This window comes from Episyrphus balteatus, chromosome 1, assembly GCF_945859705.1.
Source record: "Episyrphus balteatus chromosome 1, idEpiBalt1.1, whole genome shotgun sequence".
Lineage (NCBI taxonomy): Eukaryota > Metazoa > Arthropoda > Insecta > Diptera > Syrphidae > Episyrphus > Episyrphus balteatus.
Genome location: NC_079134.1, coordinates 169,637,186 through 169,762,478, shown reverse-complemented (window position 1 = coordinate 169,762,478; position 125,293 = coordinate 169,637,186). Strand labels below are relative to the sequence as shown.

At 31.2% G+C, this 125,293-nt stretch overlaps 8 protein-coding genes across 13 annotated transcripts in view; 3 read left to right on the top strand and 5 right to left on the bottom strand.

The window, feature by feature from the left end:
- The first annotated feature begins 3,683 nt into the window (after window positions 1-3,683).
- LOC129905119 (putative inorganic phosphate cotransporter) lies at window positions 3,684-8,975 on the top strand. The gene is made up of 4 exons (XM_055980508.1): window positions 3,684-3,873; window positions 3,945-4,618; window positions 6,040-6,567; window positions 8,631-8,975. The coding sequence occupies exons 1-4, from the start codon at window positions 3,795-3,797 to the stop codon at window positions 8,829-8,831; spliced, it is 1,482 nt and encodes a 493-aa protein (XP_055836483.1). The 5' UTR covers window positions 3,684-3,794; the 3' UTR covers window positions 8,832-8,975.
- On the bottom strand, window positions 8,937-13,130 carry LOC129905120 (uncharacterized). Its single transcript, XM_055980509.1, has 4 exons — window positions 12,922-13,130; window positions 12,722-12,854; window positions 12,516-12,664; window positions 8,937-9,337 (listed from the first exon to the last, which is right to left on the bottom strand). Exons 1-4 carry the CDS (start codon window positions 13,035-13,037, stop codon window positions 8,965-8,967), a joined length of 771 nt encoding a protein of 256 aa, XP_055836484.1. The 5' UTR covers window positions 13,038-13,130; the 3' UTR covers window positions 8,937-8,964.
- Window positions 13,131-15,548: 2,418 nt separating this feature from the next.
- Window positions 15,549-16,488, bottom strand: LOC129905121 (transmembrane protein 18). Its single transcript, XM_055980510.1, has 4 exons — window positions 16,286-16,488; window positions 16,109-16,226; window positions 15,895-16,043; window positions 15,549-15,826 (listed from the first exon to the last, which is right to left on the bottom strand). The coding sequence occupies exons 1-4, from the start codon at window positions 16,346-16,348 to the stop codon at window positions 15,719-15,721; spliced, it is 438 nt and encodes a 145-aa protein (XP_055836485.1). The 5' UTR covers window positions 16,349-16,488; the 3' UTR covers window positions 15,549-15,718.
- A 1,109-nt stretch (window positions 16,489-17,597) lies between these two features.
- On the top strand, window positions 17,598-18,775 carry LOC129921473 (S-methyl-5'-thioadenosine phosphorylase). The gene is made up of 3 exons (XM_056003313.1): window positions 17,598-17,733; window positions 17,789-18,041; window positions 18,094-18,775. The coding sequence occupies exons 1-3, from the start codon at window positions 17,716-17,718 to the stop codon at window positions 18,654-18,656; spliced, it is 834 nt and encodes a 277-aa protein (XP_055859288.1). The 5' UTR covers window positions 17,598-17,715; the 3' UTR covers window positions 18,657-18,775.
- A 2,745-nt stretch (window positions 18,776-21,520) lies between these two features.
- On the bottom strand, window positions 21,521-23,092 carry LOC129906544 (actin-like protein 6B). Its single transcript, XM_055982338.1, has 2 exons — window positions 22,747-23,092; window positions 21,521-22,670 (listed from the first exon to the last, which is right to left on the bottom strand). Exons 1-2 carry the CDS (start codon window positions 22,946-22,948, stop codon window positions 21,592-21,594), a joined length of 1,281 nt encoding a protein of 426 aa, XP_055838313.1. The 5' UTR covers window positions 22,949-23,092; the 3' UTR covers window positions 21,521-21,591.
- A 1,844-nt stretch (window positions 23,093-24,936) lies between these two features.
- LOC129921007 (TGF-beta receptor type-1) lies at window positions 24,937-43,243 on the top strand. 6 transcript variants are annotated; one of them, XM_056002608.1, is made up of 8 exons: window positions 24,937-25,628; window positions 25,704-26,066; window positions 30,869-30,983; window positions 33,657-33,781; window positions 37,526-37,750; window positions 37,813-38,046; window positions 38,100-38,623; window positions 38,679-43,243. In XM_056002608.1, exons 1-8 carry the CDS (start codon window positions 25,517-25,519, stop codon window positions 38,853-38,855), a joined length of 1,875 nt encoding a protein of 624 aa, XP_055858583.1. In that variant the 5' UTR covers window positions 24,937-25,516; the 3' UTR covers window positions 38,856-43,243. The 6 variants fall into 6 exon arrangements, with proteins under 6 accessions (XP_055858583.1, XP_055858582.1, XP_055858580.1 ...); XM_056002607.1 differs by having other exon boundaries at window positions 37,523-37,750; XM_056002605.1 differs by lacking the exon at window positions 33,657-33,781 and adding an exon at window positions 31,875-32,023.
- A 4,522-nt stretch (window positions 43,244-47,765) lies between these two features.
- LOC129912276 (serine protease filzig) lies at window positions 47,766-83,407 on the bottom strand. Its single transcript, XM_055990473.1, has 10 exons — window positions 81,870-83,407; window positions 80,023-81,717; window positions 79,599-79,803; window positions 76,564-76,750; window positions 50,918-54,931; window positions 50,676-50,862; window positions 50,430-50,614; window positions 48,529-48,644; window positions 48,350-48,469; window positions 47,766-48,286 (listed from the first exon to the last, which is right to left on the bottom strand). Exons 1-10 carry the CDS (start codon window positions 83,405-83,407, stop codon window positions 48,122-48,124), a joined length of 8,412 nt encoding a protein of 2,803 aa, XP_055846448.1. The 3' UTR covers window positions 47,766-48,121.
- Window positions 83,408-110,207: 26,800 nt separating this feature from the next.
- The window catches only part of LOC129912273 (serine proteinase stubble), a 24,492-nt gene continuing 9,406 nt past the window's right edge, over window positions 110,208-125,293 (bottom strand). Inside the window, exons 3-8 of the mRNA XM_055990460.1 lie at window positions 120,833-120,990; window positions 118,984-120,772; window positions 111,153-111,330; window positions 110,938-111,090; window positions 110,603-110,874; window positions 110,208-110,540 (exon numbers count right to left, since the gene is read on the bottom strand). Coding sequence (XP_055846435.1) covers window positions 110,377-110,540; window positions 110,603-110,874; window positions 110,938-111,090; window positions 111,153-111,330; window positions 118,984-120,772; window positions 120,833-120,990 — 2,714 coding nt within the window. The 3' untranslated portion in view covers window positions 110,208-110,376. The remainder of the gene's footprint in view (window positions 110,541-110,602; window positions 110,875-110,937; window positions 111,091-111,152; window positions 111,331-118,983; window positions 120,773-120,832; window positions 120,991-125,293) is intronic.

Genomic DNA, 125,293 nt, shown 5'->3' with positions numbered 1-125,293 from the left:
CATATCGCGCATTTTTTTTTTTTTTAATTTGTTGGTTTGCCTAAAGAATCTGACTTACTGCTGGGTATATTGTACTTGTGCTATATTTTGTGATAAGAAACAAATTAGTAGTCTCGATTATGGCTTTAAGATTTGAATTTGATTAAATAAAAACAAGTTGCTGAAGACAGCTTCGATGAGTCGATATTCGCACGGATAGCAGTAAGCTTCATGAGTTCGTGGTTCTTGGTTTTACTCTGATTTTTATAGTGATTTTATTCAGTTTTAAAGTGCTTTTTGGAAAAACTTATTTAAATTAAGAACAATTATAGCAAATAATTGAGTATCTATAAAGTGAAATATGACACAAAAAGTTATGGAAGCAGTTAGCGTTGCTAGTAAATTAGCAAAACGTATGTAGTATTTTTTTATATATGAAATTTTAATTTATTATTCTAAATTTTTACTTGTGTGTGATTAAAAACCTGTTTGAAAAAAAATTTTATATCTTTATTATTGAATTTGTATTAGTTTAATCTAAATATTATTTTTAATCAAAGTTTAATTGAATTTTGTCATAATGGACACACTTTGTGATACAAATGTAAGATAATGTCGAAAATAATACTTAGACGTCAATTTGAAGAGAATGTTTACCCCCAATTTTAATTTATTTAAAATTTTGAAAATCATTCTTTTTGTTTTTATGATAACAAATCATAGTAGTATTTAAGATCATGAAAAAGTTTTTTTTTTTTTGTTGACAAAATAGACTTCTTACAAAAACTTTTAATGATACTCATAAAGAAATAATTTAAATTGTGTACAAGTTGAGTGGAATGCCATGATTTAATTGCAATAAGGTTTTGCAAATTAAGCGAAAATTACATTGGTGCGCAAGTAAAAGTCACTTTTGCCAAAACCAGAGCATCACATGTATTTTTTAACAGTCACCTTGAAACATCTGAGTTTCACAGATTTAATTTATTCTTTTTTTTTTAATGATGAAAATTCTCTTAGTTTGACTTCTTTTGAATTGTGGCAATGAAAAGTTTTGTAACGAACATTATGCTAATAGTTGCAGCTTTTAGAATGGTTTTTTGTCTTAGTTGTTTTAACACAGAATTCAGCTTTTAATACTTTAATGTTCTCTTACTAGAAATTGCCAAATATAAATATTCAATATTGCTTCAATTTTTTCAATATTATGGTGATATGATTATGGTATGATATTTTTTAAAATCGAATCTCAGTTCACTATTTGATTCACTCGGGCGTATACGTAACTTTTTTTTATTTTTTATTGTCTTTGACAATTTTCATATAAAAGTAGATGAATGTGATAAATTCTGTTCACTTACCAAATATGTATATTTAATAATATATTTCTTCAATTTTTTTGACGCGGTGATTTCGAAACTAAGCAAAACGTTTTTTGAAATGAGAAGCTTCAAAAATTTAAATGAAAAATATTTGGAATTCTTAATTAGTTGAACAGAAAAATAAAATGCATGTCAGGTCGCACATACTTATTATTATGGAACAAGTTGTTTAGAATTGTAAACTTTTTGTTAGTATGGTAAAGATTAATTTTAATTTAATTAAAAAATGTAAATTTTGTATTTTAAAATTATTCGTTTAATTTCTTGTATACCAAAGAATCTTTAGGACTTTTGACCCATTTTCAAGGAAACATTCTTCGACAAATTTAATAAAAATTTCATAAGATCATAGGTCCGTTTTCAAAAAATTTATGTTTCAAAAAAATTTACACATTTTTAAAAATTAAAAAAAAAAATTTTTTTTTTACTTTTTAAAATTTTAAAACGCTTCGTTATATTTTTTTATTTAGAAAAAAGTAAGAAATAAAAAAATGGTTCCTTGACAGGTATCGTTAATAATGATTAAAAAAATATTTTCTTGTTTTTTATTGTTGGACCTTATTAGCCAAATAGCACAGATTTTTTAAAATTCCAAATCCGTTTTTTGAAAAAAAAAAACATTGGCTGTCTATAAAGTTGGTTTACTGCGACAATTTCATGGATAACGTCATAAGAAAATTTGTGTGTGATACAAACTAATTTAAAAATTATTTGTTAGAAAAAGTAAAAGTATAAGAAAGATATGTTCTGGGCCGGCCGCCCCCTGGGATTGGAACGAAAACCAACGCTTTGATTTTTTTGCTATTTTTTAAACTTATTCCTATTAATTTTTTTATAAAATTTTCAAACTATTAATTTTAATTGTAGATCTTGTTTCCTACAGTAAGTGTCTTATTCTGCTTAGTTTTCGAGTTATTTCGAAAATATAGAAAGGTGACCAAATTGAAAGATAAATTCAATGGAATATTTTTGATGTTTTGAACTACACATATAAAGTATACAAACCTATTTAAAGCCTTACCATTGATAAAAAAAACTTACATAATTATTTTTATTACTAAACTAACTCAAAGATCAAAAAAAGTTTTTCTCCTTGATACTAAATGCTGAAATGTATTGGTTCCGGGGGTGTATACGTAACTTTTATTAGTTCTTAAAATTTCCTAAAATGCCATTACTTTCGGCAGTTTTTTTTTATTAAAAGTCAAAATACCAAACAATTTAAACTTTAAATTCTGTTGAACTATTAGATTCGATAAAAAAAAATAACTTTTAAAACAGTCAACAATATGAAGTAAACTATAAAAAAAATGTTCATTTTTAATTATATTCCATTATCATAATATTCCATTAAAAACGCTATGGAAATTAAGTTGATTAAGTATCTGATTGGTCAAACAAGTTACGAAATCTGTTTTTAAAAAGATTAAATAAATTGACCATTACATTCGACGGAGAAAATCGTTCGTAATAAATACGATAATTTTAAACAAATATGATAAACGGGAATATTTTTGAAATTTCTTTGAGAAATATTCAAATTAATGCGAACAAAAATTGCATATAATCTATTTTATCTAATTTAACAATAAATGAAAAATGTGCATAAATTTAAAAGTCTGTTTTTGTAAGGGGGTTTTCAACATTTTTTTATTTTTTTTTAATATGTTTAAACGTTTGAAAAACTGTTTTGCAACAAAAGATTTTTCAAAAAACCATATACTTTTTAGTTCTTTTCAACCCTGGAACAGGCAAATTTTCCGTCAAAATTTTGCATACAAAACAATTTGCCAAATTACTCAATGCATTTTATGAATAAAAATTAAAGTTCGAAAAATAAAAAAATCTGTCTAAAGCAATGATATAAAGATTGAAATCTGTTAAAAAAACGTTTCTGTGTTTATCACAAAAATAACAATAAAACATGAATCTAAATCGAGCTTTAGCACTTCACTTTTTTTTTCTTGTCTAAAAAAACGTGCTTCAATATCAAAATAAAAACAAAAAATACCAACAAATATTGCAACATTACTTAATAAAAACGTGCTAAAAGATATGAAGTTAAAACTAGCTCGCGTCAAGAGATTTTCAAAAAAAAAAAATCAAACAAGCAAAATAAAAAAAAAATAAAACTTAAACTAGAACAAAAGGCTTATCGATTGGCATTTTCTGAAACAATTTTTATTGCTTTGCTGGCTTTCTGTTGGCTATTGCACTTTATTATAGCGTCAAGAATGTAAAGAAAACAATGTAGTTTACCTCGTGTTCAATAATACAGTCAGATTTTTTCTAATTTTTCAATTAATAAAAAAAAACTTTAATTAATGCATTTGGGTTGATAAGATTTTTGCATTCTATTAATACTATAATAATTTCTATTTCTAATATTTTGAGCCTATTTTGAATGTGACTGTCATCAAGAATAGTTCAATCATGTCTTCTAATAACGAACGTTTAGGAGAGAATTTGTATCTTTTATCAAAAATTCGTGTTCCTACACCTTCGCACACAAGTACCTTTAATTTTGAAAATATTTTCAAATATTTCAATTTATTTTAATTTTTTTATTATTTATATTTTCAGCAAGTGGACTAGGATACCGTCATTTTCAGGCATTCCTAATGTTTGCCGGAATGGTCTTCAGCTATTTCTTGCGAGTAAATATCTCAGCTGCAATAGTTCCAATGACTCAGCCACCAAAATATCGAGCAACCGCATATTACGATTGGGACAATGGTACGCGATCTTTGATTTTAAGCAGTTTCTTTTGGGGCTATGTAGCTGCACAATTTCCATCTGGAATATTAGCCAAGCGTTATGGACCAAAAATTGTTCTTTCTATGTCAACAATTTTCTGCTGCATTGTAACAGTGTTTACACCATGGGCAGCCAAAATTGGCGGTTGGCAATTTATTATCGCTTTAAGAATTCTAGCCGGATTGACACAAGGTGCTGTTTATCCTTGTATGCATACTTTATTGGCTAAATGGGCTCCATGTACGGAAAGAGGAGTTTTATCATCAGTGGTGTATTCGGGAGCACAATTGGGATCAGCTACTATTTTATTAACCAGTGGATTTATAATCGATTCGAGTTGGGGTTGGCCTGGAGTATTTTACATTTCGGGGGCATTGTGTTTAATATGGGCTGTGGCATTCCAATTATTTGGAGCTGATTCACCGGAAGTGTGCAAAAATATATCGAAGGAAGAAAAGGAATACATTCAAGCTTTAACAGGAGGTCAAGCTAATACTCAGGTTAGTTGAAAAAAACCTTCATAAATTTTGTCATTCTTTTAATTTTTTTGAAATAATTAAGCAATAAATTCAAAGCAATGATTAGTGGAGTAACTAAAGCTCAAAAAACGGAATTATTAGGGAACCCGACCGAACACCTCCGATTTTGATGATCTTTTTCTAAAATCATCAGTAATTAAAAATACTTAAACCTTCCTAGGTTAAAAATTGCCGCTATTGCCGTATTGATAATTTAAATTTAATTGAAGATTTTTGGGAGCAAAAAATTTTTCTTTAATTTCATAAATTAATTAATGCTAAAAGATTGTCTAGAAAATTTAGGGGAAACAAAATATAGGGGAGTGAGGGATGAAAAATAAAAAGTATTTCATTTTAATAGATTTTTTTGAAAAAAAAATTTACTTATTTTTTTTTCAAAGTTCAACATTTAAATATAAAGTAATTTTTTCTTCATTCAAAAGCCCTTATTATTGAAGTGTACATAGCGAAAGTTTGAAGATCTTATTTGTCAAAGTCTAAGAGATTTCGAAACAAAAATTTAGTTTTTATTAAAAAAATCCAATGAAATTGAAGTAATTTTTAATTTTTGTTTCAAAACTATAAAAAAAATAAATAAATTACCTTTTCCTCTTCCGAATTTAACTAATAATATTTATGGCCAAAAAAATTTTTAAAATAAATTCATAATTTATTACGGAAAAATTTGAAAAAAAGTAATTTTAAATTTTTTTAATAACATTTTTTCAAAATCTGAGTTTGCGAACCGTTTATTCAAAAACTCTTCATTAAATATAGTGGATTTAAATTGTACAGAAAGAAATGAGCTTCTGGCTTTTTAAAAATGTCTTTTTCAATATTGTAAGTTTTGCCGTTGTGTTCAAAAATTTTTTTGTGTTTGAAGTCAGTTTGTGAGAAAATTGCATCTATCGCTTAAACGATGGAAGATTGTCCCTTACTCCCATATATTTGTTTACCTTAAATTACCCAGAGAATCTTTTGGTATCATTTAATTCAGAAATTTATGGTTAAAAAATTGGGGTTGTAAAAAAATACAATAGAGTATCATCGGCAATTTTTAACCTTTAGAAGTTAAAGTATTTTTAATTACCGACGTTTGAAAAAAAAATCATTGAAATCGGAGCTGTTCGGCCGGGTTCCCTTATAATTTACTTTAGTTACTCCACTAGATGTTCAGCTTTAAAACGATAGGGTAGGTTCGTGGGGTAAAAAAGCTTGACTCACAATTTGTTCAAATGTGGGCCGCATTGATAAGATTAACAACGACTGCATCATACTGCATAAAAATAAACACCATAATAATTTATAATCGGTCATCACCGCTCATTTATACACCTTCATTTTATTTATTGTTTATTTATATTGCTAAAAATAATAAACCTTTTTTACTTATATTTTTCCAGGCAATGACTATTCCATGGATGTCAATGTTTACTTCGCTACCATTCTTTGCTCTGATAGCAGCTCATTGTGGATTTACATTTGGATTCTATACTTTACTAACCGAAATTCCAACTTATCTCAATCATGTTCTTAAGATGGATGTTAAATCAAACGCAATATTCTCAGCTTTACCATACTTGGCTATGTGGATGTTAAGTTTGATCGTTAGTCCAATCTCAGATGCTTTGATTAATAGAAAATATCTAAGTGTAACAGCTTCAAGAAAAATGTTCAATACAATTGGACAATGGGTACCAATGGTTTGTTTGATTGCTTTGGGTTATATGACAAGTGAAAATAAGCCAATAGCAATAACTTTGTTAACAATTGGTGTTGGCTTGAATTCAGCTTCAATTGTTGGATATATGGTTAATCATATGGATTTGTCACCGAATTTTGCTGGTACGATGATGGGAATTAGTAATGGATTGTCGAATATATTGTCTATATGTGGACCACTTGTGGTGGGAGCTGTTGTTGATGATGAGGTGAGTGAATTTTGTAAAAATATTTTGTTAAAAAAAAGGAATCCGGGCCTGTAGTAGGTTAATCATTATCAAATTATAAGTCTATATTTGGGGTTAATTCAACTAAAACCCAACTAGTTCATGATTTTGCCTCAAGAGGGGGCCTTATTTGAAAATGTTACAAACCTATAACCAGCGAATAAGCAATTCGTTTCCAATGATACTTGATTTGTCACATTATGGTAAATAGTTTAGAAGTTATGGGGAAATTTATACACCCCCATACAAATTTTCATACATATAGGTACAATATACATACACCTGTTAAATACATAACTCTCGTTTTTGCTATACTGTCAGGCGAGTTAAAAGAGAACGCATAAGTTATTTAAATACTTTAATGATTCATAAACAATCAGGCCTATCGTGAATTTCACGTAAAATATTTCCCCCCGGAATCTTAAAAACTTTTGTGAGTTTCACCCGAAAGGAGTTTACATTCTCAGCTAAAGTAGTTTCTTGTTCGCCACCAAAATTTAAATGAGAACGAGAGATGTCGAATACTTGGCATATTACCTGCAAAAATTTCAAAAAACGGGCAGTTTTTCGGACGTGAACATCTTTTCGCCCGGAACTCACAATAGCGGAAAAGTGAAAGTCAATTTTTTTAGTGATATCTTGTTCACGTGAAACTCACGATAGGGCTGAATAATTCAACACAAAGGTGGGATGTATCAATTTGAAAAATGCTCCACCTTCAAAAACCCTTGCTTTCAAAAAGCACCTGGTTTATAAATACTCAAGTTTGATAATATAATTTATATAAGTAAGACCATTTTTCAAAGTTGGTCGAAAACTCATTTTTGAAGGTACAGGGCATTTTTGAAGCTAAAGCGTTTTTAAAAGTAGTTAAATTTGTTGATGAAATGGGATATTTTTCGCCAGCCAGATAAGATAATCTACACATTTTACCACCGCTTTATCAGTAACAACGGATGCCCAATCTTAAATTCAACTCTGTATAATTTCAACAAAAAAGTAGATTCCGAAATTCTGTCTGTTTATTTTGAAAGTTTGAAATTATGGATTATGAGAAATTCCCTAGAGGGGAAATTAAGATTCATTTTGAGACCCAAACTAACGTTTTAAAAAACAATTTTTTCTCAAGAATCAAGATAATTCTAGAGAGCTTTCTTTTAAATTTTGTATGTCTACTGTCGTTCTTTTGAAATAGAAATACTATTTTTTTTTTTTTTTTGAACAGTTTTGAACAGTGGCAAACAACTTAACCGATTTCAAAGAAAAAAAAACACATTTCAAAAATCAATTTTTTTATGATTTTTTTAATGGCAATCAATTAACCAGTTAAAAAAGCGCTTTAACAATTTTTAAGAGTTTGTTTTTTTTTTAATTTCGCTGTTATAGCCAAGTATACCGTATCGATCATAATATTTTAACTCTCATACCAAATACTCTTCAAAGTTTGACAAGTACATTTTTTAACTGTAACAATTTAGCGCTCAGAAAAAAGTGAAGAAGTAAAAGCTTTAATTTAGCGCGATCTGGGTACAAAGAATTTAAAGGAATACTTTTGAGTACATTAAAGCTTTGGAGAAGTCAAAACTATTCTTTTTTGTTTTCAAATTTTGTTTCATCAATTACTAACTTATTTTAAATATATGCCACTCTAAAGCTACTTTTTCTACAAAATTTAATTAAATAATGTATGTAGTCAGAAAATGTCTTCTGCGGTAACCCTATTTTATTTTGCTAATTTGGGCCATATCTTTGCGAAAAAAATTGCAAAAAAACTTTATTATAGAGCTCAATGAATAACTAGTAAAAACATTATATCTTTATTAATTTATAAGACCATCCAAAAAAAAATAAAGCTCTTTATTTTTATATTCAAGGCCTTGATTTATGTCCTGGCCATAAACCACGACTTTTCACCAGCGTCATTTTTTTTTTATGAGATGCTCTCTAATTTAATTTAAACTTTGTATAGCTCCTACTATTACTAAATTGTATCATTTAAATAATCATGACTAAGTTTTTTATCTATTTTTTTATTTTATTTACAGAGTAATCCAGATGAATGGCGTATTGTCTTTTATATCACTGGAGTGGTTTATCTTATCTGTAATTCTTTGTTTTTGATCTTTGGCTCAGGAGTTATTCAGAAATGGAATGAACCAACAGCAGAATGGTGCAGTCGAAACACATTAAATTCGAATGTGTCACTAGATAATAAACTACCATCAGTTCCAGGAAAGCCATATTAATAATATAATATAGATAAGTTAATTAATTATTTAGCATTACCATGATCTCTATAAGAATTTTAAATTATTTAATATTTTTTTATACGAAAAACAAATAAAACAATATTTTACTAAGAAAACAAACAAAACTATATCAATTGTATTTCTTGTCTAGAATTCTTTGATTTTCTAATTTATAATTTATTTTTCTTGATATTGTTTGTGATTCATACACAAACCAAATGGAGGCAATCCAGCTTATTACGATTGTCGCATATAGAATTGTTTGATAGGATTTTGCATCTCCAATGGGTATTTTAGCAATCAGAGGCGCTTTCAAGCGTGTTGTCTTTTTTAATAGTTTCCAATCACAGTCATCTGGGGCGGAGTATTGTGGAAGGATGAATTTGTTGCCATAAAGACAGTAATCATTGTTGGGATCTTCAAGTAGTTCATCGTAATTTGAAAGATCATCACCGGGACATCGCATGTACATTTCTGGGGTACTTATTTCTACATTAACGAAACTAGAAAAATAAAACAGAAAAAGTTTAGTTGAAATTTCATCACAAATTAATTTGTGAAAATACGTTACTTAGAACAGTTAAAACTAGAAGAAAAAAATCATGCAACACATTCACACTCACGCAATTTAGATTTAAAAAATGAAAAAAACTTGGTTGATTTGATATTCGCATTACATTTTTGTTTTTCACTTTAAAAAGCCGTCGTTGTTTTGAGATTTGAAATTGACACTGAGTTGTGTTCAAGATTTTCTGGCATCTTTTTTTTTAAGTTATAATTATAAGATTTCTCGTAAGATTTACTGATACATATGTAGTTTATTTACATTGTCGCGGTCTTTCCGATGCTCGAACTTTTGAATTTGAACTTTTTTTTCTATTTCAAATCATGTTGGATATGAGTACTCATCACAGTCTAAAAGAACAAACAATAAAATGCACTAAGACGATGTTGGCTGATCTGAATGACTTGACTTTGTTTGGGGAGTGCCTCTCGTCGATTATAATAATGCTCAATTTCGCTGCAAGTTCCAGGATTCAGAAAACCTGAGAAACCACAGAGATTTCCCTTTTCAAGCTTTGAATTTGAATTTGTTAGGATTATCTTTATGTCGTGGTCCATAGTATAAAATTCATAATCATATATCAAGAATTTTTTTATTGGAGACTCCATCTTTTGAGGGAGATGCTTGGTAAAATTTTGTCTGGCTGTGGATCTTCGTAACTCTCTAAACTTTCTCACTCATTCAAAGACCAAAAATTCACATCCGAACATTACATTTTAAACTAATCCGAAGATAAATCAACGGACTAGAACAACTGCAGCTTGGGAAACCTAGATCATCGGGTGATACAACACAAGACATTAATACAACACAGAAAGATAAAGAGAAAGAACAAAGAATAACAAGCACTAAGTGGCAGAGAGGGGAGACATAGTTGAAAAATGTCTCATGTTATCGCACAGGTGGCTTCAGTTAAGCTGGGGATTTTATAAAAAAATGCTGAGTCGACTCTTGGACTTGAACACACGATGCCGGCTCTGCAGTCAGTTACCTGATTCTCTGTGCCATGGCCACCTGCCACATGGGAACATTCGATTCTTATCATATTGGCTTAAAATTTTGACTTCTGAATTATCTTATTCCAGTCCGCGAAATAATAATCAGTAAGATTTCGTTAAACAGAAACAATAAAATTTGAAAATTTTAACATTTAACTGATTAATTTTATAAAGAAAACAATGGATTTAGAAAACTTCATGTTGAAATTTTTTGCTCGTTCTTTTAAAAAAAGGGAATTTTTTGTGAGACGGTCTGTAAAAAAAATTTGTTTACAAACAAATATGTATGTGAAGTTGCTTGTTCAAAAAGTGAGTAGTATCTAGTATCTTATTGCAATTTGCAATAAGCCGGCTGAATTCTAACTAAGTGGACAATATTTGAGTGTCACTTATCTAGGTATGTTTATATGATAGGAAAGTTGTTTTTATTTTATAAACAAATCACGCGATTGTGATAGTGTTTTATGATTAAAAACTATGCCCTTTCGCTAATAGATCAAAACTCAACATGAATTTTTATTTTTCTGATTAATATCCGACAGGATGTCGATGTCTTATGACTTATACTTTTTAAGTCACATGACCATTTTATGCAAAACAAAAATAATATAGTAGTTAAGAGTTTGAAGTACTTTCAAGTACTGATGTACTTTAGATTTGACAATTTGTAAGATAATGTTGTTTAACTTATTTTGTCCTGTGACCAAATTTCTGATCAGATAATCTTATGGATGATAACAAAGAAAAGATTTTTTTATATTTGTTGTGTCACAGCAAATTTAAAGTTGAACATAAATGCTTTTGTTATATCTCTCTGTTAATATTCACATAAGGGTTTATAATTAGCTCAATATATTGTGTACACCAGAAAAATCACCAAAAGGAACACTGGTTTAAAGTTCGCTAGATCAGGAGTCGATGAGGTCTTTGTGATTGTTGAGGGTAGGTTCGCATTAGTCGTTTCGTTTAGCAAGGATACAAAACTACACTTCTATAAAGTCGTTTCCATGAATTCTGTCATAAATGGCTTTGAAAACACTAAAAAAATTTGTGATTTTTCAAAGATCTGTAGAAATAACATGGCTTTTTGGAATTCAGTTAAGCTTCACTCTAAAAAGAAATCCTTTATCCTTTATCTCCGGTGGCCAGTCCCTTTCGGAAAAATTGTTATAACTAGTGATTTCGTAGGGTTTATTCCAAATTTTTGCTCTTATGCTGTTCTTTTAAATGTTTATTTTAAAGTAACAATATTCTTGTTAGTCAGTATTCTTCGAAAAAATAACTTTTTATTCCGTGATGCAGTCGTGTAAGGTTTTTATATAATTTTTATGACGAATCCTACTGTGGAAAACAGTGTTTTGTGTAAACAATTTCCGAGTTAATGTTTTGAAATGTTGTTTTTCATTTTAAATATATATTATTCTTCAATTTAAATAGGTTTTTAATAGGAAAAAATGAATTTTGTTTATTTTGAGGGGGTCGGATATAGTACACATATTAAAAAAAGCTTTGAAATTTAAGGGTTTCTTGTATTCGGGCCCCCTTTTATTGATAAAAGTTTCAAAAACGGAATAAATAAATAAACTTTGGAATCATCTGAAGTTATTATCTATTAATATTTATGTATAATTGTTTTTAAATTTTTAATTTAAGCTTTACCTAATTAAGTCGGTGGCCAAAAAAGGAAACAAAGGCCGGATATAGGAAAAACGGACTTTTTTTACAAAACTTAAATTAATTATTTTAAGGAACAATAAAATTAACTTTTTTTAATCTTTGCAAAAATAAATAAATAAATTACAATTTACTTCAAGAATTATTCGAAAATGTTAATATTTGATGATTCTGTCGTTTATTTTTTGAGAAAAAATCCTTAAGGGGCGGCTACTAGCGACTCTACCCTATTTGTTTATAAATCGGATAACGTTCATTATCTTGTTAATGATTTGTAAAAAACCTTTGTTTGATGTTCTGTTCGTCATAACCCGAATTAAGAATTTAATAAAAATAACGTGTATTCAGGGTTGAAAGGGAAAGATTTCATTTATTATCTCTTACTTTGTTAGTATATATGTAAAAAGTAATTTAAACTGATTGTAATTAAAGCTTTTCACTTACCTCGTATCGCCAGGTGAATGATATCGAAAATGTATTGGCAATTTTAAATTTTCCGTAATTTTCGGAGCTCCATGAAGTAAAACAGTTAATTCATTTGCTTTTTCTGTTGGAATTTCAACATCAACAAATTTTGGGTAAATAGCATTCAACTGAAATAATAATCCAATAAACAAGATGATTTTCGAACAATACCAAAATCAATTTACCTTTTTGAGTCTCTTCAAATCGTCCAATTGATCTACATTTACATAAACTGCAGCTGGAAGTTTTTGTTCTAAATATAATTCACAATCTTTCCCTGCTAGGGGATAATCAAATTCAATTGTATATTGTAGATCTCTGAAGAAAAAAAAATATGAAAATATTTTGAGAAAAATATAAACAAAACGAATCAATTAAACCTAACCTATGGAAACCGGCATTGTTCATTTCAACCCGAATTATTGGCATCATATCACAGTTAATTTTCGAAAAACATAAAAGAATGTTAAAGATGAATGTTAATACTTTAAAATGCATCATATTTTTAACAATTTTTGTTATATTTTAATAAGTTTTAGAAGAAAAATAAATAAATCTAGTTTCATTTCGAGAATTGAAAAATAAATAAAAAGTGTCAAAAAACAGCTGATCGAAATGACACATGAAGTTTTTGTCAAGAGTTTTATATGGGCAATTTTTTAAGGCTTATTACAATTCTAGTATATGAGCGATTTTTAAAAGCTTATTTCACTTCTAGTACAATACTTATAATTTTGTCTGCCCAGGGGCCCAATTCTGCAAGAGTGAGTTCTTCTGTGTACACGAAAAAATATGTAAATTGCCTTGCGAAAAAGGCAGAGAAAAAGTCACATAACAAACATGCGGAATTCTGCCCCAGCAAACGTGTGAAATACGTAAGAAAGGAAAAAGGATGTATTTCGTTGATGCACATTCAGCAGTACTTTCATGAATTAAAGTACTGCAGAAGTACTTCTTATGCGGAAATTTTTTACTGGTTTGTATTTGTATTCGCAATGGTTTTTTTTTTTTTTTTGTTAATTTGTTTGAGTTTTACGAGTAATATTGATTTGTTGAAATTAGCTTCATTTTATAAAGCTGAAATTTCTTTTTAATTGATCTTTCGATGAAAAGAAGAAGATCTAACATTTAATGAACATGAAAACTTATTTTTTTAAGAAAGAACTGGCACTTAACGATGAATTTATAAATATGAACAAAGAGAAGACTTGCATCGCATACATCACTCTCGTTCTCCCGCTTTTAAGTGAAGAAGGAGAAAAGTAAAATTCAATTTTTTCGGGTGGAATTTTGTTCACGTGAAACCCAAGATAGGGCCGATTAAAAAGTACTTATGACATGGGCGTATTAAGGGGGGAAATCCCTCTGGAATTTTTTATTTTTGCATTATTTTTTTTTGCGTAATAAATTTATTTATCAACCGAAGAAACTATTTTCAGTGGTCTTAGCCTTAAATGAAGCCTCAAAAGTGCCTAGATAGTCCCGAAACCAATGCGCTCCGAACCTACCATAGTACGAAAACGAAAACTTTAAACGCATTTTTTTCGAAACGATTTTTTTTCCGCGCCGTGCAATGTAACTCAAAAACTAATGAAGCTATCGACTTGAAATTTGAAGCAAATTACTCCTTAAATCATTGGTCACAGCATGAACCTAAAAGTTGAATAACTACTACTTCTTTGTAAAAAAAAACATGTTTTTTTCGTTTTTTTGATTTCTAATTTTTATTTTTCATTTAAAAAAAAAAATAAATTTAGGTGCATGCAATGCGTACTAATATTATCTAACGGAAAAAAATTTCCTTTTTGATTTAAGATGATTTCCTGGACCTGTACATTGCACGGCGCAAACTAGAGGCGTCAACTTTGAAAGGCTCCAGAGCCGCCATTTTGTTATTTTTTCATTTCAAAAAAATTTTTTTCAATTCTTAATAATGTCAATAATATCTTGTCTTTTTCCAAATTTCAATAAGTGCTTTCAGTTTTTCATAAAAAAATAGTGAAAAAGGTGTCGTCTGGAGGGATTTCCCCTCTTAAGTACGTTCATGACTTTGAGAGAAATTACAACCTACATACAAAGAAAAAAAAAAGCTGTTAAGCACGAAACATAAATAAAGGCATAATATACCTTTTTGCGATCCCAATTTCAAAATTCAAAAACATATTTGTACAATCAACTAATGTAATTTTGTTTTGAGGTCTCCTTTTGTCCAATATCCATAAATTTCAATAATTTTAAAGAGGTTTATTCTCAAAGGAATGTAAAACAACTTTTCTTAGAAAGCAAGTGTCGTTTTCATGGGAATTGCAAAAGAAAAACAATTTTTTCCAGAAAAACGCTGCAAAAGCCAATGCGATTTTAAAGCTCGTTTTGTGTGTTTTTCAAATTTTACTAAAGGCATTTATATCAATTCATTTTTACAGTAAGAAAAAGGCAAATATATTGCGAGTGAGTTTTTGTTGTTTGTTAAATATTTACTAACTGGGCTTCGGAGTCTCACAGGAAAACGGCTAAAGACTCGTTAGACTTTTAAGGAAGAGTAGAGATAATCGTCTTCATAGAGAATTTCATTCGTATCCTTTTGCCACAAAATATAGAAAAGCAATCACATAATCCGTTCATAATGGCAATTTGATAAGATTTTCCATGATCATGACGATAGATTCTATGAAAGGTTTTTCGTTATTCGTTATAAAAAAAAGTATAACAAAAATGGAAATTACTATCGTCGAATAATTTTAAAATGGTAAAATCAAGGTCTGAGAAATTGATTCGATCTTTGGGAACGACTACCGCAAATGACTAATTTCAATTTTTGCTTGTAAATTTTTAATATTTCAACTTTAAGATTTCTATTTTTGTTCCATTTTGTGCATCTGAAGTCTTTGTATACAATTTAAACAAACCTTTATAGACTATTCGAAAAAATACATTTATTTAGCTTACATTTTTTGTTTTATGTATAAATCTATGGCAAACTTGTAAACTCGAAGTAAACGAATACAAATTAAGTAAAATGGGTAATGCTTTTAAGTATTTATCACAAAAAAAGACAATAATTATAATAACAAAAGCAGACTAAAAATATTATAATTCCCATTAACATACTATCGAATACAAAGAACTATATTAACTCTGCTTATAACTTAAACTCCTTTCGTGTAGAAGGAGTTCCACTATTCCTAATCACTTTTGGAAGAATTCTGTTTTTCGATGCGCCTCGCTCGCTCTTTTAATTGCCGGGTTTTGAGTTTTGTCATCATTTGAGTTGAATTGTACAACCATGCTCCCTATTTTGTTTATACAAAAATTGAAATATTTAAATTGATACTTTTACTATGACGTCATTGTTACTTACAATTAAGAGCATACAATTGAGTAATATAGGAATTGAAAACACCGTCGATATAAAAAGTCCATTGCTATCAAAGTATTGTTGTTTTGAGAAGGAACGCCAGTTTAAGGCAGCATATTCGTTAATACTTTCCGAGAAGTATACAATCGATACTAAAAAATACAACAAAAAAATCTATAAACTCTTTTCCGAATCTTTGAAATTTCCAGAAACTTACACAGCATCAAAAAGAGAAATATTTGAAAGTTTGTATTGTTTCTCGACATTAGAGCTGTTGCTGTAGTTAGAATGTGTAATGACACCAATCCAATTAACCAAGGATCTTTCCAATCGATCTATTGTTTAAAAATGTTATAAATTTTGTATGTTTTTTAGTTAAATCAAAACAACTTACACTCATCAAAAATGACCAATATCCAGTGATTTCATTGATTTCAATTAAATTTGGATCAGTCATCGTATTAAAGAATATGTATTTTTTAGTATTATATTAAAATAGTTTTAGTAAATATTTAGTAATTTTATAAATAATTGGAAAATTTATAAAAATCTGTCGCCGTAAGCAAAATGCAGTATCTTTTTTATTTTTATTTTTTTTTTGTTGAAGTGTTTGACAAGTGATAAGTGTGGATTCTGTAGACTTCACATATGACATGTGGAACTTGTTTTATAAACAGAGAACTGTTCGATTTGTAAATTTATTTGGTCTTCAGCAAGTGGGGTTTTGCAGTCACTAGTTGCAAGCAATTTTTGATGTCCCATTCTCCCAGTACGAGTAACTGCTGAAACACAATGGTGTTGGAGCCGAAATCGTAACTGGAATAGCTGTCAAAGTATTCGATTTACGCAAATGCAAATGTGCGAACTCAGCGCGAAGCAACTGGAATCGGAGCCGCAGCCGGAGTCGGAAAAGTTGACCAACTTTTAAATTTTACTTACGACACAAATATAAAATTTATATTTTTGACGTGAATTGCTTGGTGATTATATATTTTTTAATAGTTTTTCAATAAAAAGTGGATAAATATGTAAAGAAGAAATAAAAGTGAACAAAAAAATATTTTTTGAGAAATTTGATGTGTTTGTAAACTACAAATATACCAAATATCATCAAAAAGCATGGTGTTCCAGCAGTAAAATTTATTTTATAGAGTGACCATTTTAAGGTCTCAAATACATTGGTCACTTTTTACTTGCGATATACATAGTTACTATAGGGCAAGTTTAGGATTCGGATTCGGCCCGTGATATTTTTATTTCCTGCAGGGCAAAAACTACACGTTTGTTTTGACCATTACTGACTGAATACAATATGTATCTGAAGCTTGTAGTACTGTCTAAATTTTATAGAGGGAAAACCCTACAAAAGTTGAGAATTCTTCAACAGCGACACCTACACAGGGGGTTGAGGTCAATGCATATAACTACACCAATGGCCACAGTACACATAATAAGGTAATATATTCCGAACGTTGTCAAAATTTGTTTGTCAAAAATGGGCACCAATCTGTCAGGTCGGCCTTTAATTTTTATATTTCAATCGCAGTAAACAGGAAATTTGTTTTTATGTGTACTGTGACCAATGGCCACTTTTTGCAAAAATGGATAATTTTTAAACTACTATCACACATGCGCTCTATTGAATTTCTAAACAAACAAACCTTATCATCCACAACTGCAAAATTACTATTTTGACAGCTCTGCTTCTGCATTCCTATCATCCACTTCAGATTTCAGAAACAAATGCGGTTTTTGCCGAAGAAAAAAGATACATCTTTTAAAAATTAATTTTTCTTCATAAAAAACACTTTGAATTATTCAAAAATGACTTCAGTATTAAAGGTAAATACTTAATAAATCATAAAACACCATTAAACCAATGAATTCCCTCTTAAAGATCGGAATAATCGGTGGTTCTGGACTTGACGATCCCGATATCATGGAAGACCGCAAAGAAAAAAGTGTAGATACACCTTTCGGTCGTCCATCTGACCTAATCATTGAAGGTAAAATCAAAGGTATACCTTGTGCTCTATTAGCACGACATGGAAGAAATCATTCCATATTACCATCGAATGTTAATTATCGAGCAAATGTTTGGGCACTCAAATCTATTGGATGTACACATTTGATTGTGTCCACTGCCACAGGTAATTCCAAAACAAAACTCTAGAAAGATTTAATACAAAATTCCTTCTCAAGGTTCTCTACAAGAAAAATTCAAACCCGGTGATTTGGTCATTCCAAATGACTTCATCGACAGAACCACAAAACGTTCTCAAACATTCCACGATGGTGGTAAAGACAGTCCAGTGGGCGTATGTCATTTGCCGATGTACCCTGCATTTTCTGAGAGAACTCGAGATGTTCTCATTAGCACAGCTAAAGAACTGGGCTATTCTGTCCACGAAACCGCCACCGTTGTGACCATTGAAGGTCCAAGATTCTCATCTCGAGCTGAGAGTCGCATGTTCCGCCAATGGGGTGGCGATCTCATCAATATGACAACTTGTCCTGAAGTTGTTTTAGCTAAAGAAGCTGGTCTTCTTTATGGAGCTGTGGCAATAGCCACAGACTACGATTGTTGGCGTGAAAGCTGTGAAAGTGTTAATGTTGCCGATGTTTTGAAGACTTTCGGTGAGAATGTTGTTAAAGTTAAGAGCATTTTGGTCCACGCAGTTTCTAACATTGCCAAACAAGATTGGACTGATGATATCCTTAAAGCACAAAAACTTGTGTCTGACAATATTATGGGAGGTCACTAAAGAAAAAAAAACCAAACGCACACAAAATCAAAGAAGACGCATTTTTTTTTAATGAAAAATGAGTTTATATTTTAATTTTTAAGAAATAAATCTTGTTAAATGGGAAAGTTTTAATGAATTTAAGGGCATTTGCGCTGTTGGAATGTTCCTATATACAGAAACTTGTGTCTGACAACATTATGCTAGGCCACTAATGAAAGAGAACCAAACGCAGACAAAATCAAAGGGAGCAGGTCAAAAATCTGTTTTTTTACGAAAATTCTATTTTTGCAAATTCTGCTGTTTTTCTATTCTGGTCTTTCAAAATTGTACAGCAAATGACTTCGTATTCGACTGAACGGAATGTCATTCGTTTGGTTTTAAACTTTGGAACAAATTGTTAACGGGTTCAAAAAGTAAAGAAAATATAAGTATATCTTATCTTAAAAATAATTAAACTGTTTGAAATCACGAAAACATACATTAGGGCATATTATTAAATAAATAAAATTTCAGCACCAACCCCCATTGCAGACCATTGATTAAAGAAAAAAAATAATTTCTCAAATTAGAATTATTATGAAAGTGGACTAAGTCACTCCCAAAAATGGCATCAAATCTAGCCTAAAAATAATTATTATTTAAGGGGTAAAGTTTATTTGAAAGCGAAATCGCAGTAAATAAACTTCTTTATTGCTCCACTAGTGATTTCATAAAAGAAATATAATTAAATCGTTATAAGAAAATTGTTATGTAAGTTTTTCTTCAAACAATGCAAAAAGTGACTTAGTACACTTTCATAATCATGGGCACATATGGAAAAAAAATTAGATTTTAAAACTAAAACGACGTGATTAGGCAAAAAATAATAAAACTCTTAAAATGTATGAAAAAAAAATTTTAAAAATATTCTTGCCAAAAAAAATGAACTTGAACCCACGCCATTTACGCTCCCACATCTTTAGAAGGCAACATTGCTTCTTGAGTCAGGCGCCTTAGACCGCTCGGCTATCCTCACATAGGTGTCGACGAAGTCAAATTTGTCACATAATTATATTTAGCCTTTGCAGTTGTAGATTCAACCAATAATTACGTTCTGTTTGCTAACGTATGCCGTCATCCCAATAGCTGTGCTCGTTTAATGTATCACGTAATTGTCATTCGTACACTTGAGGTTTCGTTGATTTGCGACGATTGCCCCTGGTTTTCAAAATTCTGCCGGCATATATTTGAACAAAAAAATTCTGCCAATTCCGATTTTTTGTTTAATTAATGTAATTCAACATTTTTAGCATTCTCCCAAAGGTTTTTGGTTTAACTGTCGCAAATATTTTTTAAAATGCACAGACTGACTTTCTTTCGATTAACATCCAAGGTTGTAAAAATATCAATTAAAAAAATGCATTTGAAATAAAAAAAAATATTTATTGCAAATAAAAAAATTTGCGTTAAAAAAATATTTATTGCAACCGAAAAATATTTGCATTGAAAAAAAAAATTCATTACAAATGAAAAATATTTGCATTGAAAAAAAAATATTTATTGCAACTTAAAATATTTTAAATTAAAAAATAAATTGCATTGCAAATGAAAAAAATTGCATTGAAAATAAAATTTTTATTGCAAATAAAAACATATTGCATTGAAAAGAAAATTTAAATTTTATTGCAAATACAAAATATTCTGCATTGATAAAAAAAAATAATGCAAAGTGTGTGCATTAAATATTATTTTTTTTTTAATACCTACTCGTCGAATTTTTTACAATTTTGAATATTTGACCATACATTAGGTTCAATGGTAAAATAGTCAAAATTGTAAGAAATTCGAGGTATATTAAAAAAAAAAAATATTTAATGCACACATCTTGAATTGATTTTTTTTTTTCAATGCAGAAAATTTTTATTTGCAATAAATATTTTTTTTTTAATGGAATTTTTTTTTTGTTTGCAATAAATATTTTTTTTTAATTTGTAATGGGTAGCAAATGCATTAATAATAAAATGATTTTTTACAACCCTGTTAACATCTATAAACTTATTATTAGCGATGTTGTATGATATAAAATATCTTTTTTTATTAATTTTTTTTTTTTTGAATATCCATCTTTATTCGATAAATTAATAAATCAATTATTTTTCTAAAACATTTAATATTAAAAACCTTTTCTTAAACGGCCTTATCACGAATTCTATTCGTATCGGAAATTTGCTACGATTCCCCAAAAAACAATCACAGAATCTGTCCGTAAAGGAAAATTTCATAAAAATCATCACTACGATCGGATTTTGTGATTGTTTTTTCGGGAATCGTAGAAAATTTCCTATACGAATGGAATTCGTGATAAGGCCGAATATTTCGAATTTATTGATTCATCAAACAAAAAATGAATATGCATAAAATAATGACAAAGTAAAGCCTTAACTACATTGGCTCAAAAAGTGAAAAAGTACAAAAGTGAACATTTTCAAACGTATTTATGTATAGTTTTTAGGGCTGGAAAATTAAAACAAATGATGAGGAAAGCTTATTTTTTGGTCTAAAAAACAATTTGTATACTCTTTTTCACAAACAAATTGCGCTTGCCAGAAAAAAAAATATTTTCACTTTTGTCCTTTTTCAAAAAGTGGTGTATGTAGTTAAGCCTTAAGTTAGTTAATCAAATAAGCAGAATATTTTGCGAGATGGTTTTACAGAATTCTGCAAAAAATTAAAAAAGGGTTTGGAAAAGCGCTCGCTTTTAATTCTCTGCAGAATTTTGTAAAATAGAATTATGAAAAGCAGAATTTTGAAAAACAAAATATTAAAAAGCAGAATTTTGACAAAAGAATTTTACCCCGACAAAATTTTGACCCCAACACAAAATCAAAGATGACGCATTTTTTTTACACAAAAATGGGTTTATATTTTAATTTTTAAGAAATAAATTTTGTTAAATGGGAAAAGTTACATAAATTTAAGGGCATTTGCGCTCGACTTGACTCTTGCCAGATTCCTCATACTCTTGCGACGAAATCCACATCTGTTGGAATGTTCCTATGCTTGCTAGAATCGATCCTCCAATCCAAGCTCCAAATCTACGTTCCACACTGCCATTTGCCGAGATCATCTTTAATCGAGTATTGGATGGTGCTCGGTGCTGGAGGTCTCTATTTAGACGTTCTGGGAAGCCCTGGAGAAGAGTATTCCCGCCAGTGACGACAACAGAACCAAAAAGCGATAGTCTAACATCAGCATCGCACATTCCCACACTTGTCGAAGCCAATTGACCGGCTCCCAGCATAGTGTGATCGAATAGGCTCTCAGCCAACTTGAATCTTTCAGAGCTGAATTCCTGATGGTAGCCATTAGGGAATTCGTAGTGAACTGAGGGAATCTGAGCAGCCACTCGCTCATCGTAAGGATTCTCCAAGACTTGTAAAATATTCATTTGGAAATCTTGCAGTAAACTCTTTTGCATGTAATTCTGCCAAGATTGAGTCAGATTGTCTGGGAGCTTGCGCAAAGTGCAACGAGCATTGTCACGCTCCTTGACCACATCTTTGGCAGCGATTTTATAAACTGGAGTAAGATCGATTCCTTGAGCTTCCAAGTATTGTCGACATTGTAGAGACAGGTAGTCTCCACCTAATGGAGACTTGACAACAGCCTGGGATAGAACGAATCCCTCGTGAACTGGAACAGCCGAAGTGTGAGTTGCTCCACTGTCCACAACGAGAGCTGAAGCCCGCCCACTTGCAAAAGCAGCTAGAACAGCATTCTTTACTAAAAAGAATGCTGGAACATTGTATTTCTCAAACATTAGTTCGGTAAGTTTCTCGCGATTGTTGCGAACGTTCCAGGAAGCTTCTGAGAACAAAACCGGATGATATTCGGGTTCAGATTGAATGACCTTGGAATAAGTGTAATCAATGACTTTTTCAAATAGATCCCAATTGTCAATCATGCCATCTTTCATGTAAGTTTGAATTTCCATATTAGCTCGTGGGACGTTGACGTAAGTGGTGTCAACATAGTATTTTCTAGCATCGCTATCTTTTTATTGGTCAAAAATAAAATATAATGAATTTATTGCTTTTTTTTGGAAATATTATATATTGTTATAACTTACTATTTTGAGTGATATTATTATCACTTTTTGTTTCTAAATCAGTTGATGTTTCTGGATCTTCAGGGCCAACGCCGACAACAGATGGAATTTCGGCTTTTGGTGTGTCTTCTTGGGCATAGCCGACACGAAGTGAATGATGGCCTGGATCGAAGACTAGAGCTCCAATTTCATCACCACCATATAACATATTACCAGCACTCATTTTTAAAGAGAAATTGTTTTGTTTTTTGATTTAGTTTATTAGATTTTTATGATTTTTTTTGTTAATTATTTTTGTTGCTGAAGGAAAGAAAAATAAAAGCGTCCAACAACGGCTTGCAAAAATTTTTGTGAACTGTCAAAATTTAGCTGTCAGTTTGAAGTGAATTGAAGTTGGTTGTGGTTTCATGAAAAAGTGTTCCCAATTTGATTTGTTTACAAAAGTAGTGATGGAAAAAATTAATTTTATATGATTGGCCATTGATCTTTCGGTTGGACATAGAAATCAAAATGATGATTTTTTAAATTCATATCATCTCATTTTAATTTTTTTTTCAAGTTATACTTCTTTTGCAGCACTTATAGGTTTCAAATTTGCTATTATTTGACAAGAATCTCAAAGGGATTAAAGCCTAGTACGCAGCTGAGCGAAACGAAATTTTCCATAGAATCTTGAATGAAATTTGCTTTGTTTTGTCTTTGCTCTTAATTTTATTATCTGATGTTTTTTCGAAAATTTTTTTATTTGTATTTTTATTATTTTTATCTTGCTATAATTCCCGATGGTAGACTTCGCAGATACTACTTTTTATACAGCTTGTATTGAGCGTGCTTCAGAATTTAATTGCTTATAGAAGTTCAAACTTGTTTAACAACTTCTGATAAAGTGTTAAAATACTGTTAAAGAAACTTAAACGAAAAAAGCTTGTTTTCTGAAAAGCCTACTTAATAAATTTATACAAGCTTTACAGAAATAACCAAGTTTAGTATTTGATTGTTGGTTTTGATATTGAATAATCTAGCTGGGACACTTTTTGGTTTTGACATTGAATTATTTAGCTCGGACATTTTTTTATTTTGACATTTCTGCTATTTGAACTGATTAAGTTTTTTGACTTCATTAATGAATATACTAGGATGGCCGAGTGGGTAGAGTGGCGGACTGCCACACAGCAGATATGAAGTTCGATTCCTGGGTGTGGTAAAAAAATTACATACTTTTAAAATTATTATCAATAGATATACTTAAAACAAAGGGAAAATATTTATATAATTTCAGATCAAAGGATAAAATTCATGATTTAAAATCAAATAAAAACCTGTTAAAAAAGAATTCTTTTTTGTTTTTGTAGTTTTTTTTTTTTAATTTCGATGTATTAAAAAGCTATACGAGCTCTTCCGAAGCTATCTGTAAAATTTCAAAGCTTCAGTAGAGCTTCGGTAAGGCTTCGTTTAAGATCCTAATAGAGGGTCAAACATGTATAATGTTCTCCTTTTTCCATGCCCAACAACCTTACTAAAGTTTAAAAGAAGCTGAAATGTAGCTTTTGCAATACCTTAACCGATGCTGAAAAATGTTAGTTGGGAAATGTGTAAGTTTTTTATAAATACACATTTTGTACTTAAAAGCTATTTAGAGGTTGTTTAACGTTAAACAACCTTTAAGATTCTTTTATAGGCCACTAAAGGCTTAACTAATGGCTTAACTATACACACACCACTTTTTGACTAGTTCATTTGTTATGTGATATAGAGTATACAAATTGTTTTTAGACCAAAAAAAAGCTTTTTGCGTCATTTGTTTTAATTTTTCATCCCGAAAAACTATACAAAAATGCATTTGAAAATTTTCACTTTTGTACTTTTTCACTTTTTGAGCTAGTGTAGTTTAGGCTTTTGCATGATTTGAAATCAATTTTTGCCCCGTTCCATTGTAGGTGGTAGTTTACTCATGAGTAGATCTAGTACTAGAATTAACACATGATCTTCTACTCGAGGAGATAGGAATAGGAATGTGTAGTTGTTGTACTAGATTTCTACTCACGAGTAAACTACCACCTCCAATGGAACAGGGCTTTTACTTGCAGCAAGTTTTTTGTTGTTGAACAAAATACTTTCATAACGATGTACACTCACCCCAAAATCACCAACTAGAAATGTCATTTGTTTTTCTATCTCACTCTCTTTCTCTCTATCTGTCTCACTTGTCGGTGTCACAAAAAAGAAAATGGCGAATTATTTGGTTGCTGATGGACGGTTGTTCTTTTTTTCTCATTAAAAAAATTGTGTTTTTCTCCAATTTCAGTGATTAACAAAAACCAATTTTAATTCCAAAATCTAATTAAAAACAAACAACAAAAACTTAAAATTCAATTATTAAACAATAACAATGTCTTTATTATAAGAAATTTAAACAAAATCTCACGTGATAAATCGCCACAAACAACATCCCCACAAAAAAAAAAAAAAAAAAAAACAAAAAATCCTTATTGGCAGAATTTTTTATTTTTGCCATTTTTAATTTTTTCTGTTCTCCTGTTCGATTATTTTGATTTTAATAAAAAATCAAATATTTAACAACTAAATAAAATGACTATAAATCCAAATGTGATTGAATTCAAAGTAAAAATACAACAATTTATTGATTGTTTCAAAAAATAATCACGAGCAAAGGAAACGTAATTTGATTTTTTTCTCTTCTATCGTGGTTTTGTGTGTCTCCCAATCACCGCCGTCATCGTCTCCTTCTTCCTCCACGATTAGGTTATTTAGAAAGAAGAGTCGAATAAAAATGCATTCCAAAAGAATATCAAATCAAAGACCATCAACATTTGCAATGGTCAACACTTTGATTCGTTTGTTTGTTGCTGTTTTTGCTCTCCAACAGCTTCCTAATGTTTTTGGTGGGTTAACTCAAAGAATCTCAATTCCACTCTTCCCTAACCTAACCAAACTTTTTTTTGTTGTTTTAAATGTAGGCTATCCAAGATCTACAACAACAACAACAGTTACAGCGACATCATCAAATTCTAGTGAAATAGTAGCAACTCCTCTGTCTGGAGTTAGTTCCACTATCAGCAATAATTTCACTATCGGCAGCAGTTACAAAAATATATCGTCAACAACAATAACAATACAAACAACAACAACAACAAATGCCCCCACAAGTTTGGTGGTGGTTATTCCACCAACAAAATCGAGTGGTGTTCGTGAGAGATCAGCTGCAATAACAATTGCAACAACAACACCCAAATCCAGATACACGGCTGATAGTAACAATGGAAGCGAACAACCAATTCAAACGTTGCCAATGCTCTCCAGTTATGGCAAGAAGAAAGATAGTAAGTATCAAGTTGTTGTTTTTATTTTTTCCTTTAACACACCTTTTTTAGTTAAAAAAAAAAAATCCAATCCACTTCAAAGTGCATTGTAACCTGGGATAACAATCTATCACTGAATTATAAAATAGTTACCCTTCCTCCCCTCTCTTTACCCCTCAATATTGACCGTGAACATAAAAATTGTTAAGTGTTTTTTTTTGAATAAACAAAAACATTTTTATTCGAGATAAGAAAGTTTTGTTATTGCAAACAAGCAGAGCCTGAGTTTGGATTTGCATTGTTTACTCAAAAATATTGTAAACTAATTTATCTGATAACAGGTGCAGATAGATAGAGAGAGGTGATAGGGAAGGGGCGGGTATGAAGATGTAAACAAGATGTAATACAAAATGATTATAAAATTGAAACTTGCCGTTGGGAACACAACAACTGGCATGTGTTGGTAGATTTTAAGAAAAAAAAAAGTTAGCTTTATTTTTTGTAAAATTATATGAAACGGTAATTCCCAAAAACTTAAATTATTTTATTTTTGTTTTTAATTTTATTTAGTTAAAACAAAAACGCCAGAGTAACTTAGGAAACAAAGGAATATTTGAATAGCCACATGCAAACTAGCTCGGTGATCCAATTAGAATTGGATTCAGGCGTTGTGAATTCATTATTTGATTGATGTTTGGGAAAATAGTAGTTACTTAAGTGCAAAGGACCCATAAACACATTATTTCCCTTTAAATCATGAAAACACAAAAAAGATTTATACGCCAGTTTAAAGGAAGACGGCCCAATGAGTCAGTTATAACAATTTATGCATTTAATTAGGAAAAAATGAAATGAATTTATAAGAAAAAGTCCCTTGAATAAACTTCACGGAAAGAGGAAATAGATTGTGTTTTGGTGTGAGATAAGGAGTGAATAAACAAAAGACCGTATTTTCAATTTTAATGTTTTCCACTTTTTTAAAATGGACATCGACGGCATAATTTACAAATTCGACGACATCGTTCGTTAGAACTATCATTACTTTCTTACCTTCAGTCTTCGTTCTCTACCGTTGTAAGACCCTTTACTTCTTCCTCCCTTTCAAGATCGCCTGAAAATAATTAATTTGATAACTTTTATTTCCTATCATTCTATTCCTTCTAACTAGTGCCGTGCAGTATGCATTTAAAAAGACCTTAGGTCTTACAGGCATATAGTTAAAATTATAATAAATTATAAAAAACTTTAGAAGAACGACGAGTTAGAAACTGTCAAACTCTTTAATATTTTTTTAAAATTCTAACCCCTGCATTCTGGGAAATCCTTGCTATTTTTATCGGTCCCCCAAAGTAAATGCTATGGCTCCAATGAATGCCTTACTCGAATGTTGCGGAGTGTAAACTCGAACTTAGACTATTTTGAATTCAACATGCGCACGTCTATTCTTAAACAACACGTCCTTAACTAGTCCCCCTATTCGGGTTTTATATGCAAAATGGCCCGTTTGTATAAAAAAATAAAAAATACTAGCAATATGAAATTAATAAGTATAAACTAGGGGTGTTTTCATAAACGTCGGAAATCTGCGTCAGTCCAATCGTCTTTCTGCTTTGCTGCATTAATGAACACACCAATTCTGCAGAATGTTTGCAGGCCTGCGTTGGTACAATTTTCAGCAGTCACTGAGTGTTCATAAACGTCAGAAAAAAAATATAAAAAAATTACCAAAGAATGAGTTTTGTTTAAGCAAAAAAATATTTCTTTTTCAGTTCCCGAAAATATTGTTTTTAATAACACGAAAAATTTGTAAACCGTGTTACATTAGGGTGGCTAAAAAAAAAATACTTTCTTCTTAAAAAAAATAATAAAAACACCGAGTAGTTAACATTTAAAACAAATTATCTATGGAAAAAAAATATTTTTAATTAGGGTGTTCAAGAAAGTTTTTTTATGCGTTTGAAAAAAAAAAAAATGATTTTTAGTGCACAGAAAGTTTGTTAAGTGCGTTTTTGCTATAGTAATATTAAATTCATGCCGAATTAATTAAATTGAATTTGGTTGAATTCCAAGCTTAAATGTTAAATATACCATTTTTCTGACCCCCTAATTCGAAAATACCTACCCCAATTTTACATTATATTTCATAAACCATGTTTTACAAACTTTCTCTGCAGTGAAAAATAATTTTTGTAATTAATTAAAAAAAAAAAAGTTTGAACCACCCTAATGGAAATTTTTTTTTCTTCGATAATTTGGTCAAAACAATATCCACGTTGATTTTTTTGGAATTCTTCAAGCAACTGTAGAAGATAACATTTTTTAGAGCCACCCTAATACGAAAAAAAATTAATAATAAACTCATTATCTCAAAAAACACGATTTCGAAATTTTGTGTCATTTAAATTTAAATTTTTCGAAAAATGAAAAAAGAAACATTTTTTGCACCACCCTAATTAATATGTTTGCTTTTAATTTTTTTAACAATATTTAAATTTATTAACAAAAAAAAAATCGAATCAAGAGTCAAATAAATTTCTTGAGTTCTGCAGCAATAAAATTTTGGCTGCGCAATCTGCCCGATGTTGACGACATACTGACGTTTATGAACAGCAGAACTGCAGTTGGACTAAGTTAGTCCGATCGCAGATCTGACTTTATGAACACGACTAACGCAGGCCTAAGTTAGGCAGACGTTTATGAAAACACCCTATGTTTGATATGCATAAAATGTGGCTAAAAAACGTTCACACTTTACAATTTGTCAAGTAAAAGCATTTACTATTTTTTTATGCATGTGACCCATTGAAAAGAAAATGGATATTTAATTTTCTGTGCGATAAGTCGTTCTCGAAATATTAAGACCTACTCGTTTTTCAACGCCCCTCAAGTCAAATTAATACGCAAAGTGAGATTTATACTAAGAACAAACCCCTCTTCATTGCTGCATCCAACTTTTTTCATATCCCCTGCATTTGATTCCTCATTGACTGATCCGATACGGCTTACTACACCCCAGATGTAGGTCATTTGTACCATTAGTTTTAAACTATTTGATGTTGATTGCCTCTGCTCTGATTTTTTTTAAGTGGGTAAATAGATACATATTTTGAAAAATTTTTCATAACAATAAACATTTTTTACTGTTTAATATCTGATTGGCAGGTTTCGATGTTTAGTAGATTAAACAACAGTTATTTTCAGATTCTCAGACAACTTTTTATCTCTCATTTTAACAATAGCAGACTTCTTCTTGTTTCCTGCTCTTCGATCTTCCTTCTTATAATTTAGTAATCTTTTTCTCTTATTTGAAAGAAGGACTTAACAACTCTGGCATTGCAAAATTAATTTAAAAACCTCGTTTGTTGTTGAACTGAATTCGTAAGCTGCGTCGACATTATGTTGATCAACAGTGTTTTTTTTAGTTATTGAGCAGCATGCTACTCGTCCACACCCTCAGTTGAGTGTAGATGTGTTATTGTTGATGTTGAATGTCAGTGAAATGTCATTTTTGAATTCAACTTCCATTTCAATGTCAATCAAGCTTGAATATTTTCAACGGCGCAGGGACAAAAGTCCCGAATTTTTTTTTCGGGACTAATGTCCCACTTTATTAGGTCATAAGTCCCAAATCGAATTCGGGAATTATGTCCCACCTTACTGAGACATTAGTCCCGAAAAAAATTGTCCCCCGTATTTTTTTTTTTTTGCATAAATACATCTATAGAGACTATTAGAGACTACAGCTGACAAAATAATAGAACCGATATTGTTTCTCACGATTTTTTTTTTCGTAGTACCAACTCCAATGTAAGGATATAAAAATCATATTGTTATTATTTCGCTTTAATAAACCGAAACGAGGCACATTTTTTTTTTCTGAAAATGAATTGACGTGAAAGAGAAATAAAGCTAAATGTTGAAAAATGGCTTTATTTCTCTTTTGAAAATTAAAATTATACCAATTTTCGAAAGACCCTTATTTCACTTGGGCGGTATTTCATAGCACCAAAAAATAATGTTATGGATTACTTAGTTCCTATATGAACATTTATAGTAAAAATATGTATATAAAATAGTTTTTACTTTATTCGGCACTTATGTCCCATTTTCAAAGTAAAACCTATTTATGCTTTTTATTCGATCAAGATTTGTTATTTCTGCTACCATGTTCATCACCTTATCCTACTGCCATTCCAATTTTCTTCATCGTATGCTAGTGCTGACTTACCCATTTTCCTCCGAAACTTACAATTTTTTTTTTTGATTCTTCTGTGTCTTTTTGTTAATATATCGAGGAAAAGTGGACGTGAATTCTAAGCATTCAAAATGTAATATATCATATAAATTCACTTTCCATTTAGCATTTTTCTATGTTTTATCTAACTTTTATTTTCCCATCCTATTTCTCTGGAGTCTGGAATGCATAGTGTTTCATTTACTCGACACAAACCCACACAGTCGCATTATTACTGTGTGAATAGAAACAAGCCTAGTAGGGGTTAAAGCAGGACTACAATATCTGGGGACTGTTTCTCACCAAACTATATCAACTAAATCAGTTACATTTACTACATCAGCCACCCTTAAAAAAGAATAGCTTATTCCCATTGAATCTTGGGAAATATTTTTTGCGGTCCAATTAGATAATATAATTAATCCTAAAAATCCGTGAGATTCAATGAAACGGACCTTACTTACTTGCTTTTAACTCAAACATGAAAAAAATAAAAATAAATATCTACTATCGAAATTACATCTACCTAATTTATACATTATTTTTTTATATTTTGATTTAATACTTATTTGTTCTGTTTCTATTTTAGGAATCTTAAAATGCCACTGCGACATCTGTAAAGAGAGCAACAATATCTGTGAAACTGATGGACTTTGTTTCACTTCAGTTGAACTCAGCAAAGGAACTGTCACTTTTAGTTACAGGTAAATAAATTTTCTATCTAAATCATCAACATACATTTCTTTACTTTAATCTTTACTGCTTCGAACAAAAAATTAAAATATAATTAAATGAAATTGAAATAAAAAACAAAAAAATATAAACACCACTTAGATGTCTAGATATGTCGCAAAGTTTTCCACCTGGTCATTTCATATGGTGCAACGACGGTAAAAATGGTGGCCCAACAGCTCGACCGGCTGCTAGAAGAGGTGGTCATGCCTGTTGTGGCAACAGAGATTTTTGCAATATAGATTTAAAGCCAGCTATAAAATATTACCCAGAAAATCCACAACAAGGTGTCGATGAAGGTGGGTCAACATAAAACAGCAACAAGAAAAAAATAAAAATTTGTAAACACGCTGAAAGAGACTTAAAGAAGCTCGTCTATCGCCTCCTAACTACGTTTGTTTTTTTTTACAAGATGATCATTGACTGACCACTGCCAAATTCCCTACTAAACAAAAATCTAAAATAAAAAATCACATAAAACCATAAAAATATAATCGATTAAACCAAAAAAATATTGTTTTGCACCAAGCTTTTCCTCCCAGTTGGCGCGTTTGAGTTTTTTTTTCCTGTCTTTTGTTTGAATAACTCAGATTTTTGGTGTGATCCCATTAAGAACAAAAAATATTTAAAAAGGAACAAAGAAGTATTTGCTTCCATTTTTTTAAAAGAAACTAACACTAAATTTAAGACACTAGAATGTATTTTATGGATTGATGATCTGTGGAATCATCGCAGTTAGAGACATTTCTACATGAAATAATCTCTTTATGCAATTTTTCATTTATCATCATCCAAGCTTATTGCATAAAAAAACAAAACATAAGTTATGAAATTCTAAACTTGAAAATAAAAATTCTATCAAGCAGGTGCCTTCCAAAAAAATATGATCTAGAAAGAGCACCCATTGAATGCCTGTCCAATAAGGAGAAAGAGAATGTCTATAGGATCAAGTGTTGTGATACAGACTTCTGCAATCAGGATGAAATTTTTAAAAGGGAATTCATTGGTATAGGTTAGCAATTGCATTTACTTCAATTTATTGCTACTAAAAAAAAAAACAGTTAAAAACTTTTTTATACACACATTTGTTTTTAGATAATTTCTTTCCCTGCGACACTATAATTAGCGCACACAACTTTTATTTTTTTTTTTGTAAAACTTTGTTTATATTTTCATTTAATTACCAATACACTTGTAGTGCACAATTTAATTATATTTTATAACACAATATTAATATTTTTTTCTTTACACTTTTTTTCTTGGAACGATTTTTAAAGCTTTAGAACCAACTTTTTAAGGCACTCGATTTCACTTATAAAACTTTAAGTAATGTAGACAAGCTGCATGAGCTTTAAACTAAAATAATTATTTATTCTATCTATTTTTCTACTATGGTTATGGCATATGTATTATTTTTTTAGAATTAAAGTTGCCTGAAAAATTTTAGTATTTTTTTTTTGTTAAAACCAATATTGCCTAAGTAGTTTTTTTTTTATTAATTCATTTATTGAGTTTTGGTGTAGTTTGTGGTGAAGTGTAACTTGAAAGCAACATTTTTAATTATTGAGAATTTTAAGCTTTACCTAGATTTTAAGACTTATTTCAATAAATTTTTTCAGGTATATTTTTAAAACTCTTTGAAATCTGCTTCTTTAGGAAAGTTTTTTCTCTTTTCAGAGTGCAGCTAACATTACCATTAATATTATTGAGCAGAATAATTTTTAGAACTTCTTCCAAAGGTCGTAGAATTGGTATATTTGAAAATTTGACAATACTGGTCGTAAAATATACAAAAATAGTTTTCTTTGCAAATTGAAGTTAATTTTCTGAAAAAAAGTGCTTCTCGACCATTCCAAAGTAACGGAGAAGACATATTGACTTTGTTTCCAGTTTGTCTCGTTGAAGAAGCAATTTTTTTTTCTTAAAACTTGGTAGGTTTTAAAGGCTCATGATAAAGTTGATTTTCTAGAAGTTTCACGGAAAAACTAATAAAACGTAGTCAAATTATTCACAGATAAAGCGGTAACGGCGCGTACAAGTCTTCTCCGTTACCGTCTTTGTCTGTTAATAATTTAGCGTAATAAAAAACCTTTTCACTTCGATCATTGCCTGACAAAAATATTTAAGGAGACCATGTAAAATTTTCAAGATTTTTCTCCAAGTTCTTACAAAGGCCACTTAAGTAGTATTTTTTACAGTTTTTACCCTCTAGCTAAAATCGTCATAAGTCAACTCAATATTTCATCTTTAGAGGCAAGGAGTAAAAAAAAAACTTATAATCCATGTAATAGCTAGCCGAAAGTTATATCCTAATGTCTTTTCTATACTTATTCAGAAAGTTTGAAGTTTTACTTTCAAAATGAATTTCCTTATTTAACTAATGATCCTTATGTTAAATGTTGTTTTAAATGTATTATTTTTTTTTTCTATATTTTACTAACAAAATAATTAACTAAAAATACCTTACAAAAAATCAATTTACAATTTTGTGGCTAAATAGTATAAATTTTGAAACCAAATAATCTCGACATCAAAATTGGGTACAATAATTATTTCGAATAACCAATTGTACATATTATTTTTTTTTCCCTAAAAATTAATTGAATTAAAATTAGTTAAAAAATTGCTCTTCTACATAACCATAGATGTCTACCCTCAGAAAACCTCTTAAATCCGGCGTGGTGCCATGAAAGCAATTCAGCCTTTTTAATCGAATGTTGTGATAATGATTATTGCAATACAAGAGTCAATTTAAAAGGAGCAATACCAGGTGAGCACTGGATGGATAAGAGATAAGAACAAAAATTTAAAAAAAAGATAAACATACTCTCTATGTTAAATGTTTTACATTAAATGTCTTTTTATCAAAATTTTTACACTACAAATCACTTAATTGAGGTTGAAATTTTTTAAGATGTGGCTAATTTTATCTTAAGCAAATTTGTGGACAATATCATCGTACAAAATACGATTTTATAAGAGGTACCTACCCAAATCATGAAAAAATTAATTTTTTAATTAAGGATTTTTCAAAGAAAAAAAAAATGTAACCTCAATGAAGTGACGCGTAGTGTACATCACAAACAAAAAAGTAAAGCTGTTTAAATACAAAACATAAACAGATTTTTTGCATCATTGGCCCTTTTCACACCAGACCAACAAATATATAAATCTCGAGGAATATTATCAAAAGATACAAAAAACTTCATCTTCGTCGCCGTGTTGTCTAGTCTGTTTTATCATTTGTCCTTCTATGGTATCGTATGTTTTTTTTTCTTTTTAATTTTTTTTTTAAAAATGCTCGTGCGGTTATTCTCCTGTGGATGGATAAAAGGAGCAGGTTCATCTATCAAACATATAATTTTATATTTGTGTATGTATTGTATACATGTTTGTGTTTCATTTGAATGTTTCTATAAGATATAATTTTTTTTTTGTTACTTAAACGCGCGTTAACCTTTTGACATTATTCTTTATTCTATAAAATGTATTAATGTAATAAATGATGTTTTTTCTTTTATAAATATTTTTAAACTTTAAGGCTTGATAGAGGCGATAACCCAAAGAAAGGGTTTTTTCTTTTTATAAATTTCGTTTGACTATGGAGATATGATGACTTCCTCCTTTGATATGGTTTATGAACGGGTTACTTATTTGTTTTGTTCATTTTTAAATCAATACTTTTGTCTGGGAACAGGTTGTTGTTTATTCTCCTTTTTTTTAGGTCGACACACATTGGAGTTGTTTTTTTTTTTTAAATGAAAAGGAAGCATGAATGGGAAAAAATTGACCTACTAGGGTTTCTAGAAACTTTTGAATGAAAAATAATGCTTCGGGTTTTTTTTTCAGTAGCTTTCCACAAGCACAAAAATATATAAGCATAGCCTCTAGCTGACTGAAGAAAATGTGGTAAACAAAATAAAATTCCAATTATAAACAAATATTTAGTTTGAAAGGTTCTCTTTAGTATTTTTTTTTTTTTTCAAGGAAAAGATAACCAAAATCAATATCCATTTTGATTTGTTCGTTAATGTTATAAATTTCGCTTTGTGACCATTTGAAACCCTTTTTTTAGTTTTTATTTGTTTGTTTCAAGTTACCCAAAGAACGTACTTAAATTTCAAATCAAATAGATCCAAAATATACCTCGTTTCGTTATTTACAATTTTTGTAACCTCGAAAGCATACGACGTTTACATAAGCTGTGTTTTCTTGGCATTGATATCCGAATCCCCAGTTGGCGTTTACATGCATTACAAAAACAACACGCAGCTGCCGGTAGGATTAGAAGCTAAACCAAGCTGCGGATAAGATTTTGACGTGCGTGCGTATAAATGTTTGTCCAGTGTTGATATTTGGGAAATCCTACTGCGGATAGCTTTGCCAAAAAAAACACGCCTATTGTTGTTAGTATCATTTGTAATATGTAACATTTTTGATTGCACATAACAAGATTACAAAAAGAATTCATATTCAGACAAACTGAAAAAAATGTGTAAAGTCTAGGTTTTAAATTCAAAGAAAATATTATCTTTAACGATTTAAATCAAACATTATTAATAATCTCGTTTTCTTCTTTGTGGGTCTCTATATGTACAATTCTTACGAAAATAAATAACTATTCTATTTTTATCAATTTTTAGTTAATTTTATTTATTTTTTGATATGTTTTATTGCCAGGAAATGATAGCAATATAAATAATAATAAGATAAGAATAATTCTGTTCTTATTTAAGTTATTATTAGTTTATGATATGAATTTGACTTTTTTTATTTACAGCCAAAAATATAACTAGAATATCAAAATTATAGATGTTGTATGAGTTAAAATAAATGAACTTAATTTCATATCGTCAGTTTCATATGCTTCTATAAACTTAAAGTTTCCATTTCCTTTTTCTCATATTTAATGTATGCTTATGAAAAAGAAAACCATAATTGTTTGATTCTATTTTGTTTCCAATATCAATACCCGTGTATTCTATTGCAACAATTTTAAGAACTTTTTATACCCTAATTCGAAGAGGTTGAAAAACGATTGCATTTTGTATTACTTTATTGACTGTTTATAAAGAGATTTTGTCTCAAATGTCTTACGAATCTTTTTGAATGCCAAATGTTTATGTATGTACGCAGTTGTGCCATAAGTTTGATAAATATAAACAAATGTAATTCCAAATAAAATGAAAATTATAGACTTTGCGCCATAAATAACTGTTTGTCTTTTTTAGCTTTAATCTGAAGAATTCGCAAATTTTGAATTTTTAGATGGATTGGACAATCGATACTTGTTGCAACTTACGATTACAGTGTTCTTCTTTTTTTCCATAGTTTTAAGCCCTTTCCTAGGCAATTGTGTATAACATGGACATTTTTTGTGGCCTTGTTGCTAACAACCCAACAAAAATATTAATAAAGCGCCCTTCGAGACAGATTATCGTTTGCGCAACTGCACTTAAGCTCCGATATGTGTCAAACGAGACAGTGATTACACTGGTCGGCAACGTAAATAGAGTTCGAACCAAACGCTACTTTTCTAAAGGATTTTTGTGTGCTGAGTCCGAAGTCAAAACTTCACTGGCACGTCACGTTTTTGAAATACTTAAATATAAACAGGTCAAAAACTCGTCATTTGACGTCGAATTACATCACCGTTAAGTATTTTTTTTTTTTTGCAATCTCAAAACGCCATATCAAAACATCCTTAACTTATTTATTTTTACCAAAACTGTTTTTTTTCTAAGAGATATTGAAAAAAGAAATTTATGATAAATATCTCAAAATCTTGCTTATTTTTTTTAAAGTAAAGAATGTTTTTTTGAACAAAATTCCAGTTTGCATCTTCTGATTTGTACCTAAAGAAAGCAACATATTACGAAAAAGTACATATTTTTGACTAAACATCAAAAAGAACTTAACTGAAAATTAGTTTTTGGGAGTTTATAGCGAAAATAATGATGAGCTCAAAAACTAGACGTGATTGAATAAATCTGTAAACAGTTTTGAATTCAACACACTAAAGTCAATTAAAATCACTTAAAAAAGTTCTTGCTCCCGACTTATTTTTTTGTCGACAAGTGTTGTGAATTTCAAAAGTAGCTTAGGTTTATCGTAATCGAAGGTTTGTTACGAATCCAACGAATTATCAACTTCAATATTTACTTTATATAAGTAAGAAATAATTCTGTTTTATGAATGAAGTGTAAATATAAAAATTGAATAAATTCAATGTAAATGTTGTTTTAAGTGTTTAACATTGTTTTTTTTACTAATCTTTGCACGCTTTTATTAATACGCATGTTGAAAAAAAAAAAATAACCATAACAAACAACTCACTCAAATGCTTTTGTTTTATTTTCGTTTTTTTTTTTTATTTTCTGTAAATGCATGCTTCTTTTATTTTCCTGCACACTTTTAGTTATGCTTCTTCTTATTTTGTGTACCATTTTATTTTTAACAAATTAAAAACATTAAAAAAAGAAAATATATATTTATGAAACATTTCGTTTAGAAGTTATTCCTGAACCAACCATAAGCACATGGCAATTAGTGTTTGTGATTTTTGGAGCTACGCTATTAGCTTGCCTGTCGATTTTCTTAACTTGGTGCGTTTATCAAAAACGAAAACGATCTGCCAGTGGTCGACCATTTGCCGTTGAAGACTCTGTTTATGATCCAATATTAAATGGAACCACAATTCAGGATATTATTGAGATGACAACATCAGGATCTGGTTCTGGTAAGTTTTTTTTTTTTTTTTCAAAAAGAAACGATTTTTATATTTACTAACTATGTTTCTAGCCGGTCTTCCGCTGCTGGTACAGCGTTCAATAGCCAGACAAATTCAACTGCATTGTGTAATTGGCAAGGGTCGATTCGGCGAGGTGTGGCGTGGTCGTTGGCGTGGCGAGAATGTTGCTGTGAAAATATTCTCCAGCCGAGAAGAATGCTCATGGTTTCGAGAAGCAGAGATTTATCAGACTGTTATGTTAAGACATAAAAATATTTTAGGATTTATTGCTGCCGATAATAAAGGTGAGTTTCTTCTACTCTACTGAATTGATGAAACTAACTTTAATTTATTCTAGATAACGGTACATGGACTCAACTATGGTTAGTTACAGATTACCATGAGAATGGTTCCCTTTTCGATTATCTAACCTCACACACGGTTGATACCAAAACTATGCTTGGCATGGCCTTATCCATAGCCACTGGTCTGGCTCACTTACACATGGATATTGTTGGTACACGCGGCAAGCCTGCCATTGCTCATCGTGATTTAAAATCAAAGAATATTTTGGTTAAAACAAATTTGACTTGTGCTATTGGCGATTTGGGATTAGCCGTTCGACATGTTGACAAAGATGATTCGGTAGATATTCCATCGAATCATCGAGTTGGCACCAAGCGATACATGGCACCAGAAGTGCTAGACGATAGTATTAATTCGCAACATTTCGACTCGTTCAAACGTGCCGATGTGTATGCCTTTGGACTGATACTGTGGGAAGTAGGCAGACGATGTAATATCGGTATGATATATGATGAATATCAATTGCCGTATTATGATGTTGTTCAACCAGATCCCAGCATCGATGAAATGAAAAAAGTAAAACTTCTAATAATTGAATTGGTCAAAGAAATACTGATTTATGTTTTTTTAGGTTGTTTGTACGGATAAAATGCGTCCAAACATTCCAAATCGATGGCATGCATCCGAAGTGCTACACAGCATGGCAAAAGTAATGAAAGAATGCTGGTATCCAAATCCAGCGGCGCGTCTAACAGCGTTACGAATTAAGAAAACACTCGCAAATATAAGTGCCGAGGAGAAAGTTTAAAACTTTCATCATTCAGGTATATAATTTTTTTTATTAAAAAGAAACAAAACAAAATGTAAATGGATTGTACATATATTAATATTAAAAAAAAAAACACATAAAATTCTATTCTTAAGAAAAAATTGAGAGAGCATTATGAAAGAAAGAAAAAAAAAAACATACATATAATTGTGTAAAAATTCTACACACACACACACACATTTATAATTATTATACATGAGTGTAATTTTTAAAAATTAATTTATTTAGATCTTAAAGATTTAAAACAAAAAAAAAATATTTATATACACAAAAAAAAAAAATATGCATAATTTTATAATAATATATTATATACATAGTTTTTAGTTACTTAAGCAGAGTAAACATAGCATCCTGAACTATTTGACTTTTAAGTAGATTGTAAGTTTTTTTTAATTTTTAATTTGAAATTTAATTTAAGACCAAAACATAAAATATGATAAACAAAAAACAAATTATCCTTTATCCTTTGTAAAAAAAAATAAATGCAAAATATCTTGTATTTCTTTTTAACAAGAAATTTAATATAATTCTTTTGTATCTTGTATCTACACTATCCTTTTTTAATAACTAATTTTATAGAATTTTTTTTATTTTAAAGAATTCAATTTCCCACTCAGGTCTATGAAGTAAAAAAAAAAAACAAAAATATATATAACATAATATAAACCTTATAATAATAATTAATCCTTTCTTATTTTGTGTAAATTTTAAAAATATTATATATAAATTCTTTAAATTTTACTATAAACTATGGGGAATTACATGACTCACACAATAAAATGAATGTTAAGCTCAAACTTTGTAGTTAGTGAGACTATTGAGCTTAGCATACGATAAAAACATAGATTGGCTTACGGTACAGAAAAAGTTGTCAAATTTTCAAAGGTCACATTAGACCATTATAATTCTCAGACAAAACAGATAAAATGATAAATATGTATTTTCAAACTAAAAGGGCACAATTGAGGAGCGTTTTTTCAAAACTTAACAAATGTTTTTTTCAAGTTTTTAGAAGAAGGATTTTTGTTTCCTATTTGAATACAAAACCAAATTTTCAAAAGTAGAAACGAGGAGTTGTTTTTTGTTGCAAAGCTAATCGATAGGGTCAACTTTTATTTTTAGATTTGTCCTTATTTTGAATATAAAAACATCGCGTTTTTTCAAAATGAAACAAATCCAGAAGTACACTTTTTTTCTACCCAACAATATGCATACTATACATATGTACCAATGAATTACTGAAATCAATCAAACCATATTAAAACTACAATAGTAATATTTGATTTAAAAAAAAAGATAAGTCTTTCCAACAACAGGCAAAAACCTGCAAATTTAATTCCATATAATTCTAATTCAATACGGCAATGTCTCTATTCTTATATAACGTTAGCAATTAAATGCTTAAGCGACTCGCTACGAATCGACTATTCTGTGTGCCTAAACAAAATATCAAATCAAGCAAAGAAAATTGATTTATTAATTGAAAGTGTCGAAGAATCTATTTTGGAAATTCACCAAATAACTTTTCTCTTGGTATACCAATGAATTCGAGTAGGAACTGTCACGAAAAGAATTTTTTCAGAATGAATGTTTAAGACATTTTCTTAGAAAGTGTCCTTAGTGAAAATAGCATTAATGAAACACAGAATAAAACTTACCTATACTCATATCATTCCATTATTATTGTTATATTTTTCATTATTTAACCATAAATACCAAAAAATAAAAACAAAAAAACACACACTGCCATCTGTCAACATCTTATAGTCTTGCCTGACTAAAAAAAAAAAAAAACAAAAAACATAAAACATAGAAAACAAAAAAAAACTAAAACAAAACAAAAAAATAAAAACGGAAACTGCATCAACATTATTCAAGACTTCATTTCAATAAAAGACTGAAAAATTCCTCTTTTTATTTTTTTCGATTGTTTAACTAACTATTATTTTTATTGTTTGTTTGTTTTTAGTTTGAACTGTTGAATTATTTTAGTTCTTAGCCATTTGTTTATTCTATAAAAAAATATTCTTGTCATTTTAAGTTCTATGTAGTATTTCATTAATAAGTTCATACAAAAGTTACAATGAAAGGAAAATTTTAGATAAATGTATATTAAAGCCATTTGAAATAGATTTCTTTTTTTTCCTTTAAATATGTAACATTTTTAACTTTAATTTTTATTAAGATAATTAAAACAAAAAAACATCCAATTACCTCATCTTCAACATGCTCGCATTTCATACTCATTCATTTCACTATTCATGTATTCTCATTTGCAATTTTTTTTTTTTTTGTTTAAAAAGTTTTGAGTTTATTTTCTTTGACTGAATAACTGTGTCTCATAATGCTTCATTGGGCCAAGATAGAATACCTATATTGAAAAATAAAAACCAAACATTTTGATATCATAACAAAACACTTGTAGACTTGTAAATTATTTCAAATATTTTAAATCTTGAATTCAGTGGTTTTGTAAATTAAATAATGTTGAAATGAAATGAAATCCACATACGACATATAAGTTGTTTTACCTAGGTTTCAACGAAAACCAGAGTCTAGATAACGTTAATAATCTGTACCAACTGCCTTTCTACTCATGTTATGAACTTTTTTAAATGCACTGTGTGCACCAAGAACGTATTTAATAGCGCGAGTCGAAAGTTGTACTGAAATCGAACAATTTGGGAAACACTTGTAGAAGTATTTCTTTTATAAAACTTGAACTATCGCTTTGTTATGCAGTCAAATAATGTGCCAACATCATTTTTAAAACAATAAATCGCTTATAAAAGCCCCAAAAAAATTGATTCGCCAACATTTTTCTAGCCATTCTCAGGTCATGATACGCCTAAATCTATGTCTATCCATAGAGTCGACTTAATTTTTTTTTTTGTTCCCTCAGACTTGGGTTGATTCTTCAAAAAGGTCGTAAAAAATGAAACGATTCTCTTTATTTTTTAATCTGCATAAAACTAGAGGACATATCGTTGCCCGTTCGGTAGTATTGGAACCCTTAAGAGGAAATTGTTTCCAAGAAATCACTAAACTTAGCTATACGAGACACTTTAAAGTAAGCTGCAATAACGATCTCCACCATGACAGAGATGGATTGGAATGATCCAAATTAAGATTTAAAAAGTTTTATTATGCGAATCATTGAAATCCTTGTAAATTAAAAAAAAAATATCTAAAAACAACTTTTGTTTAAATTAATGTAGAAATGAAATAAGGTTAAAATTCTCATCATTCGTACCCGTTTTTATTTTGTAACAATGTCAATCAACAAATCCCCTGGTGTTTAATATCATTTGCATTTAAAATATTTCCTTATTAGGTCTTAAAAAATATATTAACATAATTATATATGTATGTATATCACAAATTAAGGGTAACTTTAAACTCCTATTAACTTGCAAAAATAAATTAAAAAATCCATTATATATACCTAAATGATGATTAAGTGTGATTTATTTATTTTATTGTAAAAATATTATAAAATAAAATAAAAAGAAGAATCCTAATTATTTCCAAGGATAATAAAAAAAATACATAATAAATTAAACAGAGAAAATAACAAAAACAAATATTTATATGCCTACATAGATTATAATGTAAGTGTTATTGAAACAAAACAAAAACAAAGTTTAACAAAATTACATATTATACAGAAAAAAAAATGAACAGAATTTATAAAGAATACAAAAAGAAAGATATGCAAAATAAGAAAAGAAATGAAAAATAAAAATTATAATGTTTCGGAGTTTTGTCTGGACACACCTCCTATTTTCCTATAAACTCATAATAATTGCAAATTATTATTATTATTAATTAAAATATTAATATATATATATTAAAATTAAAAATTATATAAATTATGTCATACATATTTAATATGTTAAAACAAAAATAAATTTAATTACAAACAAAAAAAGAAAGAAAATTTTTAAAGCATGCAAGTGTATTTGTTTTTGTCAAATATAATATTTCCGTGATAAGTTTTTTTTTTGTTTGTAGTTTTTATAATTACTTTAAGTGATAATAAAAACGAAAATAAATACATATTTCAATTTTAAATGAGATTCACACAATTTATCACCTATTAGTCGTGTATAATAAAATTATGCTATGAATAAGATATCGTTTTATTTTTTATTTTTTCGTTGTTAATTAAGTCCATCATCCTTATTGTAGCTTCTGCATTTTTTTTTTTGTTAGTTATTTTTTTGTTGTTTAAGTATGTTAAGATTCTCTTTTATATTAAACAATAAGAAACAAAAAAAAAATATACTATAGTTTTTAAATAAGTTATCGAACGGAAAAAAATATGTGATTTTTTTTAAAAGAATAAATTTGCAAGTAGAAATTAATCACATTGACTTTTTATTTACAACTCTTCTTCATTCTGTAAGTTAAATTGATATCTATTGAATGCTTTCAAAATACTATCTGATCTGAAAGATACAATGGCAATATCTAGGCTTTATGGAGTTATGCTATACGAGTTATCCTACCCTTTATGTAGTTTAATGAGAAAAACATTCAAAGAGTTTTTTTTTTGTCTTAAATGCTGCTTGTTTTTTTGTTGATTCATCTCTAATCTGTCCCAACTTTGCCATCTCTAAACTATTTTGTTTGAGTTATGACATGTCAAAGCACTTCAACTTTTTCAATGTAAGTGGGGAGCCCAGATATCATATTGTTTTTATTGTGGTTGGGGAATTAGCTCGTTTCATTATGTTGTCAACGATAAAAAACATTTGTATTGATTTAAAAATAAAAAAATAGTACACATAAGTCACAGTGACCTACTTGGATAATGCTAACTGCATGATCAACAAAATCGATCTTTTATTATTATTATAAAATGATGTAATCTTAGGTGGCGAATGTAAAACATTCCCATGGATTAAAGTCATCTCATACTTGTGTATTTTTATATTAAAAATATTCGATTTGAATTTCATAACTGAGCATTACGAAGCGATTCGAAAGGGAGCCATCGAATCTTATGGGGTTTTCGTTTGGTAAATTTATATTTTGATCTTTAAATTGATTTTTTTCGTTACGAAACGAATACGTTTTCAGATTGATTTTTATTTGCTATAGTATTGGTATATTTGTTTCTGTGAACCAGGCAGTGATCGCAGTTGTCAAATATTGATTCGACCGTTGATTTGCCCGAAAATGAGCTCGACGAATAATATAATTCACTAAATTGCGTCCATTTGAACTCAAAACGATTTTAATTCTTTCTTGAGACCAAAACAAATTAGTATAAAAAAAAAAAACTTTTCAAGCTGATGGATGTCATCTGCCGAAAAATGCAGATCTAGAAAATTGATCTAATGTCGTTTTCTATTGACTTTTGAGATTTTTGTGTAAAATTCTCAGATTTTCCACTGCAAATAGAATTTGAAATCTAGTTTTGTAATTGTGTGCGAAATCTGTGAGTATAAAAAAAATAAAACAACAACAAATGTTCAAACAAATGTCAAACAGAGGAGTGTGTGTGAAAGTGCGTGTGTTTGTATGCGTGAATCTTGATAAAAATCCAGAATCAGATTCTTGAATCTCAGATTCATTTTTTTGTCATTTTTTTGAATCTCAGGGCGCAAATAGATCATGAAATCTGAGATTTGTCCACTATTTCCTCTCTTCACCCCCCCTTTCAGCTGTCAAATTCACAAATCTCATTCTGAGATTCGTCAATAGAAAACGACATAAGATCAAAAAATAAATAAATTTTTTTTGGCCAAAATCAGTTTTTTTGACAGATCTAGGTAAATCAAAAAATAAATTGATTTTTGTACCAAACGAAAAACCTAATTAAACGATTAACTTCGTTTTCTATTATTAGGCCACTGGATATTTGAGTCCCCACACCAAAAAATTACTATATGAATACCTTAAACCCTAATTTCCAAAGCATTAATGCCCCGTTTTCATAAGATTGATCCTTTAAAAAATTGTATTAAATGAAACAATTGGGTTTTATTTACGCACTTTTTAAAAATTCAGTTTTTATTTAACTGCATGGTCGTTTAGGAGAAAGTCAAAATATCCAAAAATTACACTTGAATATTTAATAAAGCTGTTTTCGAGCGATTTTAATAATAATAATTTGTATCATTTATCGTTGAACCTTTTGCATTATGACTAATTTTTAATGAATTGTTTTAAAACCGTTTTGTAAAATGCTTTGCTATCCTCAAACTATTTTTTTAGAGTTATTATTTAGATTTAGATTTTTGTTAGTGATTTTTACTGTGTAAAGCCGTTTAATAAAAATATTCCACATACACCACAGTGACCTTTTTCATTAATACTAACTATAGCCCAGTCATTTTAGTCATTTTTAAGCCCAATCTGCGGAAAAATTCCTACTGGGCTGAATTTTGGTATACAGCTTAATGACGGCTTTGTTATGAAGATGTGAAAAATCGACATTGATATCGTGTCCGCGTTAAGAGTTATATAGGTCAAAAGGTCACACAAACTGGTTTTTCACGATTTTCAGCAAAACGGTAAGTCTTATCAAAAAATTTTCAATGCAAGAATTGTAGACCAGATTATTATATATAAAAAGTGTCATGACACTTTTTTTCCTAAGATCCACCGTTTCTTAGGTATAACGATTCAAAAAGTTGAAGTTTAGTTGTAATCGTCATAATCCTATTCCTGAAAAAAAACTCCTAACTGAAAAGTTCCTAAATTTTCATTATTTTTTTAGCTTGAATTTCGTTCCTCAACTGTTAAGAATACGAGGAAACCAAAAAAAATGGAAATTTTCGCCATTTTTCCGATTGGGGCCCTTCTCCCGAAACCATTTCCCTGGGAATTTTTGTTTAGAATATGTCTGAAAATATACAGGGTGTGCAATAGAGTATGGACAACCCTAAAACGGCTTAAAGCTACACTTATGATTGTTCTAAAAACAGATAGAAAAAAGTTCTATCGCAACTAGTTCATAAAATATGAACTTTTTTTCGTTCAGTGTATTTTAAATTTTATCATCTTATGTTTTCGTTCACTACAACCACGAATGAATGAATTTTATTTATTTCTTTTTTTTTATAATTTTCTACAATAATTGGATGAGTACATAAACACTTTAAAAATTTCATAGCTATTGCACATTTTCGTAAAAAAAATTTTGAAATCTGTTTTTTGATGCAAAATGTAAAAAAAGTATTTTATGAAAAATTTTAAACACCTGTGGTATAAAATAAATCTATAGAAACCTAGGTGGCCATCTTTCTTAAAAATATTCTCCTTATACCAGAATATTTTTAAGAAAGTTGGCCACCTAGGTTTCTGTAGATTTATTTTATACCACAGGTGTTTAAAATTTTTCATAAAATACTTTTTTTACATTTTGCATCAAAAAACAGATTTCAAAATTTTTTTTACGAAAATGTGCAATAGCTATGAAATTTTTAAAGTGTTTATGTACTCATCCAATTATTGTAGAAAATTATAAAAAAAAAGAAATGAATAAAATTCATTAATTCGTGGTTGTAGTGAACGAAAACATAAGATGATAAAATTTAAAATACACTGAACGAAAAAAAGTCCATATTTTATGAACTAGTTGCGATAGAACTTTTTTCTATCTGTTTTTAGAACAATCATAAGTGTAGCTTTAAGCCGTTTTAGGGTTGTCCATTCTCTATTGCACACCCTGTATATTTTCAGACATATTCTAAACAAAAATTCCCAGGGAAATGGTTTCGGGAGAAGGGCCCCAATCGGAAAAATGGCGAAAATTTCCATTTTTTTTTGGTTTCCTCGTATTCTTAACAGTTGAGGAACGAAATTCAAGCTAAAAAAATAATGAAAATTTAGGAACTTTTCAGTTAGGAGTTTTTTTTTCAGGAATAGGATTATGACGATTACAACTAAACTTCAACTTTTTGAATCGTTATACCTAAGAAACGGTGGATCTTAGGAAAAAAAGTGTCATGACACTTTTTATATATAATAATCTGGTCTACAATTCTTGCATTGAAAATTTTTTGATAAGACTTACCGTTTTGCTGAAAATCGTGAAAAACCAGTTTTTGTGACCTTTTGACCTATATAACTCTTAACGCGGACACGATATCAATGTCGATTTTTCACATCTTCATAACAAAGCCGTCATTAAGCTGTATACCAAAATTCATCCCAGTAGGAATTTATCCGCAGATAAAACCTAAAATTACTGGACTACTATACGTGTGTTTAAATAGTATATTCTGCAAAGCAAAGTATTGAAAATATACTTAAAGTAAATTGTTATGTGTTTCAGTACGAATAACCTTCAACCACAGTTTATTAGTCCTATAACTTTTCAGTACGCTTTGTAAGGATAACAAACAGCCAAATTTTCCTCCAAAGAGCTTCGAAAACGAATCAATTAAAAATATCGTCTACTTTTCATGACATGCATAAAGACTGAGCACAGTATAGTTTTTTTGATATTGAGAAATAGTGATGTTAACTTTCCGTTTTCGTAATCTGATATACTTATTTGGAAGTTACTAAATTTAAACCTCCTTTCTAAATTGTAAAAAAAAGTAAAATACAACAACAAAGGTCTTATTACAAATCTTAAAATTTTATTTGTCAAATTAAAGTATAAAAATACAAAATAAACAAATATAAATACATTTATTCATTAATTGAATTTAATATTATTTTATTCGTTTAAATGATAAAACAAATTTCTTCATTACTAATCAAACTAAGTTTTAACAAAATATATTTTTAAAGAATATTACCAACTTTTGACTTTCATATAAATTATTTATTACATTTATCAAAAAAACAAAATGTCAATTTTTTATTTGTTATACATAAATAAATAGTTTCATAAATAAATTATAAAATAAATAAATATTTGCACTAATATTAACAATTAAAATTACAAAAAAATTGGCATTTCATAAAAAAATTCACAATCATACATCAATTAAAATTCCCCTTGGCTACTTTTTGTGCAGTGGGGGGAAGTAAATTATATATTTTCATATACAGGCACACAATAGGACTAAAATTTTGAACGGAAAATATAATAAGGGTTTTTTCATTTTTGATATTGTTCCGATTTTTTTTTTCTCAAAGAGAGCACAACATTATTTATAATTACAATTTTAATTTGTTTTACTTTTAGCTACATAAATAAATTAATTAAACTATTTTATCTAACTTAATACTAGAGCACATTATTTTATATAAGACTATTAAAATCTTAGTAATTTTGTTTATTTTACTCCAGTAATGCTCTTCAGCCATGGTTTGTAGTAAGTTGTTCTCATATAGACTCCCGGCAGGTAAGGATTTGCACATCTAATACCGTGCGAAACGGTTCCGGCTAATTCATAACGCCCATCGGCACGTTGAAGGACTAGTGGACCACCACTGTCACCCTATTTAAAAACAAAAAAAAGTTAGAAAGGGAATTTTTGTATCCTTTGATTTGAAGAACTTACTTCACATGAATCTTTTTGACCATTTGCATATCCAGCGCATAAGAATGACTTGAGGATTTTCTTCTCATGTCCAGCTGTGTTGAACATTTCTTGACAAACACTATTTTCAATAATTGGCACCTTAAAACAAGTTGGGAATTTAGTACAAAAGTTTAGTTTAATGTTGGGGAAAAGAGTACCTGAACTTCCTGCAGAACTGATGGAACTCCGCCTCCGTACTTCAGTCGACCCCAACCAGTAACTGTTGCCATACGACCAGTAAAATCAGCTGAATCCGCTGGCATGCAAATTGGCACTATTTTTAAAGAAATATAAGAAGGTTAAAACATTGGCAAGCAATACATTCAAAACAGTTCACTTCAAGACATAAGCCTTGTTAAATAACTCCCGAACAAAATAGCCCTATAAAAAAAAAAAATAAAACAGAAAATTCTATATTCAGGGATTACTTACAAAGTGAAATAAGTCTACAAAATTGTAACTCCTTTTCCAAGACACGCGAATTTCATATCTTCTGTTGCCTAGCTATACCTAAAGGTTTCTCAAATAGGATCAGATGATTTGAAAAGAGTCAAAAGACTTTATAAAATAAGAGGACTTAAAACTATAAATGATTTCAGGAAGAAGTGAAACGACTTCGTAAAATGTTAAGGCTTCATAAAAAAGGGTTCAGGAAGTGAAAAGAAGTAAAATGTTTTCTCGAAGTGAAAAGGCATCATGAAATCAAAACACTTCACGATTTCATGGAGACCTGGATGAAGCGAAACACTTCATTAAGTGAAAAGACTTCACTAAGTTGAAAGATGTCACAAAGTAAAATGAGACGACGTCATAAAGTGGAAAGGCTTCATTAAGTGAAAAGATTTTATGAAGTTAAAAGATTTATGAGTGTAAAGACTTCATGAAGTGAAAAGACTTAATTAAAAGAAAAGACTTCATGGGTCGTAAATATTTTTTGAAAAGATTTAATCAATTGGAAGGACTTTATTACTAAAAAAGACTAGCCTTCATAAAGTGAAAAGGCTTCATGAAGTTAAAAGACTTGATGATTTGAAAAAAAAAACTTTATTCAATAAAAATACAAGGCCTCATGAAGTGAAAAGAATTTATGAAGTGAAAAGACTTAATGAGCGTTAAAATTTCTTGAAGTGAAAAGACTTCATGCGGTGTAAAGTTTTCATGAAAATACTTCATGAATTGAAAGGCCTTCATTACTAAAAAAGACAAGGCTTCATAAAGTTGAAAGACTTCATGAATTGAACAGACTTCATGGAAGTAAAAAGACTTCATGAAACACAAACACAAAATTTCTTAAAGACATGATATTCATGTAATGAAAGTGAAAAAACTTCATAAAATGAAAAGACTTCAATAAATAAAGCCTTCTAGTATAACGACTTCATGAAATTCATTAAGAAAATAAACTTGAAGTAAGACGAAATCAGGAAGACGAAACAAGAAAGACTTCGGGAAGTCAAAAAAGTTTATAAATGTAAAAACTTTTCGAAGCACAAAAACTATATATGAATTAAAAAGCTTCATGAAGTTAAAAGTAAGAATATACCAAACTTTCAAATGTATTTTAAAGACTTTTAGATTTCAATGACTTGGGGAATTAAAACGACTTCATTATTAAAACGAAGTAAAATGACTTCAGTTCAATGTTCAAGGAGAAGAAAGATTTAAGTCAAGAAATTGTATCAATTTAAAATGTCATGAAGAACAAGATCTTTAGGAAGTTAAAATAAAGCAAAGACTTGAAGAAAAATTCAAGATGAAAAGACAAATTACTCAGACACATTTCTTATAACATCTTTTATGTTAACTTTTAACCTGTCTATGTTTCCCGGGCGCCATTTAAGCAGAACATTGTTTTACTTTAAACCTTACACACTAATAATAATAAAAATTTATCTTTCTGGGCAATTGACAAAGACATTGCCTGCAAATTGTTTTATATAAAACCTTCAGCCATTCTTTCCCGGGCGCCATTTAACATGAACATTATTTTTGTTGCTAAGATTCATGGTTAACAAATAAATAAAAGTGAATATTTTCATAAAATTTTTAACTATCTTACCAATATGAGTATCATAATTAACTGGACTTTCCAATTCTAACAAAGCCAAATCATTTTCAAATGTTGCTGCATCATATTGCCGATGCACAATAACACGTTTGACATTTTTCGTTACTGATCGTTTCGATTCCAAGTCACCAGAAATATCATATTCTCCCATAACTGCTACCAAAGAAGCAAGGAATCTAAAAATATAAAACAAAATCAAATGGTTTCTATGAAGACAAAATGTTGCTAAAAACTTACCCAGGTTGACAATGTGCTGCAGTCACAACATATTTATTAGAAATTAGCACTCCGCCGCATTTATTTTTGGTAAACAAACCCAACCAAGTAGATTCTCTGACTAACACCTGCCATGGAAACTCTCCGAAAGTTGCTCCTTTACCGCCAACAATTCTTCCCGATTTAATATGTGGACGAACTCCGCATTCTGAAAAAAATACCAATCAGTTTTTGATATATGAAATTTTTTAAATATAACTTACGAAATTTCCTTCCACCGCCACCTTCCTCACCAATGTTGTCATCGACTTCGTTGGTTAAGACCTCATCTTCTTCGTCAACTAATTCATCTCGAATCGGTTGGGTTGTTGATGGTGGAGCTGTGACCTTTCGGGTGGGTTTTCTTGTCACGGGTTTCTTGGTTGTAGGTTTGCGGGTTGTAACAACTGGTTTCCTTGTCGTCACTGGAGCTGGTTTTCTTGTAGTAGATGGCGCTGCTGTACTAATCCTCGTTGGTGGTTTTTTCGTTGAGACCCTTGTTGGTCCAGCAGAACTACTAGGCTTCGTCGTAGGCTTTCGTGTTGGTGCTTTACTAGCTGGACGCCGCGTTGCTAAAGTTGTTGGAGCTGGTGTGGGTTCAGAAAACCCCGCAATTGTGTTATTATTATCATCAATCATATCAGCCAAAGCTTCGAAATTATCTTGAAGTGATTCAACGATTTTATGCACAAGAGTATTCATTTTGTCCTTCAAAATTGTATCCTCCACAAATGCCGGGGTAGAAAGTTCCAAATCATTTGTCACAGAACTGGATGTGGCGGACATGTTTAAGTTAGGGTTTCGCACGGGTGGGAAATTGACAAAGTCGTTTGGTGAAGTGTAAGTTTCTTCTTCTTCTTCGGCATTAATACTTCCGTACTTATCACTTGGCAATTCGAAAGTGGGATAAGAGGGAGTTGGTCCGTAATAACCTGGGAAGGCAGGTCTGTCGTCAGTGGGGATTTTGTTCGGATTTGGGGTTGATGCGGTATGAAGACCTGAATACCCGGGATCATCAAACTCGTTTGAGGTAACCTGGGGAATACTAATGTATTCTTGGGTACTGGAAGAGTATTCAGGACGACGGGTAACAAGTGGACTGTAAATATAAGAGTTGCTTGGAACCGGAGTGGTATTTGGACGATATGGAGAAGAGCTTGCAGTTATTAGATTCACAACTGTAGGCTTGGGTGTGATGACAATCGTCGGTGATGGAGTTTTCTGAGTTGCCGAGGGGATTTTCACAAACAAAGGTTTGTTATTATAGTTCTGTTGGATGGCCCCAATTGGACCGTTTTGTATGATGATCTCGTCTGTTGGACTTGACAAATATATCGAACTATAAACTGGGCCTTGAGTGGAGCCTAAGTATGAGTCAACTTTGTCAGCAAGTTGGTTGCTAGGTGCCGGTGAGCTTTGAACTAAACTTAAATCAATATCTGGTCGTGGAGTTGTTGGACCTGTTACATAACTTGTTGATAGAGGTTGTTTTTGGTTTGGAGGTCTTGTTGCATCATGGTTCTTATCTTGACTACTTGGAGGCAGTCCACTTTGGGATGAATGTGTTGCCGATGGAAGTTTATTGGTACTTGGTTTCTTTGATGTACTTGGACGTTTGGTAACGCGTTTTGTTGGACGTTTTGATGCTGTTACCGTGACCGGTCTTGAGGTGGATGAAATTGTAGATTGTGAAGAACTTTGGTAATTAGTTTCAACTGGGGCTTGAGTTGGTCTTGCCGATGTTTCGATCTTTTCGAATGTTGGAGCTTGTGAGAAGTAACCAGCTTGAGCTTGAATGTTACCATTTTGATCTAAAGCTATTGCAACTGGACGAGATGTTGATTGAGTGCTACCACTTTGTGGTGTTGGTCGAGGAAGGTACTGATCTTGGGCAATATTTTGATTTGCAAGATAACCGTTCTTGATGCGATCAGTTAGCTGAGCAATAAGCTGTGATTCAGGAGTTGGTGTAACCTCTTTTTCGGCTTGAGAAGACTGACTCTGGTCGTAGTTTTGAGTTGGTCTTACTTGACCGTATCCATCATTATTGTTATCGGAAGGTCTTGACGAGCTTTGAGAGTTCTGATCATAAGCCTGTGTGACTACTAATTTTTGCGTAGGTCTGATGGTTGAAGATGGACGTTGGGAAGTGGATTGAACTTCGTATTTTGTGGTAAGAATTTGAGTAGTTGGTCGAATGTGAGAAGTTGAATGGGAAATATACCCCGTTTGGGATATTTTCTCATAGTCTTGAACCGGCCTTTGTGAGGATGGGCCAGAGTTTTGTGATATTTGTTCATAATTTTGTGGTGGACTTCTTGAAGGTGCCTGGGTTGAAGTTTGCTCGTAGCTTTGAGTTGATGGTTGGAATGAAGATTGTGGCCGACTGTGTGTAACTTCTTGATAGTTCTGTACAAGAGCTTGAGGTGGTGGCAAAGGTTGATTGTGATGCGTTTGTTGATCGTGGGGAATTTGTGACGATGGTCTATGGTGAGTTGGCATGTTTGATTGAGGTTTCTTACTCAAGTTACTATCACCATAGTAGCCTGATTGGGATTGAACAATGATTTCTTGAGGTATTGGCTTGTTATGCTGGACTTTGTTTCCATTTTCCTGATTCATAGCCTGTTCTTGTGACAACATACTGGATTCAAAATAAGCTGAAGTTTCATCATCCATTACAGGATAAGCTTCACCAACAGCTGGCATCTTATTGAAATCTGATGTTGGCTGTTCTGGGCTAGTGTAACCGTAATTCGGGTTAGCTGCATCTTGATGGGAGTTAACATTGTTACCATAGTTATTGTGAATTTCTTGAGAATTTGTATTGTAAGAACCTTGTGGGGGTCCTACAGGTGGTCTTGAATCAATTTTATCAGTTGTTTGCTTTTGAGGAGATGAAGAAATCTCAACGAAGCTAGGTTTCTCATCTGACATTTCAATAGAATGATACTTATTATTAGTCTCATCGGAGTTTTCTAGAATGGTTGATGTTGTGGCATCAATTTCTTCATAATATGCAGGTTCAACAGTTGTTGTTGATACGTGATCTGTTAGGACGACTCCAGAACCTGTTGTCACTGAAACCATAGGTCGTACTGTAGTTACTGGAACGAAAGGTCTATATCCTGAATTTAGGCCATAGGAAGGATGGTTATAAGAAGGACTGGTATTTCCAACATTATAAGTTGGCCCATGATTGGTTCCATTCAACATTAATATAATGGATTCAATTGAATCGATATTCGTTGAGATTCCGGTTGATGTAGTTCCACTTGCTTGGGCAGGTTTCTTAGAAGCTTCGAGGGTTTGAATAAGGACGTATTGATCATTAACAGGTTTCTTATTCTGATTTCCTACACTTTGACTACCTAAACTTGGTTTTCTTCTTGGAGGAATAATTTCAGCATGAGCTGGTGGAGGGACATAAACCGATTGAGGTCCTCCATAACCAGTTGAGAATTGCAAATCACTATCAATCAAAACTGTTTCAGCACCTGGATGAGTAATATCGCTGTGTGTGAATTCTCCCATGTCTAAATCTAAGGAACCATCACTGGAGTAATTCCTCTTGATTTGAGCTGTTTCGCTCATTATCATTGGAATTTGTGTAGAATCTTCATTATCCATCAAATCTGTAGAAATCTTTGTAGGGAGCTCTGTCGTAACGCTCATAACACTATTTCCACTACCAAATGGTGATTGACTTGATGATAACATAACATAGTCATCACTATTCGAGACAGACGAAGGTGATGAAACCATTACAGAACCTTTGTTAACATAGAAGATTTTATTTCCCGATGCAGTCATGTTAACTTTGTGTATTTTCTGACTCATTAATTCTTCCATGTATGATGGTTCTGTTGAAGAAGGATCATGCAATTTGCTGGATGAACTTTGAATTTCTTGGAATTCATTACTTTCGAATTTTTGATTGCCACCATAAAGTTCTGAATCGTAACCTTCTGTTGAATGGGTAACCATTTGATAGTTGGGGTTTTGGGCATCTTTGATTAGGGTGTTCTCATTGGCATTTGATAGTGGAACTTGACAACAGGCTCCAAAGAGAAAACCATCCATACAAGCACCCACAACTTCACCATTTCGTTGAGCACATTCATGATTGAACATACATATCGTTGGTCCATTCGAACGTGGATCGGAAGCTGGTAGTGTTTTTGTTCCTCGACAGTGTTTTGGGGTTATCCGATAGCCACCGAAGAGTTTGCGACCTTCTGAAAAGAAAAAAAAAGATATTTTGTTAGTAAAAATGTAGGTATAATACATGCATTTAGGTAAAAATGGAAATAATAAAAGAATTCCACATTCGTGATGTGCGTATAAGGAAAGAATATCTGCACTTCACAGCAGCATTTTCCATTGATTTTGGTGTAGCGGCATTGTAAAAAATCTAAAAAAATAAACTCGGGCATGTAATCCACAAAACGGTGTGTACAAATTTAACAATACCCCCAAAATGTAGAACTCAGTAATTTTTTTTTGTGCGATTCAAATGGTTCTACCAGTTTTTTCTCAGTCAATTTTCAACCGATATAATATAATATTGAATTTAGAAATAAATTATTGTTTTTAAAAATAAATTAAAAATAACATAATAGACCGGGCGGCCACTGCAGAAACGCTCAACTCATCGAGCTAAAGAAAATTTTAAATGGGAAGTGAAAGAGGGCTATTAGTAGTTACGAAAGCCACAGCCACAGGTCTTCCCGTTCACATCCTGGCACGATTGGCGTGGTAAAGACAATATTGGTGTCAAATTAAAGGTGATATTGTCAGCTATCAAATTTCAGAGGTCTTCCGGGTGAAAGTCTGGCAGTTTTTTCATGCAGCCCGTTTTAAGGTTAGAAGCGATGAAAGTGAGTTTTTTCATAAAGTCTCGTTTTTTGGTATTTTGGTCGATGAGTTAAGGAGTTTTTTCACTATAAAATAAAAATAAGAGTTGTAAGCATTTAAATATAAAACGATGTTTTGGAAAAAGCTTGATAGATTATGAACAATGACCTAAAGTACATATATGCAAAACTACGAATAATTCACGAAAAAGTCTCAAATAATACGCTGCGCCCCTTACAACTTACCGAATTTAAAGGCGAATTTAATTTCAAATTAAAGCTAATAATGTCTTTTTTTGAAAACCAGAGGTCTTCCAAGCCACATCTTGACATTTCACCCCCCAGCCTGGGGGAACGTTATAAGTGAAAAATGCTCCTAAGCTTAAAACAAGCTGCGTGACCTAACTTCCAATTTTTGGCTTGGAAGACCTCTGGTTTTCAAAAAAAGACATTATTAGCTTTAATTTGAAATTAAATTCGCCTTTAAATTCGGTAAGTTGTAAGGGGCGCAGCGTATTATTTGAGACTTTTTCGTGAATTATTCGTAGTTTTGCATATACTTTAGGTCATTGTTCATAATCCATCAAGCTTTTTCCAAAACATCGTTTTATATTTAAATGCTAATAACTCTTATTTTTATTTTAAAGTGAAAAAACTCCTTAACTCATCGACCAAAATACCAAAAAACGAGACTTTATGAAAAAACTCACTTTCATCGCTTCTAACCTTAAAACGGGCTGCATGAAAAAACTGCCAGACTTTCACCCGGAAGACCTCTGAAATTTGATAGCTGACAATATCACCTTTAATTTGATACCAATATTGTCTTTTAACTCTATGAGATGCACAATGCACTTTACCACGCCAATCGTGCCAGGATGCGAACGGGAAGACCTGTGGTTTTCGTAACTACTAATAGCCCTCTTTCACTTCCCATTTGAAATTTTCTTTAGCTCGATGAGTTGAGCGTTTCTGCAGTGGCCGCCCGCTCTATAACATAAAAAAAAACAACAGTATTTTGTACATTTTTGATCTTATGAAGTCTAGTATTTATATCTATATCAACCATTTCTTGGTCACAATTTGCAAAAAAAAAAAACCGAATATGCCATTTTACTATGTTTAGACCTACAAAGCGTGCTAGGTATTTTTTTTAAAGATTTTTTTTTCAGACAGTGTTATGAACGGTAACTAGCATAAAACCGTTTTCTTGCTCTCTCTTTGTAAATAACTTAACATATTTCATAGAAAAAAATATAAATAATCTTAAATTTTAAATTTTCAAAAAACTTATTTTTGGATTTGAAAAAAAAATATCAAAATGGGTTGTTGAATTTTTTTTTGGAAATTTTGAGATAACGTGTCATATGGCCAGATTGCATGACCTTCAAATTTCTAGGTTGATCAAACGTCTTCTTCAATGCAGTTAAAAAACTCATGTGTGCAATTCACACGTGGTAGAAGTGAAACCTTAAAAATCATTTTTCTTGAAAAAAAAACCGAAAAAATGTAAGTTTTTAAAATCCATTTTTTGTACATGACAACTTATAGTAAATTTTATATCATCTGGAAGCTTATTGTTTCAGCTCAAAATATTTATATCGACCACGTCTACATGTTTTCATCAAAAAACGAAAAAAAAACAATCTTATTTCTCTTCTAACACCATTAAATCCATTTTTTTGAATGAGAACCTATAATAAATTGTGTATCACCTGAAAGCTTATTGTTTCACCTCTTATATGACGCTTCATTCATATTTATACAATGCCTACAAGAAAAGTAAGAAATTTTTAAAGCCAACGATGACGAAATTTAAAACTGAGATTACGGTACTTCCTAGACTGGTGGCTGGTAATCGGCAACAGATCTCCACAGATGTTTTGAGGTATTTTTCAAGTTTTTCAATTAAAGATCAAAAGATATATACCTAACGTGTTTAGAAAAAAAAAACATCTTTACACTGTTATCTCAAGATTTTGAATATGAAATTAATTGAAATTTTGTACAATTATAGTTTATTTTATTACCTATCTACAGTATAAATTTCATTCATTCATCTATTAAAACAAAAAAGTTATAACCAATTGATTTTTCCTGTCGCTTTTGCGTTTCATCGTGTTTCAAATCACTACGATACTTAAGAAGTTTTCACTTCAAAAACAAAAAAGCACGTATACGCCACAGTGCATGTGTACAACAATTACAATTTTAGCCTAAATGCTAACACACCCTAATCGAAATTAAATAAACAGTATCACTCAATAATTGAACAAAGTCTTCATCTTCTTGTCGTCATTGGTAATGAATAAACAGAAAAACAAAACCCTTTCAAATATGAATACAAAATTTAAAAATATTTCTTCAGCCTCATAGGCCAAGGAATTTAGACATATAAAACTATATAAATCATTATATACACCATTTTTAATAGTTCTGCTCCCTTGTAGATCTTTTAAATTAGGCAAAGAACGGGCACTGATTCCTTAGCGAAAATAAAAAATAAAGTTCACACGAGCAAATGGAAACTTTATCTTCAAAATTAATGCATTTTTTTTCTAGATTTTTACCTTTCAGATTTTTTTTTACAGATTTTTATGTTTCGTAATTTTTATGTTTCGTGATTTTTAATTTCTAGATTCTTTTTTTTTCGAAATTTTTTCATTCTTAATTTTTTTTCGAGATTTTTTATTTCTAGAATTTTGATTTCAAGATTGTGGCTTTTGAGAATTCGTGGTAGATTCAAAATGTTGTTATTAGAAAACTATCAAGTATAAATTTGTGTTCATTATAATAAGTGGAATTAACGAGAAACAACACTGGAACGAATTGGTCGTTTAAAATAATATATTGTTGCATTTCCAAGTTCAATGAAATAATGCTTTGCTATAGCGTTTAATATTGAAGTAACCTAGTAAAAAAAATCACATGTAAAAAAAATGAGCATAAGTTAGGTTGATGCTTTAAAAGCTCCCGATGTCAATAATACTAAATCGTTAATTTGACATTATCTACATTACTATCTTCCCATAATGTCTTAATTTAATAAAAATAAAAGAAAACCAACCAAAACATAAGTAGTATTTTGTTTCATATCTCATGTGAATCACTTTATTTCATGACCAAGTAACTCATACGGAACGAAAACGAAAACCATGTGCTTAAAATAATAGGTACAATACGTAGTCTCAAGTGCGCCAAGATGACTATCTTAGATATTTTTTTTTTAGCTTTTTTTTTTAAAGCAGCCAAACCTTTACACGATCTTTTGCCTAAGGTGATAGTTTCCATTCTTACTATTTTTTTCCTACATCTAGGTAAGGTATCACAGTGGGACAAAATGTGTCAAAAGTTTGAATTGTTTTAAATTTTTTTTTTTTTAAATTTCAATTCTAAATTGTTGGCTTGAAAGCCGGATAATTTGTATTAAATTGTTTAATGAATAGAAAATATTTATAAATATGGGCGTGGTCATGGGTTTTCGAGCTCATTTTCCGTTAATTTTGATTAGGTCCTTCTTAAAATACAAAAATGTCAGCCCCTTTCTTCAAAAACTTTATATTACTTCATGTGAAAGGTTTTTGAGATAGACAATACTTCCAAAACAAAACAAAAACTTAATTTCAAATTGCTAACTTTTTGGTCAAACCTTAAATATATTCAACTCCACTGTGTGTCCCATCGTGAGGGAGTAAGGTTTCTGTATGGAAGGTTGCCTGGCTTCGTCATGTTGTTCTTTTGCAAGTGAAAGTTATACACGTTCCTTGTGTTGTTAGTAAGTAGTTCTTTTTTTTTGTTAATCTTAAATTGAGAATGGACGTTCGTGGGTATTTTTTTTTAGTTTTTGTTTTCTTTGAGATAACTTTCAATTTCTTTAAAGTTATTATGCAAATTTTATGTTGTGTCTGCTTATTTTGTATTCTTTTTTTTGTCTTCTTGGACTCAATGGTAACCAAACTAATCAAGTTGTCAGGAGAAAAAAAAATAAAAGATCATATCTCTTCGATAAAAACGAAAACAAAAAAATGTTCTCAAACTTATAATTTGGTCATAAAACGATATCGAACACCATTAATTAGTAACCAAAATGTACTTAACTATGGAATTTTTTTTTTTTGTGGATATAGTGGGTACCTATACTTACTTGAATTTTAAAGTGAAAGTATTTTTATCTTAATACCAAATTCCAAAAATATTAGTCAAAAAAAAAAAAAAAAAAATTAAAATAAAAGAGGACAGGTAATTTTCGGAGAATTGCACCTTTTTTGCGTTTTGTGGACATTTTGGGGAGAAATCGAAAGTTTTAAGTACAATTATGTGCTGACTGTTTAAAAAGGTAAAGAATGTCGAATACGAGATTTGCATATCAATAAGAAAAGTAAAGAGGGAAATGAAAGTGCATTAGGTTATTTAAGAATTTATATCACGGCTAGAGGTTAAAGAGGCCTTGAAAGAAGGTACCTATAGCTTAGACGTGGTTTTTAGACATGACAAAATTTTGTTTGAATCTTATTTCAATGTTTCGAGTAAGTGAAATTCGTAAGTGGTAAGAAAGAAGTTAGATTTTCAAAGCTATTTATAGAAATGTAAATTAAAATTAAAAGTTATTAGCCTACGACAAAATTTGTAAGCTTCATAAAAAATAAATTACTCAATTACATACCTAGGTACATTGTATCTCAAAATGCTAGTCTACCTACATTATCTTCTATCATTATTAACATTATGTTTACAACCTACCTACCTTTTCTTTGTCTACACATATTATCTCTAGAGGTCATCATCAATTATTTTAGTAGAAAAAAGAAACAAATGAGACATTGAAACAAAATAAAAACAAAAGGTCTCAACATAATCAATGTCAGTGAAATTTAATTTTTACATACCACGTACTATACTTGCCACTGCCATTGACCATTACTATACGAGCGAACAACGCGCACACGCAGTGTGGGGCAATGAGAGAAAATAATTTCAAACATATTCAATGAAAATTATTTTCCCCCTAATTCCCATTCCCATTTTGCTCTGTAACTGAATCTCAGTGAGCTGAAGATGGCATTAGATACCCCCATATTGCCCCCGAGTCTACGTAGCTTATTTATGTGACTAGCTTCGAGTTTTATCTCAATGGCTCATGAAAATTCTTATAGGCAGGGAGTTAGAGTTTTAATTTTTACAATTGTTGATATGGTTCGGTATAAGTTATGTTTTATTTTTATGACCTTAAGTGCTCTTTAATAATGCGAATTTATGAAAGAAAAAAAGTCTTCATGACGAATCAGGACTTGACAAAAAGTATGAACCTAGGACCTCTTTTAAGATAAGAAAATATGGAAACAAAAAGCATTCATGATGAATTAGGACTTCACGAAGCAACAAGTATGAACCTTAGACCTCTTTTAAGATGCGAAGTTATGAAAGAAAAAAGTCTTCATGACGAATTAGGACTTCAATAAGCAAAAATTAACAAATTACGACCTCATTTAGGATGCGAATTTATAAAAGAAAAAAGTCTTCATGATGAATTAGGACTTCACGAAACAAAAAGTAACTACGTAAGACCTCTTTTAAGATGCGAATTTATAAAAGAAAAAAGTCTTCATGATGAATTAGGACTTCACGAAACAAAAAGCAACTACCTAAGACCTCTTTTAAGATGCGAATTCATGAAAGAAAAAAGTCTTCATGACGAATTAGGACTTCAATAAGCAAAAATTAACACCTTACGACCTCATTTAGGATGGGAATTTATAAAAGAAAAAAGTCTTCATGATGAATTAGGACTTCACGAAACAAAAAGTAACTACCTAAGACCTCTTTTAAGATGCGAATTTATAAAAGAAAAAAGTCTTCATGATGAATTAGGACTTCACGAAACAAAAAGTAACTACCCAAGACCTCTTTTAAGATGAGAATTTATGTAAGAAAAAAGTCTTCATGATGAATTAGGACTTCACGAAACAAAAAGTAACTACCTAAGACCTCTTTTAAGATGCGAATTTATGAAAGAAAAAAGTCTTCATGACGAATCAGGACTTCAATAAGCAAAAATTAACACCTTACGACCTCATTTAGGATGCGAATTTATAAAAGAAAAAAGTCTTCATGATGAATCAGGACTTCACGAAGCAGAAAGTATTAACTTAAGACCTCTTTTAAGATGCGAATTTATGAAAGAAAAAAGTCTATATGATGAATCAGGACTTCAATAACCAAAAATTAACACCTTACGACCTCATTTAGGATGCGAATTTATAAAAGAAAAAAGTCTTCATGATGAATCAGGACTTCACGAAAAAAAAGAAACTACCTTAGACCTCTTTTAAGATGCGAATTTATAAAAGAAAAAAATCTTCATGATGAATTAGAACTTCACGAAAAAAAAAGAAACTACCTAAGACCTCTTTTAAGATGCGAATTTATAAGAGAAAAAAATCTTCATGATGAATTAGGACTTCACGAAAAAAAAAGAAACTACCTAAGACCTCTTTTAAGATGCGAATTTATAAAAGAAAAAAATCTTCATTATGAATTAGGACTTCACAAAACAAAAAGTAACTACCTAAGACCTCTTTTAAGATGCGAATTTATAAAAGAAAAAAGTCTTCATGATGAATTAGGAATTCACGAAACAAAAAGTAACTACCTAAGACCTCTTTTAAGATGCGAATTTATGAAAGAAAAAAGTCTATATGATGAATCAGGACTTCAATAACCAAAAATTAACACCTTATGACCTCATTTATAATGCGAATTTATAAAAGAAAAAAGTCTTCATGATGAATCAGGACTTCACAAAGCAAAAAGTATTCCCTGAAGACCTCTTTTAAAATGCGAATTTATGTAAGAAAAAAGTCTTCATGACGAATCAGGACTTCACAAAGCCCATAACATTGTGAACCTAAGACCTCTTTTAAGATGCGAATTTATGTAAGAAAAATGTCTTCATGATGAATCAGACCTTCACAAAGCAAAAAGCATGCCCTTAAGACCTATTTAAAATGCGAATTTATGTAAGAAAAATGTCTTCATGACAAATCAGACCTTCACAAAGCAAAAAGCATGCCCTTAAGACCTCTTTTAAAATGCGAATTTATGTAAGAAAAATGTCTTCATGACGAATCAGGACTTCACAAAGCAAAAAGTATGCCCTTAAGACCTCTTTTAAAATGCGAATTTATGAAAGAAAAAAGTCTTCATGACGAATCAGAATTTCATGAAGTAAAAAGTATGAATCTAGGACCTCTTTTAAGATGCGAATTTATGAAAGAAAAAAGTCTTCATGACGAATAAGAATTTCATGAAGTAAAGAGTATGATTCTAGGACCTCTTTTAAGATGCGAATTTATAAAAGAAAAAAGTCTTCATGATGAATTAGGACTTCACGAAGCAAAATTTATGAATCTAAGACCTCTTTCATGATGCGTATTTATGAAAGAAAAAAGTCTTCATGACGAATCAGAATTTCATAAAGTAAAAAGTATGAACCTACGACTTCTTTTAAGATGCGAATTTATGTTAGAAAAATGTCTTCATGATGAATTAGGAGCAAAAAGTTAGAGCCTAAGACCTCTTTTAAGATGCGAATTTATGAGAGAAAAAAGTCTTCATGACGAATCAGGACTTCACAAAGCAAAAAGTATTACCTTAAGACTTCTTTGAAGATGCGAATTTAAGAAAGAAAAAAGTTTCTCGATGAATTAAACTTTACGAAGAAAAAAGGAGGAACCTCAGACTTCTTTTAAGATGCGAATTTATAAAAGCAAAAAGTCTTTGTGACGAATCAGGACTTAATGAAGCAAAAAATATGAGCCTAGGACCTCGTTTAAGATGTGAATTTAAAAAAGCAAATAGTCTCCATCAGGAATCAGGACTTAACGAAGCAAAAAATATGAACCTTAGACCTTTTTTAAGATGCGAATTTATGAAAGAGAAAAGTTTTCATGACTAATCACGACTTCACAGAACAAAAAGTATGACATTAAGAACTCTTTGGGGATGTGAATTTATAAAAGGAAAAAGTCTTCATGACGAATCAGGACTTAACGAAGCAAAAGTAGGACTTAAAGAACTCTTTGAGGATGGGAATTTATTAAAAAAAAGTTTTCATGACGAATCAGAACAAGCAAAAAGTAGGACCTTAAGACCATCTTTAGGATGAGAATTTATGAAAGAAAAAGTATTAATGACGAATCAGGGATTTCCGAAGCCAAAATGAAGATCTAAAGACCTCTTCAAGGATGCGAATTTATGAAGGAAAATAGTCTTCATGAATGTAAAGAATATATTCCCAACAACTTTATTTTCCCGACTATAATAAGCTGAAATAACTCTAAACAATCATCCAACAACTTAGCCCAGTCCGTCTGTGTCACACTTTTCACTCGTTTTTGAAGCTAACCATGGTGCAGCATGTTGTTGTGCGCATGTGTGCGTGTCTCTGACCTACTGACTCATTAGCTAGCCTAAGCAAACAAGATACTTTGCTAGACATCAAACAAAATTATCTAAAAAAAAACCAGCTGAATAATGGTAGCAGAATCAATTACCAATCGCGAGTAGGTACATTAATCGACCTCATGTACGATGCACGGTGGCGTGGACGCACACCATTGGGTTTTGATTATACCTGTTTTAGAGATTCTTATAGGAAGACATAGGTTATCATCTTCCCTTTGGGTGCTGTGTCAAAAAAACTCAACAAGAAGCAAAGCTATTTGAGCATACTAATCAATTCTGACATTTCGATTATCACTTTCTTGTCGTCCGTTGTTGATCGATCGAACTATTTCATGCAGCCGGTCGTCCACCGTGTCGTTGTCGTCAATGTTTTCCAACCGAACGTGAAAGTTAGCCCTGTTTTTCTGTATTTTGTTTGTGAATCATTTTTTTTTTTCACATCAACAAGTTGTTGAATTCCAATGAAACCAAACAAAACATATACAAACACACAATAATCTCTCCACTATACTATACTCGATCATGGATTGCAGCCAATTGGCGGAAATGGCTTCATATAGCAAGTTGAACTATAGCGACAATTTACTATCGTTTCCGCGGAATTCGAAAAAAAAAAGTGAATGATATCTTTCCTACCAAAAACGTAAACTGTTTCTTTTTCTTCTTCGTGATCGAAAGTCCGTCGTCTCACTTTCGAGACAAACCATCGATACGTGTAAACACGTACATACCGGTAATATAGATGATGGGCAAGATTCGAGACCGACCTTTTTTTTCGCTTTCTTTCGCCACAAAACTTCATTTCTTTTTTGCAGCACTTGGCCATGGTATGATTGATAACTGAGAACTGTGATAGCTGATTTGTGATTGATATATGCGATTTCTCTTGAAATGTCATTTTTACGCAGCGTTCGAACAAATAGCGGTAAAGCATGTTCCGCGTGCAAATAGTGGCAGATATTTGAGATATTTACATAACGGATAAAGGATGGTTAGCTAATTGGTTTTGGAACCTTTTTTAAATGTCGCTAATTAATAGATCAGTTTTATTTACTTCTTTTTTTTATGAATGAGAATTCTAGGCCAGTTGAATATAATGTGAAAGACGCAAAATTATTCACTTGTCAAGGTATAGAGCAGATCAACTCGTGATGGTAAGACTTGGTGATATGGTCATAAAAGTGTTTTTATTTTTTGGTTTGGTTAGGTTAAGGGCTTATAAAGAATTTTTCGTGATAGTTTTTTTTTCACGGAAGTAAACGCTCTTAACTGGTTTTCTTTTAGTGGACAACAATATTTTTCATGTGTGTTGGAAATTGGAAATTTTAACTTGTTTGCCAAGTTGGTTTTGAATCGTGATGAGCTTGACATATATTTTTTTTTCAACGTATAATGCGTTGTTTGACAGGTAGAATGTTGGTGGGGGAAGAGGGAATAAAGAGTTTGGTGAACCGTTGAATTGGAAGATGAGTTTTTTTTTGTTGATTTAAGTTATACTTTTGATGACAAGAACAATCAAGGGAGACCAGACACATTTTTAATGCACATTTTTAACAGTTACTGAATTAATGACGTCAAAGTGACTTAAAAAAATCGAGGTTGTTATATTTTTTTTTTTTTTTATTTCAAACTAAAAAAATGTTTTTTGGAAAAGGGTCGGTGAATGGATGTTATACAGTCATATTAGGGTGATCCTTTTATATTTTGTTTAATGTTTTGATCGAATTAAATACAATTTTTAAAAATGTCCGTTTTTTCTTTCCCATACCAAAGTGCACAAAAGTATAAATAAAATACATTATATTAATATGTATTAAGGTGATTTTATGCAAACTGTATGGTTTTATATGATTTAACTGACTTATAGGAACATACAATGTTATTTATTTCTTTTTCAATTAATCAACAGAAATTATATTAAAGTTCATTTCATTTTTCAAAAGGTTTAATTCTTTCAAATGTCAGTACCATTTTTAATCTTAGGTACATTACAATAAATAAATTTGTCTCGAAATCTTTAAATTTGAATTAATAAAATATCGATAGTTATAAAATTTGGCATGAATGTTATATGTAAATGTCATAAAAATGGTGTTTGGTAATATTGTATGCTTTGTTCTTGTCAAAGAATAAAAGAAATCTAGCTTTATACCAGAAAAACAAAAGAGCTGAGATCCGAACTTGAAAAACAAAAAAAAAACTGTATACCAAATCTCTTTAGGAATCCAGAAGTTCCCCACGCAGTGTGTTGTCGAAAGTTTTTTTATACTTTACCAAAACTTTTTTTCCAATAAAAATCAGGTCGTTTTTACGTTACTTGAAATGTCTTCCGATGTCATTACTACATATATCTCCCATATAACGTTTTCGAGGTATTGAAATTTTTTCGAAAACGGCTCTAACGATTTTGATTAAATTTGGTGTACGTAATACTCTTATTAATTCTAACAAAACTGCGTTTTTTGTTTTTCTCAAAAAAATTGGAGAACGGAAATATGGCGTTGCCGTTTTTCAAAAATTGATATATTTTTTAAGTTCATATATTTCATCAAAGCATAAGTCAATTTTATTCAAAATTTACAGACATAATAGATCTGTTTAATGAAGAAAAACTAGAACAGGGGGTCAATTCCCGATCTGTGAAACTGTGAGATGATAAAAAATTTATCATTTCTTTTTTTATTTGAAACATTTTTTAAAGTTTGTTTTAATTTTTTTTATTTAATTTTTGAAGTTTGTTTTGATTTTTTTATACATAAATCCAGAATCGAATTTATTATGAAAACGTGATAAAACTTATCACTTCACAGTTTCACAGATCGGAAATGGACCCCCAGAGCAGATTAGAACAGCACAAATACGTGAAAACTGTCAGAACAAAAAATATCAGAAAAGTACGTCTTCGGTTTTATTAGTTGCCTATCAGTTTCGAAATTTAAAATTAAAAAAAATATTGTTTGTTATGATTTTTCATTATTATTTAATCGAATATTTCTTCACATTTTTAATTTTTCCCTCATATATTTTTAATATTCTAAAGAAATTTCCATTATTTTGGATTCATTTAATTATATTTTTGTCAGAATAAAACAAATCAGCTGCAGCTTGACACTTCTCACTAGTCTACTCTACCTCAAATCTTTTCTGTGCGGATTAGATTCATTAAACAGACCTAATTTTGTAGTGTCAAATGTAAAAAAAAATTTAAAAAAAAAGTTTTTGAAAAAACAAAATTCAATTTAATTTTTTTTACTTTCAATTTTTTTTTTCTCGACACTAAACAAAATCCTAAATTTCCAATTGATATTTTAGATAACGATACTTTGAACTACAAAAGCAAGTACGTGCGACCCAGTCGTGCATTTGATTTTTTTGTGCGTAGAAGCATAAAACTATTGGTGTAATATTATTGGAAAGATCTATAAATTGTATGTATGGGAATGAGAAGTTCAAATCTTGCAATCCCTAATAAAAACCTAGGAAATTAGAGTGCCTTGACAATGCAGTTTTTTTTTTTTTTAAATATACAAAAGTAATGTTCCAAACGGAATATGGTGTAATCCCATACATTTTTACTTGTAATACAAGTTGGTACTATAAAGCAAGTTTCGAATTCGTAATCAAATCGAAAAAAAATTAAAATTTTATTTTTTAGGTCTAAAGTAAACGAAACCTATCGTAAGGAGAAAATAGAAAAGCATTTTTTTTTTTTCAAATTAGAAACATATTTATATATATTTTTTTAATTATTTCACGCAGTCTACAATTATTATATTTTAAAGAGTATAAAAAGAAAAAAATTTATCATCCGCATGGCAAATTTTGTTGTATTTGATTGAGTGATACCCGCCAATCGATCGATTAATCAAACATTGTATTCAATTTGAAATTACCAACAGGTGCAGTAGTGCATCCTCTCGGACAATCATTAATTTATATTCTTACGCTACATCGCGCAATCAGCCGGTGCAGATCTCTAAAACGGCATGACATCAAAAGGAAAGTGTGTCACACATTCCCCAATGCATATGTTCCAGCGCGTCTTCATCTCCGTCGTTGTTGCATTGCCGCTCGCCGCCATCACTATCATCATTGTCCATCGTATTTGATTCGGATGTACAACAAGTGTTTGTCGTTTTGTCGTTTACACTTGTTGTTTAATTTAACATTGAATTTCTATAGATTCAGTTTTGTATATATACGGGTATTATGTTAGTTAGTTAGTTGAATTTGCATTTTTCTTCCTCTTAATTTAAATTCACATAATACTTTCAGCGAAGCTTTAAAATATTTGCAATTTTTTAGCCGGTTTAATAGGAGATGGTAACATTAGTTATCTGGTAATCTTGAATTTGAACGGAGAATGTATTCAATGGACTTGGTCAAAAAAGGATTCTCATTTGGGTAACTTATTGAATCACCTTTGTTGAAGCATTGATAAATAAATTGCCTGTCAATTTGATATTGAAAATGAAAGACTATCTGTTCTGATGACCCGCTTAGTCTAAAGACTATCAAGATTAGTTAAGAGTTTGGGGTGGCTCTTTTTATTTACTACTGTTTCCTATAATAACAAAAATTCATAAGAGCTCGATTGGCGTAGGTTAAGAAATGTTAAGATTCTCTTCGTTCTGGATGAATGAATACTGTCCCAGTCCCAATTTTTGGTTTAAACCCAACAAACACATACATACGCATTATACATAAATTCGTCTATGCCATAGTAATATTATACTATCTCCACTTACTAAATAACAATAGATGGCGCATCAATTATAAGTTACTGTTGTTTTTTTCAAATGACTTAAACCAAATACAATTTATTAACACCACCTGAGCTGCGTTCCAAATTAAGCAGGTGTACCATAGCCATAGCTAACATTATTATTTTTGTTGTTGTTTTTTGTAACTATTTGTTCTTCTTTAACCGTCACACAAAATTGTCATGCATTATTCATTTTTGTCCACCGCATGCGTCGTCGTCGTATGTTTCGTTGTCTTGATCGTGGTCGTATCTTCATATTGTGTCGTGCAGACAATTCAGAAATCTTACAAAAGAATTCCCAATCGAAGAAAAGAGAAAAAGTTGTACAAACCAGTGAAAGTTCTATACTATACAACACGATAAAATACCGATAAAACTGTGAAAGAAGCATCAAAGAAAAAATGAATTGTCAAATTGGGATAGAGAATGGAAAAAAATAAAGATTCATAGATATGTGAAATATAAGTTGTCAAAATCTTTGCATGGTTTGGTAACATAATTCGGTAAACTAGACAAAATGTATTATTTTGGGGTTTAAAGAAATTGCAATTGAACTTTCAGTTATTGAGATACAAGACCTTATAACCAGCAAAAAAGGTCAAACCGGAAAAAAATACAGCTTTTATTCAACTATTCACAAACAATTGTGGAAATAATTGAATTTTATTTTGAAAATACTCTCCAAAAAAATAAATCCAATAAAATTTTAACAAGTATATTAATAGTCCAATAACTTTTTGTTTCTGTGGAGGAAGAACGTACGTCAAATCTGATAGTTCTAATTTTTGGCAGAGTTGGTTTGGTTATGGCTTATAGAACATAAGAAGTTTTCGGATAAAAATATTGAACACATAATAAATTAAAAAATGCATTCAACAAATCGAGAACATTTCGAATAGGTACTTTTTTTTAGCACAAGTTATGGCCTTCAAATTTTGGCCTTCAAAAGATGAAATCGTTCCAATTTTCCTACATGTCGATTGGATATTTACTCTATTGAAAACTGAAATATTTCAACATTCAGGAAGGACTTAATAATTTGGATCAAAGATGAAGTAAATTGCATGTCATCAAAAAAACCAGAGCCAGTACATTTTACGAAGCAAAAACAAAGTGTGAAAAAGCCGTAAGAGCATGAAATAAATCTTTTGAGATCAAAATAACATAAGTAAACAATAGTTCACTGAATAAATTTGGCATGCATCTTTTAAAATACATTATTTTCATTCAGAATAAATTGCGTTCTATTTAAAGGTTGTAAGAAACTTATATTTTTGTTTTGTACCCAACGTTAAAATTGTTGCTTTTATTTAAATCTTTAAATTTTTTTTCTGTCCATTTTCAATTGATTGATTTGCATGAAAAAATAATTTAAAAATATTAATTAAAAATTAACATGTCTTACTCCAAGAAGGTAAATGCTTTAAAGCGATATCAAAGTGGAGAAATGTTTTCACCGCTTTAAATGTAAATATAAAGCCAAAACGCATAAACAAATCCTTTTGTTCTAAGCGAAATTTTATAAATAATAATTAATTTCTCAAAATTGTTCATTCCCATTGTTAATTTCCATTAAAAAAACACAATCCTCGTTCACAACTGATATGATATATTTTTTTTGACGTGAAAACTTCCTATAAATCGATAAACACTGGCTGCATGCACCAACAAGTGTGGAATAAAATGCCCACACGCTGTTTTCTTATGACGTTATTACTTGAAAATCGACTTCACAGACAATCAATGTTTTTTTTTGTTTTGTGATCGTTAATGAACCGATAATTGATTGCCATAGAGAACATTTGAGCAGTAATTTTTTTTCAAACAAAGTTTAATTTTTAATAACTTGGACCTAAAAATGCCCCACACTTCCATGATTTTGACCCATAAATGTACTCATTTTACCAAAGTGTTTTAAGATATCAACATTTTAATAATTTAATTTTGAGAATAGTTGACCTTGAATGTATTTATGTTTGCAGGACTATTAATTAATGTTATAAGAAGTGAGTTTCAGTTTAATTTATAAAAAGAATACATCAATAAAACCACATTCCAGGCACCATTTCGGGGAACGCTTCGTCTACTACTATGTACTTGATGTTTTGCGGTAAATTAAGGAATTAATTATTTGGCATTTGGCAGTTTATAAAATAAAAAATTGCAACAAAACCGAACCTTTCAGTGTGAAATTTTCACTATAAGTTGAACTTTTAATATAATTTGGTGCTTGAAATTTCGCACCTCCAAACATTTTGACGTTTAAATACTCGTATTGTGTTGTTGAGGGGTTTCCATACTTTCTTCAATGCCTTTACTTAGACAACCTTCGATAATAGACTAATAAAAAATTATACTTTTTCATAATAATGTCATGAAAAAATGAAAACAAAAGAGTTGATGCCCGAACTTAAAATTTTTTTTTTTTTAAATTTAGCTTCCTGTTATAATTTTACTAAGAAATAAGTTAACTTTAATTAACTAAGTATTGCATTTATAAATGATATTTGAAATGAAAAGACAAATCGAAACAGTAAGTTTTCCCTTGTATTCGAATTTAATTCAGCACCTGTACCCTTACACTCATATCTACTATTATAACATAAAACAATTATTCTTTTAAAATACCTATCATGTTAGAAGAAAAAAAAACAAAAATGTTTAATTTCCGTCAAACGAAAATGCTTTCGACCTGAATTCTTAAGTTCGTTTAAAATCAGCATCAATTAACACATAAAACTCATTAAATATACTCAAACTGATTACCGATGCGTTCGTGTATGCAACCGTTTTGCTGTCTTCATTGGAGCTAGTATACAATCATTCAACAGAAAAATTACTGTGCTCCATAATTTTAAAGGCACTAGAAGAAGAAGAAGAAGGAGGTGGTGTTGAGAAACGGGAAGCAAACAAGCGAAAATTTCACAACTCTTCCTTCACGTTCGTCACAGCAAAGAGATATACCAAAGTGTATGTTGCCAAAGTATTCTCACTTCTTCAACAACTACTAAAAGGTGTATTGTAGAAGCAACAGCAACAACAAGTATACACATTCTTATTACCACACATCGTGGACTGGAAAACCTGAAAAATCAGAGCCAAATCAAGTGAAAAAGTGGTACGTTCCGGACCTGTCGTCCAGTTAGCCAGTTTAACTAGCATAAAATGCTAACAATTTCAAGTGTGTGGTGAGCGCTGTGTGCTGCACTGACCATAGCCAAACTATATCTTGTCCATTTGCCAACGAGATCATCACTTGTGGCTTCTATTGGCAAATGTGTGTGAGACTAGTCCGTCCCGTCCGTCCGTCGTAACAGTGACCCAAATTGTGCATTCAATTTGGATTCAGTGCCGACCGACCGACCGGACCGGGCCGATTCAAGTCGAGAGAGTTATTTCCTCGATTAACGCTTGAGTTTTCGCATCAACCATCCCTCATAACAAACAAAATTTTGCATACACCAGAAAAGTGTATCTCACAGATACCTACTCCTCTCATATATAATTTCAGCTAGCGCTTCAGGTAGCGTTGGTGTCTAATTGATCGTGCTACTCATTTGTAGTCTATTTCGTAAGTTGGTTACTGGAGTTCCTCTGCTGAGCAAAATTTATTGTGTTTAAAACTTTTCATTTAAAAGCACTTTTTACATTATATAAGCCCGGTTCTGACGGTAAGCCCTCTGTGCATTTCGAATCTTTTGAAAAAGATGCACTTCAAAGAATTTGCGTAATTTTCTTTTTTTTTTTCCATAAATCTGTGACGAATTGCATGCTCCAGATATTCCAACCGATACTTGTTGTGTTGTTGTTTGATTATTTTTTATTTTTATTTCGATTTCAAAGTCGGCGTGTGGTGGAGATGGACTCAATTTCAAAGGTGATGTGGATTTTGGTGCAGATAGTGTGTGATCAGGAATTGGTTCAAAATCGAACATCTTCATGTAAACATGAATGATATGGTGAGAGAGAGAAGGAGGGAGTTCTATATAGGTGGAAGTATCGTGTCAGAAGCCGGCTAAGCAAACATTGGCACGAACGAATATTGTTGTTAATCAATGTTAAACATCGAATATTTCTTTTTTTTTATATCTTGTGTGTTTGTATACATATTTGCATGTTGTGTCGTTCACTATATTCAATCGAAATGATACAGTTATGTTGGGGAAGAGATGGCCTGATTATTGTTAGTTGTTGTATCCATAAATTTCAATTTATACTTGTCACAAAGACTTGAAAAGATTTATGTATATTGAGAGTTCTTGATAGCATCATCAATATGACATCAGATTTTGTACATTTTAATTTAGTTGAATGTTTGAAATAAAAAAATATTAAAACTCTAACGGAGGCTGGGATCAAAGAGATTATAATGATGTATTGCATTGTTTTATGTAATTAAATTTTGTTTAAAAATTTGAATTTATTTATTTTATAATGGTATACAATTCATTTTTTTGGATATGTAATCGATAGTAAAACAGCTTTACATTAAATAAACTTGTAAAACCATTATTTTAATTTGTAAGATCTTCGAAATTTTTAAAACTATGAATCAATTAATTTTCCTAAATTATTTAAGACTTAAAGTTAACATTTTTTTTTTTGATTTAGAAAAAGAATTGTTTAAATGATGATTGTGATTTAACTCATAGTAAATAACAAAATCTTAGTTTCCAATGCATGCATGATGTCTTAGTTTAATTTTTTTCTTAAAAAACGCACACAAATTTTAGCAAAGGCATATTTGTTTTGAAACGCAGTTTTTAATTGTTTGTTACAGAGCTGCTCGACAAATTCCGACTTAATTTGGTAATTTAATCAAACAATTTTTGTTAAATAAAAAAGCCAAACTAACCAAATATAGGCTACGTAATACTTTTTTATTTGCCAAACAGGTACCTCTCATATAGTAGATTTTTGTCTATAGTCGTTTTCTTAATTTTATTTGTCTATCTTAGCGTCTCTCCTTGTTATTTTTATTATAATATGGATTACGAAATATGGATATTGAATGCTGCAGTCAACGTCACAGACGAAAGTATGTCCGTTGCTTCTCGTTATCGATTTTTTTTTTACTACACAGCTCTCTTATCCAAATAACAAGCTTTTATTCCATCAAATACTTTTAATCCTTTGAAAAAATCAACAACCGGTTTTTCCAGAATTTGATCATCACAAATAGATGTTTTACCATTTTCTAGTGTTCTTCTTGTATTTTTGTTTACATTTAATTAAAAAAAGTGAGTAATTGAATTGTTCCCTTCTTCGACTCCATATTTTTCTTTTGATTACGAAAGTTAAATTTGTTCTATTCACTAATACAATTGAATCATTTATTTTCGAAACATGATAAGTCCACTTTTTTTCAAAATTCGTTTTTTTTTGACTAAATTGTTACTCTAGGGATAACCACGTCTATCTTCAAAATAATGAAGTATCTACTCCATCTATATCCGATTTTACAGCTAAGCGAAATATTTTTTTAGTATCAAAAACAGGATAAGTCCCGGACTTATCATCTTTTGAAAATAAACAACAGCTTTTTTATGTGTAAATGCTATATTAAGCTACTAGCTGAAAATCTTAAGTTTAAAGCTTCTTTAAGTTAAAGAAGCACTCCGGACATTATATTTTAATCTCAAATACAATTTTGTGATAGAATGGAGATGAAAGCAAAATTGTGTACCCATTTTAAAAGTAATTTTACATCCGTTTATTTTCAAAGTATGATAAGTCCAAAAGCGTTTTTATTTTTTATCTTTTGAACTATCGCTCCAAAAATTAAAAAGGAAACGGTATTTTGTTCCTAGGCAAAAGTTCTACAGAATGTATTTTTTATAAATTTTGCTACACACATCAAAAGAAAATAGAACGTTTTTTTTTTCTTCTTTTGCAAAATTTAAAATCATGGACTTATCATGTTTTGAAAATAAATCATTCAATTATTTTTTATCAAAAAAAAAAAAAAAAAAAAATAAATAAAGTAAAAATCATAATTTGTTAAATTTCCGAATATAAATGGATACAAAAATACCACTGTTGTTATCCGTCAAAAATTCAAAAGAAATAAAAAAGCCGTTAAAATAACGTTTATTTTTTTTTCTTTTTCAAAAAGAAGCTATATTTTAGAATTTTAGAAAATTGAATAAAAAAAATTTTTTGACGAATAAACTCCAGAGTTGACAATTAAAAAAACAAACAATTTACAATATATAAATTTGTGAATCGGGATCTACCTAAGCATAGGGAAAATACTTATTCTTATTATTATAAAAAATTCTTATTTTTTGGTTCCTAGGGAGAGCTGGATTTACCCGCAGACTGAAATTATTTCATCATTTCTGCTTAACAGAATTTCACATATTTTGATTTTGTTAAAAAAATGTGTTATGTTAACGATCACAACAAATTTATTATGAGAAGACCTCATTGTAATAAAGTATTTCATTTTTATTTTCAAAAAAGAGTTCGTTTATCAACTCTTTTGTTTTCTTTGCTAAATTCTTCGCATTTTTTTTTGTTTGATTTTTCTTAAATAGTCCTGTCTTTAAAATTAAAAAGGCTGTAAACGTTGGATTATAATTCTGGGGTCGAATTACGGCACACGTTCGTTAACGTATGGTTGCTATGTGTCCCTATTTGTTTCTACTAATTAAGTAGAGACAGAAATAGTAAAAACGTTAACGTATGATCGTAATCGTGTGCCGTAATTCGAGATCTGTTTTAATTTTTGTTTGTATTTCTTTAAGAATAGATTTAAAAAAAGTCAAAACAGCTAAACAGCTACGCATAGAGGATTGACCACATAAATTGATCAAAGTTAATTAAGATATGTATTTTACAAATTCTTATTGCATTTAGTTAAGAGGTTGAGTAAGTAACATAAACAAACTCAAGCAATTTTAATTATCAGTTTTCCACTTTTTCCGCAAAAAAAAAATTAATTAAAAAAAAAGAAAAACTGAAATGAAATGAAACTCACAACATGAAATTTCTTATCCCTCCATTGATTATAACTGACACAGATATCAACAAAATAATAATAAATAATTCCATTTTTTTCTTCCCCCTTTATTTTCAACCATCAATCAAATACAGAAAAAGTAAAAAAAAAAAAAAAAAAAAATTAGCAACATGACAAAACTTCTTTGAAATATCATAAACACAAAACAACAACACTCTACTCTGCGGTCTAGTTAATTGTAACTTATATTCTCCTCTCCTAATGATCTGCGCTTGCTACTGCTGCTGTTGCACTTTAAGAGTTGGCGGATGATGAATAGATTAATAAGTGAATTAAAATATAATTTTCACTCAAAAAGCAACAGTATGAAAAGCCAAAGAAGATAGGCAAGCGCCATAAAAAACGCGTGTGAAGTGAAAACTAACCACAAAACCACACTACTGATCCGAATCAATTTCAAATGATTGGTGTTTTTAATTTTACTTTTTATCTACACAAAAAAAAACAGAGATGATAGAAATTTCAATGTCATCTCTTATTTTTAATTCAAAGAAATGTTTGAAAAAAAAACAAAAATTAAAATTTTAGGTCTGATTAGAAAGTTATTTAATACAAAATAGAAACAACATTCATGAGCACATATTTTCTTCTATATTTGGAACTCACAGTGGAAAACATAAACAAAAAATAGAATCATCATCGATCAAGTTGTAGAAAAAAAAACATAGAAAATTTTCTATTAAAGACTTGCGATTCGTGTTTTTTGTTTTTCTTCAATTTTTTCTTTTTTTTCTTTTTTTTTTTTAATTTGCAACAACTTACCTCCGTTTCGGAATCCGCCGCCACTACCACCACCAATCGGTGTAAATCCATTTGCAGGCGATGGCAGAAGCACAACTGTTAGCAAGACACATAATGCCGTTAAATTAACCCACTTTACAGCTGTTGCAGGCATTTTTCTCATTTTGCTCATATTATTATTATTATTATTTTTGTGAAAGGTTTTTAACTTAACAAATAACATAACACTTGGATATTTTGTTTTTTGTTATCCTTTGAGAGAAGATACTTTTTATATATATAAAAAAAAAAAAAAAATAATGGAAGTTTTTCTTTTATTTTATCATGATTTTTTTTAAATCGCACAGAACTAATTTTTCACTGACGTTTGATTGGCAGATCAAAAAGATATATCTCTTCCTTATGTATCTTTTGGATTGTAGAAGATCGATCGTATCTTTTTTTTTATTGTGCGTGCAATTTTCTTTTGCTCTCGCTTGCACTTCTACAGATGATTGCTATTGTTTCGCGATTTTTCACCTTTTATGATTAACTGTTTCGATAATAATGACTTTTTTTTTTTTTTGTTAATGCCCAGTTGTGGTCAGAAATAATGAAAAATTATAAATTTGTATCTTTGAGATACTTTGTAGAAAAAAAACCACTAAAAATACTTCAATGATAACAGACAAATACAAAATAGATGTAACGCACCAAAATAAATAAAATAAATACAAAAAAAAAATGAATAAACTTTCACTTTAAGAGATTCTCGGTGTGGTCGTATTGTGGCGCGGCACAAAAGGAAAGTAAGATGATGATAGTTCCGTTTCTTTTTTAAAGCGAATTTTTGTGTGTTTCGATTGTATGGAATGAATTAATGTTTTGGAGATGAAATACAACAGAGAAATAACAAAAACTTATAACCATCCATCCGCAATCACAATCGAAATCCAACTGAGCTGTTATGATTCTTCGATGCAGTGGTTAAGACTTCCGTAAGCACGAAAAAGCAAATATATGAATTCTTCTTTTGGCAGCCAGGCAGACACGTTTTGTGGTGGTTCGTTTTTTGTGTTGTATAGAGTGAGTCTTGTCCCGTGCATCGATCGCAATGAGACTCTTTGGTATGGTTTTCTTATATCACCTTGTAAGAGTTGTATTGTATATTGTGTGAAGTGCTAATGCGATATGTGATGTCTTCGGCGGCAGCAGTTTTCCATACAAGAGACTATGAAGACGATGACTGCCATACTCTACTCTGAGCTGAGCGACACACGATGATGATGATCAAAAAAGAAGTCCAACTTGATCGCGCACACAACAGACGCAAAAGAATGAAGAATATTATATTTTTGTATAGAGAGTTTGTGCGAGAGAGAAATGACTGACTGAAAAAAAAATGTAGTGGCAGTAGAAGTATGGCTAGCGCTGACAGGTACTGGTGTAGAAAGAAAGTCGGCAAAGAAAAAATACCGGAAAGTAAACTGTTAAAGAAGACATTTCTCTGTTATGTTTTAGACAGTAGCAGACTCTGTTTTATAGTTGTATTATATTCTCTCTTTTGGGATAATTATTATGGTTTGATGTTTGATTGTTTGATGGTTTGATAGATATTAACAGTGGTGGTTAAACTGTGATTTAATTATTTCTTTTTATTTTCGGTTAAAGTTTAATTTGAAATAAAATCTTAAATAAAAGCTTGTACCTCAGCTCTTTTGTTTTTAAGTACCAAAATATTATATTTATTTTATATTATAATGTAATAATTAGAATTTTTGGATTATTTTATTTATTTTATAGAAAAATAACAAATATACACTTATAAGTAAAAGTATGGAAGGACTTCTCTTGGCCTTTTAAAATAATTTAATTGTTTAAACAGTAAAATTTTAAATGAGGACAAAAATAAAAGACAAAATTAGGCAACTTGCAGTGACCCTGCAGATTCATCTTAGCCAATTTTATGATGCATCAACAATTTTCAAGGAGTTCAAGTAACTACTTTAGTGGATCTAGTTGGTGTATAGCGAACGATCCCTATACTTGGTTTATTAGAATCCAATTCAATTCAATTTTCAATTTTGTTTTATTGAACATACTATATACAATTGACTTAAGCTTAACTTATTTCTAATAAGATACATTGATTGATATAAAATTTGTTGGCACATATGGGGCCTAACCTTATACAATGGATAAAAGATAAAATATATATAAATATAGTACATGAATAGGCTTAATTTTACAAGTCTGCTGACTAGGTTATCCTCGGGGTGTTCCGTCCCGGTTGTCCAGTTGTGGTATTGATAATGGTGGGTTGGGTGGTATGGCATTTAGCCGCGGTAGTAGGCCGATTGCGTATCGGCGTAAAAGTAAACTACTTCCTCGTTGTCGGTTGGGATTATGTGCTCATCCAGAATATCCAAAGCACTAAGGTATCTGGGTTCGGGATGTCGTTGTTGGGTTCTCATGCTTCTCATCAGCTGATTGGGGTGGTTGGCGATGCTTCCGACAAGTTTCTTTGCAGATTGCAGCAGATACTTTTCCAACGTCATGATGTTTGCTTCCTCGTAAAGTCGCTCGTTGCTGTAGTATTTTTGTCGCTGTCGATCGAAGTAAAGTCCGGTGCAGATCCTCAGGATTTTCCTCTCAAAAATTTGAAGTTCCTTCATGGCTGTCTTGGAAATGGTATACCATACCGGAAAGCTATAGGCGATGACAGGTCGTAGAAGCTGCTTGTAGATCAGGAGTTTCGTTGGTTGGCTTAATCCGTTTCTTCTCTTCATCAGGGGGTGAAGGCGATGGAAGGCGTAGTTGGCTTTTTTCAGGACAGACCTAGGGTGAAGGTTGAACCTCAGGAGCTCGTTAAAGTTGATCCCTAAATACTTCGCGTTGCGTTTGGCTGCCAATTTAGTACCATCAGGTAGTGTAAGTGTGATGCTCCTACAGTTTGCAGCTGACCGAATGCTTCGTCCTCCTGTTCGTCTAAAGCACAGTAATTCCGATTTGGATGAGTTGATCCGGATACCCCATTTACTGTAGAACTCATACAGTTTTCGAATGTGAGCTTCAACTTTCCTGGCAGCTATCGTTGGCGAGACGGACTTGTAGTATGTGAGCGAATCGTCAGCGTAAAGCAGGTTCTCGCACTCACTTGCAAGCGGCTGGTCTGACGTCAGGATACTATAGAGGAAGGGACCAAGTTTTGATCCTTGGGCAACTCCAGCTCTAATGCACTTCTTTGCTGATTTTCTATCCTCCACTTGTACGAAGAAGTTCCTAGAAGAAAGAAAAGAAAAAATGATTTTTATTAGTGCTACAGGGAAGCCTAGTAAATGAAGTTTATGGATAAGGGCTTCTATCCATACGCTGTCAAATGCTTTCTCGACATCCAGAAAGCATGCGACGGTAACTTGATGGTTGTTCAAAGCTGAGGTGATGTCTTGGTGGAACTTCATGAGCGGATGCAGTGTGGAGTGCTTCTCCCGAAAGCCGAACTGCATGTCTGGGATAATGTTGAAATCGCTGCAAAACTTCTTGAGCTTCCTCAGTGTCAGCTCTTCCAAGAGCTTACTTAGGTTGTTGAGAAGAGAAATTGGCCTGTAATTAGATATAATGTTCCTCGCACCTTTTTTAGGAATTGCCACGATTCTTGCAGTTTTCCATTTCTGCGGGAAGTAGCTGTTGTTGATGCAGTTGTTTAGGATAATGGTTAAGAAGATTAATATTGTCTGCGGGAGCCTCTTAATGACGAAGTTGGAAATGCCATCCGGTCCGGCTGATTTCTTAGGTTTGGATAGGCTTATTATTTCGGCAATCTCTTCTGGGGTGCTCAGGTTTGGGCTGTCAACTGGATCACTTGCGGGATTGGTGTTGCTGAATGTTGCTACATCGATGTTAGGTACTAAGGTCCTTCGGATGGATGCTTCCATTTCCTGTAAGAAGACTGGGTCTGCGGAAGGGTTCGGTGTGAAGTTACCTTCGAAGTGGGCTGCAAATGCTTCTGCTTTTTCCTGAGATGTTGTTGCTTCTCCATTGTTGGTGTTAATAACTTCCGGCATTGGTGACTTCTGTCCAACAATTCGGTTGATATTCTTGAAGGCATCAGGTCCGGGCTTTATTGACTGCAGTCTCTTCTGGAACTGTGTGTTGTTGAAGTGTTGAATGGCGTTACGGAGCATGATGTTGGTGCACTGCAGCTCACTCCACACTGTCCGGTAGTTGGCATTTGATGTGTTTAAGTCCCGCTTGTGGATCCTTTGGAGGCGTTTTCTTAACCGCTGTCTGTGTGCGTATAAATTTTGCACGTGTACTGGAAGATGTTGGTAGCGGTCCTTTGATGTCTTCGGCTGTTTTTGATTGTCCAGTGCACTTGTGATTGCCGTTTCCAGAGAATCAATAGCAGCATCAATTTCAACATTCTGGAGATTTCTGTTGTGTGGTGGGAAAGTGATGGATTGTTCAACCTCTCTCTGCAGCCTGTCTATATCCAATCTCCTATAGTTGATGAAGTGTTCCGCTGGTTGTGTCACTAAGTTGATGGGCTGATGAAGCTTAATACTGAGCTGAACTGCTTCATGGTCCGAGTCGCTGGATACTGTTGAACAGATAAAGTTGCAGAAATCAGGATGAATATGCACAAAATTTGATGTTACTAAGAAGAAGTCCAATGTTGAAGGTGTTCTTGGGTAGGTTGGTTTCGGTTGAGAAATTACAACTAACGAGTGTTGGGCACTGTTGAAATCCAACCAGTCGGATATTGCCTTCCCTTCAGTGTTGATTGTTGTATCCATCCAAAGGTGATGTCTAGCATTGAAATCACCGCCGATGAGTCCATAAGTGCTTCTCGAGAGTGTGCCGTTGAGGGTCTGTAAGTCGCTCTGGATGTTTTTGGCCGTGGAATTGCATTTGAAGTACACGCTTATTATGGTGAGTGTCTCATCTCTTCCTAGGTTTAAGATTACGGCAGTAGCTTCACTGGTCGAGAGTCCTTTGATGATGGTTTCACTGGTGCTTATATTTTTCTTTACAAAAATTGCAGTCCCTCTTCGGTTCTCGGCTTTGTCCTGTCGGAAGGTGTTAAATCCAACGATGTCAATGTTATTTTTCCGTGTCACGTTGGTCTCGCTGATGAGGGCGATGTCTGGGCTGTTGTTCTTCAAGAACAAGTTGAATGATGTCCTCTTCTCCAGGCTGTACAATGAATTGACATTGTACGTCAGTATGCGGAGCTTCTTTAATGACATAGTGTGTAGATGAAGGTGGCTAAGGCCGCGGACTTATCTTTATCACTCAGAAGCCCATAGTTAGACGGAACGGCACTCCGGGCTTTCTGCATCACTGACAAGAGGTCACTTCCGAAGAGGCGCTCAACTTCGTTACTGAGATTCATCGGTGGTGGTGCTGATGTAGATGCTGGTTTGGTCGGCTTAGTTGGCCCTGTCTTAACTGGGATGCTCTTTGCTGGAGTCCTGGTTTGCCGTTGTTGTGTTTGGTTCTTCATTGGTGCTATTGGCTTGGGTGTTGCTGCCTTTGGTGGTTGTGCTTTTAGGGCCATTGCTGCATAGCTCACTGCTGGCCGGGTAATGGTACATGCTGACTTAGCAGCAAACTCCTGGTGAGACTTTTTCTGCGCCAGCACCTTATTCCTTTCGGTAAGCTTAGCTTTCAGTGTCGGGCATCCTTTGAAGCTAGCTGGATGTCCTTCCTTCTTACAGTTGGCGCACCATACATCCGTTCCGGTGTTTTCCTTCCTTCTACATTGTCCTGGTTCATGGTCTTCTTTGCACTTAACGCAAACATATTGGCGGCCGCAGTTTGTGGCAACGTGACCAAAACGTTGGCAGTTTCGGCATTGCACGATGTCGTTGGTCCTAAGACGCTCCCAATGAACCCGGTGGTTCATTATCAATGTCTTTGAGTAGACCTCGGCGATGTCACAGCTCTTACTTAGTTCTACGACGAAGTTGTTGAATTCTTTGCCCTGTGCCTTTTTGGACTTGAATTCAGTGACTTTGATGACTGGGAGACCCTCGATCCTAAGTTCATCTTCTATTTCAATGGCTGCGAGTGTGAAGTGAAGTCCTTTCAGCATTAGTAGGTTCTTCCTATCTTCTCGGGGTGTAAAGGTATTAAATTGGATCTTCCTCGCCTTTAGGAAGTTTTTAATGTCCTCAAAAGATTGGCGGTTCCCAGTTGAAATGATGGTTGTCTTTGTGCTCCGGTTTTTAAATGTCACCTTGATGTTTTTATTTTTGCAGAATCTGCTAATTTCCGCGATGTTAGCGGAAAAACAGAAGATTGGTGGCATTCCTGTTGTCTTGGTGGTGGTGATTGGAGGCGTTGGCTGGGCGGCAGTTGTACTTGCTGTTGCTGGTTGTTTAGCTGTTGGTGGCTGTGTTGCAGCTTGTGACTGTTGTGCTGTTGGCGGTTTGTTTGGACTGGCTGATGTTGGCTGCTTATTCGGAGAATGCTGGGCTGTTGCTGTTGATGGCTTGTAGAAATCCGTGATTATTAGTTTTTTGGCTGCAGTTGCTCCTTTTCCGGATTTCCTAGGCCTCTTCTGCCCTGGCTGGGGAGATTCACCATCAATTTCCGAACTGGAAGCAGAATCACAAGTATCCTCTTCTTCGCTGGCTGGTTCAACTTGGCTGGTTTGCACCTCATCGTTGGCGTGTGTCGATGAGCTTTCTTCACTTTCGGTTTCCATTTCATCTTCGGCTTTGTCTTCTTTGTTCTTCTGCAATTGATCATCCCTTGTGATAAAACTTCCTAGGGTTTTATTGATTCGCGATCCGTGTTCAGGACCCAGGTCGTTGATGATCCTCTTAATTAGTTCTTCCAGGGCAATAAACGCACTTTCAAGATTAAAAGGCTCACCCATTTTTAATTGCTGCTAATTGTTTTTACTTTAATTATTATATGGCACCACTTAGTTTAATCCTCGCACGATATTTTAAGAAAAACTTTCATGCGCACATTAATTAAGGGTTGGCTTAGGTAGCTTAACTCTGCTAATGATTTCGGGTTTTATTACCACAGGGTAATAAAACTTTTGAAAATCGTCGCAGGTAAAACCCTTCGCTGGTAGATTTGGTGGTTGTTTTTGTTAAGTGTTTAAAACTATCCGCTGCACGTCTATCTGCTTTGAATGTCTGTTTGAAACTGATTTATTAGAATCCATCAGTTAAATATCGGACCCCAGTTCCTCGATTATACTTAAACGGTCAATGCTTTTCAAATTTACATCAGTTTTTATAATTCGCAAATATCTATACCTATATCGCTTTCAAATAATGAATAAATAATTTTATTTTATTAAAATACTAGCTGACCCGGCGGACTTCGTTCCGCCATTCCTTGTATTTATTTCCAATTTTCGACTTTGTAATGAACAAAAAAAAGGGGATTAAAACTTTAAAAGTTTGTAAAATGAGTCTAAAAATATTCACTTTTAAACTTTTAGCAAAAAGTAGCCTAAGTAAAATGCTCACTACATGCACTACAATGCTGCACCACACAAAATTTCACAATGCAAAGTTATTAACTCTTTCAAACTTTTTTTCCATAAATATTTCAATACGGCTTGTTACGGCACTTTAAAAAATCAGCGTTTTGCAAATACACCCTATTATCAATATCGCACTTTAACGGCTCTTTATAAATTTGAATAATGTGTATGCTATTTAGCCTGCCCTTTCTTACGCCCATTTTTACTCGACTTTAGAAAATATTTTGATCTCTCTTTTTGGTACCTACATATAGTTAAATTTTTTCGTAAAGCATGTGCGAGTCAGCGGAAATATGCTACCCCATAATGTGCATGAGCGTGGTTCGCTCAACTGGTTCGCTCGGCAAGCTATTCCTACGCTATGAAAAGCATGGCGTTATGTGAATTTCTCAAAATTGATTGTAAGCAACATGGATGCAATGGAAAGAATCAATTTAATTGTCTCTTAATAAAAACAAAAAAAAAACATATACTTTATTTTCTCATGCTATAAATCAATTTTTTCGATGACAACCTATAATAAATTTTAGATCATGTGAAAGCCTATTATTTCACCTTTCACATGACGTTTTAATGATATTTCTACGATGCCTACAAAAAAAGTAAGAATTTTTTAAAGCCAACCATATCAAAAGTTCAAACTGAGATTACGGTACTTCCCACACTGGTCACCACCACTGGTGGCTGGTCATGATCAACCGATCTCCACAGGTGTTTTTAGGTATTTCCCAAGTTTTTAATTTAACATTATGTAGCTTGTAGTTGATGTACGGCTATGTGCGATATGTGCGATCAAATGAAAGGTAATATCATCAAGATGCTCAATAAAGTAAAATACAATTTTTATGTGCTCTCAATCAAAAGATGTGACGTGTTGAAAAGTAGAACTTTATTTTACCATTATTCAAGATTGTGTTTACATTTTGATACAAATATACAATTATAGTCTTGCTTATTATCTATCTACACAGTAAATTTCATTCATTTATATGTTGAAGAAAAAAAGATAAAAATAAAAAACAGTTAAAAACGGCCAAAAAAATTGGAACAAAAAAACTTGTTTTTCCCGTTATTCGGTCAAAAATCATTTTAAAAATTCAATTATTTGCACATGCATGCGCATAATTAAAACCCATATGTCCTATTAATTTAAAATTTTTCGCAGTTTTTTAAAAATTCCTTGTTTTTTTCTAAAATTCATATTTAAAGGTACAGGGTCTATGAAAAAAATCCGTATAAGACGCATATTTTTTTTTAGTATCTTTCTAATGGTGTAATTCAAATTTCTGTACAAAATTTTGCCTATCTGTAATTAATCTTTTGTCGAAGGTACATCACAGTTTTGACTGCAAAAAACCCTTAACAACTTAATTTTGAAATTTTTTAGAATTTTTTCATTACCTTTTCCAAACTAACAATAAATGTATCTATCAATTTAAGAAAATCAGATCTCTAAAACTTACCGTTTAGAAAATAGCCTCTTTTTTCAATGTACTGTTACCCCTATTTACCCTATAAAATCATCAATTATTTTTGTAATAAACTTTCTACTCTTTTAAGAAAATCAGACAACCGTTTTGGCCGGTTAGCGAACGTACACAAAACCAAACTTTAATTTACTATATATAAGAATATCACATTAGCCACCCATACAGTAGGCCCCAGTGTGCACCAGTGTATGAAGTTAGCAAAATAGTGAACTGACCAATATCATTAACATTACCATCATTAATGGCATCACGAAGTTGAAAGTAGGTACTCCTCAGAATTGAACTTCTTTTGATCAAAAAAAATAGAATTTAATCGTTCTTTTTTTGCATACATACCTAAATCCATATCCACAGCATGACACAACAAAATCTGATTAAATTCATGTTTGCGAACTATTAACATGTACGCAAATGTTGTCAAAATCAGGCCTTAAATGATAATAATTATTTTGAAAGCCTGTCTAATAAATTTGTTTACAAATTAAGCTTAGTTTTTTTTTTTTTTTTTAAAGTGAGAGTGTTTTTTTACTCGTACAAATTGACAGCTATGTAAAGATGCGAGAAAAGGTATTATTTTTTTTTGTATACAAACCATCTACACATTAATACCTTTCAAACAAAAAAAAAATTACCAAAATCGGACCAGCCAAACGCGAGTTTATCGGCCACACACACTAAATGAACTCATTTTTATATATAAGACTAGCTGACCCGGCGGACTTCGTTCCGCATTTTTCTTGTATTTATTTTCAATTTTTGGCTTTGTAATGTGTTAACCTTTTCTAATACAAAAAAATCGGGCCACAACTTGATATATGGAACAAAAAACATAAAATTGTATAAAGTATTAAAAAAAAGCAAACCATTTGTCTGACAGCTATCTATTATAATTTTAATTGGAATGTGTACGAAGTTTCATTAATATTATTATAAGGTATAACAACATAAATCTTCAGCGGAAAGCAAAATGGTATTATGTCCTTAATAGATCCTATATGGAGTTACAATAATTTTGCTTTCCCAGGCGATATGTATGTTGTATGCATGCCACTGTTTTTTTCTGTTATTGGCACGGGTTTTTTGCGTCAAATAGTAAAAAAAATGTTTTTAAAAACAAAATCTTATGTGTCTCGAACTCCTTTCAATCACTTGCAATCGCTACTAAAATTTGATAATCCAGTCAAATAAGGGAATGAATGCTAATAGAATTTTTTTTGCTCAATACCTTCGTTTTGGCATTCCATAACATACCTCAAAAGTCTAGAAGAATCTCATGTCTGCAAGTCGCGATTTTCAAGCTCAAATCGCGAAATGGAGATTTTCAAAATTAGAATTTCAAGAATTACATAACTTCGAGGCAATTTTTAATGCTGATTACAAAAATTTTTTTTTGATTTTTGACATAAGTTATAGAATATCCAAACAGAGATACAAACAAAAAAATTAGCCAATCAGCACTAATTATAAGATTGTACCAGGATGTTTTTTAGTGCATATCCCAAAATTGTCCCTTTTCTCAAAAAATACCAATTTTTCATATTGCTCTATAGGGCAAGTATTGGTTTCGTGTCAAAAAAAAAATTTGAGGTTTTAATCAAAACTAACATTACGATGATGGAGAAGTCCAAAAAAGTGGGTTTCGTCATGACGTCCGTCGGTCTGTGCGTCGGTGCGGCGGTGCGTCGGTGCGTCCGTGCGTCCATCTGTACAAGTAGCTACAGCCTAAACGGGTTGAAGGATTTTCTTGAAATTTGGTATGGATGGTTTTTTCGTAATTTCCAAGGTTGGTTTTTTTTTGTTTTTTAATATCTCGCTTAGAACGTATACCTCCCATACAAAATTTTTGAGTTATTGCAATTTTCTCGAAAACGGCTCTAACGATTTTGATTAAATTTAACACACGTAATGCTGTACATAGATCTAACATAACTGCGTTTTTTGTTTTTCTCAAAAAATACGGATAGTGGAAATATGGTCTTTTCATTTTTTTAAATCGCGGATGTCGGCTCTTCCCGTACATCATTATGGAGTTATTGCAATTTTCTCAAAAATGGCTCTAACGATTTTGATAAAATTTTGCATACGTAATATTCAAGGTAATTGCAGTAAAACTGCATTTTTAGTTTTTCTCAATAAAGTCAAGTCAAATAAAAAAAAATTTATTTAACTAACATTTGGCCTCCATGCCGTCTCTTCCCCTACATCAACCAAATTTCTTAAAATTTTATATAGAGGCAGCTCTTATAATCTACAAGTAAGCTAACTTAAAAGTGCTTTGAACTGCAAGAGCAAGTACGTGCGGCCCCAGTCGTGCATTTTATTTTCATTGCATTGTTTTGATTCTTAATGATAATGGATATGAAAACCTTCATGAAAAATGTTGTCCCTCTACCATAACTTTTAAGGGTTTTTCGGTAGTAAGTTTGCAACTGTTATAATAATATGGGTTGACAATTGAAAAACAGGTATAACTTTTTTCAGAGACGTCAGATTGTCTTGATCTTGTCTAGATCAAAATACCTCGAAGTGTTGTATCATATGTGAATAGCATTGTCTTTTATTGCTTATTTTGAAAATCTCCATTTCGCGCTTTGACCTTGAAAATCGCGACTTGCGGACATGAGATTTTTCTATACTTTTGAGGTATGTTATAGAATGCCAAACCGAAGGTATTGAACAAAAAAAATTTCTATTAGCATTCATTCCGAGGTTTACTCCTTTTTTTTCACCTTATTTGACTCCCAAAAAAAAAATTGCTTTTTTGAAAGAAAAATTACATATTATCTTGGGGCCCCAAAAAATATTACTTACATAATTTTAGCGCCCAACAAATGTTAGGTACATCAGGGGCCCCAAAAAAAATAAGTGGGCGTATACGTCCTTTTTTATTTGTTCTTATTTTCTATATCAAAGGGGCCCCAAAAATTTAGTCTTGCCCCGGGGCCCCGACAACTCAACGTACGCCCCCGGGGTCCAACTATGAAACAAAGCTTGTCTCGAATGAACCTTATCAAACGCAAAAAATTTCATAAAAGTCTATACAGCCGTTCGGACTCCAAATATGGAATTTAACTATAACTTGACAACAGCGTCAAGTCTTTCTATATATAATTTGACAACAGCGTCCCCTACTGCATACAGTTATAATTTACAAAACATGGATGTAAATTATCACGAAAACGAAGTTTCACAAAAATCTGTCAAGTCTTTCGGACTCCAAATATGAAATTTGTCTATAACTACTTCGGCAACAGCGCCACCTACCAGGTCCAATTTATGAAACAAAACATGTTTCGAATAAATTGTATCAGACACAAAAAGTTTCACAAAAATCAAAAAATGTAATTTCCTTGAACTTGACAACAGTGCCACTAACGACTGTCCAGTCGCTCGTTCAAAATATGCAATTTTCCTAAAACTTGACAACAGTGCCAACTACTGGGTCCAATCATGAAACAAAACTTGTCTCGAATGAACCTTGTCATAACACAAAATTTCACAAAAATCTGTCCAGTCATTCGACCCCACCTATGGAATTTGCCTATAACTTGAAAACAGCGCCACCTATCGGATCAAATTATGAAACAAAACCTGTAACGGATAGACCTTATCAAATAAACAAAATTTCACAAAAATCTCTTCAGTTATTCGACCCCAAATATGGAATTTGCCTATAACTTGACAGCAGCGCCACCTACCGGGTCCAATCACAAAACAAAACCTGTTTCGGATGGACCTTTTCACATATATTTCACACAAAATTTCAGAAAAATCTGTCTAGTCGTTTAGGAGTAGGACCACAAACAAACGCACAGGAGAAATATGTATATATAATATGTAGATACAAACCATAACTCTGATTGATGTGCCAATGCTTTACTTATTTGTCCTCAATGAAAATCAGAGATATACATTTTATTTGTGCAGTCCATATGTGGATTTAATATCACAAGACGAATAATTATTTGTGTCACTCAAAATCAGACTTTTTTAATTATTTTGAAAGCTTTACAAATTAAGCTTAGTTAAAATTTTTAAAAAGCGAGAGTGGTTTTTTACTCGTACATATTGACAGCTATGTAAAGATGCGAAAAAAGTTTTATTTTTTTTTTATACAAACCATCTACATATTAATACCTTTCGAACAAAAAAAAAATTACCAAAATTGGACCAGCCAAACGCGAGTTTATCGGCCACACACACTAAACGAACTCATTTTTATATATAAGATTAAGTGTATTATTTTTACTACTAATTACTACTACTAAAGTAAGAAGATAAACCCATACCTACTTTATTTTTGTAAGTTAAAGTTTATTAAATTAAAGTTATTAAATTAATATTAACAAAAAAACATGTACATAAGCGAATAAGTATATACAAAATAACAAATTTATAAATAAAATTTATTATAAATAAAAAATTTATTAGTTAGGTTAAATGTTTTTTGTAGGAACTCTCATTATTAATTTTGAAAAAACATCTGACAAAAAACCTACCAAATTCTGTTAGTTATAAAAATGTTTTTATCTTATCAGAGGGCATTCTTTTATTATAGAAAATGGGAAAGTTAAAACTTTTAACTATTTCACTGTTAATATTATTTCACATTAACAATAAAGATTTGATGAAAAATCACAAAATTAACCGTAACTTTTGAGGGTTTGAATTGAGCTTGCTCATTTTTCGCACACGATCGATCATATCAGAAGCCACTTATTTTATATTATAAATGTTTTAATTTTTTTTTTTTTTTTTCATACAATAATGTATAAAAACGGTCTTGACCCATAAGAGGTTGTGGGCCCGCTTCCACTAAAAATGCGTAAAATGTACAAAAAAAATTGTTTTTAGCTTTTGGAAATATGTACTGTAATATTTATTATGTTTTTTTACTATTTATTATTTATTAATTTTGTTATCAGCACTGAGCTTTGATTTCGTATTAATGAAAGGATGAAGTATTTTAATGGCCAGAAAATATTATTGATTGTTTCCTTAATTTATTATCCAAAAGTGTACTCCTATATTTATTTGATGTCTGTTACTGCCTAAGAAACAAGTTTTACTATTCCAAGTGAAAATTAAAATTAATCATTAAATTTATTTTCTGTATTATTATTTTGAGTGTGAAGGATGACATCTTTGAAATCATATTATAATCTTGAATCGAAAATATTATATCTCTTTTTCGCTTTCCTTACTTTAAAAAAGATTGTTTAAGAATTATCGTTAACATAAATATAGTAATACTGTTTTTTTTTTTCAAGTTCGGATCTCAGCTCTTTTGTTTTTCTGTTTACTACTTATATTAAGAACAAGGCATGAAATACTTTCAGATTTGGCTATGATTTTTGATGACATTTTGTTTCACTTGAAATTTTGAACAGATCTTTAAAACAATTCGGCACAGAAATACACTCGGACTCTCTTAATAAATTGACACAAATTTCAAAAAAAAATTAACGTTGCCAATTTTGAGTGAGAAATCTACTTGAATGTTTTTAAATCACACGCACATACAATTTGGTATTTGTACAAAGTCAAAAAATTTCCTTTTTTGTTTGCAATATATGTATGTATTAATTTATCTATTTTTTCTAAGTTTTCAAAAAATATGTTCACAATACGGTTTTGAAATTTCAATCCTTTGCTGGCATTCCAGGACATGGGGGTGGTGGTTCTTCGGATTCTTCCCAATCATCAGCTGATAATCCAATAATTATAGTCATTAGAACTACTAATAAGAAAGAAAAATTAAACTGTAACATTTTGTTATAAGAAGTTTGAAATTAACAAAAAATAACTTGTGACTTCAGAGTTGTAAATTTGCTTTTATATCAGAATTTGAAAACTACAAGGCTTTGTTATCGATACTAATTATGTAAATACTGAGTTAAATTAACATAAATAGCAATTATCGAAGTGAAATAACTAAATGAGTTTATAATGAAAGGTTTTGCTACACATATGTTCAAATATTTGTTCAGAAAAAATAAACACATTTTGATTTAATTTTTAAAAAATAGTTAATAGTTACGTTGAGAGCTTACCTGAGTCTCGAGTAAAAACATTTTAATACGTAGTTTAAAATCATGAATAATAATTACACTGTGTTCGAAAATGGAACTTTTTTTTCCGACAGAGGGCTCTCATATCTACTAAAGATAATTCGAGTATGCTGAACAAGATGGCGTACCTAGTTTTTCTGGATTAGGTCAAATAAGAAAGATTTTTGCGTTTGAAATTTTGTTTGCACATGCCAAAAATGAGGGTATAAAACACCATATATTTTCCAATTTTTGATTTTTTATCGATGTAAAATGATGGAAAATCTATTTTTTTTTGGAAGTATTATACGTAAGACAAGTTATTTGAAAAAAAATCTGTGGAAAGACTTTTTAAATCATTATTTTCATGGAAAAATTCATCGATTTTTCTTCAATTTTCTAATATTTTTCGTATTACTTAAATTAAAATGCAGCACTCGGTGGCAACGATTTGATCTTGTATTTCAGGATAAAATATGGAATTTTTCAACAAATCGTTACCGTTTAAGTTAAAAGTAAGTTGCACTTTTTACCGTGAGATAGTTAAAGTTTTTAACTTATTCTTTTTTATAATGAAAGTTGGATATTCAAGAGTATTTTTTGAGAGAGAATGAATCCTAAAGGTTTGAACCTTAAGAAAAAAAATATTCTAGAATATCAGGTAAGATCGGAAGGGGGCAAAACACCCATGGGCTCAAGTAGCTAAAAAAATAAATAAAAAATAGATGACCGTTAAAGGAGTCAAAACAGATAAGCGTGACAAACCCCCTTAAGTTAGAGATGGACTGTGACAAATATATTATGTGTTGTGTATGTAAGCTCATATAATGCAGTATGCAGATGGAAGTAATAGTAAATATGTTTTAATTATAAAACAAATTGAAAGAATTTAAATTTAAATATTGATACCATGCCTGATTTTTTAATTAAATATCTACATCTACATATGTATAATATTCCAGAGTACTAACACATAAAAGGTGTCTACATAAAAATGTTGAGTTTTCGCATACATTTGTACCTTTATAGTTAAAAAATGTAAGAAAAATCGACGTTTTTTTCCATAAAATAATGATTTAAATAGTCATTCGACATATTTTTTTTTAAATAACTTGTCTTACGTATAATACTTCCAAAAAAAATCGATTTTCCATCATTTTACATCGATAAAAAATCAAAAATTGGAAAATATATGGTGTTTTATACCCTCATTTTTGGCATGTGCAAACAAAATTTCAAACGCAAAAATCTTTCTTATTTGACCTAATCCAGAAAAACTAAGTACGCCATCTTGTTCAGCATACTCGAATTATCTTTAGCAGCCATGAGAGCCCTCTGTCGGTTTTTTGAACTATCACAGTGTTATTATTCATGATTTTAAATTTTTAATTTTTTTTACTAAAATTCACAGTCTGGACAAAAATAGTATAAAATGAGTTTTTAAAAAATTTTTCGCCTATTTTTAACTTTGAAATCGATTATTTCAAAAACTATTGGTTATATTATATTGATTTAAAGTTAGAATCAAATGTACAATTTTGCCTTTCGGAAATGGTATAATTTATTACTGTAAATGTTGCCGTTGTTTTTTGATAATTTTTTTTATTTTGATAATTTTTTTTTTAGAAAAATGCCCCTCCCACCTAAACGGGGAGAGATAGACCCCCTCGGAAAGAAAAAAAATGTTTGTATTGAGCTCCTCTACAAAAACCCGTTATCAAATCCTGGCGCCCAAGTTATCCTACTACGTGCCGAAGCAAAGCAACATTTTTGTTCTATACCTAAAAGTTCGAATTTCTGTATCTGGGTTGAAATCGAAACATTTTTTTTTTCTAAGCCAATTTTGAAGTGATTTTCATAAAAAATACCTCGATTGATTGGGAAATAGATATTGTTTTAGAATATATTTTTTAAATAGCATGTTGTTTTGAAAACATATACTTTAAATTGATGCCGAAGTTGGGCAAATGACAAAAAAATGTAATTTTTGAACTTTGACAGCTTATAGATTCTAAGTGGTTTAACCGAGTTACATGTTTTATACATTGTTAAAAATGTATATTTATCTTCTATCAGAAACTTAAAAAAAAAATCGAAAATAAGTAAAAAATTGACGAAGCTAGAATTTTTTCAATATGTGAAGGTCCAAAAAACCGTTTTTTGCCCGTAACTCCAGATTTTGGGGGTGTTAGGGGATTTTCAAATACCGTTTCGTAATCAGTGCGACTAGCTCTACAAAACCTGATAGGTCTCCGCCCGCGTATATTTTGAAACCTCATTTTTGTAAAACCGTGTAATTGATCCATTCGCAATGATAAAATGTGTCTGAGTTAAATCTTTCGTTTACTTTCAAAAGATATTTACTTTGAAAATAATTTGCCAAATCAAAGTTTCCTACTTAAAACCATAAAGTCTTTGTCCAGTTTATTTAAAAAGTCCATTAATTTTACTTTTCATTTCATTCACTTTTCACTTCATTTGAATTATTTTTAGCTTAAATTTTTTTTTCTTACAAAAATTGGCATGAAAAATCTATTGAATCTCAAAGAGTATCAATTGCCTTCCTGTCATTTTTTTGTTTTCAACATTGGCTATAAAAAAAAAAAACAAAAAAAAAAAACAACTGCAATCGTGAATGTACCAAAAGCTGGGATAAAAAAAATAAAAACATACTGCCACTTTCATTTTAGCAAAGTTGAAGATATAATAATGTCTTTCACTTTTACGTATGATCATAACCCTGCAAATGAAATGATGATGATGGTGATGCTGCTTCTTCAAGTTCGTGTCGTGGGTTTGTTGTCCTATTCAATTTGCTGCACTATGAATATAGTGGAAGTACTTCAAAAGGTCCAATAATAAAAATTGACCTCTTCCTCCTACAAGATTCAACCGCAGATATCAACAAAATGCATTGTGTATGTGCTGTGCATTGAAATAATCGTATAATGACAGACTATAACCATTTATGGATAATGGATGATGAGAGTTTTGTGAGGTGCGTGTTGTTTTATGTGCCTCGAATATTTGAAGGTCTTTACCTCAATGAACCTTAAAAAGTGAAAATATTTATGGGAATTTTCTTTCTTTCGATCAAAATGTTTTGAAGAGGTCGTGGTGTCTTCTTTATTTTGGTTTTTCCATAAATGGTGGATGGAATATTGAGAGATTTAATAGTTTCTTAGAAGCATTTGATGAGGTTTATATGAGATTCATCTTCTATTAAAATTATTTTAAAATCAATTTTTTCTTGGACATTGAAAAAAATGAAAATTCAGACTTTTTAGAGGTTGACTACCAGAAATAGACAAAAAAGAAATAACCAAACTATTACAATTCCATACTTTTCCATTCATTTGAGTAACCAAATACCAAAACCACAAAACAAACAATAACAAAAACTTTATTTATTATTTTTTTGTCTTTCCCAAAGTTTTCGGATGAAGAAACAGAATGTCGGGTCAAAGTTGGGACATTTCAAATAGTTGATGAAATCACAATAACTAGCGCAGTACCGCAAGGTTCCATTTAAGGTCCATTCCTCTTCTTTTTTTACTTGAATGAAAAACTCAAAATAAAATGATAACAATATAGGGAATTATGTAAATATTTTTGCTGATCATCCTTCAGCAAATGAAGAATTGATCGTTATATTGGGAAGGTACATTAATTAAAAAGTGTCTTATAACCTTTTTGAGGATCTTGGATCTAAGCTAAAAAACTTGAATTAGCAGGAGAGGTGTTCTATGTTCAAAAATGCTAAAACATAGCTCGATAAAAACTCTTTTCTTGAAGATTCACATTCACATCAGAGTTGTGAAAGCCATTACTTCTTTTGTTTTGTTCATTCATAAGAATAAATGGCGCAAAATTTTAAACGATTAAGTAAATTGCTAAAGCCATTTTAGTAAGTAACTAAGCTAAACGCATACCGATTTTTAACTTTGTGACTTACTAAATGGCTTTAGCAATTTACTAAATCGTTTAAAATTTTGCGTCAATTTCTTTTAACAGAAAAATAAGAAACCGAAGAACAAGATCAAAGCTATATGTATAAAATTTGGATTAATTAAATTAAAAACTATGTCTTCACTCAATGTTTGTTTTTATTTTTAATTTCTTACGCCTTTGGATTCCTTTCACTTTCATATCATTTTCTGAGTACACTCATTTCGGTTTCTTTCAAAGGGTTCCGACGATTCCGATCTCTGTCAGTTTCCGTGTGCTCATGGCAATCTTTTTGACTTCCTGTTTCTTATTACATTTTATGCCTTTAAATATCCACACCGCACATGTAAATAAATTGTGAGGATAATTAAAAAAAAAATTTCTTACTTTCTGTAAGTTATTTTATTGGCAGCATGCAAAATGAAAGTTTACACTAATTTCAGTTTTTCGCTGCCAAACACTAGCCCCTAAAGCCAAGGTTACATCCGCGTTTTTTTTTTAAACTTCAAACGTAACATGTAATTTCTCTGACTAAAATTTATTATCTCATCAATCATATACAATAGACCATTAACTAGTTTATTTAAGTAATTTTCAATACCCTGAAGCATATTTGTAAAACAAAACATTGCTATGATTATGAATTCACATAAAATCGATTGAAGAATATTAATTAAGTTTAAGCAACTTTCATCTTTCTTTTCTATGTGAATTCGCTCGTATTTTTATTTATTTTTGTTTTTGCAAAGCGAAAGTGTCAAATTGACCACAAACAACTCACTCATAAAGGGACACTGACCCGACTAAACAAAAATTCTCTCATTTAAACTTAATTACGGTGATTATATGAATTTTGATGGTGTTACCACTCTATACAAGAGAATTAGTATAACTTCTTTAATGTGTTATATCATCATCACAATATCTCCATTAGTGTTTTTTTTTGAGTTTGTTTGAAAGTGAGAGTTATTCTGTTTTCTGCCATAAAGTCTGAGATGAAATGGTTATAAATTTGACAGCAACTTGATGTTCGGACATTAATCAAGATTTATAACAATGATTAATTTCAGTTAGAAAGATTCTTATCAAAAAAACTATGAGAACAGTAATTTTAGACACATTTCCATGTTTTGGGTGTTGATTGGTGTATCAAATGATGCGGGAAATGAATGCATCAAATTTGACAGGTGATAGCCTAAAGGTGTGAAAGGTGTGTGACAAATCTTTAAGTTTAATTGATTTTTTCACCAGAAATTGTGCAACTTCAAAAATGTTGAGTGGAAACGTTGACTGATGATAAATAGGTTCAGTGGTTAGAAATGAAATTGACATGCGATGTGAAGAAATCAAGTTGGTTATTAATTGAACCAATCTATCATGTCATATGGTAATCTGTCATGTCACTTGTTACTGAAAACATTTTCTATAGGATTGAACTTCTATTTTTAATCATGTTACAAATGGTTTCGTAAAAGCTCACTAGTAAATACTTGATGAAAAGTCTAAATCACAGTTTAATGTACATATTTTGAATATGGTTTAAGGTTTGGATGATGATGTCAAAAATCTAATGAGTTACTGTCCTTGAATATTTCCATTTGAAGATCAGAAATGTGAATCTAAAACGCACCCTCGTTTTGTTGTTTGTTGGCAAAACAATTTAATTGATTAGAAGTTTCAGCCAAGGCATAGTCCGGTCAAAATAGACATTTAACCCAGAAACAATTCGCATAGAGCTGAAAATTGGTACAGACCATTTAAATGTAGATTAAAGTATAATGTCAAAAGTCCCTAAAAGTCAAATGTGTGCATAAAAAGTTATTCAAGTTTAAATGTCGAAAATGTAGGTTTTTTATATATAACTTTGAAACGGGAGAAGCTATCAAAAAAAGTATATGGATGACTTGTAGGTTTTGTAATTCCCTGAAATAAATGTTATGACACTTTTTTTCATACGAGATATCGTTTAAAAGATATTGTGGTTTTAAAATGTGTCAAATGTCGAAAATATCGGTTTTTTGCCTATTACTCTTAAACGATGAGTCCTATCGAAAAGTTGTCTTTGAAAATTACCATGATTGAATATTCAGAAGAATGAACATGATTGAATATTCAGAAGAGAGTCGGAGCCAAAACGGAGCCCTGTGGCACACCAGCTATTCATTCTTTCTCCAAATGTTGTGGATTGGGGACTTATGATTGCCCAAAACAACTTGTATTGAATGGTGTGCAAGGAAAATTCTGGAAACCGAAAAATTCATTGAAGACACAGTCAATAGAGTTACAATACCTCAAATGGCGCTCTGATAAAAGACCTGTTATTGCATGAAAATGATTGATTACACAGAATCAATAGAAGAGCACCAATAAACTAAGCCAGTGCCAATAATTAAAAAAAAAATATCAGGAGCATAAGAGCAGTGGGAAAATTTAGGATAAATGGTATATGAAAGGGGAAAAATAAATTGCCCACAAACAAATTGGGGGAAAGGGTGGGTGAAAAAGTGGGCTGGGTGTCAAAAATCGTGAACGATAAAGTAGACTTCCTATTGAAAAAACTTTAATGCAAAAGTTGTAGATAGTAAAAAGGTCTATAACTTTTACTCAAACCATTTTTTTATATAACCTTGGATTTTAAGAAAACTTTGTTAAAAATTACTTTGTTATGTTTTTAACCTATTTTAAATGTTAATGTTAATTTTTTGGGTTTTTGACGAATTTAGTTTTAAAAAATAGACTATTTTTCAATAAAAAAAAAATACCGAAAAAATTTTTGATTTTTGAAAGTTTGAAATGCCTATCTAGAAAAGACTATCTAGAAAAATTACACTTACATTTCTGAAAATATTAAGAAGAATAAAAAAAAAAAAATAACCAAAAAAAAGATCATTAAGATCGATCTTTCCGTAAATGACAGTAATATTGACGAGAAATATATTTCCATAGACACCAAATTATTCTTTTCAAATGGCATTTGACCTTCTTAATTTAAAATTTAAAGTTTTTGAGATATCAAATTTTGAACTTTGAAATGCACAAAATAAAAAAAAACCAAAAAGTCGTAATTTTGCATTTTTCTCAATATTTTTGAGTTTATATAAAAAAAATGGTTTGAGTAAAAGTTATAGACCTTTTTATTATCTACAACTTTTGAGTTTAAATTTTTTCGATAGCAGTTCGACTTTTGACAAAAATCGTAAAAAATCACGATTTTTGACACCCACCCCATTTCTTCCAATTATTTTGTGGGCCATTTATTTTTCCCCTTTCATATACCATTTATCCTAAATTTTCACACGGCCTTAAGATGCTAATAATTTTTCAACTTTTGCCCTCTGAAAGGATAAGGAGATGCCGATTTTTAAATTCTGAATATAGCGGTGAGAGGGAAAACAAAATATTCTCACATTGATGTTTATTACTTGTATGCTATTTATTTCTTAAATAAATTTGTTGAACGACACACAATAAAAGAATAAGACTAAGTGTCTAACTCTTATTCTTTTGCACGTGTTATTAATTTGCAAGAAAGGAAGTGATCTAAAATTAACCACCAAACCCAAAAACAGAGATGCACTTTTCAATGATACTCTTAAAGAATTTGTGAATTTATCCCAAGGGGCAGTATACCTGCAAACAAATATTTTTTTTAAAGATGGTTGAGGCTGGGATTCGAACTCAGACCTCTTATTCATGTCTTAGTTGTCTCTTTTGTTAGGCGAGATTCACTGGTGGGATATTCTAAATCTATTCCAGCACGGATAAATAAGTTTTTTGGGTGTAGTTACAAGCTAACACGAATTATTGATTCACCATCTCGATGAACCCCTATTTTCACTTTCAATTTTAATGAAAGGCTAACAATAAATTAGTTTTGCAAAAAAACAAAAACAAGAAATAAATTAAAATTCATTCAAAATTTATTCCACTAAAAAATTAGGAAAAAAAAAAAACAAATGAACTAGATAGCCCTATAAAAATGATGATGTCTCGATGAAAGTTTAACACACTTTTAAGTCAAGTAAAGATGTAAAGATGTTAAAAAAGTATGACACAAAAAAAAAAAGAGTGTGTGTACACATGTACACGCGACTGAAGTTATACTTCTCATTCAGTATATGTAAATGAATTTCATTTGATATTTTTAATTTCTATTATTAAATTAATTAATCCACACTTCGTTTTTTTACATTTTTATCAAGTGAACAATAAATTAATTCTTTCATCCTCCTTGCGTCCATGTAGTTTTCAATTTAATCTGTGAAATTTACTCATGTTGTGCGGTTCAGAACGTACGGTATATGCTTAACGAAAGTAAACAAATTGCGCATAAAATATGCTATATGGTAATTTTATGAGGATTGTGTGTGCTTCAGCACTAGTAGTAGCAATATGCAACTTGCAGGGTTGCTACAAAGCTCAAAAGTGAGCTGAGCTCAGCTCGCAGCTCAGCTCAAATTTTGAGCTAGCTCACTTTTGAGCTATGTACCATAGCTCAGCTCATTTGAGCTAAGCTGAAAGTGAGCTGAGCTGATGGTTGAGCTGAGCTGAGCTGTGATGGGTGAGAGGATACATTGATTTTTATTTGGAAAGTATAATAAAATATGAAGATATTTTAAACTTTTATAAAACACCATAGCTTAAGTTGTTTGTTTCTAGTTATTAATGGAATTATTTTAACACATAGATATTTTTATAAATAAGACAGATTGAATAATTCTCAACGATAATATCAAAACACAAGACACAACATTCCATTTTGAATATAAGAAACGAACTGTTTTATTGCATTAAAACTAAACTACATTACAGCTATATATACATATATGTCTTATATCTAACTTACTTCTACAGATAAGACTATTTACATAGATAACAAACTGGATAACGACGGTGTGATACAGAGAAGCATTTGTTTGTAACACGATCCACACAGATGTGTGTCATAAACACAATCAGTGTGAATCATGTATACAAGGATCTATGCCATATGCCGTCGCCGCCCACTTTGAACCTTAATATGTACATAACATTCCTATGGTCATAAAATATTATCTATATTTAAATGTTAGTACAATGATGCTTAAATAGATAATTAAACACAGATAATTGTTCGTGATCTTTTCTCTTGGTGTTTTTGATAGTAAATATATTTCTATTTTTTTAGTAAAATATTTCTTTTTTTATCATAAAAAAAAATTCCGGTACAATCCGGTTTTTCGACTTTTTTTAAAATTCCGAGAAAATCGGTTTTGAAAGTTGGGGTAAATTTTTTTTTTCGAAAAATCCCCGAATCTTTAAACGCTCCTGGAAGCTAAACCGCTTGAGAGTAATTTTTGGGAGTGATGCCAAATGATAGCTTGTGTCATGGGCCTACGCTTTGCACATTGTCAGATTTTTAAAAAATCGCCTTCCATGTTAAACCGCCACATCATGCCTATTTTTTTCAGAATCGTGCCTATTTTTTTTTTACTTTTAAGCTCTCCCGGTTTGAGAACGCGTGGACCTACAGGGATGAGAGTTGTACCCAAATGTAGGTTAGAGTCCCCACTACCTTTTGGCATCAAACAAATTTTTTTCATTTTTTTCAAAATTCCGAGATATAGGCGTTGGAACGCTTTGATCTAGAGACAGGGGAGTGCTTATATGAAAGCTTATATTCTCAGCTACCCGATAGTGGTATAATCCGGTTTTTCGACTTTTTTTAAAATTCCGAGAAAATCGGTTTTGAAAGTTGGGGTAAATTTTTTTTTCGAAAAATCCCCGAATCTTTAAACGCTCCTGAAAGCTAAACCGCTTGAGGGTAATTTTTGGGAGTGATGCCAAATGATAGCTTGTGTCATGGGCCTACGCTTTGCACATTGTCAGATTTTTAAAAAATCGCCTTCCATGTTAAACCGCCACATCATGCCTATTTTTTTCAGAATCGTGCCTATTTTTTTTTTTACTTTTAAGTTCTCCCGGTTTGAGAACGCGTGGACCTACAGGGATGAGAGTTGTACCCAAATGTAGGTTAGAGTCCCCGCTACCTTTTGGCATCAAAAAAAATTTTTTAATTTTTTTCAAAATTCCGAGATATAGGCGTTGGAAGTTGGGGCGCTCACTTTCAGCTCAGCTCACTTTCAACTCAGCTCAAATGAGCTAAGCTATGGTACCTAGCTCAAATTTGAGCTGAGCTGTGAGCTGAGCTGAAATGTGAGCTTTTTGCAACCCTGGCAACTTGCCACATGGAAATTACCACATGCAACTTGCCACATGCAACTTGCCACATGTAACTTGCCACATGCAACTTGCCACATACAACTTGCCACATGCAACTTGCCACATGCAACTTGCCACATACGACTTGCCACATGCAACTTGCCACATGAAACATGTAACTTGCAACGTGTTGTGTGTTTTATGTTTGCCGTACTGCGGCGTACTGCATTTTTAAATACTAAAGTACTGCCTACTATAAAGGTGAAACGACAGCCCTGCTACCCAGGGTGATCGCGTCATAATCCCTTTGACATTCTTGTCAAAAAGTAAATTTTCATACCCACCCTCCCATAAGAAGTATAACTTCAATAATGTTAATTGAAGACGCTGACAAATCGGTGTGTGCAAAGATTTGTATATGCCACACATCGATATTGTAAAGGGTGTGGTCCAGGCTCATCAATATTTTCTTCTTCTTTCATTTACAACATGATAATCAAGAGACGATAGATAGATGATATGTAGTTAAATCACTTAGCATTCATAGAAAGTTGATAGGGTCAATAGTTTGTTGATGATTATTGCTAACTGAATAAACAATACCTACAATATTTTTCAAAGAAAGTATAAAGAATAAACCCTCCGGAATAATTGTTATTATAGCCTCACTGACCATTTCTTTCTTTTTGATTTTGTATTGTTTTTATAATTTTTTTTAATGAAAACAAAAAAAATGCTAATGGGCGTTTGAATTCGTTTTATAATTTCACTTTCTTTTGAAAATTCGCAAAAATTTAGAAAAAAAAAAAACAAAGAAAAGCAAAAGTATAATCTGCTGAATTTGGTTTTGTTTTGTTTGATGTGTTATGAAACGTCTGAGATAATAGGAACCTTTCTTTCGATTATTGTAATGGTTTTTTGTGTTAGCTTGATGAAATGATCGCATTAATCGAAAGTTAGTTCTCACGCAAAAAAATGTATACAATGATGATGATTCACTCAATTACCAGATATTTTTTGGTCTAAAAGATACTCCCACATTTTTAAACTTTTTTACAAATACATAATAAAGTCTAAAGGAAACCATGAATAAGAAGAAATTTTATCACAGATCTTTTACTTTATTTTGAAGCTTTCTGACTGACTAATTTTTTTTCATCAGGATAAAATAAGTAAGAGGTCTTTTCCTTTCAGCACAATTTTTGATATCTATCATTGCTTTTAATCTGATTTAGGTAGACTTACTGATGTGATACCTGCTCCAAGCAAGATAGTGAATCACTTCCTTTGGGTCAGTTTCACTCAGCATCATCAGATTCACATCTATCCATCGCCACTCGTCGATGGTATATTGATGAAAAGAGTTATGAGAAATGTATCGTTTAATCCGGTTTGGCTATCATAGAATTTCTGGTCAAAGATGGATGGATATAAATATCCGTTCGTACAGATTGGGTGAGCTTGTTATAGAAACTTTCTATCTTAAATTAAGAAGCATCGGTAGTCATCATTTAATTATGTAATAAATTGATTGCTTTTTTAACGGAAAGAATTAATTTGGTGTATTGTGAGAGATTTTTATTTGAATATTTTATTTTTTTTTCTCATGGTTAATTTAATCGTCGAAAAAGAGTGGGTTAAACTGTAACTTATGGTTTACAATGTTTTTATTTTTTCTACTTCAATTCAGCTGGAGGCTAGTATGATGAAATACAAACAATACCAAAAAAGTAATTCGGAATATAAGTTACTGCAAGGAAAGCATTGAAAATATGATTGCAGGACAATTTCTAAGCTGCGATAAGAAAAATCTTTGAATAACAAAACTTTAAACAAAAGAAAAATTGAAAGAATTAATTAATCCATTTAAAATTGTTTTCTATTTTTACAGAAGAATATTGTTTAAAAAAAATAATCACCGCAGAAAAGAACATCGAAGATGATTCATCTATTGACTCCCGAAAGCTACGATCACAAGGTCAAAAAACAGCCAAAGAAGAAAAAACGCTATTATCAGCACCTTCCATTTTCCAGAGTATCATTTAAACCTGAGCAATCTTCGGGAATAATTAAGAAAATTAAGCCACCAGCTTAAGTTGAACTAGCAACCAATATCAGCTACCGCACAGTAAATAAACTCGACCAACAATGTGTTTTGTGTTAGTACAATTCTAAGAAAAAGAAAACTCCAATCAATCAAATAGAAAAAGGAGGAACATCGGCTTCCAGGACAAAAAAGAAACAATAAACAGGAATGAAGTTCGAAAGTTTTACCCGAAGATAAAAAGTAGGTACATCTCAAGGTAAAAAACCTAGAACTTATTTAAGTCTGTAAAGACGAACAAGGAAACATCGTATTAGAGTCGAAGAGAAATCACTTTTGATGCAATATTTTTATAGTGGCATTGATGAAACAATTTTCACCCAAACAGTCACCATTCAACGTGGACGATTTGGGCTGGAGATAATTTGGGATGGTCAACTATCATCTACTTACATTTACTACATCGACGACCCTAAAATATAATAGTAAAACTCCATTCAATCCAGGGAAATATTGTACTAAAATTATATCCGTGAAGCTTAATGGGACGGACACATAAAAGTTTAAAGACGTTGATGTAGCTGATGTAGTTGATGTAACTCGACGAGAAAAAGGCTACTGGTTGCGAGTATGTACCAACTTAACTGCCGAATATCTTCGGAAGACCTAAGAATGGAACCTCCGCATTGTGCACCCGATGTTGAAAAATGGCCCTCTAAACTACGCCAACTACAGATCAATCGACCCGTTAACACCGTCTATAAAATCCTCTCTGCCCTAAAAGGTATAGGAACGTCTGACCCCCTTCGTCAACAATCTAATAGATTCTAATCAATGTTGCTTTATATAAGGCACATCCAACAACGACCAAAAATTCATATTACAGTATCTATATATTGAAAAAATAAACCCAGTAACATCAAATCTACACCCATCATCTATTCATCGATTTCAAGCCCGCGTGTGACAGTATCTACAAAGATGATCTGCTTAAAACCATGTCAAGTTTTGGCTTCCCTACCAAGCTCTCTACGGTGCAGTGGAGCAAGACCTCGTTTGAGGGGGCCTCAATCAACTTGGCGTGTGTAACTGGAACCAGTTGTATAAGGATGGAGCTGGCTAGAGAAGCTTGTAGGTTGAGGTCCTAATCCACAATTGATTCTAACGTCCCCTTCAGGCGTAAGCCATCATAAGGCTACGGCCACGTATTGAGCTGCAGAACTCTGAGCGGCAATTTCTGAGTGGAAATTTTTAAAACCCTATAAATGTTTTAAATTCGATAATCATTCGACTCTCTGTATCCGGTTTTGAAGTTTCTTCCCTCTGTTCCCAACAACTATCAAGTCACCATCGCATTCATCGAAAACGCTTTCGACAGACTATGGACGCTATTAATGTAGATAACAAAGATAATAAATATTTTAATTTTTTTTTCTTCTAGAAAATTCTTCGTGCAATTGGCAAGATGCAGTGATCTGATATATACCAGAGCTGGAGTTTAAAAACTTGGACTAATTCTCTTCAACTGCCTGACGGTATCTAGGCTACTTTAAAATGGATAAAGGGATGGTGCGTATCGATTTAGTTTGAGTTATTTTTTCTAAAATCTTTTGAAGTGTTAAGATTTGGTCGATGGAAGTTTTACATAGCCTAAAACCACACTAATAGGGACCGATTAGGTTTTTTGCAAAGGGTTCCATGAAATCACAGAATATACCTAACCAACAAATTTTTTTCATGTTCGGTACACTATCTCAAATAAAATGCACGACTGGGTCGCACGTACTTGCTCTTGTAGTTCAAAGTATCTTTATCTTAAATATCTGTTGGAAATTTAAGATTTTGTTTAGTTTTGAGAAAAAATAAAAACAAAATCAAAAGTGAAGAAAATTTTTCAATTTTTTTCTCCGAATTTTTTGGGAAAGAACTAAAAACGCAGTTATGTTCTTATAATCTATAAGACTAACACGTACATCAAAAATATAATCGAAATCGTTAGAGCCGTTTTCGAGAAAATTGCAATAACTCGATAACGGTATATTAAAAAAAAAGGACCTAGGAAAACCATCTGTACCAAGTTTCAAGCAAATTTATCCATCCGTTTTGGCCTTAGCTCAATGTACAGACCGACGGATGGCATGACGAAAACCACTTTTTTGATCTTCTCCATCATCGTTATGTTGGTTTTGATTAAAACCTCGAATTTTTTTTCTACACAAAATCAATACTTGCCCTAGGTATAGAGCAAGTAAAAATACACCAAAGAAGCGCCAATCGTTTTAAAGAAAAATCTTGAGGATCTAGGCAGGAACGAGCGACCCAATTTAAGGAAATATGCAATAAGTTACTGGGATCAAAAATACCTAGATCTCTGTTTTCACTTTCATTTTTTATTCACTTTGTCTAAGAAAGTAAGAAAAGTTACGCCATGTGTGTGGAAACTTCTTTAACCCACCAAATTTTCTTTATATGACATAAGTTTTAATTTAAACAAAATTTACAAAATTTATAGCTCTTTTCTTTAATATTCACAAAAATTTTAGTGGAAAAATTCATATTTTCCCTTAATCTGCACCATAATTTAGGAACATAAGTGAAACTTTTTTGTTGGCATTTTTATGACCATTCCAAAACAAACAAAAGATTACTACAAAATAAACTAAAGCTCGCACTGCGCTATCGGACTTTGTAATAAAAGACACTAAATAAAAATTAATCTCCATTTGTTTGCCCTTCACCATAAAAACATAAAAATATAAAAAAAAATTCACACCAAAAGATGTTAATTACTTTGCATTATGATGATTTTTGTGTGTGAAGAACTTTATTCAGCGCGAGAAATTATGCATTTCCTCTCTGACTTAACAAGACACTGGCTGGCTGGCAGATGCCGGCCAAGACACATTCAATGGAAAGGGAAAGTTCGTGTCCCATCAAAATATATTGTTGGATTTTAAAGTCTTAAAAATTCCTCCTAAATCATTTTTAACAAAATAAATAAAAAAAAAACTAAACAAGACACAAACTCAAAGAAGAAGAAAGTGCAACTTTATCTGTCTTTTTTTGGCTTTTGGGTATTTTTTTGCAGTTTTGTTAAAGAGGTATTTTGTATGAGAGCCATCATACCCAACAATATCTACTCGAGTTATAAAGTGCGTATAGATTTGGCAAAGGAGATTGCTCTAGAAGGCTTTAGTCTATACACAAATTTAGATATTGTAATGGAAATCTTTCAAGACACCAAAGACATCATGATTGTTGGGGAAGAAAGTCCATTTTTGTTTTCTTGTACACCTCGCACAAGCTTGGTGGTGGCTTATGGCTTATTTTGTATTCCATCGGGGCCCCCAAAAAAGGAAAAGTTGATTACTTTCGACAACTTAGAGTGATGGTGCTACATGAGCTCATGAATTTTGCATAAAAAATGTGTAAACATTCAACTATCATCGCTCGACGATCAGCGCAAAAGCTTCATAGACACGCGATGAATTTTGAAATAATTTTCGAAAACTGTCCGGAGCTGATAGCCGAATGATGCATTGATGGTACCCTCTTCGAATAAGACAACAAGTTCGTTGTCACTTTTGATTTCACATTTAAGGCATTAACCTTGTGGTCTAGTTTTTTGGGGCGGATGATGCATACAAAATACACAGCATCTGTTAAACGGTCGTATGCAAATCTAATGACTGGGAGGGTATAACGATCAATAATATCATACTTGTTCTGTCAGGGGAGTCTGTTATAATTGTGAGGAAATCCAAACCACTTAAAGTAGACTTAGAAGAAATCTGATTCAAATTGGTTTGAATGTTTCGAATTCACTTTGTTAACATTTCACGAAAGCAAGTTGTTGTGGTTCAAAATAGATGATAATTATATGTATATATCGCGAATAAGTAATCACAGATTTTTCTACTTCACGATTAGAAATTGTTCAATAACGATCAGTGAGTGATCTATCAAATAAAATTTTAAGTGGCGGAATAGACTAGTTACGATTGTTTGTTTACTTTCAATTAGTTTTGAGAAATTCCATCGTGTTATTTTATTTTCTGTCTGTTGAATTAAGAAAATTCGTTGTTACTCATGTTATTATTTGTTTGCTTATTCGTTATAAATTTAAAATTATTTTGTTTTAATTTTGTACTAGTTTAACTATATAAAGTCTAATCCACCAAAGTAAAATGACTAAAAATTGTTAAGAAATGTTTGATAGACATTTTAATATAGCTATTTCATTTAATTAATTAAATAGAAAAACTAAAAAGAGCGGCCTATGTTTATTAAACACAAAAGAATATTTACCTTATTTATTCTACCAAATAATAAGTACCATAAAAAATTGAATTATCACATAAATTACAAATAAATGAAAAAAAAAAATCCGGGAAAGCGCCCATTCAGTGTTTGAATTCAATTTTGACACTAAATATTGTTGCACAATCTTTGGCTTTCAGTTTTTATATTTCTTTCATTTTATTTCTATAATAACTTTTGCATACTTTTAGGAGAAAAACTATTTAAAATGTATTTAAAATTGTATAAGTGAAGCATATTTTTTGGAGAGGTCGAAAAAAGTTTAAAGTTTTGTGCTCAGCTCTTTCGTTTTACAAAACAAAAATTGAATTTAGCTGATTTTGTTTACTTTTTTTCGTATACTTTTTTTTTTACTAGGGCCAGCATAAGGACTCTTTATGTCAAGGTATGCATTTGTAAGATAATTATTTGTGAGAGCTAAATGTTTTTGCTCTCAAAATATTAAGAATTATGTATCGTTAATTATCGATTTTTTAATTCTAGATTATTGCTTTATAGATTGTGGTTTTCGAGATTTCGTGGCAGAAACTAAATTATTATTGGTTGCCTTAGAGTAAAAGGCACATCATCAGCAACAGCTTCCTTATTTGGGTTAAAACATCAAAAACATGCTTTTATGCTTTTAAAAACTAGTAATAATCAAAATATTCTGCAACACAAAACACGAGGCTCTTCTTTGGTCTTAAGAGCTTAGAGTGATTCCCTAGAGTGGAAATTGGTTATTTTTTAAGGGTGAAACTAACGGTACCTGAATTATCACAAAAATGAAAAAAGCATTTTTTCTCAAAAACATCTTTTACGATTATTATGATTAAATTACGTTTACTGTCGCTCATAAGATCAAAAATTTTTTCGAGCGGGTACGTATCATAGAACCGATTTCTTGATTTCTGACTTTCATAAAAGACCTAACCGATTTTAATGAAAATTTTTGTAAAAGTTTTAATTTAAAATCTATGACAAAACTCATTTATTCATGATTTATTGGAACTTTTATTTTAATATGTGGATTGATAGATAATTTCTTTAAATGCAAAAAATTATATATAAATAAAATGGTTCGCACATTTTTCTCTAAAAAAGAAATTCAAGAAATTCTTTGTTATGTCAAAAATCTAGTTACATATAAATCGTTTGAAGTGGTTTATGTAATTTAAAAAAAAAAAAAAACTTTAATAGGTACTTTTTTGCATTTACAGTTGAAAATAATGATGAAATTAAATTAAAATTTTTCTTTTCTTAAATGTTATAGAAAACTTTAAGACTCTAAGCAACTTTTACCATAAAAGCAAGTACGTGCGACCAAGTGGTGTTTGTATCAGAGTGAAAAATTATTTTTTGACTAATATCATGAAATGAAATTCTGCTACTAAACTGGCTATTATATCGAACCATTATGTTGTGAATCTACTAAACTTCAAAAGGCATGTTCACATTAAAAAAGTTTCTGTGCTCTTATTCATGATACCTATTCTGCTGTTCAGTTTTTTTTTCAATAAATAAAAAAATGAAAACTTTTGTTTTTTTTTTTTTATTAAATTTAACTTTATTTATTAAGTTTTTAAATAGTTATCAATATTACTACCCACTCATATTTCTTTCAATACATTTTTGAGTAAATTAATATTTAAATACTCTTATAAAGGAAGACATTTTTCTATTAATGTATTCCATTAAAAATATATATTACATTTTTATTAAAAAAATTAAATCTAATTTTAAATATTTACAACAAAATGAATATAATGATAAATAAATAAAAAAATACATATTCTAATGAAATATTCGTTGTGTTTATTTTTATATATAAAAATTAACTTAAATTATGAAAAAAAAAATAAATAATTTAATATGCCAAACAAAAAAATATCTAATTTTTCTATATTATAAATAAATAATTTGTTTTTTTTTTATATAAATGATATTTTAGAAATAATTATAATTAACTAAAAAATATATAAGTTTTTTTTTTTTTTTATACATCACTGGACAACAACTTTGAATTGCATTGATTTTATTTTATATAATTTTTTGTTTTTTTTGTTTATAACCTAACTTAAGTTTCTTTTTTTTATTGCAAGCAATTTTATAATATTTTTTAAATAAATAAAATGCTTCTCTCTTCCTTAAGTCGTTACTTTGGTTATAAAGAATATTGTTTTTGAAAACTTAATTATGTTGTTGTTGTCACTTTATAACCAGAGAACAAGTTATTATTTCTACTTTTCTGCTAGAATACTTTTTCAATTTTTAAAGGTTTGAAATCACTTCACTTCCAAACTAATTATTCTAGAATTGCAAAATTTGATTTATCCAGTCACGAAATTCGGAAATTCTTGTATAAACTCCAGGTTGATTGGGTTCAGCACAGCCAATACCCCAAGAAATAACTCCGCCCAAAATGAATCTCTTATCCATTTCTCTTTGTAGAACCATTGGACCACCAGAATCACCTAGAAACGGAAGAAGTTAATCAATTTCTTAAAAATAAGAAATTAGTTTCGTGTTTCGTCACCTTCACATGAATCATAGCCGCCCTTCTTCCATCCAGCACAAATGAAAATGTGAGGAATGTGTTCAATGTAACCAGCGGCTCTGTACATTGTTTCGCAGATAGTGTTGTTGATAATGGGGACAGCAACTTCTTGAAGCACACTTGGTAATGGTCCATCTTCATAGAGACGACCCCATCCTGTGACGAAAGCTGTTTGACCAATGAAGTCTTCATCTGAACCAGGTACACAAACAGGGATGATATTTGGTTGGAAAACAACTGGTTCATAGAATCTGTAAAAAGAAAGAAATTTTGGTCTCTTTTCTCGATATTGTTGATATGCTTCTAAAACTTACCTCAAAAGTGCCAAATCATATTCGAATGTTCTAGGATCAAACTGCGGATGTGATGCAACAATTTGTACTCGTCGTTCCTGGTAGCCATAAGGTTCTTCCTCTTCAGCCAAATCATATTCTCCAAGACGAAGTAAAAGATCAGATGGTGGAACACTGAAAATAAAAGATTCAAAATTGAGTAAGGGAAAGACATTGGAGTCTAATTTTCTTCTTACTTATCAACACAATGCGCTGCTGTAATAGCCCAATTTTCATTCAATAAAGCTGCTCCACATTTATGCAAATAAGTTGAAGTTCTCCACTGTCTTAGAGAAATTTGCCAAGGCCATCTGCCAAAAGCTGCATTCGAACCACCAACAATCCTTGGTTCGGGGAACATTCTTCGGCCACACACTGAGGAAAAAAGTTAAAAAAGATTAGAAATTAAGACTGATTTATTAAGTAATAAAAAAACTGTGAAAAAAGTATGAGGACTTTAAGATATTTTAGCTCTCTGTAAGAAATTGGAACTTAAATCAAAGTTTTTAGTTATCCTTTGGCCTTAGGCAAAAAAGTCTTAGGTTTTTCAGAGCATGAGATTAAAGTTTGAGAAATGCATGTAAATCGTTTTTTTTGTTGGCACCAACTATAATTATTTTCACCGCCATTTCTTAACGAAAAGACATGAAATTTGGTAAAATTAAAAAATTGTGCTATTAAATTAGCAAAAATATTCAAGAAATACAATAAAAAATTTGAATTTTTTTTTTTTTTCATTGAATATGGTTAAACTTAAATCCATGATCGAACACGATATCAATTTATACAAATTTCTAGCTTACATACTTTTGTGAAAAAGAAAATTCTATTTAAACAACGCTTATTCTGTCCAACATTTTGGAGCCACCATTTTGAGCAAAACTAAAATTGCCAACTTTATCGTAATCCTCATACCCTTATGCTTTTGTGTGCCAAATTGTATGACTTTTTCCTCAAGAAATATTTGATTGAGTCTCAGATACGCAAGTCAAAGGGCAGACAGAAAATCAATGCTAATTAACTTGGATCTGTCACACAAGTACCTAGAAGCCTTAACCGAAAGTCAAAGGCCCAAATTCTATCAAAATTTAAATAAGTTAAGAAAGCAAGTCAAAGACCGGAAACTTTATTTCAGTTTAATTGAGGATAAGAAGTTTTGAAGCATATCGGAATATGAGGATTCAAGGCCTTAGACAAAAGATGAAGGCTGGGTTCCATTATAATTAATTTGAACTTGAGGTGCAAACCGCTCATCAAGAACCTCTTTTTTAAAAGTTTTAAACTTTGAATCCATTTAATACTCTTGTTTCTTTAGAATTTGTCGATTTCAACTTTGCGTGAATAGTCCTTCTTCTTCTTTCTTATTTGTTAATTTAGGTATCGCTTTTTAAAATTACGCTTTTCAAAGTTAACCAATACTTTTTGAACTTATAGGTCAAGTTTTGCTATTCTATAAGATATTCTTGGCTGTTTGCTTGTTTCACCAGTGCCGATGCCTTCAAAAACATTAAAAAGTAAAAAAAATCATAGTAGGATGAAACTCATTGGAAAGGGAGGTATATTCATTAAAGGAAAAATAAATTACGGGCGAATCAAGTTCGGGAAGAGGGTGAGTTGAGTTTTTAATGGTATATCTCGATTTCCGGCAAAACTACAAGTCCTATAGAAAAAAGTTGTATGGCAAAGTTGTAGGTAATAAAAAGATCTACAACTTTTGTAAAAACAATTTTTTCACATAACCTCAAAATTTATGTGAAAAATTCAAATAACCGAGTTTTTGGTTTTTTATTTTTATCTTTTTCAAAAACAAAAATTTTTCTACGAAATTTGGTGGAATATTACCTTATTATGTCCCAAATACACTGTAATTTATTTGATTTAAAATATTAATTTTTTTCACCTTCTTTTGACTTAATACCAAAAAAACACCCTAATTTTGAATCGAAAATTCACGTGTCAAAATATCAGCTTTTTACTTGCGATATAGGTACTATAGGGCAAGTTTAGGATTCTTAAAAAAAAAATCGAATTCGAGATAACAATTTTACATGACATTACGATGATGGACAATGCCAAAAAAGTGGGTCCGGCAATTCTGTCTGTCTGTCTGTCTGTGTGTCTGTCTCTATCTGGAGCTGCAGCCTAAACGAGTGAAGTGATTTTCTTCAAACTTGATAGTTAGCAGTTTTTGGTGATTCTATAGAGGGGAAATTGAAATTTTTTTTTATGACCAAAACTAACGGAATATAACGGAAATAGAAAAGTTAATTTTTTTCAAAAAACGGCTCTAACGATTTTGATTAAAATTTTTGTGTGTATTACTACACATAAGAGCCAACTTTTGAAATAAAAAAAATATTTTTTGTACCGTTATTAACGGTACCTGTCACAGAAAGTTTTTTTCGTTTCTGAATATCTCGTACAACATTAACCCGATTTGAATGAAAATTTTTATACAAAAGTGTTTAAGTAAAGGTAATATTAAAATTTTAGAAAATTTTCAAAAAACGCATTTTTGGATTTTTAAAAAATATTTCAACATTTTTTTTTTGAAAAATCAATTTTTTGAAAACGGATCGATGAAAAATTTTGAAATTTAGTTCTTATATGTAAATTAATTATTTCTTCAAAATGGCATACCAAATATTTTTTTGAAAAATGTTAAAAAAATTTTTATATATAAAAAATTATATTTTCAACGATTTTCGAAATTTTTTTTCTAAAAATATCTTTTTATACAAGTAATAAAATGGCATAGTTAGTTTTTTGTAAGAGATCATTTAAAGCGGTATTTAATTATTTATTTTTTTTTTGCACCACTTATGAAAATTTTAAATTTTCCCTTATTTTGTTCAATGAAAAGCTTTAACATTGGAGTAACTTTTACCATGAGAGCAAGTACGTGCGACCCCAGTCGTGCAATTTATTTCAAAAAGACACCGACTTTTTGAAATGTGAAATTCAGAACTCTAGGCCATAATCATCAGCAAAGAATAAGAAAATTCCTACTTAACTAGACGTAGTAGTGACTACCTGACAAACCATAATTTTTATAAAGTGGCAACACTTGATAAATGTAAAACTGTAGACTCTTCATTAATATTTAAATTACATTCTCAAAAGACTCAATTAACGAAACATAGGTAATTATAAATTTAAAATTCTTCCAATTCCATGCATCTCTTCTGCTAGCATAAGTAAAAATATACTGAAATATATATAAATGCCTTGTCCCTGGGATAGTGATGCATGATGGTTAGCGCAATAGCATTTCCAGTTAACTGGTCAATCTCATCAATTTAACAGTAAAGCTATATAACATTCCACCATCTTTTTTGCATTTCATTAACATTCAAGATATCCCCAAGATACCAACAGTGAATGTGTGCGTTTTAAAGTCTTTGGTTATTTTTATTTTCTTGCAGATTCACAGTTTTTTTTTCCTAAAAATAAGTCGTATTAAACCCCCTTCTCTCCGTTTGAAGGAATTGACATAGAATAATATTTTTCTTCTTCCATGTATCCATGATTCTCTTTATATTGGCTCCACATGCTCGCACGCAAGAAGGCCAAGAAGAAGAATATAACCAAACAATCGATCGAAGACGATGCCCATGTTTAAGTTTGGAGTCCAGCTGCAGCATCTTCATCTCTAAGTAGTATAGTTTTTCTGGTATTTTTCATCTCTCGCAAAAGGGGTATCTTTGACTTCAATCTATGTATCTATTCTTACAATAATCGCAAACCGCAGAGAAGAGATGAAGTCTTCGATCGACCTTGGTCGAGGTCTATATATACTGTACTATGCTACTCCATGATGCTAGCTATATGCTGCACCTCGCGCACATCAGAGCCACATCCTGAGGAAGTTATAGTTTGGTATAGTGGCGGTATAGTGACTGTGTGCTGCTGACATGGCGGTCTGTATCACTGCATTTTCAACTGATTCGTCGTCGTCGTCGTCGCCTTGTTCTTTTCTTCTGTTTCGTGTAAGTTCTTGACTTTTTCTTGAGGTTCTTTGGTCTTAGTGGCAGTCATCATCGTTAACTTACCAATGTTAAGCATGTTGCATGGTTTTTATTTGTTGCGCTGCGCATCTATCTGATGGTTTTTTTTGCTGTTTTATTTATAGGATGCGCGTTCAAAGGTGGACTCGTGTTGAGGTTATATTGTGTGTGGACACATCCTGTGTGTTGTCTTGTAGAAAGTTCTGTTAAACGGAATCGGAATTGGGGTTATGACAACAAAACTGTGCAACAGGGTCAATGAATTTAAGTTTCTTCTTCGAGGTTAGGTTTTTTTTTTGGTTTTTCATTTTTTTTTGGGAGGAACAAAAGTGATTCATGACAACGTGTGCCGCTAGCGGGCATAAATTTAATCAAATTTAATTGATGGCTCATCTTATTTCGTGCCAAGTCGTAAAATAACGTAAAATTGTTTCTGCATTTTTCGTCTTTTACGATTGATTTTCTGTTGAGGTTGAAGAAAAAGGTTTATGACATAGAAGAAGAATAAGGTTGTGATGCATTATCCTGTAATTTTTTTTACTCCTTCTTGTTGTATTTTTGCAACATCATCACATCACGGTAAATTTGTTCGTCTGCACGTTTTATGGCTAAGAATGGCTAAATGTTGCGAGGATAAAACTCGAAAGTCAAGGTTATTGCGTGTGTTTGAGTTATGTCTAGTGGTTCTTCTTCGGTGCTTTGTTTTTTTTTTGTATGTGCTTAAGGACTTGTATATTGCTTTGGTAAGGTACTTTGTTGAAGGTTGGAAATATGGTAGAAGAATAATAATCTCCTCATCAATCAGTTGCGTATAGATTTATATTGTCGTTGAGTGTTAATATCGCGAGATGGTGTCATTTTAGGAGGCTTAAGTGTTTCGATTTGTGAATCAATTATCTGCAGATGATGAGATTTTTTTTTCTCGCAGAACTGGAAAAGGCCAATAAAAACTGACAGTGGTCCTAAAGTAGACAAAACCGATTAAGTTGATTTGTATGATTTTTTCTGCTGTCTAGGATGGAATTCCTTTGGTAGAATAAACTGGTAATACAAAAAAATTATTCCCCTCGATTAGTGCGCGCATTAACTGTGTTTCCTCGATTTGGTTATAGAATTATAAGCTCTTTATTTGTTTGAAGATCGACGAAATATACTTATGCAACTGCAAAGATTTGAACTGATATCAAAAAGTAGCAGCAGTTTATATGATATAAAATCTTCTGACGAAGTTTAAAATGGTAAAATGCGTAACCAGTAAGCACATGTTACTTTAATGCCAAAAAACTGAGTTTCAAGCGAAAAAAAAACATAGTTAACCGAGCTACAAGCATGTTACAGAACTCTTTCTCTCCTGAATTTGGTCTTGGTTGTGTGCAACTTCATGAAAATCCTTTAACTTAGAGTATATGGATTCTAAACTAAGTGTCCGATTTTAATAACGACGGGCGTCCTCATATCTAGGACTTTGAAAAAATGAACTACACGGTAATCACTTCCATAGATCTTCATCAATAATCTATTAAATTACTTATGTCGAAACCCACACTTAGTTTTAGACAGATAAGAAAATTTGGCTCAAAATGTTTCAGAATAAACTTATGTCACACGGGTCGTTTGAAAGCGACACTACTCGAAGTGTCTTGCACTCCAAATTTTTTGATGCAGAAATGTTCCTTGGGGTCTAAATAGTAAGAAAAAAGATTTTTTTAAATTTTCTATCGAGCTATTCGGTTTTTGCGAGCTTAATAAGTTATGAAAAAACGTACTTTTACGTACTTTCACTCACGTTTTTGTTAATAACTCTGTTAATAATAATGGCAAACACTCAAACAATGGCTCTATTTTTAAAAGAAATATGACTCTTTTTAACTGCGTTTCAATCAAATTGGTGTCATTTTTATATCTTCAGATATTCGAATCTAAGTCCGTTCATTTTTTCTGCCCTATTCGATTTCACTAATCAAAAAGTTTTTTTTTTATAGAAGTCAAGGTATACTTTTCTAATGGCTTTTCGTATGCTGAACTCGAATCCAAAGTCGAAAAAATTCCATCACATCAAGTTTTAAAGATATTACCGTTAGAAAATCAAAAATACCCTTTTTTAACAGTTTTTGAGGTTATGTCCTTTTGCGTGATAATTTTTTATAATTACATTTGTAGCGGTTTCTTAAAGAACTAAATTTCTTCTTTTAAAATCCGTTTAAATCTTTTTAATATCTCTTTTCCTCTCTGAAAAATCCTAAGTTGAACTCAACATGTTTGGTGTATATTCTCTATGCAAAAAATCTTATGTTCGTTTGGCGTTTCATGGCAAATCTCAAAAAGTTCTTCGCTTTCAAATTTTGACATAATATCCTATCTGCATTCCTTTAAGTTTTTTGTTAAGTTTATAGGTTTTTCTTACTATTTAGACCCCAAGGAACATTTCTGCATCAAAAAATTTGGAGTGCAAGACTCTTCGAGTAGTGTCGCGTTCAAACGACCCGTGGTCATTTAACGCAAAGACTCCAAAAGTGTTTTCCAAGATTTTAAATAAAAAGTACGGAGCACTTCTTTTCATCAAGTGAAAGCCTTTCTGAAAAAGGACCTAGTTTTCTACATTTCCTGAAAGAAAAACTTTGCAGTTGGAAACAGAGTTGCCAGATAATTGTTAAAGCTATAGGAGCCGATTTTGAGAAATCTTGGAGCGAAAATCAAAAAACACTTTCCAAAAAGTCTCATAAAAACACATACAAAATTATTTTGTATGACATTTTTTTAAGATTTTGTTTCAAAAATATTTTTTAAAGTCTGTTTTCACTAGAGCCCAAAAGAGATAATTTCACAAATTATATCATTTTGCATGTGAAATCGTATAGGAAATTAATTTAATTTGAAATTTGAACTGATTTTATTTGCGACATTATCTTATTTGGGCTCTAGTGAAAACAGACTATGAAACTAATAGAAGTCCAGTCAAATTATACTCAGACTCATATAAAAATGAAAGAATTGGTTAATTTTATGTATTCTCTGTGACGAACATGAATCTGAAGTGGTCCAACAAAATGTCTCGCGAAAACCATGAGAAATTATTGAAAAAGTCCGAAAAAAATTTGCAACCACTTTTTACCACACTACGGCAAAGTCAAAAGTAAAATTATATTCTTTAGCGGCCGGAAGAATACCATTAAAATATCAATATAAACAAAAATTAATAATGTTCGTAAGAGGGAGCGGGTCATAATTCTGCTTGTCAAAATTCTGTACGACAAAATTCTGTGGGGTCAAAATACTGTAATACCAAAATTCTGTACGTCATTATACTGTAAATACAAAATTCTGTACGTCAAAATACTGTATCAACAAAATACTGACATGCAAAATTCTGTTTTGTAAAATTCTGTACGGCAAAATACAGAATTTTGATGTACAGAATTTTGAAATACAGTATTTTGACCAACCAGAATTTTGCTATACAGAATTTTGACTTTCAGAATTTTGTTCCTACAGCATTTTGCACATACAGAATTTTGACATACAGTATTTTGGCATACAGTATTTTGAATACAAAATTTTGCAACATACAGAATTTCGACCCCAACCCTTCGTAAGATTTTAAACTTTATCTTTTATAGTTCACTTTTACTATTCATAATGAGAGCCGAGTGTTTGAGGTTCTCACTCAGAATTGATAGTGTTCCGTATAGTTTGTCAAATAATATTTCTAAACATGAATTTTTCTAGCGAATTAGAGCTTATTTCCTTAACAAGATGCTAGAAACATAAGTTCTTTTTAGGAAGCATTAGAAACATAAGATTCTTACGAGTTTCAAAATTTTCCAATAAAAACCATCATAATGTAGTTTTTAATTCCCAATTTTAGAAGCTTGTTGATATGAATTTAATAAATTTATCACACAGGATTTTTCCATCAGAAAACTTCGTTTAGAACATAAATGGAAAAAAAATATGAGCAAAACTAGGTAGGTATTTCTCCATTAAAGCAAAATATTTACGAGCATTTTTTACAAAAACTTACCTTGTCTATAGTCAACTCCCTCCAGTGATGGAATAGGTGAAGTTGTCGAAAGAGGCAATGCCGTTGTCGTGACATTGAAATCTTCTATTGGTGTATCCGTACTAACTTCAGGAATTAAACTTTCAGTAACTGTCTCACTTGGACGTTCAGTTGTTGAACTTGTTGTAGAAATTGAACCCAATGTTGACGATGATATTAATGACGCTACTGTAGAGGTTAATAGTGGTGAACCTTGCGTCGTGACTTCCGGTGGTGATATACTACTTGATTCTGAATTTAAGATCGGTGCTGTTGTAGAAGATGAAATTACTGGAATCTTATTCGATTCTGTCGAAGAAGGTTTATTAATACCTTCCGTTGAAGAAGAATCTTGAGAACTTGTTGGTGTTTCAAGAAGTGTATTATTTTTAACTACTACAACTTCTGGATCGATTGTTGGCACTGGTACCCAATCAGCTGGTGGAGGCTTTGGTTGCCAATCAGTTTCTTCAATGGTAATATGGGTGTTATTCCGGTTATCATCTACTGTTGTCCAAGTAACCAAAGTTGGTCTGTAAGTAGAAGTTGGTTCAGGGAATGATTCAGCTGTAGTAGGTTTTGGAGAAGTTTTTGTTGGTCGTGAAGTTGTAGAAGATGGCGCTTCAGTCGTTGTGGTTGTTGTTGTTGAACTTGTTGTTGAGGTTGTTGTTGAAGCAGGAGTACTTGGTGGTAACGTTCTTTCAGTTGTACTCGTTGTTGGAGCTTGTGAAGTTGTGGTAGTTGTGGAAGTTGTTGAAGGACTTGTGGAAGTTGTTGGTCTCGCTGTTGTTGTTGTAAGTTCTGCCCTTTGAGTTGTTGTTGAAGTCGAAATTTTTAAGATTTCTGATGTTGGTTTTGGCTTTGGCCTTGGAGCTCTTGTTGAAGGTTCATAAGTTGTTGTCACATTGACAGTTGGTGTTGATGAATCTTTATTTGTTGATGAAGAACTTGTTGAATTGAGAACTTCAATTTGAGTTACGGGTTTTCTTGTGTATTTCGTTCTAGGAGTTGTTGTTGAAGTAGTTGTTGATGTTGTTGTTGATATTGGACGTTTTGTTTGGATGGGTTTCTTTGTTGTTGTTGGACGTTTTACCAAAGTTGGCTTATATCTCTGAGTTGTCCTCGAAGTGGGCCTCTCAGTAGTTGGAGTGGTTGTAAAATTAGCTGCAGGAATTTTCGTTATTATTGGCTTTTTCGTTCTTGGTGCATCTGTTGAAGGTTTTTGTGAAGGAATCGGAATTTTCATTGTCGTTGTGTATTGAACTTCTTCAATAACAGTTGGTTCTGTTGGTTTATTCGGTGTTGAAGTCTCAACCATTTGGAAAGTTGTAAATTTACTTGGTGGTGTTGTTGAGTCGAATGTAGTGTCCGAACTTGTATTTGGAGCCATTGTCAATACTGGACCAATTGTTGTAGTTCTTCTTCTTGATGGTGTTTTAATAGTTGTTGGGGAGGAAGTGGTTGTTGAAGTTGTTGTTGATGTTGGTGTCGTTGTTGTTGATGAAATAATACTTGAACTTGGTGTTTTTGAAGTGATATATCTCATTGTTGTACTTTCAACTCTTGAAGCCATATGAGTTATTGTTGAAACTGGAACATATGGATGAACTGTTGTATGATTCTTCACACCAATGCTATCAATTATACTTTCTGTGGGAACTTTGAAGAGAGAGCTCGTCGAAAGTGTTGATGATTCATGTGAAAAGTGGGATATCGTATTTTGATCTATGCTATTATCACTGATTTCTTCAGCGAAAATTTGTGATTCATCCTGAAATGGTAGTCAAAAATGAGTAAAAAAAAACTATTTTTTAGGGATTTAGAAACTTACCTTCATTTGACAACATGATCCGAAGTAAAATCGATCTATACAGGTTCCTAAATGTGTTCCATTTTGTTTGATGCAGTCTATAGCAAACATACAAACTCCAGATAGACCGGATTTCCGAACAATGCATGGCAGGTGGCGGATATTTCTTCCCGATTGAACTGAAAATGAATAAAAAAATAAATATTTTAAAACAAACCAAGATGGAAAGAAAAACGAGTTACTAATCAAAATAATTCAAATACTAAAATAGCAAATACTTTAAAAGCTTAAAAATCCAAAGAAGATTTTTTAAGAAACGTCATTAAAAATGAAAACAAGAATTTGGTACATAAAGCTATTTTTATCCCTCCCAAATGGATGCACAAGAAACTCCCAAAGGTGGAATGAAGTAAAACTAAAAAAAAATAAAAATCTTGGTATAAAAAAACCGGAACGCATCTCATGTTGTAATCTGATATTAGGTCATCGCCCTTTTTCTTATGGCACTTGACAAAGAAAAACCATCTGTCTACTTCAAATCTTGATCAATTGGGAGGTTAACGCATAAGTTAATAAGGTTTATCATGATATAATAATACCGGAATCATGTGTAGAGTGATAAAGAATTTATCATTAATAATGATCAAGGCATCGAACTGAAGATGTTAAGGTGTATGGATTTGGATTGTGATCTCAACGTCATTCTTAAAAACAGGTTGAAAGAATAAAGGTGAGTTATGGTTTAAGTGCTTTCAAAAGAGGAAGGAGTTTACATTTTTGTAAATTTACTAAATGTTAGAATACCTTGATTTTAATATTAAGAGATTATAATAACGGTTGGGCTTTTCACAAACTATGTATTTTTATTTTATATATTTTTGACTCGTTTGTTTAGAAAAGTGCTTTTAAAATGAGTCTTGCTTCAAACTTATATAAAAAGGAATAGACTTTTAGTCAGTTTATTAACTCTGAAGTATTCCTTCTTTGGTTTTTCGTTAGATAAAAATTATATAAGAATTTTGTGTTTAAAATTATTTGCTCGTAAAATAGTTAAAACACATTTTGAACATGTACAACAAACATTATTTTGACAAAATATTAACGAAAATAATTTTCTCACCGTAATCAGGCTATTTTGCCTTGTGTGGGCGCAGGAAAAGAAGTAATAAACAAGTAGAAAAAAATGGACTGGAATTTTTGTTATGCTTAACATTTGTTAAAATTCAAAAGCCTGTTAATTCAGCTTTAATTGCTTGTTTATAAAGTTTTTTATGCGATTTTTTTTAACACATACGTTCTACTTTGAGGAAATAAAAATTTTAAAACTAGTGGGTTGCATTTAAACCTCTTAAAAATTCCCTCCCTATTTTTTGGCGATTGTGTACATACTCTTGCTTTTTTTTTTATTTTAATCATGGATATGGAATAATATAACATAACTAATCATTTTTAGCAAAAAACAAAACCGACTTCCATTGATCAAAACTGGGTTTTATGGTTTTTAAAATAGTTCCTATGGCTAAAAGTGAACGAAATTGAAATGGGACCACACTGCAGCCACCAGCTTTCTAATACAAAATACAAAAAGAATTATCAAAATTGGTTCACTCGGTCCAAAGTTATGCGGTAACAAACATAAAAAAAAAAAAAAAAATACACACGAATTGAATACCTCCTCCTTTTTGGAAGTCGGTAAAAAAATACTTTAATTTTCGACCGTTTGAATGAAAAGAATGGCGGCGAATGTGAGTTATTTGTTTAAAAGTTCATCAATATCCAAAAGACAGGAAAAGTTTGTTCAAATGTCTGTACAAATACGTGAAAATCACGATAGTTTTTAACAGAAAATTTTTTCAAATTCTTAATACCCCTACTTTATTTTATGTGGCATTTTAAGTTCTAGAGATATTGATTTTTGAAAAGAGAATTTTCGTTTTTCTAGTAAAAGTTCAATAAGTAGGTATGTTGAAAAAATCGCATATACATGTTTATAAGGAATTAAAGCATAATATATGTACATTCTCTTGAATCATAAAAATAGTTTAGCGATGCACCAAAAATCAAATATATGGCTCGTAACCCGGTGGTTTTAAATTTTTTTTTATAAAATCTGAAAACAAGAATTTTTGGAGCTTTAAAATTCATTTTTTTTGAGTTTTCAATACAAGAAAATAAAGCCTCTCAAAAACCACTAAAAAATCTAAATTTTTGTATACTTAAAGTTTTCTCACTTGTGTAGCTCTTTTCAATGGCAATTTCAAGCAATTTCGATAAGTGTCGAAAAATTTTCTAAAATTGGAAGACCTAAAAAAAATCGGCAAAAATAAAATAATTTTTAAAGTACAATTTTGAAAAAAATTGTTAACTGATTTTATCAATTTTTAAACTTAAAAGACCAAATGAATGAACGTCTTTTTAAGAAATTACAAAAAACAAAACGGTGTTGAATGTCACACTTCGAAAAGTTTGAACGGTTTGATATATTAACTGAGTTTTTTGCTTCACATTCCAAAGCTTAGTTAAACAAACCGAAATAGAAACAGAAAATTGATCAGACAAGTCGAGCTCTGAAAATTTGCAAAACCGAAAATAGCATGAAAAATCACAATTTTGTTTTTAGTTTTATCGATTTTCCGAGAAATGACAAAAAATGTTTTTACTCTTGAAGCCTTGAAGCCATTATTGCGATGCCATTAGTGGAATTAAAAACCTAATCATCAAGAATAGAATTTTATGTTCCACATTATCACATAGATCCTAAATGATATCGCCTCCTTTCAATTACTTTTAAAACGTAGTAAACTGCTTAAATTATCAAAGAATGTTTAAATTTGGTTTCCCGTCCCATCTGTTTTCTCCTTCTTCAAAAAATTACTCATAGTTATTTAGTAAAAATATCTGTCTGTTATATTGCATACATATCTAAAGCAGTAATAGAGTTATTCGCTTAACTTAAAGAACGTTTGAGCCATAAAAAAAGCATAAATATACAAATTTCGAGATAATTTTAAAATCATAAGACCCATTTTTTAGCATCTGAAAAATAATATTTAAGAAAAAATGATCGATTTTCGAAAAGTTTTAAAAAATTTTCAAGCTGGTTTTCAATATTTCAATGACGTAAAAAATTCTACTCATATATGTATATGAATTATATCCTAAGCTGAAAATGAAAAAAAATTATTTCATTTTATAAAAAAAAATCAGCTAACTTGCTGAGGTCCGTCAAGCTGGGTACGCCACAACCGAAAATCCAAAATCTGAGTATGCAGGAATTTGTTGCTAATTTGTTGCTAATTTGTTACCCCAATCCCGAATTTGTTGCTCCTGCCCTTACCCCTTAAATCTGTGGCGTGCCCAGCTTGACGTCAAGCTGGGTACGCCACAAATTAAAATTCAAAATTTCAAAAATGTAAGTATGCAGGAATTTGTTGCTAATTTGTTACCCTAATTTCGAATTTGTTGCTCCACGTTTTGCCCTTCAAATGCACATTAACAGATTATGCAAAAAAGCTAAATCGCCCAAAAATTATCGCACAGACAAAAAAGTGGTATCAATAGAAAGAGGTCCTTGAAACCTTTTCAAAAAGGTCCATATCAAGTTTTTATTCCAATCCCTTCATGTCCAAAATGCCTTGTGGAGCTTGAATGCATTTGTGGAACATATGTGGATGAAACGAAAAAACGCAAAAACACGTAATACTCAAAATTTCAAAAAAATAAGTATGCAGTAATTTGTTGCTAATTTGTTGCTAATTTGTTACCCCAATCCCGAATTTGTTGCTCCCCCCCTTACCCCTTAAATCTGTGGCGTACCCAGCTTGACGTCAAGCTGGGTACGCCACAACGCAAATTTGAAAATCTGAGTATGCAGGAATTTGTTGCTAATTTGTTGCTAATTTGTTACCCCAATCTTGAATTTGTTGCTCCACGATTTGACCTTCAAATCGACTGCAACAGATGCAATTATGTGGAGACTTTTTATCTATACGCTTTTTCAAAAAACTAAAAACGCCAAATTATAAACAGAATTTGTTGCTCTGCAAAAAGCTATTTTTAAATTTTCTATCATTACCCAATCCCATCTTACAGGAGGAAAACTAATTTTTCGATGACGTCATCCAACAACGCAAAAAATCGTAATACTCAAAATTTCAAAAAAATAAGTATGCAGTAATTTGTTGCTAGTTTGTTGCTAATTTGTTACCCCAATCCCGAATTTGTTGCTCCCCCCCTTACCCCTTAAATCTGTGGCGTACCCAGCTTGACGTCAAGCTGGGTACGCCACAACGCAAATTTGAAAATCTAAGTATGCAGGAATTTGTTGCTAATTTGTTGCTAATTTGTTACCCCAATCTTGAATTTGTTGCTCCACGATTTGACCTTCAAATCGACTGCAACAGATGCAATTTTATGGAGACTTTTAATCTATACGCTTTTTCAAAAAACTAAACATGCCAAATTATAGACAGAATTTGTTGC

What these genes read in the sequence shown, in the direction of transcription:
- LOC129906544 (XM_055982338.1), bottom strand. Translation starts at nt 22,948, where the DNA reads ATGAGTGCTGGTAATATGTTATATGGTGGTGATGAAATTGGAGCTCTA. An exon ending in TAATAATATCACTCAAAATA is followed by an intron (nt 22,671 to 22,746) that starts GTAAGTTATAAC and finishes ACCAATAAAAAG; the next exon opens with ATAGCGATGCTAGAAAATAC.
- LOC129921007 (XM_056002603.1), top strand. Translation starts at nt 25,517, where the DNA reads ATGCATTCCAAAAGAATATCAAATCAAAGACCATCAACATTTGCAATG. An exon ending in AACATCAGGATCTGGTTCTG is followed by an intron (nt 37,751 to 37,812) that starts GTAAGTTTTTTT and finishes CTATGTTTCTAG; the next exon opens with CCGGTCTTCCGCTGCTGGTA. An exon ending in GCATCGATGAAATGAAAAAA is followed by an intron (nt 38,624 to 38,678) that starts GTAAAACTTCTA and finishes ATGTTTTTTTAG; the next exon opens with GTTGTTTGTACGGATAAAAT.
- LOC129921473 (XM_056003313.1), top strand. An exon ending in GATTGTGTCCACTGCCACAG is followed by an intron (nt 18,042 to 18,093) that starts GTAATTCCAAAA and finishes TTCCTTCTCAAG; the next exon opens with GTTCTCTACAAGAAAAATTC.
- LOC129905121 (XM_055980510.1), bottom strand. Translation starts at nt 16,348, where the DNA reads ATGACTGATCCAAATTTAATTGAAATCAATGAAATCACTGGATATTGG. An exon ending in ATTGGTCATTTTTGATGAGT is followed by an intron (nt 16,227 to 16,285) that starts GTAAGTTGTTTT and finishes TTTAAACAATAG; the next exon opens with ATCGATTGGAAAGATCCTTG. An exon ending in TCAATTGTATGCTCTTAATT is followed by an intron (nt 15,827 to 15,894) that starts GTAAGTAACAAT and finishes TAAACAAAATAG; the next exon opens with GGAGCATGGTTGTACAATTC.
- LOC129905120 (XM_055980509.1), bottom strand. Translation starts at nt 13,037, where the DNA reads ATGATGCATTTTAAAGTATTAACATTCATCTTTAACATTCTTTTATGT. An exon ending in AACAATGCCGGTTTCCATAG is followed by an intron (nt 12,855 to 12,921) that starts GTTAGGTTTAAT and finishes TTTTTTCTTCAG; the next exon opens with AGATCTACAATATACAATTG. An exon ending in ATTTGAAGAGACTCAAAAAG is followed by an intron (nt 12,665 to 12,721) that starts GTAAATTGATTT and finishes TTATTATTTCAG; the next exon opens with TTGAATGCTATTTACCCAAA.
- LOC129912276 (XM_055990473.1), bottom strand. Translation starts at nt 83,407, where the DNA reads ATGGGTGAGCCTTTTAATCTTGAAAGTGCGTTTATTGCCCTGGAAGAA. An exon ending in AACATTATCCCAGACATGCA is followed by an intron (nt 79,804 to 80,022) that starts GTTCGGCTTTCG and finishes TCTTTCTTCTAG; the next exon opens with GAACTTCTTCGTACAAGTGG. An exon ending in CAACGATAGCTGCCAGGAAA is followed by an intron (nt 76,751 to 79,598) that starts GTTGAAGCTCAC and finishes TTATTTGTTAAG; the next exon opens with TTAAAAACCTTTCACAAAAA.
- LOC129905119 (XM_055980508.1), top strand. Translation starts at nt 3,795, where the DNA reads ATGTCTTCTAATAACGAACGTTTAGGAGAGAATTTGTATCTTTTATCA. An exon ending in GAGGTCAAGCTAATACTCAG is followed by an intron (nt 4,619 to 6,039) that starts GTTAGTTGAAAA and finishes ATATTTTTCCAG; the next exon opens with GCAATGACTATTCCATGGAT. An exon ending in GAGCTGTTGTTGATGATGAG is followed by an intron (nt 6,568 to 8,630) that starts GTGAGTGAATTT and finishes TTTTATTTACAG; the next exon opens with AGTAATCCAGATGAATGGCG.